This window comes from Silene latifolia, chromosome 8 (assembly GCF_048544455.1).
Source record: "Silene latifolia isolate original U9 population chromosome 8, ASM4854445v1, whole genome shotgun sequence".
Taxonomy (NCBI): domain Eukaryota; kingdom Viridiplantae; phylum Streptophyta; class Magnoliopsida; order Caryophyllales; family Caryophyllaceae; genus Silene; species Silene latifolia.
This window is the reverse complement of record NC_133533.1, coordinates 28,292,355-28,436,533: the sequence shown is the minus strand read 5'-3', so window position 1 is coordinate 28,436,533 and position 144,179 is coordinate 28,292,355. Positions and strand designations below refer to the sequence as shown.

At 40.2% G+C, this 144,179-nt stretch overlaps 10 protein-coding genes across 17 annotated transcripts; 6 read left to right on the top strand and 4 right to left on the bottom strand.

Moving 5' to 3' along the window:
* The first annotated feature begins 37,288 nt into the window (after positions 1-37,288).
* LOC141596659 (tubulin-folding cofactor B) lies at positions 37,289-44,796 on the top strand. Of its 3 annotated transcripts, none has more exons than XM_074416868.1 (9): positions 37,289-37,601; positions 37,778-37,879; positions 38,288-38,439; positions 38,551-38,669; positions 39,513-39,574; positions 39,816-39,857; positions 43,203-43,336; positions 43,559-43,628; positions 44,339-44,796. In XM_074416868.1, the coding sequence occupies exons 2-9, from the start codon at positions 37,778-37,780 to the stop codon at positions 44,384-44,386; spliced, it is 729 nt and encodes a 242-aa protein (XP_074272969.1). In that variant the 5' UTR covers positions 37,289-37,601; the 3' UTR covers positions 44,387-44,796. The 3 variants fall into 3 exon arrangements, with proteins under 3 accessions (XP_074272969.1, XP_074272971.1, XP_074272970.1); XM_074416870.1 differs by having other exon boundaries at positions 37,380-37,474; XM_074416869.1 differs by having other exon boundaries at positions 37,382-37,489.
* A 9,482-nt stretch (positions 44,797-54,278) lies between these two features.
* Positions 54,279-68,825, top strand: LOC141596656 (uncharacterized). 5 transcript variants are annotated; one of them, XR_012522537.1, is made up of 20 exons: positions 54,279-55,336; positions 56,937-57,482; positions 57,568-57,651; positions 57,753-59,735; positions 59,824-59,940; positions 60,054-60,236; positions 60,327-60,389; positions 61,632-61,703; positions 61,813-62,067; positions 62,563-62,682; positions 64,131-64,190; positions 65,548-65,588; positions 65,696-65,773; positions 65,870-65,954; positions 66,921-67,165; positions 67,227-67,411; positions 67,694-67,842; positions 67,930-68,024; positions 68,120-68,212; positions 68,425-68,825. XR_012522537.1 is itself a non-coding variant. In XM_074416867.1 (16 exons), the coding sequence occupies exons 1-15, from the start codon at positions 54,467-54,469 to the stop codon at positions 67,044-67,046; spliced, it is 4,683 nt and encodes a 1,560-aa protein (XP_074272968.1). In that variant the 5' UTR covers positions 54,351-54,466; the 3' UTR covers positions 67,047-67,085; positions 67,930-68,015. The 5 variants fall into 5 exon arrangements, 2 of the variants coding, with proteins under 2 accessions (XP_074272968.1, XP_074272967.1); XR_012522538.1 differs by lacking the exon at positions 67,694-67,842 and having other exon boundaries at positions 54,351-55,336; XR_012522536.1 differs by having other exon boundaries at positions 54,351-55,336; positions 67,694-68,024.
* Positions 68,826-69,307: 482 nt separating this feature from the next.
* LOC141596655 (uncharacterized) lies at positions 69,308-72,935 on the bottom strand. Of its 2 annotated transcripts, XM_074416864.1 has the most exons (6): positions 72,560-72,934; positions 72,089-72,148; positions 71,714-71,826; positions 70,502-70,570; positions 70,191-70,242; positions 69,308-69,592 (listed from the first exon to the last, which is right to left on the bottom strand). In XM_074416864.1, the coding sequence occupies exons 1-6, from the start codon at positions 72,875-72,877 to the stop codon at positions 69,464-69,466; spliced, it is 741 nt and encodes a 246-aa protein (XP_074272965.1). In that variant the 5' UTR covers positions 72,878-72,934; the 3' UTR covers positions 69,308-69,463. The 2 variants fall into 2 exon arrangements, with proteins under 2 accessions (XP_074272965.1, XP_074272966.1); XM_074416865.1 differs by lacking the exon at positions 72,089-72,148 and having other exon boundaries at positions 72,560-72,935.
* A 723-nt stretch (positions 72,936-73,658) lies between these two features.
* Positions 73,659-81,181, bottom strand: LOC141596654 (uncharacterized). Its single transcript, XM_074416863.1, has 2 exons — positions 80,699-81,181; positions 73,659-74,978 (listed from the first exon to the last, which is right to left on the bottom strand). Exons 1-2 carry the CDS (start codon positions 81,071-81,073, stop codon positions 73,923-73,925), a joined length of 1,431 nt encoding a protein of 476 aa, XP_074272964.1. The 5' UTR covers positions 81,074-81,181; the 3' UTR covers positions 73,659-73,922.
* Positions 81,182-82,949: 1,768 nt separating this feature from the next.
* On the top strand, positions 82,950-85,319 carry LOC141594242 (uncharacterized). Its single transcript, XM_074414381.1, has 4 exons — positions 82,950-83,090; positions 83,440-84,397; positions 84,587-84,748; positions 84,836-85,319. Exons 2-4 carry the CDS (start codon positions 84,152-84,154, stop codon positions 84,944-84,946), a joined length of 519 nt encoding a protein of 172 aa, XP_074270482.1. The 5' UTR covers positions 82,950-83,090; positions 83,440-84,151; the 3' UTR covers positions 84,947-85,319.
* LOC141594918 (F-box/FBD/LRR-repeat protein At5g56420-like) lies at positions 83,464-84,053 on the top strand. The gene is made up of 2 exons (XM_074414899.1): positions 83,464-83,804; positions 83,912-84,053. Exons 1-2 carry the CDS (start codon positions 83,464-83,466, stop codon positions 84,051-84,053), a joined length of 483 nt encoding a protein of 160 aa, XP_074271000.1.
* A 2,082-nt stretch (positions 85,320-87,401) lies between the features above and the next one.
* Positions 87,402-87,914, top strand: LOC141594917 (uncharacterized). Its single transcript, XM_074414898.1, has one exon. It carries the CDS (start codon positions 87,402-87,404, stop codon positions 87,912-87,914), a length of 513 nt encoding a protein of 170 aa, XP_074270999.1.
* A 407-nt stretch (positions 87,915-88,321) lies between these two features.
* LOC141596653 (uncharacterized) lies at positions 88,322-90,815 on the bottom strand. The gene has a single exon (XM_074416862.1). It carries the CDS (start codon positions 90,701-90,703, stop codon positions 89,117-89,119), a length of 1,587 nt encoding a protein of 528 aa, XP_074272963.1. The 5' UTR covers positions 90,704-90,815; the 3' UTR covers positions 88,322-89,116.
* Positions 90,816-93,725: 2,910 nt separating this feature from the next.
* Positions 93,726-95,515, top strand: LOC141594241 (anthocyanidin 3-O-glucosyltransferase 2-like). The gene has a single exon (XM_074414379.1). The coding sequence runs from the start codon at positions 93,817-93,819 to the stop codon at positions 95,308-95,310; it is 1,494 nt and encodes a 497-aa protein (XP_074270480.1). The 5' UTR covers positions 93,726-93,816; the 3' UTR covers positions 95,311-95,515.
* Positions 95,516-99,875: 4,360 nt separating this feature from the next.
* On the bottom strand, positions 99,876-101,483 carry LOC141596652 (zinc finger protein ZAT9-like). Its single transcript, XM_074416861.1, has one exon. It carries the CDS (start codon positions 101,190-101,192, stop codon positions 100,248-100,250), a length of 945 nt encoding a protein of 314 aa, XP_074272962.1. The 5' UTR covers positions 101,193-101,483; the 3' UTR covers positions 99,876-100,247.
* Between the last annotated feature and the right edge of the window lie 42,696 nt (positions 101,484-144,179).

The window sequence follows — 144,179 nt, the reverse complement described above, 5'->3', positions numbered from 1 at the left end:
ATTGAGACTCGTTATCGCCATTGACGATATCTTACAAGTTACAATTATAGACGGGTATATTCATCTAAAGTGAAAAGACGGGTCAAATATGTTTAACTGGTGGTATTTTTAGGCCCCATTATATAATTTGTTATCTTATACTTAGAGTGGGTGGATATTTAAACCGTCTATAATTATAGACGGATATCTTATAACAGTTTGTCTTGCTATAGACGGATATATCCGTCTATAGCTAAAGACGAGTCAAATAGCTTGAAAGTGGCAACATTTTTTGCCCCCACCACCCCACTTGTTGCTTGTCCTATTAAAAATGTGGTATTATATTTGACCCGTCTTTAGTTAAAAACGGATATGTACCGTCTATAATAAGATTTCGTATCTTATACTCCCTCCATTCAACTCCACTTTACAAGTATTCTATTTCCGTCCATTCAACTCCACTTTACAGGTTTCCTTATTTGGACATGTAAAAGACCTTTCTATCCTTATTGAAAATCTATATTTATAAAAAATGTCATTCATACCCCACACAAATTCACCATAAAACTCACCTTTATATTTTTTTAATATCTTTAACCCCACCATTCCCTTTCCCTAGGTACTTTTAATAGTTTTTTTAATCCGTTTCTTAATACCCGCGCAAAAAGCAATGTTGCAAAGTGGAGTTGAATGGAGGGAGTAGTTACTTGTGTTTCTAGCAAATATAAGTGGACCTACATGTAATGCAGCCCACATTATGGACCCACATAAGTAAGGCGATGGGAGACCGAAAGATAGTCCCAAGTCCCAACCTCCAAGTAAAAGGACAAGGGAGGTTTCGAAACCCTAGAGCGCAAAGAGTGGCCTAGGATGCCACGTGGCAAACACCCATGTGAGACAATCAAGTGCCACGTTGAGGAGCCCACTTTGGGCCGCAAAACCCATGTTGTGCTGCCTCTTTTTTCTTGGCCCACCATAAACCACAAGGTCAAGGAATTGTATCTTTGTTTTTACTTGTTTTTTGTTTGTCATTTTCTGTTCGAAAAATGCACGCGGTGCCCTTGAACTTTGATGTTTTGCCTGAGATATTCAATTTTTTTATCCGAAAAATTTTGAGAGGCTATAACTCGTGTTTACGAGCTCAGAAAGTGATGATTTTTTTTTTTCAAATTGATTATCTTTTCGAGAATTACGACTTGAAAAAAAAATTGTCGCGTTTGAAATTCGTGACAAAGAGAAATGGTCACTCAAAATTTGTTCGGTAAATAAAACTTTGACGTACAAAAACTTCTAGCTACGGGATCCAAATACGACAATTTTTTTTTCAAATCGTAGTTCTCGGAAAGACAATTGATTTGAAAAAAAAAATTATCACTTTCTGAACTCGTAGACACGGGTTATAGCCTCTTTAAATTTTCCGGAACAAAAACTTGGGTATTTCGGGCAAAAATCGAAAGTTCAAGGGCACCGCGTGCATTTTCCCTTTTCTGTTTGTAGGTAGACCTTGTAAACGGGTCAATCTGATTGAATTTGAGTCGAATTCTGGATTACTACCTCTTTTAGATTTTTATTTGCCTTAATTCTAATTCATTTGCTTATTTATGTGTCTTTTTCATTCATATATAGTTATAAGCCGGTGTAGGACATTGTTGAAGAACGATGGGAGGGTCAAATGCACAATTTTACATGTTATTGCCTATTATTTGAACCCACAATTTCAATATAGCTCCGACTTTAAATCCGGTCCAGATGTAAAAACCGGTTTGTATACTTGAATTGATTTCGCGACGGATTTGGAAATGAAGGTTGATAATGGTGTTGAGGCTTCAAGTGTGTGGAGACGGATTCCTTTGATTAAATCGTCCAAGGTTCGTTGAAAAGGATGTCCATTGTTAATGAATTTGACATTTTAGGGTTTAATTGTCTGGGTTTTGTTGATAATTGGGGATTTTTCGATGGAGATTGGTAAAACGATTGATGCTCAACTACTCAGTGCCAGTAATAATGGTTTAATTAAAAGGTCTGAGGAAGGTTAGTCACCTGGGATTGTTACTTGGTTGGGACTTAGGGTGGTTTAGTGGTATGTATCGTTCAATGGTGAAAAGGCTGGACCTTTGGTGAAAAGGCTGGACCTTTGGTACAAAGGTTCTGAACTTATGGTATAAAGATTTTGGACTTGAGGTACAAAGGTTCTGAATTAGAGGTGGCAAATAATGACACGACACGAAAACACGACACGAACCCGGCACGAAATTAACGGGTTTGGGTTGAGACTTAATGACCCATTTATGTAAGTGGGTCGACACGAACACGACACGACATTTAATTGGGTTGGGTTAGGGTTGACCTCTCTAAACACGAACCCGACACGAATGACCTGTTTACTAAATTAATCCTAATTTTTCTTGATCCTCCATCACATAAATATACTTAAACTTTCAAAATATGGACGTGACACGAAAACACGACACGAACCCGACACGAAATTAACGGGTTAGGGTTGAGGCCTTATGACCCATTTATGTAAGTGGGTCGACACGAACACGACACGAGATTTAATTGGGTCGGGTTTGGGTTGGAGGGATTGTGACCCGTTTACATGTGACACGAACACGAACCCGACACGACCCGATCTGTTTGCCAGGTCTATTCTGAATATAAGGTTCTCATAGTTCTCATACAAAAGGGGTTCTCATAGGATCTCAACCCTATATATATATATATATATATATATATATATATATATATATATATATATATATATATATATATATACGGGATCTCGTGAGTTTGGTTCTTATGGTGAGTTTGTGCTCACTAGATAACCACAAATAAACGCGTGAGATTAGATCAAATAAATAATAACCACGTGACCTATGCTTTCCTAAACATAAATTTGTGGGTAAATTATACCATGCACCCAGGAGTATGGTGCATAGTACTCCCTTTTCTTAAATTTTTTCTTATAATAAATAAATTATAAATTTAATAAATTAGAAAATAATAAAAAATATATTATTATTCATAATTTTTATTCCTCTACAAATTGAGATCATATTTGATATATTTTGTTATTTATTTTATTTTCCCTCACATATTCACATAACCTAATTGACATATTCATATCATATCACATAATTTTTTTTCCTTAAATTATTTTGTATTATGCGATTTTGGTATGAAATTAAACGTTCATGATTATTGTTCAATATATTTGAACAAATAAAGTCATATTCACTAAACTATAAATGTCATATTCACTTAAGTGAAAGTGAATATAATAGAACCATCAGATGAATATCACACCCTATAATACATATTCATCAAACTACACTGTCATATTCACTAAACTGAAAGTGAATATGAAAGTGTCCTATTGTGAATATCGCACTTTAAAGCACATATTCATTAAACAATATTGTCATATTCACTAAACTTAAAATGAATATAATAATGTCATATCGTGAATGTAACACTACGTAACACTTAAACTGAATATGACAGTCTTAAAAATGGAAGTTAATTTTTGTTTTAAAATTTTAAAAGAAAAAAAAAAGTAAATGAAGAAAAAAAGAAAAAAAAAAGGAGGAAGTTGAGGATGAGTGGGGAGTGGGGGGGTTGGAGGGAGTATATAGTATCCTACACATGGGTGTAGGATATAAGAATTGTAAATTTGTGTCCCTAATTTCACAGTTCCTAAACCTATCTCACTTGGCGTCATCTCCTCCACCACTATCACCCTCACTCGTCTCACCTGCCTAGACGGTCGCCGGAGATTGTGATGTCCTTCACTGGCCACGCAGACGATGTCATTTTTCGGCAGGGTTGAAGACCAGTTAACGGCTCTAAATTTCCTGATTAATTCATCTCACCATTAGCGCGACGAGGACTCCTCACTAGATCGTTCGCCATTGACGATGAGAGTGAAGTAGAGATAGGGTGAGGAAGGGGGATTGGTGTTTCAGGTGGTATTACGATCAGCGAAAGCTAAAGTTGATTCTAAAATCGGCATCGATTCCATCTTCCCTTCCAACCTTGATTTTATCCTTAGCTCTTATCATTTCCTCATAGATAAAGCCCATTGTCGGGTTTTCATCAGAATCTACCATATGAAGAACCTTGAATAACGGTAACGCAGTTCTGAGACATGTAATAATCCCTGGCCAAAAGCCTCTAGTATCCAAAACTATTCTTTGTACATTTTCCCCTTGAACTTACTTGCCAAATTTGCTATTTTTCCACTTTTCAGAAGCAAATAATGCTAAGAGAGGACATTGTTGCTCATTTAAGCATCTTAATGTCAGGTACGAAGTAACAAATCAGGTCACAACAGGTCGTATAAGCTCCCTATCTTTTGTAAATTCTTTCATCCAAAAAATGAGGAACGTTCTAGAGTAGATATATGTGGATACCTTTCTAGCTTTTGTTATTGTCACACCCCATGAATGTTAATTTTTTTTTATCAAGATATTCTAGCATCAGATCAATACAGTGAGCTCCACATGGTGTCTAGAACATTTTTCGCCTTTTCTCCATCAACCTTAGCCCAGCCGCTTTATAGTTTGCTGCATTATCAGTGACAATTTGCACTACATTTTCCTCTCCAACTGGCTCTACAATAGAGCCCAGCTCACTTTCGCCAACGTAAAAGCTCATCCCAGACCTGCGGGATGCTCTTAGAAATGATCTTGCATCTAACATCTCAAGTACATTATCAGTTGTTTTAGAGATATGAGACGTGTCGATTGATGACAGGAAAACAATCCATTTAGGACTATTGACTAAGAAATTATAAATGGAACGCCTTTGCCTGTCACTCCATCCATCATACATAATAGTACAACCTGTTTTTTTCCATTCTTCTTTGTACTCATCAAGCATCTTCATCACATTTCGGACTTCCTTGTTCAGAAATTTGACTCTAGTCTCATGATAAGATGGGGGTTTAAGTCCAATACCAAACTTTCCAACCATGTCAATCATTATTGGAAATTCGGGATTATGGACTACATTAAATGGAATACCACTAGTGTAGAAAAAACGAGCAATTTGTTGACAAACTTCCTCCCTTTCTCCTTTTTTATATTTTTGATTGAGAGTGGTTTGTGTCGACCCTCCTTTCCTACTTACAAAGAAATCCATAGCTTCTCTTGCCCTTTGATTACGAGGTATTTCAAAATAGTCGTCTCATCACCAATGTAAGTCTCCTTTTCTTTTTATTTCCTTCCTGAACATGAGCAATTAATAAAGCTATAATATCTTCTTTAACTTCATCAGGAACTTGTAAGCAAGGTTTAACATTGTTATGGGTGCCAACAAGGTGATGTTTCAACCTATAAACACCACCGACACGAGTAACACTACAATACTTACATTTAACTCTTTTTGAATCACCATCTACCTCTGTGCCATGTTCCTAATCTGGGTCACTTCTATTAGCAGGAGCATTTTTTCTTTTTCTTTTACTTGACGTAGAACTTGACATTAAAAAAAATCATTAAAACATTACAAATAAGAAAGTAAGAGTGTAAGACTACTCAAGTACTCATCACTCATGAGATGAAAATTAAAAGAGATGACCTTTTATAGATTTAGATATAAAATACAATCCTACAATGAATCAATGATACAAGTATACAATTAATATGTATAGAACTCATCAATTACATGAATAGAACTCGGCAATTTCATAAAATACAACTCGAGAATTGAAAACAAGAGATAAAAGATAAGAAATTAAAGTAAGATTAATCATACCAAAAATTTGGTGGATTCGTGGATGATGATTGATGAGCTGATGAGTGAATGATTTGTATATTGTTAAAGTGGGAACTAGGGTTGAAGGGTTTCAATTTCAACGAAAGAATGTAATTGATGAGTAGTGTTTACTTGTTTGCTTTTTTTTTTTTTCTTTTTTTTTTTTTTTCTTTTTTCTTTTTTTTTTTTTTTTTTTTTTTTTTACGTTTTACTTGATTTTTTTTAAACCTTGTTAGTCAAATGGGTTTAGTTAGGCCTTATAAAGTTCTAGGAAGAAGTGGCCCAATGGCCCATACTTGAAAAGCCCTTCATTAAACTCAAAATAAAGGATCATACGATTTTATGTAGAATCGCGATTCGACCCGATTTTGACCGATTCTACGTCGATTATATGGCGTACCGATTCTATTTGGATCGAAGGATCGTACGATCCTACGATCCGGATCACGATTTGAACAACATTGGTATTGATTGATGAGACGAAAGAGGGGGTGTAGAGAAAGTTGGAATTGTGGAGACATACTTTAGAGACTCGTGGGCAATGTTGTCAGGATCGGGATTCTACTTTGGATCGATGGGGAGGGTAGGATCGAATCGGTAGAATCGGATCGTAGAATCGCAAGATTCTACAAACTCACTAAATATAATTTTTTATTTGGTAAAAACATATAATTGAAAATCAAAACACTTATTTATTAATATTTATTCATAAAATATTGGTAATTAATGATTTTAGTATCATCGTATGAACAACTTACACGAAATATGGGTTTCACGGTGTCATTATATAAAAATATATATTATTTTTTTTTATTATGGAATCGGATCGTAGGATCGTAAAATCGTAGGATCGCATTATGATCCCATCTCTAGAAGTTTTCAAATTAATAGGATCGTAAGATTCTACAACTATGATAGAATCGTAGGATCCAGGATCGGTCAAGTATTTTTGGATCGTAAAATCGTAGAATCGTTGGATCTAATCACGATTCTGACAACTATGCTCGTGGGTTTAGGGTGAGCAGGAGTAAGACGAAGTATTTGAGGTGTCAGTTCACTAACTTGGCAGGGTCGAGATCGACAGAGGCGGGGAGTATTATTTTCGATGAGAATGTTGTTGAGGGGTCAGATTTCTTCAGATATCTAGAATCTATTATTCAAAAAAAAAATGGGGAGTTAGACGGAGATGTGGCTCACAGAATTAACGCGAGATGGTTAAAGTGGAAGAATGGTTCAGGGTTTTTATGCGATAAAGATATGCCCCAAAGATTAAAGAGAATTTTATCGCACGACAATTAGGCATGCCTTACTTTACGGTTCCGAGTGTTGGGCCGTGAAACATTGTCACATTCAAAAGATGAGTATGACGGAGATGCGTATGTTGAGGTGGATGTGCGGCCATACAAGGAAAGATCGATTAAGGAATGAGGCGATTAGGGAAAAGGTAAAAGTGGCGCCAATAGAGGATAGGATGATGGGAAATCGACTAAGATGGTTTGGACATGTGAGATGGAGACCTATTGTCGCACCAGTTAGGAGGCTGAAGATTTGGAGAATAGAAAAAGTCCCTAGGGGTAGAGGGAGATCGAAGTAGACATTGTTGAGAGTGATAGAGCACGATATGAGATTTCTGGGGCTTGAGGAGAGTATGGTGACGAAGAGAGCACAATTGAGGGAAATGATACATGTGAGTTTTTAGTATTTTATGTTATTTGACATATTTAGTGTTTTTATTTTTATTTTAAAAAATTATTTGTTTTTCTCTCCTTTATTCACTACTACTACAAAAAGGAATAAGTAACGCATAATAGAGAACGGTCAAGTTAGATAACCACCATTCTCTAGACTTAAAGAAAACGCTTTTCTTAGATAGGTGTTATGTAAAAAGAAGAATAGAGAACGCCTTTTATATTAACCGTTCTTTACATATATTTAAAAAAAAAAAAAAAAAGCAGAATCCAAAAATAATAAAACCCATGTGACATAAACGTTCTCTCCTCCAATATCGATAAAATAACAATTGGTCTCCGTCTGAAATAAGACGGGCCAAATGTTAACATTTTTTAATAGAATGTACCAATTTTATGATAAATTTTATAACACTAAAGTTGTCACGTTTTATCCTAAAAATGATGGTAACATTTTATTACAGTAGAAAATAGTTATATTTTATCGTAAAATGGTAACCTTTATCCGTCTTATTTCAGACGGAAAATAGCCCGCCTAAAATAAGAATTTGCGATAAAATAATGGTATTTTAAGTTTGTGTTTTTTGTCAAACACAACCTTTAAAAAACTTTTTTTTTTCCAAACACTACCTTTAAAAAATTTTTTTGTCAAACACAACCTTTAATAATTATTTTTTTGTCAAACACGACATTTTGGCCAAAGTTTGAGCACTTGTAATGGGGTGACTTTCAGTCGATGTTTGAGATAGCAAACGAGGTCGGTTTGAGGTGTTCTTGAACTCGTTGGAAAGGTGAGAATACAGGCTTTCCAGCGATTATCAACACGGTGGTCAAAGGTGGCCTTATGGGGGGTAGATTGGCGTGTAAAGTAAGGCTGATCACATGGAGTTTATGTAAGTCAAAGTAAGATTTTTTTGTGGGTCAATTCACTCCTCTTGAACAACCACTTGCAACCAACGACCACCATAAAGAACACAACTACACTACTACAAATACAGACAACCACAACGGCCCTTTAACAACGCTTATTCACGAAAATCATCAAAACACGTTGTAAAATTGATTCCGCAAATTTTACCAAACTTAATTACAACGGTTCTGTGTTGTTAACCGTTGTTATTGGTTTTAACAACGGGTCATACTTGAAAAACCATTGTTAATGAAAAAACTAATAACAACGGTTAAATTTTAACCGTTGTTAATGGTTTGGCGCCAAATTAGTGAAAAGTAATCACAACGGTTATATTAGAACCCGTTTTTAATACTTTTTAACAACGGTTGTAGACTCAATAACCGTTGTTATTAATGTTATGAAAATCTTAAAAACAACAGATTGCTTTATTCTGCTATACGCTACAAAACACAAACACAAGCTAATACTGCTACTATATCATCCTCCATTCCTCCCTGATCGTCTCTCTGTCTTCATCTCCGTCACTGTTGTCACTGTCTTCTCTCCCTCATCGTGTTTATCAATCATGTATATATATGTTTCTTAGCAACGCTTATAGATATAGGATTTTTTGGGTTATTATCTAATTTGTTGATAATTTAGCTTAATTGCTTTCCTGAATTTCGTTTATTTGTTTGCCTATTATTGTATTTTTTGAATTAGTTGCCTATTATTACGAATGTAGAATAATGACTCGAACTTGGATGATTGATGCAAATATGAGTGGCCGCACCTACAAGGATGATTTAGCTGAATTTTATGAATTCGTTTCGAACAATTTGAAAGGTTCTTCTAGTATTGCATGTCCTTGTGAAAGATGTGGTAATATTAGCTATATGGATTTTCCGGACGTTAAAATACACCTAGAAAAGTGGAGATTTAGTCGATCCTATACACGTTGGATTTTTCATGGGGAATCATTAGAGGAAGAGAATAACTCTGAAGAAGATGATTTTGAGGTACATGAAAGGCTAACTGATGATCCTGAGTTTGCCGAGTTTTTTGAGTTGGAAGAGTTGGAAGTAGAGAAGTTGAATGTTGGGTCTATAGATAATGAAGAGAATGATGATGAGTCCATTGCTTTTGAAGATGTAGGTTATGACACTATTAATTGGGATGACCTTAACAACATGTATGAGAAGTTGTGTGAGTCTGAAGCACCTCTGTATCCTGGTTGTAAGTTCACAAAAATGTCGGCTGTGGTGAAGTTGTATAATATCAAGGGGGCAAATGGGGTGAGTGACACGTGTTTCACTAGTTTTTTAGCCTTGATAAAGGAGTTGCTTCCTAATGGTAATGTTCTAACTGTTAAGACATATGAGGCGAAAAAACTAATAAGAGGAGTGGGTATGAAATATGAGAAAATATATGAATGTCCAAATGATTGCATATTGTATCGGAAATTATATCAAAACTTAACCAATTGCCCTAAATGTTTGGAGTGGCGTTATAAGGATAAGGAAGGGATCCCGGCTAAGGTGTTGTGGTATTTTCCATTTATACCAAGAGTCATAAGGATTTATGCGAATCCCGATGATGCAAAAATGTTAACTTGGCATGAAACAAGAAGAATAAATGATGGAAAGCTATGACACCCGGCAGATGGTAAGCAATGGAAATCGTTCGACGTTAAGTATCCCGAGTTCGGCAATGAACCTAGAAACTTACGTCTAGCGCTGTCCACTGATGGAATGAACCCACACGGAAACATGAGTAACTAACATAGTACTTGGCCAGTAGTGTTGGCTATTTATAACTTACCTCCATATGTGTGCATGAAAAGAAAGTATTTGATGTTGTCGTTAATTTCCGACCTAAACAACCTGGAAATGATATAGATGTATATTTGGAACCTCTTCTAGATGATTTGCGATTGTTGTGGGATAGTGGGATAGAAGTATTTGATGCATATAAGAACGAAACTTTCAATTTGAGAGCGATGTTATTGTGTACAATATCTGACTATCCGGCTCATGGTGACCTTTCTGGGCACACAGTTCATGGGAAAGAGGCTTGTCCATTGTGTGGGGAGGATATCGAGTCTGAATACTTGAAGTCTTCTCGTAAGTATGTGTATATGGGAAATAGGAGGTTCTTGTATCATGACCATTGTTATCGCAAGATGCAGAAAGCATTCAATGGAAGACAAGAACTTCGTCAACCTCCTAGAATTTTGAGTGGGCATGAAGTTTATCAGAAAGTAAAGCATATTGAGATAGATTATGGGAAGAAGAGCGGCTCTAAATTGTCTACTTGTGGGTATAAGAAAAGATCCATATTTTTTGATAAACTTCCATATTGGCCTGACCGGAGGTCGAGCATTGCCTCGATTTCATGCACATTGAGAAAATGTCTGTGATAATATTATCAATACCCTTTTGAATGTTCCTGGTAAAACAAAGGATAACGCCGCAGCTAAGGAAGATATGAAAATGATGGGTATTAGGCTAGAGTTGGCACCACGAAGAGAGGTAATCGTACATTTTTACCGCCGGCCAAAGACTTATACCCTTTCACGGAATGAGAAAAAGAGTTATGTGCATGCTTGAATGGAATTAAAGTGCCACATGGTTATTCGTCGAACATCAAAAACCTTGTGTCGATGCAAGACCTAAAACTCACCGGGTTAAAGTCACATGATTGTCACACTTTGATGCAAGAATTACTACATGTGGCTATTCGTTCCATTTTACCTGAAAAGGTAAGATATGCTATAACTAGATTCTGTCTCTTCTTCCAGTCCATATGCGAGAAAGTCATCGATCCCGATGGCGCGGATTCATTGCAGGACCTCGTTGTAACCTCTCTTTGTCAGTTGAAAATGTATTTTCCACCCTCTTTCTTCACTATCATGATTCATCTGACCATTCACTTGGTTAGGGAGATTTTGTACCTTGGGCCCGTGTACTTGAGATACCAGTATCCTTTCGAAAGATTGATGAAAGTCTACAAGGACTATACATCTAATCGGTATCGTCCGGAAGGTTGTATTGCTGAACGCGCTATTTTAGATGAAGCTCTTTCATATTGTTACGCTCATCTCTCCCCTGAGGAGTTGATTGGCGTTTCTAAGAATCGTCATAGTGACTGGATGACCGGAAAAGGTATTAGGGGCCGGGTTGAAAAAATTGTGACACGTGAAATGTTGCATTTATCACACACGTATGTGCTAAACAACGAAGATGGGGTGCAACCTTATATTCAACAACACAAATATGAGCTCAAATACGATCGCCCAAACAAGACCGAGAAGTGGATTGCGAACGAGCATACGAAGACGTTTGCAGAGTGGTTTAGGAATATTGTCTTAGAGTGTACTAATCAAACTTGTGATGACATCTCTCCTAGGTTACTACGTCTTGGTTTAGGTCCAAATGTCAGGGTCACCTTTTACAACAGTTTTGCCATTAATGGATATACTTTTTACACCCGCGAGCAAGATGAGTTGAGCACAATGCAAAATAGTGGTGTGAGTTCTGAATTTGAGGCAATGCACTTTGCTACTTCAAAAGATAAAAAGCCTATTTGGGGAAAATGCCTTTATTATGGTGTTATTCAAGAAATATTGGTACTAGATTACATTGATTTCACAATGCCTTTGTTTCGATGTAACTGGGTTGATAACAACATCCATTGTGTCCGAAAGGATAAGATGGGATTTACGTTGGTCAATCTGGGTAAGGTTGGCAATAATAAGGATGATCCTTTCATAATGGCATCCCAAGCTAAACAAGTGTTCTATGTCACCGATCCTATGGATAAGAAGTGGTATGTTGTACTGTCTATAAGGAGTAGAAGGAGTAGTCCATCCGATAATGGTGATGATGATCAGGATGTCGTTTTTTAGGGAATGGATCGTCTACCCCACCGTATCTTATTTCGACGATGTTGACACTGATCATGAGGACACTGAAAGCATCTATATGCGTGATGACCATGGTGAAGGTATTTGGGTTAACGAAGAAACTATGACATCCAAGAAACGTCCCCGATCCTGAGATAGTTCATCAGGACACAGTGATATGGACGACCAACATTTTGAGTCATTTCAAACCAATAATTTGATGGTTTAATTTATTGGTAAATCAATAATGGTCATTGTTAAATAGAAATTCCCAAATTTGCATGGCATGGTAAATCCTGTAGCTTAGATATGCAGTATGCATGCATGCTGGTGTTGTGTTATTTTCTTGATCTTATTATTAGATGTGGATCTTTGGTGTTGATATTCTTTGAATAATGTTGCAAAGATATGGTGCTTCAACATTTACAATATGTATTATTACGAGTTTGGACGTAATGGAATTACAAGAATTTAAAAAAAGGTTCAACAATAACAACGGTTATATTTAAATTACCCGTTGTTAATACTTTCAACAACGGGTGTAGTACCTCTACCCGTTGTCAATGATTTTTTTGACATATTTCATTTTGGCGCAAATTTGGTGAAAATATATTACAACGGGTATATTTTAACCGTTGTAATAAAGTTTTGACAACGGTTGACTTTTATTGACCCGTTGTTATTAACATATAACAACGGTTTTTCTTTGAGTACCCGTTGTCAATAGTTTGTCTTAATAAAAAACTAATTTACAAACCCATACAAAATACCATACACAAACACACACAACATTAGTTCAACCGTTGGTATCCTGAGTTAATTCTTCTCTCTTCCTCGCTTTCTACATTCTCGTTGCCGGCCGTCGCCCAATTTCCGACACCCAGATTCCGTTGCCTTCCCTTATCATCCTGCTCGTTCTCTTTATCATCATCATCATCAGGTATGTTCACTTTAATTTTGTATTTCGTCATTAGGGTTTTAAGACGATCATCTTTTTTCTTTTTCATGCATCTGTTTGTTTTTCATCTTCTTTGTTATCTTTATCATCCCGCATCATCTACTTCACTCCTCTTATTAGGGTTTAGGATTTTAGAAGCTCAATCTGTTGTTTTAAATTTTCATTCCTATTAGGGTTTAAGGTTTTAGATAATACTCTGCATGTACGTTGTTAAGTTGTTCATTTCTTATATCATTCATATTTGGGTTTTAGGATTATCATGGGTGAAAAACGTAAAAGAAGTCAAAAGAATAATAAGCCTGGGGATAATAAGCCTGGTGAGAGGGGTGCTACGAAGTGCCGAGAAAGTCCTTGCACTATAGCCGCTAAACAAGCAATAGTTGGAAATAACATGGAGTGAGATGGGTTTCCCTCTTTGGTCCAAATGCGGGTTATTTCTCCAGTTGGATTGGTACTTGCACAAGACAGTTTGTGCCTATCCATTTAGATGATGTTAGAACTTTGAATCCAAAATTGGCGGAGTTATACTTGGCTCGTGTAAAGGAAGGCTTTATTATACCCGATGAAAGCCATGATAAGTATTTAATGCATAAGGCAGCGGATGTCCACAAGCAGTGGAGGTGTGACGTTGCTAGGGATTGGTTGTATGTGGACAAGGCAACGGGGAGATGCGTAAGAGCCCACCGAAAACAAGTGTCCCACCATCATCGAAACAATGGGATCTTTTCAAAGAGATGAGAACTACTGAGAAGTTTCAGGTTAAATATCCTCGCCTTTTAACGATTTACCTATCATTTTTTTAATTAATGAGTCCTTTATATAATCTTTTTATTATCTCATCTACTTGCGCTTTTATATAATTTGAAGGCCGTTAGCTGAAGAAATCGTGCTAACATTTCATGCAAGAAGGGGAAATGGTATGGTTCTCGAGGCGGTTCTGAGAAAGATAGAAGAGAACCTCGTAAGTAGCATGCATTATTCCCCTGTGAGACTTTATTTTTTAATCACACTTGGACTTGCATTGATACACATTTACGTGTATAAATGTTACCATGTTAATGTGTAGGTGGCAAAGGGAGTGAAAGAGGTGGATCGGCATGTAACTTATAAAGAAGGGCACACGCCTAAAGGATCCCGGTCGCGTGACAAATATGATGAGGAAGTGTTGGCCAACATAGTAAGCATTATTTTATTAAGACGAGTTCATTACTAACTTTATTATTTTAGTCACAAATATAATTTGAAGTTTATTTAATATATTATAGGACAACGTATTGAAAGAGGTAGAAGAAGGGAAATTCACTCTCAGTGGTCGTAATGACGTTCTTGCTAGAGCGATCGGGCGACCCGAACATCCAGGTCGTTTGAGGGGCGTCCCGTTACAGGTTGGAGTAACGAAATATTATGGGACAACTGCCCCGATAAAGAAGAAAAGGAAGACTAAGTTTGAGAAGGCTGACATGGTAACATTTATTCTATTATTTTCATTTAAGTTCAATTCACATGTTATTGTTGGGATAAAAATTGCTGACACATTACATTCTTGGCACGCAGCTTCAGTTAATGGCATCCGTACTACTAAAGCTGAATGCTGGAGGCAAGCTTTCCGAAGAAGAAGTGAAGATGATGGAGGATGTCATTTCTAAAGGGGGTAATAATAAGGTACAACAGATTGGTCAAGAGGCCGCTACTACCTTGGCAATACATGAGAAGGAAGTATTGGTCAACGAGATTCAGAAAGATCAGGTACCTAATAATGCTTCTGAAGTTGTAACAACTAAAGCCGATCAGGTACCTAATACTTCCTTTTTTTTTTTTTTTTTGGGTAAGATCAGGGGGTGTGTTCCCTGCCAGCTCTAATGCTATAACTTCTGACATGGTGCCATTGGTTAATTTTATTAGGTAAATAATGGGTCTGAAAAGGAGATGCAACTTGAGAATACGGTGATGGAAAACGAAGATATATCCCCTTCAAGTCGGTTCCTATTTTCAAGGGTATGCATGAAGTGTTTAATTAGTTAAATTTATATGAATTCTATTAAATTTTGGGATATAATAATGTATGTGTATATTCTTCAGGCCGTAAATAAGAGGCCGTTATTCTTGCCGACCCTAAAACCGAAAAGCCACATGTGCGTGTTGGCGGGTCTCGTAGAAATGCACACCAAATCACGGCGGAAATCGTAGTTCATGGCGAAAAACTTTTGCCGAATCATACCAAAGTAGAGATAACTACGATCTTTCCAGGCCATGAAAACTTTCAACCGCTGTCCCGATTCGTGGACGACATTACCATTCTGGGAGATGCGGTTGGAAGTTTCATCCAATGGCCTCGAAACTCACATCTACTTGGCTCGGTCGTCTCCGCCTCGAATGGAAAGCGTTGGGGTTAGAAGAAATACCTTTATATATATGTTAAAATTTTAATTATTGAATGTTTTTATATGTTAAATTTATATGTTATTTCTTTTTTTGTAGGGAACAAAAAAGCCGGCTTTGGCGGATAAGCCTAAGTCCACAGACATGCCAACGACCTCGTCGAGACAACAACTTGATGAGGTATTTAATTAACTTCTCCATTTTTTTTAAAAATCTCGCTCCCTTTATTTATATTTTGTCTGTATTTATAAAAAGCATGGTAATTTTGTGTAGGGGACAAAAAAGACTGATAAGCCTAAGTCCCCAGTCTTACCTGCTACTACTACCTCATCATTGAAAGAGCAGGTTGACGAGGTATTTAATTAAGTACGCTTTTATTTTTATTACTCCAACTAGGATATGTTACCTTTGGATTTTTTATTATTTTAATTATCTACAACATGTGTAGGCTGGTGGTAGTAGCACAAAATCAAAGACTCATTCTTTCCCGGACCTGAAAGAAGTTAGGAGTTTAAACTCCACACAATATACTGGGAAGGATTACATGCAAAAAGTAAGAACGGTGACGATGAGGAAACTGCATGAAGAGGCTGGCCATCGCATAGCCACCGAGCAATTGATAATTATTCCGCTCGAGGAGGATATTCTAGGGGTTGAGCGCCAAGCACTTCTGTCATGGGATATGCTAGCCATTTGGGCTGGCCTAGACCAGATTGATGTGGCACGCCTATTTGTTTGGATGATGTAAGTTTCTTAATAAATAATTTCATATTCTAATATTCTGACTACTAGATAGTGTTTTAAATACCGGAATTAATACCGTAATAATGTAGGATATTGAAATTGAGAGTGATCCCCGAGAATAGGATTCCAGGTGATCAATACGGATTCCTGTGCCCCTATGTTTTATCTTTATTTATTCCGGATTTCTCGTTCGAAGAATGGGTAGATTATATTGCTCAGCAATTGGCGACAACCAAGAAGCTGGTTTTTGCCGCTTATAATGAAAAAGGGTAATAAACAAATTAATATTACGTTTCCCCCTACAAATGCATTTTCATAACGAATATATATATATATATGTACTTGTTAATAATGATGATGTCTCTTGATGTAGGACTCATTGGGTGCTAGCAGCCATCATGCCGACAAGGAATAAAGTTTTCTGGTTGGACTCTTTACATAATCAACCAAGCGAGACTTTTAAGCACTTGATTAATAAGTAAGTTTATAATACTGATTTATTTATAATAACATTAAGTTTCAATTTTTATTTATAGCAAAAAGCTCATTTTTGCCCCTAAAAAAATGAGTGTCTGCCTCCTTTTTTTTTTTTTTTTTTAAATAAGGGCCTTTGAGAAGAGAAGAGCTAACGAGCAAAATCAACCCACGAAAGATTCTGATGATGGCCCTAATTTTATTACGATAACAGGGGTACGTGCTCAAATACAATCCATTAAGTGCAAAAATCTTTGTTTAATACTAATACAATACCTAAAGTTCAAGATTCTGATGTGAGCCTTCTCTCGTCTGTTTGTTTTTATGTAATAATAGGCCCCTCGCCAGCCAGATAGCATACAATGTGGATACTACGTTTGTCGGTTCATGTTGGAGATTATTAGGCGAAGATATATCCTTATTCCAGAAAAAGGTTAGTAATTTAATAATGTGTTTATTACTTTTTTTTTAAATTAGAGCTAATGTTGTCGTGCTTGCTTCGCTATATATACCATGATGTTGCTATGCGAATTGATGTTGTTACAATAATGTCTTCTCTTTGTTTTTCCGCGTATGTAATCAACCCGTCTAACAGTTGAGCGAAGACTCAAGTATAGATATAGACGAGGTAAGGGACATGTTGGGCAAATACGTCTTAGAAAATAGAAATGCATGATACTCCGAGTTTAGATCAACTTATTAGTAAATTTTTTGTTGAAGTTAGGGAATGATTAGTTCATGTAAATTCAACTCCTTGTAAGTATATATATATATATATATATATATATATATATATATATATATATATATATATATATATATATATATATATATATATATATATATATATATATATATATATATATATATATGATCTTCTTTGTTGTGGTTGAATTGAATCTATTGAGTTCGATGAACCCAAATTTGTGATTTATCTTTGGTGTTGGTATATGGTGTGTCTTGATATATGCAGGTTTTTGAATGACATGAAATAAATTTAATTTTTCAAAACATTAGGAGTTCGTAATAAAAACGGTTACTAAAAAAAACCGTTGTGAAGACCTTTTACAACGGTTAATAAAAAGAACACCGTTGTGAATGACTTTTACAAATACCGCGCATAATATTCAACAACAGGTTTTAAACGAAGAACCTTTGTTAAAAGTCTTCACAATTTTGGAGGTAAAGTTACTGATAGGGCATATTCTGCACCCACTGACCGAGTCAACATATTGAGCAAGGTCAAAGCCAAAATACAGCAAGTCAACATATTAGACAGCCTAACCGACGCAGCCTGTCGGCCTGTCACTTGGGTCTCGGCTAAGCAACTAGCCAGCCGGGAGACATATCCGCGTACTCACATCCAAGTCCCCTCGGCATGGGGTCAACCAGGCCAAGCCCGCTGCCATGGGTCCGTCGGCCGAGGGTAGAAACGATCTTTCCACCGCTTTCTCGCAATTGGCCACTACGTGACAAAAGGTGAAAGTCTATAAATACTCCTCAATCCTCATTGAGAAAACAATCCGATAATCCACAATTCACCCTAATACTCACTATAAATCTGGTATAAACTCTCTTATCTCTCTACAATATATTTTGCCAAGTAACACACAACTTAATCCCTTTAAGTTTACTGAGTTGAGCGTCGGAGTGAGTACGCTCGGTACGAAGCCGAGCCCTCAGTTTGTTCATTGTTTCAGGAGAGGCCGAAAGGAAGAGTCAAGCAAAGTCATCATTCACCAAGCTTACGTGGTAACAAATCCTGCTCCGGAATTACAGTCGGAACAATTGGCGCCGTTTGTGGGGAAAATACTAAAAGCTGGTCACCTACCTTACAAAAAAACAACCAAAAACCATTCAAAGAGCTAAGAAGATGTCAAAACAACAAGAAATAATAGTGAGCGACGAAACTACATTCTACCAGGATGACACGTTTCCTAATTCTGAGATCGGGCAGTCCCCCACCGGCCGAGTCATTGAGCCGGTGAAGTACGGAATGCCAAGAGAGCCAGAAACACCGCTGCCCACCGGCCAAGTCACTGTCATGGGACATGTGGTCGATGCAGCCAAACTGAAGCTATTCCTGGACCTAATGGGTAGTATGCCGATCACCCCCGCCGCAACGACGGTGACGGCAGCACACCCACAGGTGACCAGAGCCCATAAAGTGACCCCGAACAACTTGTCCGGGGCGATACAAGGACCCATGCATACTAGGACGCCGACGGAGCCTATGGTGCCAGTAGCAGACCTAAGTCCTTCCCCCACTCGCGGAAGGACAGCGTCGCCGCGGCAACAACGAGGCCCGCCCCGAAGAAATGAAGAAAGAAGTCCGACTCACCAAAGTCGGACAATGACAAGAGGCCCTTCCCGCCACGGGGAGAGAAGCCGGACTAATGTCGCGAGGAGCCGATCGCCGCGTGTCATTCGACACGTGGTCAGACAGGCCCTCAGTGCCTATGTCCTCGAAGTCTCGGTGCCGACTAAACTGAAGCTGCCGTCCCTATCATACAAAGGGGACAGTGACCCAACCGACCACCCCGAGGCTTTCGAGTCTTACATGTCGGTATGGGACCAGCCTGATGAGGTATGGTGCCGAGTCTTCCCAACAACCCTGCTTGGGATGGCCCAGAGTTGGTACAAGGGGCTGCCTAATGGTTCGGTATACTGCTACGCCGACCTAAGGGATAACTTCATAGCCCAGTACGCCTGCAATAAGAGAAGGGCCGTGGAGACATCGGATCTCCTCACTATCCGACAGGGGGAGGACGAGTCTCTACGAAGCTGTGTGAAGAGGTTCGACGCAAAAGCTCAACAGATCCGTGAGCTGAACACCGAACTGGCGGCCTTCGCACTGATGAAAGGCCTCCCGAAAGGCGAGCTCAAAAATTAGCTGATCAAGTGTGATGACCTCAACCTCGACTCCGCCAGAAAGATGGCTGACCGAGCCGTAAAGGTGGAGGATTACCACAAGACCTGGGTAGGCCACAGTGAAGCTGGGCACCCAGAAAGGAAGAGCCGCCGGGAGAATGCTGATGAAGGTCGCCGTGACATGAATCGATCACGGCCTGAGAGATTTAATAGGAAGCAGAACTCGGCGGGTGCCGGGGGGAGTTCGGGACCATACACCCATAAGCGGTACAACGGTCTCACCCCCTGGTCAAATCTTCGGCCGAGGTCTTTGCCCTGAGCAAGAATGAATGGCAGAAGTGGGCGAGACCCCCCAAGACGAGAGGGGAAGGCGACGCAAGCCAATTTTGCGATTACCACGGCCAGACCGGCCATAAGACCGACAAATCGTCGGCATCAAGAACGCCATCGAGGAGCGATCCGAAAGGGGGCCCTCGGTAAGTACGTAGGCGGGGCCCCGAAACGAGCTCCAACGGGCGAATAGGAAATCAGTATTCCATAGGATGGGAGTGATCCAGGTTGTTATCGGAGGAAACGAGAACGGAGGGTCAGCTAATGGGCACAAACGGCACCTAAATGAGCTTTACCAAGCCATTAACTTTGTGCCCACCACAGCGATCCCCGCTTCCACCGTCCCCGATATAACCATTGGAAGGAAATACTACGAAGGAGTCGTAGCCCCGCACAGCGACCCGCTGGTAGTCCACCTGGACATAGCCAACCACTTGGTTAAGAGGTACCTAATTGATACAGGCGCCTACACGAACATCATGTTCAGGGAATGCTTCCTCAATCTCGGTCAAGATTGAGGACCCGAGCCCCCGCACCAACCCACTATCTGACTTCTCTCGGGGCCGGCCTGGTACCCCTGGGGTCAATCAGTTGCGGTGATGTTCGGCCAGGCGGATGCGGCCAAGAATGTTTTATCTGAGTTCGTGGTCATTGATGGTTCATCCGCCTACAATGTTCTGATAGGCCGGGTTACTTTGAGCGAGGCCGATGCTGTAATGTCCATCCGGGCCCTGACATTGATGTATGTCTCGGACCGGGGGGAGGCACAAAAGCTCGTCTCAAAGGACGAGAGAGACGAAATTGTCAAAGTCCAAATATCTGCCAGAGGGTGTAACATGCAATCCCTCAAAATGGCGAAGAAATCAGAAAAAGGGAAGAGCCCATCCTTACAACAGGAGGGTGATCCGATGAACACCGTCGGCATGGTCGAAGGAGCCAAGACCGAGCAAGTGGAAATTGACCCAGGACGCACCGTAACTGTCGGTGTCGGCCTGGAGCCAAAACTCAGAGCCGATCTTCTAGACCTGCTGAGGAAGAACAAAGACGTCTTCGCGTACTCAGCCGCAGAGATGTCAGGCGTGAGCCGAGAGGTGATCGTTCACAAGCTGAACGTGCTCTCCACCGCTCGCCCTGTCAAGCAGAAGATGAGGAACTCCTCGGCCGAGAAAGACGAGGCCATCAAGGCCGAGGTAGACAAATTGTTAGAGGCAGGCTTTATCATGACTTGTACTTACCCTGAGTGGCTAGCAAATGTTGTAATGGTGAAGAAGTCATCAGGGGGTGGAGGATGTGTGTTGATTTTAAAAATCTTAATAAAGCATGCCCTAAAGATTGCTATCCCTTGCCTCGAATAGATAGCTTAATTGACGCAACGGCAGGCTACACTATGCTAAGCCTACTAGACGCCTTTTCACGGTACCATCAGGTATTCATGGCCGAAGAAGACATGCTTAAGTGCGCATTCATCACCATACACGGCACATACATGTATAAAATGATGCCGTTCGGTTTGAAAAAGCAATGCGCAACTTACACTAGGCTGGTGGACAAAGTGTTTCAAGATCAAAAAGGGCGAAACATCGAGGCTTACGTCGACGATGCTATTGTAAAAAGCAAGTCTGACAGCGAGCACTTGGCCGACTTGAGCGAAACATTTAGTTCACTAAGGAAATACAAGATGAAACTTAACCCAATGAAATGCAAATTCGGTGTCCGGGTAGGTAAGTTCCTCGGCGTGCTTGTCAGCGCCAGGGGAATTGATACCAATCCAAAGAAAGTCCAAGCAATACTGGACCTACCGGAGCCGAGGAATCGAAAAGAGGTTATGATGTTGACCGGGAGAATGGCGGCTCTCGCCCGTTTCATCTCTCGGTCAGCCGACAAGAGCACCCCATTCTTCAAAGTGTTGAAGGGGAATAAAGACTTCACCGGGGGGAGGAATGTGAGCACGACTTTCAGCAATCGAAAGCTCATCTTCTAACTCTCCCGACCCCGTCCAGCCGATCTTTGGGAGACGCTATATCTATACATAGCGATTACCTCGGCCACGGTAAGTGCCGTAATCGTCGAGAAGAAGACAAGCAACACCCAATCTACTTTATCACCATACACCGCTGGCCGCCGAAAAAATTACCCACCGATCGAAAAAGCGACCTTTCTTTGCGTCGTTACCGCAAGGAAATCGAAACCTTACTTCGACGCACATCCCGTGACGGTACTAACCGACCAGCCATTGGAGAAAGCATTGGAAAAATTCAAAAATCCGGCAGGCTCATCAAATGGGCGGTAGAGTTATCCTGGGCCGGCATTCAATACAAGCCGAGGCCCTCGATAAAGGCGAGGCACTTGCATTTCCCGGCTTTGTGCACATATCAAGAAGAATCACATCCTAGCGTATGGGAAGTGTATACCGACGGTCCTCCACGGCGAACAACTCGAGAGCCGCATCCTTATCATCAGCCCAAACGGGGACGAGTTTGAGTACGCCTTGAAATTTACCTTCTCGGCCTCAAACAATGAATCCGAATACGAGGCGGTGATAATCGGAGTCGAGCTAGCTAGAGTCGCCGGGCGGAGCATGTTGTGGTGAAAACAGATTCACTCTTAGTCACTAATCAAATCGGAGGAGAGTATGAGGCTCGAGACGACGGGATGGTAAGATACCTGGAAAGGGTAAAAGCTGACACCGCAAAATTGAAATCTTTCCAAATCCAATGCATCCCCAGGTCTGAGAACAACCGAGCCGATGCCCTCTCAAAACTTGCCGCTTCAACCATCAAGAATGTCACCAACTGAACCGTCTTGGTGGATATCGTGAATGCTAAAAGCATCACTGAGACCGTCGGCATGGTGGGCGACATCAAAGCCGAGACGACGTGGATGACTCCGATAATGAAATACAAACTAACAAAAGAGTTACCGGAGAGGACCGCATCTCTCCCAGGAAGATAAGAAGGATCGCCGCAAGGTACTTGGTGTTCGAAGGAGAACTATACTGAAAGGTCCGTGATAAGACCACTTTTGAAATGTGTCGGCCCGGTCGACGCGGAGCTCATCTTGTGAGAGATTCACGAAGGCATCTATGGACATCACATGGGGGCAAGAACGCTAGCCCACAAAACTCTCCAAGCCGGCTACTTCTGGCCTACCATGCTTGAGGATTCCAGAGCTACGACCAAGAAGTGCAAGAATTGTCAGATGCATGCTCCGGTGATACACGCACCTTCCCGAGACCTGCAACCGGTACTTAGTCCCCTGCCATTATCACAATGGGAGATGGATTTACTAGGACCCTTTCCGACGGCCTCCGGAGGAAGGAAGTACCTGATCGTCGCCGTTGACTACTTCACCAAATGGGTCGAAGGCGTCGCGGTACTGCCAAGACCACGGCGGCCGTAAGAAAGGTAATCTGGGAGAACATCATAACTCGTTTTGGGTTACCCCAAGTCATGGTATTTGACCACGGCCGAGAGTTTTGGAGTGACATGGTGATGAACTGGCTAGAAGAGCTCGGTATCAAGTTCGCATACTCCTCCGTCTCGCCACCCCTCGGAGCAACGGCGGAAGCGGCTAATAAAACAATATTGAACGGGTTGAAAAAGAAGGTTGAAGATCTAAAGGGAAAATGGGGTGATGAACTACCCGTCTCGTGGTCACTTCGAACCACGGAAAAAGAAGCAACGGGGTACATTCCATTCCACCTAGTTTATGGGTCTGAGGCCGTCCTGCCAATTGAAGCAGCGGTGCCGACATTCAGAACGCAAACCTTTAACCCAGTCGAAAATGAGGAAGGCCTGAGAGCCTCCCTAGACCTGGTCGAAGAAAGTCAAGGCACGACACGGCTCAACTTGGCAGTATATCAAAACCGGATAAGAAGAGCATACAACCGTAGGGTCCACAAAAGGGACTTAAGAGTAGGAGATCTAGTCCTAAGAAAGTCGGCCGCCACAAACAAAGGAAATGTCTATGGAAAAATGACGGCCAACTGGGAAGGACCCTACAAGGTGGTTGAAGAAATGAGGCCAGGTACATACCGGCTAACGGACATGGAGGGTGTTCCTTTGATGAGCCACTGGAACACGGATAACTTAAGGAAATATTTTGTATAATGGCGGAGGTGTCCGAGACCGTTGTGGACACCCCAACGCATGATTACACCTTATGAAGAATAATCCAAGTTTTTCATCCAAATACTAGTCCCCTCCATAGTCATGCCAGAATAGATGCCGCGGCCAAAGCCGGGCAGTCACTACCGAAGTATAAAAGCGTATAAGCACTGTTGAAACGCAAATCTGACGCCTCGGCTAGACCGAGAGTGAAAGAGGAAGCGATCAACATGTCTACAGATACGAACGCTGTCGAGCCGTAACCCCGATTGCCTCGGCCAAAGCCGGGAGTGACGGGGACACAACGACCGATACGCTAACATGTTCACAACGGCGGTTGGGAAGCGCAAATCTGACGCCTCGGCGAGACCAAGAGTGAAGGAGGAAGCGACCGACATGCCAACATGTTTAAAAACGTTAAAATACGATTGAGATACGCATTCTAACTGCCTCGGCCAAGCCGAAGGTAAAAACGAAAAAAAAAGCGCTCAATTAATAACGAAAGAAGACAACTGAATGAAGGATTGTGATCAAAGCCCCGGCCAAGCCGAGGGCAAATAAACAAACTTTATTAAACATGTTTACAGGTGATACAAAATGAAGTCGACGGCCGTCCCAATAAGGATAGCCTAAACTCAACCTACCAAAGTTTTACAAAAAAAAGAAGAAGGAACAACAAAAAGTATCACATTGAGACAATGAAGCGCCAAAAGGATGGCAGGGAGAGAAGGCTCAAAAGTTGGCCCCCGAACAGCTAAAGTTATCCGAAGGGCCAGGTGAGTCTGGTGACGACCGTCCGTCTCCTTATGCTTGTTGCTGCTCGCCACCGGCAGCAGCAGCATCATCTTTGGTGGCCGGTCCAGAAGAAGGCTTGGCAGTTTCACGTGCCCTTGCTCTTTCAGCCTCCTCTCTGGCCTCCTTCACCTTGGCATCCCGGGCCGCCCTCTTCACAGCCTCCTCGGCGGCCTTTGCCGCCTCTGCCTTCTCCGCAGCCTTTTCCTCTGCAGCAGCCGCCTTCTCATCAAGAAGACGGTCAAAATCCTGTCACGGGAAGGGGTCTTTAGGAAAGAGCTCTTTGATTACTTCCCTAGTGGCATCTTCGGCCTGGTCCCGGTACTGGGCACACATGCTAGGGATGATGACAGTTTGGAGCGTCTCAATGTCCTTCTCCCTCTGGGTGAGGATATCCTTTGTGTTCTTGTGATCCTTCGCCTCAGCCGAATGCAGAGTCTTCCACCTCTCCTTTTGCCCAACCACGGCATTGTAGCCGCCCTCCAATTTATCCCGCTCCTCCCGCAGCTTAGCGGCATCAGCCAGTACTGCCTCAACCTTGGCCCTCTCGGCTAGGACCGCCTTCTCAGCGTCCTCCCTGAGATTTCGCTCAGCGAGGAAATCATTTTCGGCGGCCTGGAAGTCCTTCTTCGCCTTCTCGGCCTCTTGCTTAGAGGCATCAAGCTCGAGCCGAAGCCGTTCAAGCACAGGGGCAGCTTCAGCCATGACCTTTTCTTACCCCATAATATGAGCGCCGGCTAGTTCAGTCCACTTCGCCAGCATCTTGGACAACCTTATGCCTTCCGCCCTAATCTGGGCGGGGGAAGGCTTCAGGGATGAGGAGTCGACATCGGAATTTTTTTCGCCCGTCTGCAAAGGCCGCTTCTCCAATTGCCATTCAGTGAGAGTGACAGCCTGTAATACCCGCCCTTTTGGAGATCCTTTGACCAGTGTTGACCGACCTTGGGAGCAAGAATAGTCCTAGAAAGACGTATCAAAGTTATCTTGGGTTACGAGTTGGGAGTGGTACTCGATAGAGTAGAGGCTACTCGATCGAGTAGCTTAGTTACTCGATCGAGTAGGGGGTTACTCGATCGAGTAGGTTGGGTACTCGATCGAGTATCGAGTTTACAGCGAGGGTTTTATATCGCGTTTTGTTAAATCCGCAAATCATTTCCGCCTCATTTCTTCCATCCATCAGTCGCCCCTTTCCCTTCCCCTCACCATAAAACCTCCATGGAAGCCCTTTGAAGGTCCTTGTGCCTTAGGAGAGCGTAGCTTGAGTCAGGTAGCGGTCTTTTGCCGGGTTTCTCCTTATAGGTATGTCATAATCATCATCACTTTTTCCCATGGTTGTGATTAGGGTTTGCTTGATAGTAATAGATAGTTGTTTTGCCCTTATAGGCTTTTCTTGGTTGCTGGTTATGACATGTGTCGGCGTGGATTGGTTGCGGTTGCGTAAAGGTAGGTTCGCCTACTTAGTTTCTGTAGATAGTCTAGTGTGTCGATCGTTGTATCGTTGTTGTTGTGCTGTATTAGTATATTTGGTTGGTTCAGACGATGTTGTGATTGGGATTGTGATTGTTTGTCTGTGGTTCTCGAGATGCGTTCTCGGCTGAGTGGAGTCACTTGCGGGAGTGGCTTCACGCCCTAGTTTCGCCCTTCGTGGAACCCGCCACGGAAGAGGATGTGCACATTAATGGGACAGGGTTATCGCTCGGTATGATGAGCGGGGCTTAGGTGGGAACGGCTGCGGTCCTCCACTGGCAGGGCTGGTCCAGTGGACAGTCGGTGACAGAGATGGAGTGGAGTACCTGTTTGTGATTGATTGTGTTATGTTGGTTTGTTAGTTGTGGTTAACTTGGTTGTGTCTTATCTCAGTACCGACCTTGTGTGGTTGTCTTGTTTGTTTCTGTGTCTGCCGTGATCCCTTATGGTGAGCAGTCTGTCTTAGCAGGTGTTGATGTGGTTGCTAGCTGGAGTCCGGGCAGGGATGAGTCGTCACGAAATTTAATAATTATAGCAAGTAGTCTTTGAGTTGTATCTTTTATATCATTAGTTGGATAGATGGCTTGTAAAGTAATTTAATAGTTCTTTTATTGGCACTTGATTATTACTATCCTCGGGCAACCGAGATGGTAACGCCTTTATATGCTAAGGAAGGCCTAATTAAGGCTCCTTTGTATATGGGGGTGTTACAAAGTGGTATCAGAGCGACGATTTTGGAACCTGTAACAAATGAAAATAATGAACGTAATGAGTCTAATAAAATGAACCTGGTGTATGTGTAATGGAAGCCCCGCTGATGCTAGATTTTGGGTGAGTAGGCGCCCTCATTTCAAAATCTTGGCCCCGTGACACTTAAGCCAGTCACATGGTATGGGAATGTGGAATCCGTGTGTGTATGTGTGATATGTATGTTAACTGAGTCGGAGTTGCCTCTGGTTAAGTCGTTGCTAGAGTCAATAAGTGTGATAGTGGCATTTGGACCGTGTCAAGTAATCTGTGGTGGCATTCGTAAAGTTCTTGGCGTGATTAGTAAGCTTACACAATAGTTATAAGATACATGATAAAAGTTACGTAGTAGAGATGCATGAGAATGTGAAAGTGAATGTCGGGACATGAAAAGTGAAAGTGTTGGTATATGTTATAAGTTTACGGTAGTCATATACGAGCTTATGAGTTGTATCGTAATTGCTAGGATGATAGTAATAGAATAGTTGAGTTGTAATTTGAAGCATGGCATATAGTAATGCGTTAATACCTTGTTTATTGGTTGAAATTTTTCCGCTGCGTAATAATTGATTTGTGTAGGATGATTTACTTATGATTGAATGTGGGAAGTGATAGATTAATTTGCTATGAAGTATAGGCAATTATATGTCATGTGAAAGAATGAATTAATGTTATTTACATGTTTCAAGTTGAATGAACGCAAATGGGTAGTAATGTATAAAGTAAGTTCAGGTAGAACATGATGGCATAATTATATTTATGAATGACTCGGCCGCGGGTAAACCGAGTTGGGTAATTGTGTAGCGTAGTGTGGCATACACCTTACTAGTAAGGCGATATGTTATGCGTGGGTAATGATAGTAAAACGTGATTGAATGTGATAATTAGTGCCGAATTCCGAACTTAGTTTGGAATCGACACGCAGTGTTGTTTTGCAGGTATCTTCAAAGTTACTTAGTTCTTCTGACCAAGTACTTAACCACACTTGACCGAGTGCCGGTGCTTACTAGACCGAGTAGACCTCACTTGATCAAGTTAGGAAGCTATGACGTCGAGATGTGGAAATTTCTGCAGACACTCGATGAAATGGCTCCCACTCGATCGAGTAGGGTGGTACTCGATCGAGTACCCCAGACACTCGATCGAGTAGGTTACTGTGCAGGGAGACATACGGGTTTCTTAAAGCCCCAATTCTTTCCCTTTCTCCTCATTCTTCATCTATACTTCGACAAACCTAAACCTTCATTCCTCTCAAAATCTCTCATACTCTTGGGTTAGTAGTGATTCTTGGGGTTAATTTCCTTGTTTAATTTCGTTCCTTTACTTTATCACTTAATCAAGGTATGATTTCTTCTCTATTTCTATGTTTTTATGCCTTAAACTTGTTGAGGATGGTTATGTAATCTGAAATTTTCGATTTGTATGGATAGATTGTTGCTTTTAATGGTTGAAATATGATTCACATGCCTACTTTTCGTGTTTGTTGGTGATTAAATGCTGTAAATTAGACTAGAAATTTGCAATTAGAAGTAAAAATTCTAGGGTTTACAAAATTAAAATCGATTTTTGATTGAGTTACATTGATTAGATGATGGAATTAAGTAGTATACATTGTTTGTATCATGTTGGAGAATGAATTTTGATGATTTTCACCTTAAAAAGTTGCCTTAAAATTCCGTCTTAAAAGTGCCTTAAGTGGAAATTCGTGATTTACATGTGGAATTTGACATTGTATATGAATGCTTAATTAAAGGTTGAACTCCAATATGATAATAATGAGGATAAATGATGAAGAACATGTCGAAATAGTCACAGCTGTAGAGACCGTCTGACAAGCTTACCTGGGTTAATTTCTTTTTCTAATATTGAAGATGATGGTCATATGTCCTAAATTACTTCTCCGCGAACTTGTATACTTGCCTCACATGCGTTTAGTAGTGTGTTCGAACAACCTTAGAGTCATACTAGGATGTTCGAATTTCTTTGAAAATAAATGTGTTCACACGTCAAATTTTCATAATTACGGTTTATAAGTGACTACAAACCAAACTATATGTCAAAATTTTGAAATCATTTGGTGAACGTGTGTACTTAGCTTAATATTCAAAGTTAACGGCATAAATTATGTGCTTCACATGCTTTGAAAGTTGTTGGTAAATTGGTGTGCCTAATCGAGTATGTTGAATTCAAATTACATGAAGTAAATGTTTGCATGTTTATACAAGTTGTTTGAACATATGCCTAAAGCGGATCTTGAGACCGAACCTTGGAACCCGCCAAAGTAAACGGGGGAGGGTAATCCACGAGATGGGGAAGGGACTGGACTGTGGTACCCACAGTTCCGAATACCCTTCGATTGTTTTTGTTGATTTCAAGAAGAGGGAGCATTTTGTAGCCTTACAAAAACGCAAAATGAGACCCACGAGGTGTATAGACACTACTGTGTTGGAGGATTTGGAGATAGAGACGGATGTCCGTCACATATTCGAGACCTTGGGTTTTACGGGTTTGTATAGGCTGAGGAAACATACTTATCCTTTCCTCACTTTGGAGTTTATGAGCTCCTTTAGCTATGACCCAGCGGGCCAGACCGTTGAGTTTAGGTTGATGAATACCAGTTTTCTGTTGACTATGGATTTGTTTGCCTCTCACCTTGGGTTGGCCAAGCCTCCCAAGGACTCCATCACCGATATTCCAGCCGAGTGCGGTGTCTGCCGCCTGATGCCTTGTCTGACTGGGAAGCAAGCTCCCACCTCGAGCAACATGCTGATTAATGACGTTCAGCATGTTACCTTGAGGGTCTTTCTCCGTTCTCTTTCGAACCTCCTTTATGACAGAAAGGATATCAGTAAACTGAATAATCATGAGGTCTTGCTTCTGATGTCTTACCTCAACCCGGAGCGGGCCAGGAAAGTGGTCTTTAATGCTCCTTCTATGGTTTGTGCTGCCCTTGCCTTGATGGCTTCTTCCTCTTCCCGGTACCTGAGTTGTGGCGCTATCGCCACTCGGTTAGCTGAAAAGCTAACCTCTTTTGAGGCTTCTTCGGAGTACGTGCCTCTAGCTACCCCAGTGCCTACCATGGACTGTGACTACTATCTCGACCTGAAATGGTTGAGGACCTTGGCTGATGGTAGCCTAGCGTGGAGGGTGTGGGGCATGAGTTGGATGAAAATTCCAGCTCCTCAGCACCTCCCACCGACGGAGCCCTTAGAGCCGGCGGTAGTGGCTGGGGATGGGGATGATGAGGAGGAGGAGGAGGATGAGGATAGACCCCGCCAGCTGCAGACCTATCTCATCGACGACACCATTCTCGAGGTGATGCCGGAGCCGACGAAGGGCGATAATGCGGGAGTTGCGGTGGTAGAGAGACCTAGGTTGGGGAGAGGACCCCGTCGAGTGAGGGAGAGGGCCTCGGAGACTAGGCCACAGCAGGTAGCGCCACAGCAGCAGCAGCATCCTTTCCCGTGCTACCCTTACCTCGACACCCCGGAGACGCGATCCAGCTACTTAGCAGAGCGAGTGTCATCTATCTTGACACTCAGGAACATGCACGAGATGGCGTACACTCAGGGGATAGGGACCGAGGGACCTCACCCAGTTTGGTGGAGTGGAGTTGGAGACTACTCAGGGGTTTTCCATTCCTACGGGGTGGAACAGTCGACGTGGGGGACACCTCAGTCCTTTGCCTACGGTGGATTGACCCCATGGTATGTGAACCCGGGAGCAGGAGCAGGAGTTGATGCGGGTGTTGGTTCATTGGGTGCAGGTATGCCTGGAGGTGATGGGGGTGATGATGAGGTGATGGTTGATCAGCAGCAGCAGGAGGAGGAGGAGTGATGCTCCTTATTCTTATCTCTGTTTATGGTAGTTGATGTTGGTAGTATTTTTAGAGGTTAGTAGTTGTTTTTATTTTATTGAGACACGGTTTATGAACTTGTATTGTTGGCCATAAGGCCGGATTTGCTATTTCGACCTTACTGCAGGATGATTGGGAGTCGGGGTATCATCCCGACTCAATTTATGTGACGATCATGCGTATATATGTTGGTTTATGACAGGTTGTGTAAGAAACTTGGCCTGTAGGTACTCGACAGAGTACCCCGTACTCTATCGAGTAGCTGCAGGAAAGGAAGAGAGAAAGCATTCTGAACTCAAGCTACTCGATGGAGTAGCCAAGACACTCGATCTAGTAGCACGACACTCGATCAAGTACCCTCACATACTCGATCGAGTAGCACTGTTACAGGAGGTTTTCAACAATTAAAAGTGTGCACTTGTTTTATAATTACAAGTTTGATATTTAACGTGGTTGTTAGTGCTTAATAACATCTGGGAACCGTTAATTTTATATGTTGGAAGTCGTGTTTGAGTTTCCTATGTACTTATTTGTAACAAGTAGTGAAGTGGTGATGATTTCTTGTTGTTTTTAATATTCCATATGCCATATTTCCATCTATCCTTTGAAGTTACATCCTTTCTTACTTTTGGGCATACAATGTTAACATGCTTTATCAACGGCGGCTAGTTATTCCGGGGATTTGTGTATGATTTCTAGATTATCAAGCGCATAGTTAGTAAGTAACGTCCATAACAAATAATATAGCTTTTAACTAATGTAATGCTACAAGTAATAAGTAATGTGCCTTGTGATTTTGACGGTGAACTTTGGGGACGAAGTTCCTTTTTAGAGGGGAAGAGTAACGTCGCGAAAGGAAAAGGCTGCTTTGTATTGTATTTTGCTTGTTTATAATGTTTTATTGGTATTATGTTTTGCTTTAATTACAAAATTTCCGAAGTATATGTGATTACTTTAGTTCTATAAGTGAATGTGTTGTATATTTCGATGGGCGGTCATGAAAAAATAGTTATGGTGCAATGAATCATAATTGAACCACGTTGTTGAGTAACATGGTGGCATTAGTTGTACAGCATGAAAGTTGATATGAGATGTGTTCCGGATTGATAGTCTGATAGTTGTTACCATATGTTGGGTGATCGTGGACTGGGCTTTGCATCGCGAAAGTGATGTTTTATATATAGAGTAACGGTTGACGATGATAATGTGCGTATGATAGTAGTAAGAGTCATTACGAGTAGAGCGTAGACAGTGATGATGATGACATGGGGGGGATGGTATTTCTGGGGAGTCATGACTAGAGTGGGAAGAATAGCAGTGTCATGTTTTTCCGTGTCTTATATGTTGGGATAGGTGAGTCGAACTTCGGGGACGAAGTTCTTTTAAGGAGGGAAGACTGTAATACCCGCCCTTTTGGAGATCCTTTGACCAGTTTTGACCGACCTTGGGAGCGAGAATAGTCCTAGAAAGACGTACCAAAGTTATCTTGGGTTACGAGTTGGGAGTGGTACTCGATAGAGTAGAGGCTACTCGATCGAGTAGCTTAGTTACTCGATCGAGTAGGGGGTTACTCGATCGAGTAGGTTGGGTACTCGATCGAGTATCGAGTTTACAGCGAGGGTTTTATATCGCGTTTTGTTAAATCCGCAAATCATTTTTGCCTCATTTCTTCCATCCATCAGTCGCCCCTTTCCCTTCCCCTCACCACAAAACCTCCATGGAAGCCCTTTGAAGGTCCTTGTGCCTTAGGAGAGCGTAGCTTGAGTCGGGTAGCGGTCTTTTGCCGGATTTCTCCTTATAGGTATGTCATAATCATCATCACTTTTCCCATGGTTGTGATTAGGGTTTGCTTGATAGTAATAGATAGTTGTTTTGCCCTTATAGGCTTTGCTTGGTTGCTGGTTATGACATGTGTCGGCGTGGATTGGTTGCGGTTGCGTAAAGGTAGGTTCGCCTACTCAGTTTCGGTAGATAGTCTAGTGTGTCGATCGTTGTATCGTTGTTGTTGTGCTGTATTAGTATATTTGGTTGGTTCAGACGATGTTGTGATTGGGATTGTGTTTGTTTGTCTGTGGTTCTCGAGATGCGTTCTCGGCTGAGTGGAGTCACTTGTGAGAGTGGCTTCACGCCCTAGTTTCGCCCTTCGTGGAACCCGCCACGGAAGAGGATGTGCACATTAATGGGACAGGGTTATCGCTCGGTATGATGAGCGGGGCTTAGGTGGGAACGGCTGCGGTCCCCCACTGGCAGGGCTGGTCCAGTGGACAGTCGGTGACGAAGATGGAGTGGAGTACCTGTTTGTGATTGATTGTGTTATGTTGGTTTGTTAGTTGTGGTTAACTTGGTTGTGTCTTATCTCAGTACTGACCTTGTGTGGTTGTCTTGTTTGTTTACGTGTCTGTGTGATCCCTTATGGTGAGCGATCTGTCTTAGCGGTGTTGATGTGGTTGCTAGCTGGAGTCCGGGCAGGGATGAGTCGTCACGAGATTTAATAATTATAGCAAGTAGTCTTTGAGTTGTATCTTTTATATCATTAGTTGGATAGATGGCTTGTAAAGTAATTTAATAGTTCTTTTATCGGCACTTGATTATTACTATCCTCGGGCAACCGAGATGGTAACGCCTTTATATGCTAAGGAAGGCCTAGTTAAGGCTCCTCTGTATATGGGGGTGTTACACAGCCGGCAGCGGTTGATCTACAAACAATTCGGACAAAGCATCCATGTCAACATTCATTGACATGTCAGAAAGCCTGTCATCAGGAATGCCTAATGAACCAGCTAAATCTGAGCCATAGGTTAGATCCGTACCAGCCTTGGCCTTCTTGGTTGGAGGCCCCTTTTATTTACCGGCCTCGGTAACAGCGGCAGCAGCAGACGCTGTCTCTTTTCTCTTATTTGAAAGAGGAGGACCCTCAGCAACGGTGACCTCCTCTTCAACATCGACGACCACCCGCTCCTTTTGGACTACGGGGATTGAAGATTGAGCTGGGGTTGACGCCGTTGCCGCCGTAGACGTTGTCTTTGATCTCCGGCGCGGCACGTTACCGGCAATCCGCGCCTGAGCCGCCGTCACATCCAATGCCTTCAACTGCTGCTCCATAAGTTCATGGGGAGCCGGTCTGCGATCACGTGGCAGGGCCTTAGGATGCAGCTCAACAACTCTTCCGTTCTCGTCAAGTCCCAACCTCTGGAGAACGGAGGCAGGCAGTTCCGGGCCAAATCGGTCTGCAGAAGAAACGAAGCAGGAGTTACGTAAAAGAAATAAACCAAAGTTCAAAAACAGAAACATAAAAAGCAAAGATGGGCCTCACACCGACCCCACTCACCCTGTTCGAGGGCCGATATGAGGCCGACGTGGCAGAGCAGCTCATCCTGAAGAACGATCTGCGTCGGGGGAATCCATCCCTTTGGCGTCCCATCCTTCTCAGCCTCAAACAGCTTCATTGCCCGTTTTTCGTCCTCATTAAGATAAACCCTGCTGGCGTCCATCTTAAGCTTATTCCGGGAGACGTATCTGTCATGCTCCCCTTGATTCTCGCACCGCAAATTGACGCGTCTGGAAGGACCGGCAAGGCGTGAGATAGTCCTCCGGAACCTCAACGTATACCCACCGAGCCTTCCAGTCCTTGCAAGAAGTAAGCTTAGAGACGGTGATATAACCCGACTCAGTCTGTATGCTATACCACCCCGTGCCACCTAGGACATTCTGTCGAAGGTGGTGAAGCCGGCGAAAGAGGTTCACCGTTGGGGCCTCCCCTTTGAAAAGACACAACCATACAAAACCAACAATCGTCCTGATGGCCAACGGATGCAGTTGGGCCACGACGACATTCATGACTTTAATAATGGCCGCAACGTATTCATTCAGAGGAAACCGGAGCCCATACTCTAGGTGTCTGATGTATACGCCGATACAACCCGCAGGAGGGCAACAGACGGCCTGACCCTCCTCAGGGATAACAATTCTATACCCCCGCCGTAGGAGTAATGGTGTTAAAAAAGTTCAGAACCGGAACAACTGGCGAACTTGTTCGTCCAGGCTCGATCAGGACTGATCGAGCAGGCATCACCGTGCCACGAAACAAGCGGCCTCTCTACGGCGGAAGGGGTCGCCTCATCATCGTCATCATCAATACCCTCCAAATATCTCTCATCAATTTCAGGAGAAGGAGACCTGGGGCCCCCGAACCTTAGCGGGGTGACGGCAAGTGGCTCCTGCTCATCGAAATCGACGTTCGCCCCCGGCCTTGGCAATCTTGGGTCCAAAGACATCGGCGAAAGACATGACAACAAATACTTAACAAATAAAAGTTGAAAAATTTGTTTGTTTACCTTGGAAAAGTGTTACGCCGAGTAACGCTTTGAAGACTAGAGAGAAGTTTCTTCGAAGAAAGCTAGAGAGAAGAAATTTTTTGAGAAAATGAAATTTGTGCGGAAAATTAAGGGGCACACTGCTCTATTTATAGAGCAAAACTCATGAAATGGACCAATCAGGGCAAAGCCCATGAAACGTCGACCAATCAATGCCAAGCCACGCGTCAAGCATGCAGCCATGGAATGTCAATCGACATACAGTTATAAATCTTCTTCAACACGCTCCTTGACGGAATGCCAATCGACGTATCTTCTTCAACACGCTCCTTGGTATCTACTTGCTAGCGGCCAGCTAATCAACAAATCAAAGACAGCACCGGCCGAGGGCAATCAAAAGCACAAACGGCACTCTCAACCTGGTCTCGGCCAGCGCCACTTTCTTTTCCACATAGGATGTCCGTTACACATCCATGTGGAGGGGGGATATGGTACGGCCTGAACAGAACCAAGCCGAGAAAGAAGAAGCCGGGGAAGAAATTCAACTTGCGCAGAATACGCTCAACACTCATCGAAGGTCCATACCACGGCATAGACTACGCTGGGGGCAAATTGATGGGGCATATTCTGCACCCGCTGACCGAGTCAACATATTGAGCAAGGTCAAAGCCAAAAGATAGCAAGTCAACATATTAGACAGCCTAACCGACGCAGCCTGTCGGCCTGTCACTTGGGTCTCGGCTAAGCAACTAGCCAGCCGGGAGACATATCTGCGTACTCACATCCAAGTCCTCTCGGCATGGGGTCAACCAGGCCAGCCGGCCTGCCATGGGTCCCTCGGCAAAGGGTAGAACAGTCTTTCCACCTGCTCTGCCACTTGGCCACTACGTGACAAAAGGTGAAAGTCTATAAATACTCCTCAATCCTCATTGAGAAAACAATCCGATAATCCACAATTCACCCTAATACTCACTATAAATCTGGTATAAACTTCTTATCTCTCTACAATATACTTTGCCAAGAAACACACAACTTAATCCCTTTAAGTTTACTGACTTGAGCGTCGGAGTGAGTACGCTCGGTACGAAGCCGAGCCCTCAGTTTGTTCATTGTTTCAGGAGAGGCCGAAAGGAAGAGTCAAGCAAAGTCATCATTCACCAAGCTTACGTGGTAACAAATCCTGCTCCGGAATTACACTCGGAACAGTTACAACAACGGGTTTTAAACTAAGAACCGTTGTTACTAACAATTTCAACAACGGGTATGTAGCATAAACCCGTTGTCAAAAGACTTCACAATTTTGGAGGGAAAGTTACAACAACGGTTATACATATGACAACCGTTGTTATATTATTCCCTCCAAATTTTTGAAACACTTTCCACAACGGAGAACAACCAACAACAACGGCTTTTAACCGTGGTGAATACTTTCGACAACGGTTTCATTAAATAACCAAACCGTTGTAAATACCTTCTACAACGGCCGCTTTAATAACGTCCGCTTTTTGTTTTTACAACGGTTTTTACCCATTGTTATAGCCTGTATCTGTAGTAGTGCTAGGACATATGCTGCACTCCCCTCAACCTACCTACCAAATTTAAGACCAAGCAAAACATAATAACACCATTAAAAGACCCTCGAAAACCCTCTAACAACACACTATAAACCCAAACTTCTAACTCTTTCTCTGACCAGCCTTACTTTACGCACCAATCGACCTCACATAGGCCACCTTTGGCTACCATGTTTATAACTCTTAGAAAGCTTGTACTTCCACCTTTCCAACGGGTCCAAGAACACCGTAAACCGACCTTGTTTGCTATCTTAAATATAGACTGAAAGTCATCCTATTGCAAGCGGTCAAGAAGTTGTCAGAATCCGACCAAAAAATCGTGTTTGACAAAAAAAAAAGTTATTAAAAATTGTATTTAACGAACATTTTCTTAAAGGTAGTGTTCGAAAAAAAAAAAGTTTTTAAAAAATTGTATTTGACCAAAAAAAAAACTTAAAAAAGTTTTAACAATCCTATTACTCGGTATTTGCTCGTCGTTCTCTCCCCCCGTTTTATCCTTCCTCTCAGTTCCTTCACTCTCACTAACCGCCCTCACAGCCTGAGCCTCACCTGTGTTTCGTTGACTGTGGATTACTGCCGCCAACCGGCTTTATGTCGTCGATCGCTTCGCCACTGTGCACATCACCTTCTGCCTCTTGATCTGGTTCGAAATTCTAGGGTTTGCTCACCTTACTCTTAAATTAAACAAGGAGAACAACCGAGTCTTCCATTGATTCCTCTTCTTTTATTCTTCATTTCGCACTTATCAGCTGCTGTTCATCCTTTTTTAGGTCTGTCTCTCCTTTTTTTTCTTAGTTGATTTCATTATTTATTTGAAATTCCGAACTCTCTCGCTTTCATTCACCAATAAGTTTCTATTAAGGCGGATATATATTTTAATACTCGATGTAGGCAACAATTGATCCTTAAAAAATCAATTTCATTTAACAAGAATAATTGATTATAGATGGCGTCTCGGCTGCAAATGGAGGGAGACGACTCTGTGCTATTGCACGTCACTCATTCTAACTTTAAAACCTTCAACGCCGATGTCCGCTTTTCACTTCAGGTCCGTCTCGCCTCGTCTCGTCTCGTCTTTAAATCACTTTCTTATTCTTAGGGCATCAACAATAGAGGTTTGTCAACAAAGGTTCGTGTACTTTTTAGAGGTTTGTTGACAAACCTCTCTATTGTTGGGAATGAGGGTTAAGGTTCATAGATGAGAATGGTTACAATTTTGTATACAGGTTTGTGTTTTTGGTTGTGAGTGATAGTGGACCCCATGTAATATACTTGTATGAGGTTTGTCTATATTTAAGAGGTTTGTCTATTGTTGTATTGAGGTTTGTTGTTAGGGAGGTTTGTGTATCGAGTGATGTGGCATTAGACAAACCTCATTTGGAGTTTGTCTATTGCTAATGCCCTAAATGTGTATGCATCACTTCACTAAACCTTTGGCTGCCGCCTTTTCAATTAGATGTCGGTTGAAGCTGTAAAAGATAAGCTCTGGAAAAAATGTGGAACTGCTGTTGACTCTATGTCTCTTGAGCTTTACGATGATGCCGGTTCCAGACTTGCGTTGCTCTCTGATAATTCTGCACCTTTTGGCTTCTACTCTCCTTTAAACGGGTCTGACTCTTTGTTACTCTTTCTTGCCTTCAATGCTTCGACTTTCTATTGCCTTTTTTACTTGATTTCCCATTTACTCATCCTGCTTTTATATTGCTTTGCTTTCAAAAGATATCGGCTTCATATTGTAGATCTTGATCCTTCATCAATTACTTCCGGTGGCTGGCTGGATGACACCTCTTTGGTTCAAAAATATGAAATTTCTGAAGAAGACTATGAAAAGCGTCAAGGCGAGTTCTTAAAACTACCGTCTTTACCAATTATGCACATTTATAATGCATCATCAACTTCAAATATTGGAGTTCAATGTCGAATACTCCCTCCGTCCCGGTCAATTGTTGTCCTTTTGTTTTGGCACAAAGACCAAGGAAAGAAAAATGGGCCAATTACTAAATGACAAGTGGAACAAAATGAGTGTGAATGATCAAATTGTTTATCAAGTTCATTCTTAAAATAGAAAGGACAACAACTCTCACCGAGACACCCAAATATGGAAAAGGACAACAAATGACTAGGACAGAGGGAGTACTTTTTTATTCTAAGCTCACTGTAGAGCGTTTCTTGCTCTATTCTAGGCTTCTAGCTGATGTTCTTAGTATTGAAGAAGATTAGTCACTCTCAATGTTGAACATGTGTAGGGACATTTCAAAATATCCGCTACTTAGCATGAAGAATGTCACGAGTCTGATAGACTCAAATTCTCATGCCACATAAAGTACGACACATTCATTTAGGTCGTTTGGCATGAGCTTTCTTTTATTGGGTACAAGCTCCATCAGTGCTTTTCTCTCTTATTTTTCATTGGTTCATTTTACATAAAATTGACAGGTCGGTGCTTTATACAAAGTACAAGTAGTTCCTTATGGTTGTAATGATGATTTCATTTTACATCTTTTTCTACAATAGCGGAGTAAAAACAGCTTGTCTACCGGGACATATTAGAGGGTTATGTGATTTTTCAGGCAAAGTAGTGACACTGCAATATAAGCCTTGGAATAGTATCTTTTATATGGAGTGAAATATTGGCCGAAGCTCAAGAAAGTTTCTTATTTGAATATCCTGATTTATTTCAGGCACATTCAGAAAATTCAAGGAAAAACTACCCCATCAAAATCCTACAAGTACTAGTGCTAAGGTAAGGTTTCAGTATATTGTTAGTATTGACGTCGACACAGTTTAATAGCTACTAAGGATCAGCTATAAGTTTGGTCTTCGTTTCTAGAACCGATTTATTTTATTTTCTTTTGGTATGGATTCAAAATGTTTCAGCTTAATATACTCGAATCTGTATTATTCATCATGTTTTTACTGCTATGAATGTACTACTATGTTTCATTATGTCTGCTTTTCATGCTTTCTAGCTCTCTTGTATGTAGGTACCTCACAATTACATGGAAAATTTGTGTACTAACATTAAGGTCAGTTAGACTACCCTCTATCCTCTTTCAAAAACTACTTAGGTGCACTATTTCTGTTACTGCACTTGCAGGAATTTTGATTATGGCACTCCCAGGAATTTTGAGTAGCACACTTTTTCTGTAATTGAACGTGCAGGAATTTTGATTAGTCAACTTTTATTTGTTACAGTGCTCTAATTAGGCTACATTTCCACATAAGCTAATTACGTAGTACTATTTGTTGCGGAGGTGTTTATCTACTATGTCTCTAAAGTGCTCCTTTCGCAGTCAGAATTATGAGTATCATGTCGGCACATTTCACTCTCAGATTTCTCTGTATCATAGATTTGTAATTAAGCTTCCATTCTCGATGGATCCTGAAGTTCACTATTCTCAAGCTTTGAAATACGATACGAATATACCAAAATGTATGCGCTTATTTATTGTGTGTTACTGGTCAATGTAATTCATGACACATTTTATGAGTTAGTCGTAACAGCATCTAGTCCCTCAGTGTTAAAACACTCGTAAGGTGCGTACATCCGAGTCCAATTACCTCAGCATGGGTGGCTGCCTTTGAGGCATCCTTGTTATTGTACTCCTATAAAGTTATAGTTTACATTTACAGACTCATCAAAGCAAGTCAGTGTATGTATTACCTTACGTCCTACTATGAGACTATTTGCCACTTCCCTCAGTGCCATATATACCCTCTCCACACCGAAGTGTTTCCATTATTCCGCTTCTTCCCTTGGTGAAACTATAGTGGTTAAGATGGCAGTGATGCTTGGATGGCTTTGTGCATGTTGGTTTCATTGATGTTTTAAAAAAGTTCCAATGCTTTCAGTTTTAATACAACAACAACAACAACAACATCAGAGCCTTAATCCCAAAATGATTTGGGGTCGGCTGACATGGATCATCTTTTCGAACCGTCCATGGGTGCACGCACGCCTCAAAATGCGAATAAAAAAGGGAAGATGAAAAACAAAAAGGAAGAACGAAAATGTAATTGAAAGTCAAGGTGAACTTAGGGGTTTTAAAATCGAATTCCGTCTTTCTTTTATAAAAACTTAAAATTTAAATCGAGAGAAAAGATTAAAACGATGTTTAAAAACCGAAATAGAGTGAAGGATCCGGAATGAACCAGATGAAATCTATAAGGAAGTGGTTGGTGAAAAAGTGTAATAAAGGAGAGAAAAATAAATAAATTAATTTCTTTAAATTAAATACAAAAAACACTAAATATGTCAAAAAACATCAAATACTAAAAATCCACATGTATCCTTTCCCTCCATTTTGCCCTCTCCGTCACCATACTCTCCTCAAGCCCCAGAACTCTCATATCGTGCTCTATCACTCTCAACCATGTCTGTCTCGGTCTTCCTCTGCCTCTAGTAGTGAGAGAAGACTTGTACTGTGAGAGAATAGTGAGAGAAGACTTGTACTGTGAATGGTGAGTGGTCATGCTGGTTGGTCTCGAAGGCAGTGTTAAGCTAGCTGGAATATGCTGGGGAAGTATGTTTCTGACGATCGGCTTTACTCCAGTTGAGGGAGAGATTGTCAGTTTGGTGAGAGCAAGTGTCGAGTGAATACGAGTAAATGAGATGGATGGGGTAATTCTAGGTGGAATCTGATGGTATCAGAGGATGAAGTTTTAAATTGACAAGCTCCCCTACTGGCCTACACCTCTTGTTTCCCGCATAATAGTGGGCATTTATTGAGGATAGTCTTACAGATTTACTATTCAATTGGAAACTTGCTTCTTATTCAGTTCTTGGTACTTTCTTAGTTCCTTTTTTGATAGCCAAACAACTCATATTTTTAGCTTCTCACTTTAAGTGATACTAAATGTATCGGAACGAATAAAGCTAGTGTGATTTGCAGTTGCACATTTAATTGGTTTAAAGGGAATTATATCATTCTCAGTCCACTCATTTCAATCACAAGGGAGACTAACTTATCAGGAGGGAAAGGACTGTATGGGAACTATTCTTAGTGATATTAAGATGAATTAAGCTGATGTTTGTTAGATCTGGTGGTAATTTTAGGTCTGATTTTTTCTTCACTCTGTCTTTTTCAACTAAAAGACATACTCCCTCCCATCCACACCAAAGGTAGCATTCACTTTTTGGTCGTCAAACTTCAAAAACTTTGACCAAGAATATCGGTAAAATGTATGGAACTTTGAAAGACGAAACTTATATTTGGTGGAGTATAATTGACCCTTTTTTTTTTACTATTTTTAAAACTTGCGTACATTTTTTATCCTTTCTATTTGTCTTTGAATAACTTAAGGTCTTTGTTGCCTCCTTTCCTTGGTGGAACACTGGAACCCTTTAAATTTGTTTAAATGAACTTAACATAAAACTGCTGAAGTACTGGAAATCATAAGTAGGATAATAGTTGTTAAATTTGTTTTTGATAATTTTTCTCCTGATTGGATATGCAGAATCGTTTATATTTTACTTGGTTTACTTTTAAAAACTTTGACCACTTTCTTATATATTTTACTTGGTTTACTTTTAAGGCATTCTGGATCCTTAATTCTATTTCGGTTTTCAAAATCGTTTTAATCTTTTCTCTCGATTTAAATTTTAAGTTTTTATAAAAGAAATCCGGAATTCGATTTTAAAACCTGTAAGTTTACCTTGACTTCCCATTACATTTTCGCTCTCCCTTTTGTTTTTCATTTTCCCCTTTTCTATTCACTTTTTGAGGTGTGCGTTTACCCATGGACGGTTCTAAAGGATGATTCATGTCAGCCGACCCCAAATCATTTTAGGATTAAGGCTCTGATGTTGTTGTTGTTGTTGTTGTTGTTGTTATTGGATATGCAGAATGTTGTGAACTTGAAATGATAATACGCTGAACTGCATAAAGACTGAGTATGTGTATGAATGCTGCTCAATTAGTAGATTATACAACCAGTTGTATATGGTTGTATGGTGTAGAATTCGAGCTGTGTACTAAAGTTTTCGAGTTTTGTTAAAAAGAATCTGAGTTGTGCTTTAAAGTTTTTGAACTCACACACTTCAACATAAAAAAATAAACTCTTACAAAACTCGATAAAATTGCACATAAGCTCGGATTAATGTATAGGGTTGTACAATACTTATTATACAACTGGTTGTATAGTAATATTTGTGGAATGCTGCTAGAATAAGGGTCATTGCTTACAAAATGTGTGCTTCAGTGTGTAGCTATTTGCTTAGTTGCTATGAACAGTGTTGTTTTGTGTGCGCTAAAAGTTAACCTACTCCGTTAATGAATTTTGTGAAATAACAACACGTACTTGTTTATTGGATCAATCTCTCAGCAAAAAGTTTTATCATGTTAACTAGTGTCTTTTTTTTTTAAGTGAAGGTGGGAGATAGATGTCAAGTTCAACCGGGAGACAAAAGGGGTGTTGTCAAATATGTAGGGCAAGCAGAAAATCTTGGCCCGGGTTTCTGGGTTGGAATTCAGTATGATGAGCCACTAGGGAAACACGATGGAATGTATGTAGCAAATTTTCCCTGTTAATTTATATATGGAAAGGTTTATGAATTATAATGGTTTAGAAATTATACCACCTTGATTATTTGGCTCTTTCGCATAGTTTTTTGCTTCTTTGTTTCAAGTATCATCGTAACCTTTACGTTAATTTGATATCACATGCTTTTACATGATGCTTATGCTTCAAGTAGTTGGCTTATTCATCCTTGTCTCGAATTACACAGGGTTCGAGGTACTCGTTATTTCGATTGTCCCCAACTTCATGGTGGGATCGTTAGACCTGACAAAGTACAGGTTTGTTCTACATTACACACGTATAATCTTAGTTCTTGCTGTTCAAGCTTACTATGTGCATGATATAATCCACCGAACCTCTTTTAATTAACGCTTTGAAAGCGAAAACCCAATTATGGTTATGACTTATGAGATTCTAAAGCATCTTGATGAAAATAGGTAGGTGAATCATGGTAGTTCGGTTGCTGCTATGGATTTTTGATTCATGAAAGCCTTTGTGGCTTATGAAATACTCATCTATCATCATTTCAACCGTCAAACTGACGGCAAGGGTTCCATTTCTGTTATTGGTGATTTGATCTTGCATGTCATTTCAGAATGCAACATCAGATTGGACAGTTGATCATGAGTCAACTATTCTATTGAGCATAATACATCAGTCAGTTGATAATATGATATTATTTGCTGAATCATGTGTGGTCTTTGAGATTATTACAACAGAACATGAGTTGGAAATTCTTTTTATGAATACATCTTCTGTTTCTTTCTGTTCTGTTTGCTGCACACTGCACAGTGCAGCAGATACGAAGTAGTTATTTTACTCCAGCATTTTCTTTTTCCTCTTTCGAGCCATGTGGCGACTTATTATTAACTACTCCAAAGTAGTGTATTTGACTTGGGATTAGTACTTTACTAGTAGTTCTGCACAACCAAGCATAATTCTTTGGCTATCGGCTGCCATATAAAGGTTGTCTTGTTGTGTTTTCCAGGTGGGAGATTTTCCTGAACGAGATTTGTTCGAAGAGGACGAAATTTAGTACTGTCTCATTCCTATTTCTTAGCCGTGCTCTTGGAACTGTCCTCCCATGTTGAATTCATCACCAACCTGTTATTCAGACTGATGGGGGCAGGTCTGAGAACATTTTACCCCGAGTTTCACAGAGGTGGTTTTAAAGATCCTGGACATCAGATTCAGATTCATTAATTCTCTTTCAATGCTAACCTCCTTGCTTGTTTACAGTAATGCTTTTATCAGCTTAGATGTTCCATATGAACTAAACCTATTACAATGTTTGGTTAACGTGTCTTAATGGCTGAAGTATTGAGGTGAATGTCGGCGTTTGCTTAATAGTTTGGCGTGTTTTGTTAAGATGTCTGAAAGTATCTCTATTAATTTGAGTGGCATTTTTCAGAAATGGAAGATACCAATAGTCACAGTGCGTTGTTGTCATGCTTTTGAAACTACTATGCATTCCTTCTTCTCATGTACTCCGTAATGATTTTGGTATTTGTTTTGAGAAGCATCGGAGGATTGTAGCGAATGAGCACAAAGCCTACAGCACTCTCAGAGTCTCAGATGTGAACATGATATATTCTATATTCTATATGCTCGTACGGTCGTACCTTTGTAGTATTGAGATTGAAAATACTGTAAGAGTCTACATCTTGCTAGTTCGAATCTCACTTTCCTATTATTGTTAAATTTATTATTATTAATTAATCCTCCAAACCTCAAAGCTGAAATTTTACAAAGTTCGGGGTAAATATAAGTTTTAGATTGATTTGAAAGAAATTATTAAAGCGAATCTAGATAGATTTATTTATCTCATTTACAAAACAAAGTGTTGTTTGCTAAAAGACTTGGCTTTAAGCCATACCCCATTGCAAAATAATTTTATTGAGCCTAAAAATTTCGAGACTTGAATTCGGGACGTAAAACATTCTAGTTACCTTCAATGTAGCTTAGTTTTCAGCCTTTAAAAAATTGAAAGAATGTTCAAAATTTCATAGAGAACACTATTTGACTTAAGGTATTGTATGGAAAAGTGGAAATGATTTCATTTTCATGATTTCAATTGTATAAATCAAAATGTTTGAATTCAATTCCAAAATTCGTTTGGGAATCCATGGAATTTGAATTGGAATTGGGCGGGACGAATATGGGTCGAGGTCAATTAATTTTTTTTATTTGAAAAAAAAAATGTTTGTCACGGATAATATTTGCGGTAGAAAAAAAATATCATAAATAAAATTTTTGCGTACATTTGCATAAAAAAAAATTGTAAAGTTGAAATGACTACTATGTGGTAGTAATTTGAGAGCCCCAAATTTTAATTAGGTTTGAATTGATAAGGGATGACAAAATCAACCCGACCCGAGAATAACCCGAGCTTTCATGACTCGTAACAGACTTGACCCGACTGACCCGAAAATAACCTAATCCTAAACCACCCAACCCGAAAATGACCCGACAAAACATAACTCTAATTGACCCGAAAAGACTTGAAATATCTTTTTTCTCTTAATCATTGACCCGAAAATGACTTGACCCGACATAACTCGCTTAACCCGTAACAGACCCGACCAACAAACCTGAAATGACCCAATCCAATCCGAAATAACCCGAAAATTTGATAACCCGAAATGTCCCGACAGAGCCCGTCCCGATTGACCTGTTTGCCCGGCCCGGAACCTGAATGGATCGGAACCGGAACCCCAAAAAATCACGGACTGAAATTTTTAATTCCGAACCGGGATCGGACCGGAAAAATTTCGGTCGAAGACCGGACCAGAGTTTTTCTTAACATACACACTTTCAAATTCCGGTCCAAAAATCCGGTCCATCGGATGAAATCAAATACTTACAATGTTTTTTTTAAATAATATTTTAGGAAAAAAATATCAAGTAACAATAATTCCGGTCTTTCGTCCGGGTTGTAAAAAAACGTCCTTGGACCTGACTAAACCGGAAACCGAAATATTAAAAATATTGGACCGAAAATCGGATCGAAATTTCTGATTCCAATTGTGATCCAAGACCGGTCCATTTTCCCGTCCGGATCGAATATTGCACACCCCTAATTATGACCCAAACTTTCTCATTCTCATTTAACCATTTACGCAACTTCCTTTCACTTTTCAGGTTTTTCTCAATTTATGGTCTACTTTCTGAATTTAATAAGAATAATAATAGTCTCCGATAATTTGTTATGTGGATGATCAAAAATCAAGGAGAAGGGAAGAGACCATTTATATGGGTTGATATTGAGTGATCAGTGTACAATGAGTTATGTAGATGATCAAATTATCCTTTAAAAATATTTTAAATATAAAAAGGCACAAATGAATAACCCACGTAAATTGAATAAGTAAAAAAATGATCAAGGTAGATGGAGTAAACATATAAAATATTTCCCCTTGATTAGACTTTACAAAACTGACCAACCCGAATACGAATCGAGGACCCGAATATGACCCGAACTTATTCAATTCGACCCGAATTTTATTATCGGAAAGTGACTGTTATCCCCTAATAATTTGAAAACAAGCATCCCGAAAATGATCCGTATAACAACCCAACCCACCACCGTAGTAACACAACCCCAATAAGATGTGATGTGCACCTTTAGGTATTTTTTTTCCTCACTTAAGCCCAAAAGTAGAAGATATATAGTTACTAACTGGTGGATGTAATCCTCTATAAACATATCAGAACTCTCTTATTTTCTCGATGTAGGACAACTTAATCTCCTAATCACCGTGTGGCGTGACAAACTCCCCCCACTTAATTAAGTCTCAATTCCCAAAAATCCCCAATTTCTAGGTCAAGTTTCATAAATCTCAATCACATAATCGAAACCCCCAAATCCTAAGTCACTTCCCAGCAGTAATGGTTAGAATAGGGTTCTATGACTAAATGTAAGATATAGAGAAGATGTTTGGATGAAGACTTATCAAAGATGGATTATGGATGAACAATCTCTTAATGGGTCTTAAATCTTCTTGCTTAATCCTTAATTAAAGGTTAATAATATAATATTAGGATTTTGGGTGAGTTTTAAGGTGACTCTAAAGTGATTGAGACTGTTCATGGGAATATATAGGGGTTCTAAAACTCTTGTTTCGACATAAGACAAACGAGTGAAGTCTCTCAACGAACTCGGCTCAACAGAGTGACGGACCCACTCGGTCGAGTGACCTCGCTCGGCCGAGTGGTCACCCTACTCGGTCGAGTAGGTGCCCACCAGGACTCCCACACAGTACTCTCAGTCGAATACCCCCTCTACTCGGTTGAGTGGCCTTAGAATAACACGGAGTATTACAATCTTCCCTTTTAAAAAGGAACTTCGTCCTCAAAGTTCGCACTCACATATGCTTTCCGGTTACTATGCCTAGTAGTTTGATGTTTTACTCCTTTTATCTACTTGCGATGTGCTATAATTGTAATTAAAACTAGGTAATTGTGCTTATTATTACGTTTCCTAACCCCTAGAAATAAGGTTACGTCCACGGTTCGAAATCATACCTCATTAAAAAGGTGAGAGAATCTTTTCTTCATGGCCTCATCGGCCTCCCAAGCCGCTTCGTCCATATTGTGATTGGTCCAAAGTACTTTGACCAATACTGTCTCTTCGTTTCCCTACTTTTTGGTCTAGTATATCCCTAACCACTTCTTCGTAGGTTAGTGAGTCGTCTAGTTGTATTGACTCGGCTTGTATAATATGGGATAGGTCGCTCACGTACCTTCTTAGTTGCGACACGTGGAAAACATTGTGAACCTTGTCAAGTGCGGCCGGAAGTGCCAATCGGTAGACTAATTCCCCGACTCTATCCAAGATTTCATAAGGTCCAATGAAATTTTGGCTTAGTTTCCCCCTTTTCCTAAATCTCATGACTCATCTCATTGGTGACACCTCCAATAGGACCTTGTCCCCCACGTTGAACTCAACCTCTCGACGTCGCAAGTCGGCATATCTCTTTTGCCTATCTTGTGATGCCCTCATCTTTTGACGTATTACTTGAACATGTTATATCATGTCTTGAATCATTAATTTGCGGCCTCCATTTCTTCGGCCCCATCGTCCCAATATACCGGGTTTCTACACTTCCTCCCATATAAGGATTCAAATGATGCCCCATGCCAATGCTTGCTTGATAACTATTATTGTAGGAGAACGCAATCAAGTCTAGCCTACGTTCCCAATAACCCCTAAACTCCATTACACAAGCTCTCAATATGTCTTCCAAGGTTTGTATGGTTCTCTCGGTTTGTCCATCGGTTGCCGGGTGAAATGCGATGATCATCTTCAATTGAGCCCCAAGCGAGCCTTGGAGTTGTTGCTTTAGATATGAATCTTGCATCCCGGCCCGACACAATGTCCTTAGGAATAACAACTATAAGACCGTTATGTAGCAAATACTAGCTTAATTGGAGAATAACCCAAAGTAAATATTTAATTATATTTATATTTTACTTTTAGCTTGATAACTCGACATCTTATGTTGTATAGCGACATATTTAAATTTATAAGTTATTAATATAAAATATTAAGTTATCAAAATAAAATAGAATATTTTTGTACAAGTTTATTAACTAATTTAGTTGTATTTTTGTTGGTTTATTAAGTTTTACTTCGTTTTTTAAAAACCTTTTTAATCTTTATTCTCGATTTCAATTCTAAGTTTTTATAAAAGAAATTTGGGCTTCAATTTTAAAACCTATAAGTTTAACTTGACTTTTGTACTATACTTCACTCCCCATTTGTTTTTTTTCCAATTTTCCTTTTCTATATTTTCGCTTTTTGGGTGTGCGATCACCCATGGACGTTTCTAAAGGATGATTCATGCCAGTCGACCCCAACCATTTTGGGATTAAGGTTCTGATGTTGTTGTTGTTGTAAGCTAGTTCTATGTATGAGCAATTTGTGTATAAATAGAGACTAGAATAATGACGCTTGAGAATGTCAGTCATTTATTTTAATTTATTTTTAGCGACTTATGTATAAGACCCAGAGTTGATCAATTGGCCTAAACCTCACCTAACCCGACCCGCCCGTACTTTACTTGGCATAGGCATGCATTTGAGTCAAAAAGTGAGAAATTAAACTTGGTCCAAAATGGTCTGATTCTTTAATTGGGCCAGGTATAGGCCCAATGTTTGGCATGGTCCCGAAATATGATTATTATAATGAAAAATAAGAGTAATTAATCTCATTAAGCGTCCATACATATTCTTGATCTTTATCTTTAGTAAGTTTAGTAATTGTAGCCGTAAACCTTTGCACATAGTATGCAATACAGATTATGGTGATTTGATTACTTTAGTTACTGATTCGTAGATGACTTGATTTTTTTGGGTATTCAAGAAGGGCGAACCCCAACAAAACATAAGGAACTAACTAGTTATTACTTGGGGAATAACAATCCCAAGAACATCTTCTCTAAGAATACTACGGAGAATCCAAGGTAGATAGTCCAAGATTGTAAGAGTTGTAGATGAGTAAACACTTGAATAGGCATAACGAGCCAATCACCGGCACGATTGGCCTTATTGTAAGCATGTTCGATCTTAAACACCCAGCCTGCAACACTAATAAGATCCTTACAGCATTTGACGAGTGATCAAAAATTACTACTAACAAGTTGTTCTTTCTGAACCAAACTAATGCACGCCACATCATCCATACATACGAGCAACCTGTTAATGTGACAATGCCAAGCTCCTCAATATGACTTATATGCCTATAATGAGTATTTGTTTTAATATTTTTTGTTGGGAGGGAAAAAAAAATTAAAACAAATACCCACCATAGGAATATAGTCATATTGAGCAAGGAATAATAGGGACAAATGATGCATTAAAATCCTATTTAAGCTGGTACGAGGAATGAGTTTGAGTCAACAAAATAGGCCCATTTGTCTGACTTAACCCGACCCAACCACATATTAGGCCTTATTTTGTTGCTCGGTGTCACGGTCCGCTACTTTTGCCGGACCGTGGCGCGCACCCTTGCCCGTCTCAAGGCAAGATGCAAGCGACAAGGATCTTCGTACTAGTGAGGGATCGCCCACTAGCACGATACTCGGGTCTCGGGTCGGTGTGTGTCGGGAATCCTAGTCACGATTATCAAGTCCGGCACACGAAAGCAATAAAAGTAAGCAATACGATTATTGAAAGCAAGCAACAAGCAACAACAAGCTTTTGGATGAGAAGCGGTTTTTCATTGACTAGCACCTCTCAAAGAGGCAAATTTGATAGTTTGGTCCTGGTAGCAGGAAACATTGAATTTACAAGTTTAGTGTAGAATAGCGATATACCTATTTATGGAAACCTATTCTAAAACTACTAAGAAAATACTTACTACAAATGTACAATGGAAATGAAATTACATAAGCATAAATAAATCTAAGGGTTCAAGTGTGCGGATCGTCACACTCTCCCCCACCTAATCTGTTGCCGCCCTCGGCAACACAAAAATCTCGAGCGGCGCTTCAGTGAGACATCCTCGGTGAGCTGTGGCCGTCCATGCTGCATTGTGGTTTGGCTTTCTCTTGAGTCCGGCTTGTAGATACTTCTCGGTCCACACCATGATCGGATTCATCGTCCCTTCAAGAATAGAGTGCATTTCCTTGACGGCGAGACTCCCGAACATCATGTCCTCCAAGTTTATCACTCGCCTCTGATCATTCTGGAAAGTCCAAGTCCTCGTTGCTCGAGCGGAAATTTTGCGAGATCGTTCAAGGTGCTTGCCCCATCGCACCTTCACCTTGTCCATCACCACTTCAGTACCTGCATTCAAGGGTAAGTGAGTTCTCCAGGACGCCGAATCAGCATTTCGGCGCGGCCCCCTAATGGTACGAGGCCTTCTCTCTTGGGTCGATTGACCCGCAAACCAGGACGTCGAGTCAGCACATCGACGCGGGCCCCTAATGGTACGAGGCCTTATCTCCTGGATCGACTGACACGCAAACCAGGACGTCGATTCAGCACATCGACGCGGCCCCCTGATGGTACGAGTTCTATTTCTTTGGGCATCTCGGCCCTCATTGTCTACTCCTCGGTGAGGGGGTAGACTCTTCTTTCGTCCCCCAGGCCACTTAGCATCGTAGTTAGCCTGGGTCTTGTTCGCCCTCGGCTCTACCGAACCTTTAGGCATTCTCCAAGGTCGCATCCCTTGTTTCGGCGTCGGTATCACCCTCATAGCCGAAATTCGATGCTGCCCCTTGTCTTCGTCCCTGTCTACCGTCTTCACTACGATAGACCCCATTAGTAGCATCGATCCGTCACTCGGTTTCAATACCACCAATGCTTTCTGAAAGAACTGCATCCCGAGTACTAACTTGAAGTCATCCAATGAACGGTGGTGAAGTCGAGCTCCCCCGCCCACTCACCCACTTGGACCGCGACCTTCTTAGCCACTCCTTGGACGCGTCTCATTTTCCCATTGACCGCTTCAGGCACTGTTAGTATCCCGCGTAACTAGCCCCAACCGATCCGCTTCCTCTTTCGTAACAAAGTTATGGGAGGCGCCCGAGTCGATCAAGGCTCGTGCTTGCTTCCCATTCACCATCAAGTCCACGTACATGAGACCGTTGGATTTCTTGGCGGAGGAATCTTCGTATTTCCCCATCGCGCTGATCCGTTGGAGTGAGCCCATCCGTGGTTGGTCTTCACCATCACTCGAGTCTTCGTTACACTCTTGGCGATAGTCGGCCAACGCCCCATCAAGACGTTCTTGAGCCCCTTTCGGCATCTCTTTGAACATGGCATTGAACTCCGCTTTGCTCGGACAATCGGCCATCTTGTGAGGACCCTTGCACACAAAACACGCGAACGGTCTCTTCGTCGTGGAAGCAGTAGAGTTTCCCGCCTTCGAAGACGAGCTTGAGGGCGAGTTTGTAGTGCTCGCCGATTGGGCTTGACTTCCTTGTGAGCGGAACCGACCGTTCCCAAATCGAAGTGGCGCTGTTTTTTGGCCTTTGTCCATTGTACCCACTTTGTGACACACCGCATTCCCCGTTGGTGCCACAACTCTTGGTGCCTCTCGCTCCCCATGAAAGTCGAGCAGCGCTCCGCAGCCGATATGGCCGAAGACGAGTTTTGGGATTACGCCTCATGACCTCTGTTGAGCCCACCTCTTCAACTCATCAATGAATTCGAATGTCCTGTCGTCTGTCTCGGACATTTCGGTAATCTCGAGCATGCATCTTTGAGAATTCCCTCACATATTCCCGGATTGATTTGGTGTGCTTGATTTCCTTCAACTTCTTCCGAGCAACAAACTCCGTATTCTCGGGGTAGAAGTGATCCTTCAAGATCCTCTTGAAGTCGGCCCACGATGTCACCGTAATCGTGCCCGCATCGATTTCCTTGTACCTAGCCCTCCACCACATCTTGGCATCGTCGACTAGATACATACTTGCCGTGACAACTTCCGCGTCTTCGTCGAGCCCACTTACTCGGAAGTATTGCTCCATATCGAAGATAAAGTTATCGACCGCTTTCGAATCCCTCGCCCCATCGTAGGCACGAGGTGGAGGGGCCTTCACCTTATGGCTCCCCACAAATTTCCCGTCATTGGCCACCGCTTTCACGAGCGTGGCGCAAGTGTTCTCTAACATTTCGACCTTTCGATGCAGATGATTGATCTCTTCCTCCCGATCGTCGGGGATCGCACCACTGATCGCTTGGATGCGGGTGTCCATCCCGTCCACCTTCGTCTCAAGGTCACAAACCGTCTTTTGCAACTCCTCGAGGCTCGCAGCCATTCGCATAACGATGTCCTCGAGTTTGGGAAGCTTGACGTCGATTGTGTCCTCTAAGGCATCCACTCGGTCCTCGATTGTTTCGCCCATTTTCTCGATATCGATGAACAAATGCGGCGTGCGTAAAACCCGTCCGAAGACCGGGGCTCGATACCAAATGTCACGATCCGCTACTTTTGCCGGACCGTGGCGCGCACCCTTGCCCGTCTCAAGGCAAGATGCAAGCGACAAGGATCTTCGTACTAGTGAGGGATCGCCCACTAGCACGATACTCGGGTCTCGGGTCGGTGTGTGTCGGGAATCCTAGTCACGATTATCAAGTCCGGCACACGAAAGCAATAAAAGTAAGCAATACGATTATTGAAAGCAAGCAACAAGCAACAACAAGCTTTTGGATGAGAAGCGGTTTTCATTCATTAAAGACCTCTCAAAGAGGCAAATTTGATAGTTTGGTCCTGGTAGCAGGAAACATTGAATTTACAAGTTTAGTATAGAATAACGATATACCTATTTATGGAAACCTATTCTAAAACTACTAAGAAAATACTTACTACAAATGTACAATGGAAATGAAATTACATAAGCATAAATAAATCTAAGGGTTCAAGTGTGCGGATCGTCACACTCGGCCTAGCCTGTTATCCTTTTTCATTACATAATTTGCAGCCTCCCTAAAAATGGTTATATCTGTCTTAAGTTTAAAACGGGTTAACATACTTTTTGTCATTTCCAAAACATTTGACTTTTTGTCCTATTTAACTATTTGACCCATTTCACGTGTAAGACGGATATATTTGTCTTAACTCTTAAACAAGAATTGATGCATAATTTGTAACAACAAATTATAGCTATTGCTCTTTCATATATATAATTGACTCAAATTAAATTGAAGATCTTAAATTCACAAACAAAGTTAAAAACGTCAATTGTCACTATAATGTCCTGTTCTTTTGGATTGAATGGAGCTGAGTTAAACTAAATTTAGCAAAATGCTAAACTGAACTGAGCTAATAAAGAACTAAATTAAAATGTTTTGAGATAAATTGAGTTGAAATAAGTTGAGTTGAATTAAAGTGAGTTAAAATTAAGCTTTAATGAAATATATTTATTTTTTTCATACAAAGTATAAACTATAAAGCATCTTCCTTTTCAAATCATCAAAACGAACGTTTAAAAACACACGCCATCCCGTCATCCCGTTATTCCGTTGCGTAGAACAAACCAATTTTTTTTTTTGAGGGAAAACAAACCCAAGTTTTCACTTCTAACACCAACCATTTTTCCAATACTATTATTCTGTACATATACAATAACCCAAAATAAAAAATAAATAGTAAAAATAAAATAAAAAAATGCACAACCGTCAACTGACAACCACAACCACCGTACCAACCACCAAATGGGACACCAAACAAATCCTCGACGTCCTCCCTTCTTACATCTCATTTTACCAAAACTCGAATCCGAAACCGAACCGAAACCCGAACACCAACGCGGAACGAACCACGATCTTAAAATGGTTTGCCACGCTGTCACCTCCACAACGCGTGGCACACCTCACCATCATGGACCCCACCTTTACTCAACTCCTCCTCCTCATGCTCCGCCACGTCACCAAGCACAACAACCACGTCACCTTCTTCGTCCTCGCTGACTCGCCTGGAGCGCCTGACCTCCTCACGCGCCGATCACGTGGATTACTCGCCCGAGTTGCCGACGAGTCGACTCGCCGGCTCTCCTCGTCAATCCTCCTCTTCTCTTCTTGTGAGGGCGTTGCGGCTTCAAACGACGTCGGTGCGACCGATACGGTGTCGTTTCGGGAGGAGGTGGTTGCTGACGTGGATGAGTTTGTTGGATTGATGGATGAGGTATCAGGGGGCGGGTTTTTAAGCGGAGCGTCAGAGGAATGGGCGGAGCTAGGGTTAGAGTGGGCGGAGATGCGGTGGTTGAAGGGGAAGGGGTATTATAGCTTGGATGAGTTCGTGGCGAATCGAGTTGAGGTTGCATTGCGAATGGCGTGGTTGAATAGTGGCGGTGGCGGTGGTGGAGGTGGAGGGAGGAAGAGAGGGGTTAAATTGAAGGAGAAGGTGAAGAATGTGGTAGGGTTAGGGATTAATGTGTATTGGAGGAAGAGAGGTTGTGTTGATTGGTGGCAGAGGTTGGATCATGGTGTTAAACGGAAGATTTTTCGGACGGTTTTAGGGACGGCTGCCAAATCTATGGTATGATCCTTGATGATCTTGTGTTCAATTTTCGTTGATGCATTCATTATAAATGGAATGATTTGGTTATCATACGACTTTGTTGATGTTGCATTGATTGAATTAGATTATGTCGTGTGATTGCTCGTTACTCTTGTGTAGAATTTAAAGTGGCCATATCTTAAATAGGATGATGTAAACATAGGACTAAATTGTTTACCTTTTTAGGGGAGAATAGTGATGAGAATAGTTTGATTGGTGAGCTTGGCCGTATCTTAGGGTTAACATTATCTTCTAATTGTGATCTTCGCCGTATTTTGGGTAAAGATATTAGGGAGAGAGGGAGGACAGTTTGGAGGGGAGGGTTGAGAGTAAGGGGAGAGTCAGCGATATGGAAAATGAGAGAGTGTGTGTGTGATGCAGGGTTGCCGAATTCGCTCCACCCCCTAGCGAATCGCGAATCGATACGATCGTATCAATTCGGGATTCGTTAGCGATTCAGTTCGCCCTAATTCGTTAGGAATTCGCCCAAAAAGAGCGAACTGAAATACTTTGCCAAAACAAGGAAAATTGAAGAAGAAAGTAAAGTAAATGAGAGATACTTACACTTATGTATTCATTTTGATATGAAGTTAGTAAATTTAAAGGAAAATTGAGATGGAGGACGAGGATGGAGGATCAAGGAAGTAGATGAAGGCTGTGTGGTCACCATTGATGAAAGTTCTGACTTGATTTTTAATGCTAAATTGAAGAAGATGAAGATGAGTTGAATGGGTTTGAGGTAATGAAGATGAGTTGAATACAGTAGTTTTTTTTTTCTTTTTGATAAAAATGAAGGGTCTTTTTGGCAAATCATAAAGGCTATAATGATAGACAAACTCAAAAAGTAGTCAAGTAGACATCTAGATCTTTCTTCAGAATAAAACATTTTCCAACTTGTAACTTGTGCCTTCTCTAGGTAATGAATATGGCCCTTGAGTTTTCCTATTGATTCCAAATTTTGTTGGTTAATTAATAAGTTTCACTCTTTTTAATTTCTTTTATCATTAATTTAAGTATTTTGCTAAAATTATTTTTTATTTTATTTGTTTTGTACATTAAGCGAATTGATACGTATTAGCGAATTATATTATTTATTATATTATTTTTAATACGCTCAACGTATCGGATACGCTCAATAGAGCGAATCGCGAATTCGTATTACGAATCCGTATCGAGCGTATTACGTATTCGGCAACCCTGGTGTGATGTATATACTTGCACTGTTTTTGATCGGTTGAGCTCTGCTCGAGTAGAGGTATAGGGATAAGTGGGGGAGGGAAGGAGGAAAGGATGGAGGGTGAGTGGGAGAGAGATTGTTCATTTGCTCTATAGGCGCATTGTCTTGTAATAGTAATTCTCCTTTAAGACGGACTTGCAATAAGTTAATGCAAAACTATGTCACAAGTGAAACCTAAAAGGGTCACTAGTAGCCTTAAAATGATCCCCAATGGTATACAACGATTCACTAGGACCAGTGCATCAGTTTTTGTGTTGCAAAAGTTAGCTTCTAGAGTTATAGGTGTGGGGATCAACCTGTGCTGAAATTATATTCTTACTTCTGATTACTATACTTTTGTAGACTGAGGATATTATAAAAGATGACACCAAAGTTTCGGATAATGATTTGGATCTTGGTTTGGGAGTGCATCAATATTTGGAATGTAGTTATCGTAGTTCATCCAGCATGTCCACTGGAGATTTTTTACAAAGACGTGCTGAGTTTGGTTTGACCTCAAATCTGGGTGAATTCTCCTCCAAGCTTCCTACTTCGTTAGTGTGTGCCATAAATAGGCTGATTGTACTTCAAGCTATAATAGCTCTGGCCATAAGCCCTCCTCTTGAGGATTTTGATAAAGAGAAGATCTTTTTCAGCTCTTTGGGTTCTGTCAATTCGGTTTCAGATGTTATTTTAAGGAAAATTAGAGGATTGCTTATGGTGGTTTCACTTGATTCTACTAAGTTTGAGCTATTGGAGGAGGAAAATCGAAAGACTACGATTACCAAATCCAAAGAGAAGTCAACAGCAACCCATCGTAAGAAGAAGGGGAAGAACCGTAATTCAAAAAAGTCAAGTACTGCCCTGAAAAATTCTGATAGTGCCTTGGTAGCAGACAAAACTCTCAAGGTACTTTTCCTCTCTGTAGCTCTTGGTTTGCAATTTTTAAATAGTAATGATGCAGCTTAGTCAGTAACTACCATTTAATTTCCAGGTTAGTGAATCTCGTTCAACGTGTGCGAGCACATCTGGTGCTACTCTTGATGTACCTGATAGGTCAAGCTCTGCGGAAAAGGGGGTAACTACAATGTTCATCGCTGTATCTGGTTTCATTGTTCTATTCAAGCTGTCTTACATTCTTTTGTAGTAAAAGAGTATTGAACAGTTAACTTCAAACAGGAAAATGTTGAGAAATTGCAAAATTCTGTTGCAAAAAAAGGAAAACAGAGTAAAAAGAAGCTCCGTGGGAGGCTTGACCCTTCAAAAAATTTGTCAGCCGGAATGCAGACCTCTTTGTCTTCCTGCAGTACTTCAAAATGTGGGAGAGAGGAGAGTGGTTCGATTGCTGTATCGAAAAAAGCTTCAGTAGATCATTGTAATTGTTTAACAAGGGTTGAGAAGCAGGATTTTTCGCCTCGTGACACCAAGTTTGTAAATAGACACAATGATTCACCTAACAGTGAAGTAGGAGGCTTGGGTGCTTCTCTGAAAGATGCGCCTGATCCTTGTGCTCAGTCTGGGCCAGCTTTAAATAGTGTGGAGAATGATGAAATTGTTTCCAAAGTAGTGAATGTGAATCATTCTGCAAATCCGGATATATGTTCTGCTGCAGTGACACCAGGAGAATCTCACGGAGCTGATCGTGACAGGGATTCTATTATAGTGAAGAGAGAGGAGTCTCATGGTCTTAACAAACATCAAGACTGTTATAAGGATCGTGTTGTCAGCAAAACAGTTCCAAAATCATTCTTATATCGGAAAACTGTGGATGTGAAAAATGAATCTGTCATGAGGCATGAACTAGATAATCTTACTAGGTATAAGGGACCAGTATTTCCATTATGTTATCCATCGTATGAGTGGCCCGCTGCTCCTCTTCGTTTGGCTAGCTTCAACTCGCAACATATTCCTCCTGCTACTGATAGATTGCACTTAGAGGTTGGTCACAACCGGCAAAATCACTATCAACATCCCTTTATAAAGCAAATACATCAAGTGAAGTCTTCCATCGATGGAACTGGTGGCAGGATTATGTCGCGACCACTACCTGCAAGTGTAGATTGGCCTCCCATATTACAGACTTGCAGCTATGATTCCACATTTCTTGCCAGGCAACAAGCTACAGCACAACAAGGTTTTGTTGCTCAATGTCCTAAAAAAAGTGCAGTGAGTAGTGAGGAAGATGGAAATTTTTCTGCAGAGTGCTATGACACATCTGAACAGTTGATCACACAAGAAGTAGTTGATGACTATGATAGCCATTGGGTATCCGAAGAAGAATATGAAGTACATGCTGTCTCTGGCATAGACTATAATCAGTTTTTTGGCGGCGGCGTTATGTATTGGGATCCTTCTGATTATCGAGGTAGTGGCTTCTCTCGCCCTCCGTCACTTAGCTCTGATGACAGTTCTTGGGCTTGGCGTGAAGCTGATATGACCAGAACTGTTGATGACATGGTTGCATTTTCGTCATCTTATAATACTAATGGATTAAACTCTCCATCTGCTGCTCCATTTTGTTCCCCTTTTGAATCAATGGCTCCCGTACACCAAGCGATAGGTTATGTTAGGCCAGGTCCGCCAGGAAATGAAGGAAAAATGGTACATAATTCTTCAACTTTGACAGATTTTGAAGCAGAAGAAAGTGTTGCTGGATCGTTAGCAAGTTTACCTAGTGATAGTGATGCCAAATCTGGAGATTCACTTCCTTACCCAATTCTGAGGCCTATTATAATTCCTAATATGCCCAGGGATAGATCAAGATCTGAGTTCAAGGGCAATCATGATATGAGAAGTCCTCGTGTTCCTCCTAACAGGCGTGAGCATCCTAGAATTAAACGGCCGCCCTCACCTGTAGTGCTCTGTGTCCCACGTGCTCCTCGTCCTCCTCCACCGTCACCTGTAGGAGACTCAAAAAAGCATAGGGGTTTCCCAACAGTTAGATCTGGTAGCTCTAGCCCGAGACAGTGGGGTGTAAGAGGGTGGTTTCATGATGGACCTAATTTTGAGGAATCACATGTACGTGTTGACGGTGCCGAGGTGGTATGGCCATCGTGGGGAAATACTAACTTTTCTTCTCGGCAACTAGCTCAACCTTTACCTGGAGCAATACTGCAGGATCGCCTGATTGCAATCTCCCAATTACCTCATGATCAGGAACATGTATGTGATGTGTCTAGTTTGTACGATTAGTCGCTTTGGAATTTATTTTTCCAATGGTTTTCAGTTGTTTACTATATGTGCATTGCAGCCAGATGTCGCACTTCCCCTGCAACCTCCTGAGTTGTTAAATTGTCCTACACGAAAGGCATCTCTCCCTCTGATGCAAAACCTTCTTCATGACGAGATTGACGCCTTTTGTAAGCAGGTAATGTAGTTTCACGAGCGTCTCTTATGTTGGCTGGTGAGTGTCTACTTGTTCCTTGTGTTTTATCAAGCATTTATTCACTAATAGTTCTCACATTGTTTGGTTATCTCAAGGTTGCTACTGAGAACTTAACTAGGAGGCCTTACATAAATTGGGCTGTTAAGCGAGTGACACGCTCCCTCCAAGTTCTTTGGCCTCGTTCTAGGACAAATATATTTGGTTCTAATGCATCTGGCTTATCCCTTCCAACAAGCGATGTGGATCTTGTTGTTTGTCTTCCTCCAGTGAGAAACTTGGTGAGCGTTACATACTTACATTGTATTCCCTTTATTTTTTTGGCAGAGACAAATTTTTATGATGCATAAAATTACAATCTGCATTTGTAGGAACCCATAAAAGAAGCTGGAATCTTGGAAGGTCGTAATAGTATAAAAGAGACGTGTTTACAGGTATACTTAATCCAACTGTGGATGTGTGCTGTACCTGTAATTTTTTTTTGACTTCAATGTCTCTACTGATTTTCACCAACACTTTGTTTAGTTACAAGTTGAAATTTTTTTGATTTTATGTATAAGAAGTCAAGTGGATCCCTCGACTCCCTCTACTCTATTTCCCTCCTATCCCACTGTGAAAATTGAAAAGTTCCCCTCCTTCCATTCCCTTAATCCAGACAAGGCCTAAGTTTTGCCTAAATTCTGAGCTGTAATAGACTTGTTATATAACTTGAACTTAGTTGCTTCCGAAATAGAATTAAACTATTTTGTCTCTATCCACTGTTTCTTTATTACTTTTCCTGTCTTTCTCAATGCTGTCTTCTATCTAAATAGCCAGTGAGCTGTAGCAGACTGATCACGCTGAATGACTCAACTAAATGGCCTGACCATGTGTGGGATATTGACAAGTTAGGGACTAGGGTCAACCTCCCTCTTGACCATTCCATAAGCAGACTGGTCTGATTCGCATACGATGTTTAAAACAGACAGGGGAGGGAAATGAAAACAAAATCAATGAATGGAAAATTGGTCAATTAGTTGCTGTTGTGATGTTACTCAATCTTATTCCTTGCAAGCTCCCACCAAAGAGAAGAATTCTTGTAATAGAACAAGAAATGGTCGTCTTGCTACTGTTCATATATTTGATTTAGATGAGCTTGTTGAAGAATTGATACATCTAAATATGTAATCACCATCATATCATTGGATGTTTTGTTCCTGATTTACATGTCTCTCTCTCCAACTTCGTCGCTTTTCTTAAATATCTTTCTCTTTTCGGGACTCTTTTGTCATGCTGCCCTCCATTATATTGATTTATAAAATACTATGGTTAATCATATGATGAAAGAGTGGTAGCTTAAATTGCTTGTAACATAAAGTTGATGCCTTGTTGGTAACTTCTTGTATCTGATTAGATTCAAATATTGTTGTTTTAGGCTTCCTTGAATGTGAGGGATGCCAAAATATTACTATCTGCTGTTGGATTAATTGATGATTGAGTTAATCATTTAGTGGTTTAAGTTCATGCACTATGCGGTATAGTTCGTGTTGTTTTTGCCTGTCATTCGTCTGCTGCAAAAAATTTCTTATGTTTGTCCTCTGTGTTTCATGACCCTATCATAGTTTTATTACTGCCGCTTTGCCTAGTTAAATTGGATTGGTCTCTAATGAGTTTTTCTGGACACCACCAATTTCCAGCATGCTGCTAGGTATCTGGGAAACCAGGAGTGGGTAAAATCTGATTCTTTAAAAACTGTGGAGAATACAGCGGTAAAACCAATTTTCTAGTATTTTATTTGCCGCTCATGTACTTACATTTTCTCCCTTTTTTTACTATTCATTTGGTACATCTCTTTTTTTTTCCCCTTCTTCCTTGTAGATTCCCATTATCATGCTTGTGGTTGACGTTCCTCATGACTTAGTGACTGCACCTGTTATGACTCATCGTCACACTTATTCAAGTGAGCAAAATCAATTAGGTAGTGGTCAAAGTTTTAGTCAAACTGATACTGTTGCTTCAGACAATTCTCCCTCAATGACGGGCCCAGAGCTGTTCAAGCAAGATTCTGTATCAGTGCGCCTTGACATTAGCTTCAAGTCACCATCACATACAGGGCTACAAACAACAGAATTGGTATATGATTCTGCATATGATTTATTAGCTGTTGTGCTTTTTCTGGGAACATTTTGAAATTTACTGTTTTATTTCTGAAAGCTGGTTACGGACTTACCCTTTGTTAGAATGGAATACTGATGAACTTTAGTTTTCTACCAACGTTATTTAAATTAATAATGCCAAACAAGATGCAAAAATTGCATGGCATCGGTTATAGACGTAAGTTTATGGGCCATTTTTCTATTTGAATAAAGAATGTGATATCTTCTAAAAGGATGATTCATGTCAGCCGACCCCAAATCATTTTGGGATTAAGGCTCTGATGTTGTTGTTGTTGTAAAGAATGTGATATCTTCTATAGTGTAGGTAGCATATGTCGTATTTGAAGAAATCAAAGCCCTTTTAATCAATCGGCTTTTTGCCACTGTCAGTTATGTTGATATATAGATGGAAAAGCAGTTACATCTCTCCCAGGTATTTCTTGATAGTTTACCCGCTGCGTGTGTTATGCAGGTGAAACAGCTCACTGATCAGTTTCCTGCAGCTGTTCCGCTCGCTTTGGTTTTAAAGCAGTTCTTAGCAGATCGCAGCCTTGATCAGTCATATTCTGGGGGTTTGAGTTCGTACTGTTTGGTAAAGTCTCGGCTATGCATAATTTGTGTCATAAGAACTTGCTGTTATTGCTCTTTTGTTGTTACAAGCTTTTTCTAGTGTACCCTTATTCTGTCTTTCTTCCGCCCACAGTCCCACACTTCCTTTATCCTATTGTAGTCGATTTTTTGCTGCAGTTCTCATTAGCAGTCTACAGATTCATGTTTTTGTCAGTGTTTAAGGCCTCTTTCACCCTTGTTTTTCATCTCATTACTGCTGCAATAGATCTGGCCAATAGTTTTCACCCTCACCTTCTGAATATTGACCGGCTTCCACTGTACATTGTGAGGTCACCAAAGCTGCATTTGCTGTCTGCCAGTTTTGGTGGCAAACCAGACTCTTAAGATCAATTTACATAAAGTTCTGGAGAGAAGCTACCTGTCGGTGCTTATAGTTTCACATGAAAAGCAAGATAGAGTCAGCTGTCCATTGGCTTTACATGAAAAGCAAGATAGAGTCAGCTGTCCATTGGTTTTACATGAAAAGCAAGATAGTGTGAGCTGTCCATTGGTTTTAAATTACTCTTAGTTCCTTTAGTCTCCTGTACTAGGTGTTAGAAGCATATCATTGTTCTTTTTTCACGATTCATAGTAAGTGGAGCAAGAACAGCATAGAATATCTATATGGCAGCAAGTGTCACTGGAATACAATATCTGTTTGTAATTGTGCATCTACAGTAACTAAATTGGAAGTATGGAAGTAACAATGTTAAAAAAATTCATCTTATGCACAGTTTGTTGCATTTGCATGATGTGATTCTACTTTAACCATATTGCGCTTCTACTTTATAACTAAATTGGCACACAGTCAAAATTTATCAGCTTATGTACATATTTGTACATTCTCTTGATGTGATGATAGATAAAAAAAATAAGGGATATTCTCTCGTGTACCCCTTAACTTTTTCATTTTCTACGATATACTCCTCTTTTCATGCAAAAAAACTTTGACCGTCAATAACTCTTGGCTACAAGTTCAGAATACGATAAATTTTGTTTCCACATTGACCGTCTTTAAGATGTCTTCAGTTTGAGAAAAAATTCACCGACGTCTCAACTCGTAGTCGGGAATTATGGTCGGTCAAAGTTTATTCGTTAAAAAATGTTTGACCAACCATAACTATCGGCTACGAGTTCAAAATGAGGTGAATTTTTTTTCAAATTCAAGGCCTTGACGAGATAATTTGTTTGAAAAAAAAATTACCATTTTCTGAACTCGTAACTGAGAATTATCGTCGGTCAAAGTTTTTTTGTGAAAAACGAGGGGTACACCTTAGAAAACGAAAAAGTTCAGGGGTACACAAGAGAATATCCCAAAAAATAAAAATATGTGAATATGCAGTGGCATTTGTAGTTAAAGGATGCCATATTAAACACACTCTTGGGTTATGATACTCACCCTCCTATCTTTTCCTCTGTATTTTGTCATAGGTGCTGCTAATAACACGGTTCCTCCAACACGAACATCATCTTGGCCGGCCTATTAACCAAGTATTACTCGAATGAATCTACTTTTGCTTCAGTTTGTGTATTTTTTTGGCTGTTTGTGGTTGGTTTTGGTGAGGTGGGTGGGAGAAACAAGCTTTACTGTAGAATTTCCTTCTGAACTTTCTATGATGGATTTGGAAAATGAATTCTCAGCAAGTTGGTTTTAGCTTAAGTCTGACTGTCTGAGAAAGAAATGCTTGTTTAGATTTAACATCTGTACACCTGTTGACTGTTGTTTAGGACACTTTGGTCATCATCCCTCTATCCTTTGGTTGCCTGTGGTGGTGGTATGATTGACGTGGAAAATGTGATGTATCTTGCTGAGGTTCCTGAAAATGTGGAAGTCTGTTATCAAATGAGACAAGATGGATAAACTTGCTAGGTTTCTATTTTAAAGTTAAATAGTTTTGATGAAAGGTGACTGGGTATATCTTGGAAGGTATTCATGGGAAATCAAGAGGTGTTTCTGGTTTGGCCATGTGCTTTCTGTGTGTCTTCACCGTTTCCGAAGTCCCTTGAAAATTGCGTGTGATGATATTCAGATCAGTTGGTGGAATCCAACTGTAAGATGAAGTTGTGGTATGTGGTATGTGGTATGTGGTATGGTGTATGCTATGTTACTTGTGCTTGGATACAAGTTTATATCCGAGTGTCAGACCCGTCACCAGTCAATTTTTGTGATCCTGGTACCTTATCAAGAATTGAAGACATGGGGTACTGGAACATGTTTTGTAACAAAAATGTAATCGGAAGTTATATATTTAAAATTTTTAAATGAAATAGTTAGATGTTTGTGATATTAAAGCTAATATTGTTAAAATCGTGCTAAATGCGTCATGAACCATTTGTTCCTACACTTTTGTCACATACGACTATCCGAGTCACTTTTTTGTTTTTGGTAGAAGTGTAATATTGATAAGAACCACATACATATCCCATACCAATATCCCGAGTGTAGTGTCCATTACTGTCGAACAAGGGGTATGGCAACAGAACTGAAAAATCGAAGTACCTTAGGCGGTATAAACCTTTGGTAAAGTCCATAGCATTGATGAGGGTTTCAGAGTATATGACTGTCGCTCTGTTGTGAATAAGTAAACGGCATTTGAAATGGTTTTGGTACTTGCAAGTAGGAACAAGTAGATGCAACATAGGTAACTTTTGGTGAAACCAATAGCATTGATGAGGATATGAGAATGGATGAGTAGGTCTCTGTTGTGGCATTTGAAACAGTTTTGGTACTTGCAAGTAGAGATAATGACTTCATTGAAAGGTGTATCAACTGAAAAGCTGTGTTTGTGTTGAGAATTTTAGTTTATTTTTGTACTGATTTATTGACATGGGAATAACACTCTTGCAGAATCTTGGAAACCTTTTCATGGATTTTCTTTACTTTTTTGGGTGAGTTGAAGGAATTTATCCATTGTGTTTATTTTACATTCTGGTGAACTTGACGTGTATACATTTTGATGCTTATGTATTATACATGCCTAAATAAATGAATCCAGGAATGTCTTCGATCCTCGACAAATGCGGATCTCAATACAAGGGAGTGGGTTATATATAAATAGAGAAAGAGGATATAGGTAACTCTTGTTCAGTCAGTAGATCTGTGTTTTGATAATATCTACCGACTGCTTGATTGCTATCTTGTCTGATGTTACTTGTCGATCTAACTGCAGCATTGATCCAATTTATATCGATGATCCTCTCTTTCCAACAAATAACGTGGGGAGAAATTGCTTTCGGATACATCAGTGTATAAAGGTGAGGCTCCTTTGATTGCACAATGTAAGCTGAATCAATCTGGAATCACTTTTAATTCCCTCAATTTATGGATTTAAATCATAAAAGCATTCTGGTGTCTTGCCAAACCCTCGAGAACCTGTTCTTGGATCTATCTATCTTTATTTGTGAAACAGGAAGCAAATAATGTTTCTTATTCAGGCATAGATGCTTTTTTCTGATATTTGTTTTCCAGAATGGCATTGCTTTGTTCTTTTATGGGAGATAGCAGGGGAATGGGTAGAATGAGGGAAAGGGAGAGAGCGCGATGGAGAGGAAGAAATGACGACGCTTGATTTTCTTGGAAATTTGTCAAAAGCTAAACCATACTTTTGAGTTCCCTAATTCCCGTAGAATATTCTCATTTGATATATTTTTGTTTTTATTGAGGGACGGCTATGGTTGTGGAACTTATTAAAGGGCAGTTGTGCTGTGTCATATATACTCCTATCCTGGTTAAACTTTAACAAGCATGTAAAATTCTGTAAAAAAAAAAACAAGGATTAAAATTTTGGAATTGGACATAAGATAATAATATTCATATCATGCAATCAAGAGGTTGGAGGGACCTCATTATGCTCAATCCTGATTCTCAGAAATCATATACGTGTTATTCAAATGAACTACTGATAATGAGGCTGCTACTGGTGAAAATGGGAGTGTCACTCGTCTCTATGCTCCACCCTTTTTCAATAATGAAATGATATTTAGTGCGTAGATTTTTGATATATTGTGAAATTACAAAGTAGCCTCTGATAATGAGGCTGCATGAAGCAGTTTTTGGTGAAGGACATGGATGCGTCAGAGTTAAATACTAGATTTGAAGGCATAATGACAGAATTTTTTGGTCCAAGCGATTTGCATGGCTGCCTAAATAATGACTATGATTATGATATTGTTAGCTTTGTGCAATCATGTAATACAGCTTAATTATTCTGGTATATCCAGGCATTTGCAGATGCTTATTCCATATTGGAAAGTGAACTTTCTTGCCTTGGTGTTGCGGTCGATGAGAACACAACACCACAGCACCGACTTCTTCAAAAGATCATACCTAGTCTAAGTCTTCCATAATGAGTCATGGCCTCTTAGACATTGCCACATTTCTTGCTGGTATGCTGAACTCTTATTTATTACTTTCACATGCTATAACAAGTATCTGTATAATAATCTAATTCAAGCATCTTAATTCTGTACTTTTGTTTGTTTAATTCTTTTTTTCACCTCTGACTTTGATTGTGATGAATTCCACAGGTTGATTGCTTAATCGACTTGAACACATCTCTTATTATGTTATTTGATGTTGATTGGATGCTCATTGGCGACTGGCTAGTATCTCGTATCATCTGGGTCCTTCAGTAAATGAGAGGATATTACACAGTTCTGTATCTGCATCCTGCAATATGCTCCTGAAGTCCTGATGGGTATCTTCACCCATGGTATGCAATTTTTTTACTGATCTATCTATCTGATACTGAGTGGGAAGCCGCTAGATGTCTAGAACACATGTTGGCTCCATTGAAAAATTTGCACTGTACATATGAATATATGATACCTTTACCGCTTCTCTCACCGTTATCTCTCCTTTGACTCCCTCAGTCCCTCTCCCTGATTTCTCAACTACGGTCTAAATTTAAACATTGCTTCTGGGTTTGGGTCTTTTCTAACCTTGTTTTTCTTTTATATGTCAACTGACATTGATGATGGAATGATATTGTTAGGTAATGCCAGGTAACTATGTGGTCTTCGTTGCTGATAAACTGGCTTACAAATATTGTGGATTAATGATGGAATTTGGATATGGCTCTCACAATTTTGTGTTTTGTGGCCATATATAGTCTTCTGTGATAGGGCTTCATCCTTTTAAAAGGTGAAAGCGAGCTTTAGGCATTGAAGTGTTTTTAGTTTATGGTTTGAATCATTTATGAGTTTGAGCTGGTGTGATGTCTTCCTATAGTGATGCATATGGTCCTTAATACTACGGGCGTGCGTCACATCAAGCAACAAGGGTGCGTTGTGACTCTTCAGTGCCTATGCTCTGATGCTCGATAGGTAATCTTGGCATTCTATGTTATATAATTAGTCTGGCTGTACTTTGTTTGAAATCTAGAACTTTAAGAGAGGAATTTTGACCACTGCATTTGCAGGCTGGAAAACAAAATTTGTATGAGTAATTATTCATCATGAGGAAATCAGTAATTATTCATCATACAGAAATCAATATGTTTTGCCTACCTGAGGTCAGCCTTCTCATATGATCTGATTATCTGTTTAGTTCTTAATCCCTCTTGTATGCTTAATTGGATGCAAATCCTACATAAAATGAGGTTTCTTTGTTGTTGGGTATTATCTAATTCATCCAAATTACCTCTTTTAAGTTTTGCGAACTGGTTATTATGATATGTTCTTAATTAGATTGAGGGTGGATGATATCTTTCCTTTGCACTGATAGGGAGTTTCTACATCAAATCATGGGATTGCTGCAGTCGGATAAAGATTAGCTAGGGACTGTAAAGGGCCGTGGATTTCACTTCACATGAGTCACCATTGGGGAATTATAAGAGGATGCACGAAGGTAGTACAAAGGGGAGGCGGGTTCGAATGTTCAGCATATAGTTCAGAAAACATCCGTCTCAAGTCTCTCAACCACCCGGCTGATACTTCGTTAATATGAGCTTTTACCTTTAGATAGGTGTATGTCAGCTTATATAGGTGTATGAGATTGGCCTTATGCCTCCTCCCTCCCGGCCTCATTCCTGTGTTGACTTATATCGGTCTGTACTTAATTTTTTCTCGAAAAATGGTGTAACTTATCTATTGAAGTCCAGCTGATTCTATATTCCATTCTATTTCAACCTTTCACTTGTAGTTTTATCTCCATCGAACTGAAACTTGCTGTCCTTGTTCACAACAGTCTAACCTATATCAATGGTGGCCTCGAGTTTTGAGAGTGTGCCCCCAAAGGCCGAAACATGCTGTTGTTAAAAGATTGTGAATAACATGAGAAACATAGTTCTGCACAAAGCACAATGGTTTACTAATTCGAATGTCAATCAAATATATATACTTCCTCCGTTCCATTTAATTCTTTACGTTTGCTTTTATACACATGTCAATGTACGTTTTCTTTTGTTCATATTTTCAGCTACATGTTACTACAAATGATAGAAGTTTGATTATCATAATCCATTCGGTGAGACGATTTAAACAAGATCTTACATGACTATCTTTTATGTTATATATTAGAAGTTGTACTGGTTATTCTCCTTACTAATGAATAGTATAAAAAAGCAAACGTAAAGAAACAAATAGAAGGGAGGAAATATTGTTGCCACTTGCCAGAATGATAGAAGGCCAAAATTGAAATATTAGTCTGCTCTAAGATCTGGGGCATCACATACGACATGATTCTAAACTGTACACTGCTGCCATAGAATAGAAAACAAAAAATAGATCAACTATATTTTCAAACATGGCGTACTAGTATGCTATTAGTCAAAGAAACTATCGTCATCTTCTTGAGAAGGTCCATTCCGAATCTTTTCCTGTAACTCCGACTGTTTTGGCCATACCAGTTCAGTCCCTTCGCCAGATTCCGAGAAATATCTCTCCAGCACCATCTGTATCAAGGGAATATCGCCAGACTTATCAGCCCTATATTTATATTTGTGAGAAATACAATTAAGATGTCTCTACTGTCATCTATTACTCTATCTGCTGATTCATCTGTTTACTTTTGACTATACAATTATCCGTTGCATGTTTACGTCAACTACACCTACATAGCATAGCAACCCACGCAAATTGCTGGTTCCACATGTTTTACTTTATTCCTACCAACATACCATGGCATCACAATGGATGGCTGGTGTATCACCCAGCCGCAGACTTAAAGAGGGGTCAACGATGAGTAATGGGTTGAGGGTGGCCGTGGTGGACATGTGTTATCGAAGTGGACAAGTTGGTTACTCACAAGTGGTCGGTGATGAATTCTGGGCGGGTAAGAGTGGCAGTGGGTTGCTTGTGAGTGATTTCGCTCTAATGGTTTGGCAGGGTTGTCGTAGATTGTTTGCTACTCTACTGTGCATGAAGCCGAGGTGATATGTTGGTGGGTTATGAAGGAGAAAGTGAGGTAAATGTATAAGACAAACAAACTAATGGTTGAAATACAGACTTGAAATACAAACATACAACATAATAGAAAGAGCACACACGTACCACGGCTGCATAGGCATCGATTTGTCCATGACGTGCCGACTTGTTAACACCCCTGACGGAAAACAAGAACAAGAGTTTCAAGGAACTGATAAGATAATCTACTTGTGATGGGAATCATCATTAGGGGATTAATCGTTCTTCCCATCTCTTTCCACCCTCGAGGCCTCGACTAACCAGTAATCTCCTCTTTCTTCACATTTTAAGCATTATTATTCCCCTAATAATTATTCCCATCCCAAACCACCAATGAAGTTTATAGATTGAAGTAACATGAATATATTAACGAAATGCATAAATAGCAAATGACTCACATATTGATCATTCGATGCATAGCGTCAACTGATGTACCATGTTCATCCTGCAAGTATACTCTCCACCCCCTTCACATCAAATAAAGAAGAAAATCAACAGTCACTCTCATGGAGTAGAAATATTAATTCAGCAATTCAATGAAATGATCTTATTTGTAAGCATTATTCTTAAACATATTGATTGAAGAAAACAAGAAATAAATAAACTTCTCAAAAACAGTTCTTAATAAGTGTGGGGAACTCAATTAACTCTATAGACGGAGTTATTTCTAGTCCGTTTTATGGGACTACTTTATACAATAATTTATGATCAACCCATATCAGAACTATGTAGGCAGCAGGTAACAAATCTCTGCAATATGATTCCTGTAAGAGCCTCTGCAATATCCTACAGTTTTGCGGGCAAAAGAAGTGAATACTGAGAATAAATTGTCCCTACTTGTCCTTAGAATGAAATGAACTAGCATAGTTTCCACAAAACTGTCCATTCTTCCGTCTATAAGCGCAAAAAAGGCGCTCAGAAAAGATTTACAACAGTTCACAAGGGCCTAGCACTCTAGCAGGCTAGCAGAAGCAAACGGTAAACTGGCTACTTGAGATCTCAATAACCAGAACCAAAGCATTATGCATTCAAGTGACCTTCTGAACAGTCACATGATGTTGTCAATAGAAAATACACGAAACTCACAACCAATGAACCAAGGGTGCCACAAGGAGCAAGAGGAACTTGATATTCATTTTAGTTTCAAGAGCATAAAATGAATCACAATCACGATTTTAGTTGAATAAGTCGCCATTGTGGCTATCATCAACATCAACAATGATCTAAACTCACTATTAACAGAGGATGGAAACACCCATCTCACCTTCTTATCAACTAAAAACTGCTAGACCAACCATTTCTGGTTACATGCAGACCCATTTCAACTATCTAACCCAACAGAAAGAATTTTAGAACATTAAGTGGCTAAATGTATTTTTTCCATTCCATTGGAGCCAAAGAATAAAACTAGTTGCGCTCCTTCAATTATGAAGTACAGTAACCTTCATTCGATGTATTGATAACAACCTATATTACACGCCAACACTGGGTAAGGCCGCATACCTCTTATCCCCCTAACACGCATTTTGGCTAAGTTGACACTAGGTAATGTGTTTGGCTAATTTGGACAGAACTGAGCTAACTAAGATGTCTAAAATAGCGTACAATACCTCTCAGCAGCTCTAACGGCTAGCCTACCAGCAACACTTCGAACTTTGTTAGATTGAGGTGTCTCGTTTCCATCACTCGATTTTGGCAATCCTACTATAAATTCATCTACTTCCTGCAGTTAAATCCATGATTATACATTGACAAATAACCGTATAACCCTTCTTCAACATTTGTACTAAGCAAGGGAAATAAGATCATACTCTCTCGATTCATTTGAGGGGAATTTTGAAAAATGTATACACAAATGAAATCAAGGAAGAGATTTTAAACTTAAACCTCAAAAAATCAGCCTAAAATCTTCAAAATTCACCCAATCAAACCATTTCACCAGAATTCTTACATTGATTTAACCCATATAAACCCGAAAAAGTTACCTCCTTTTCTGCAATGTCTATAATTTGAAGCTCAAGCTTCTGCCCCCTTAAATTCAAAACCTAAACAACATTAAAAAAATCATACGAAATCCATCAATTAAAATAAAAACCCATGAATAATAATTGAAACTTTCAAAAGATGACCCCAAAAAAAGGATAATTCAAAACCTAAACAACACCCAAAAAAACAGATAAACCCATCAATTAAAATACGGTAAGGACTCATAAATAAACGAGTTAGTCTTGCTTGAGACCGTCTTAAGTTTACAACATAATCACTATTGCTATTAAAATGAGAACCCATAAATAAAAGAGTTGGTCTTGCTTAAGACCATTTATTCATAATCATCCTACTTGGTAGCAAGCATTAAATGAACCATATAGCATGAAAAAACGGTCTCAAATGAGAATTAGCGTAAATGAAAATCGAAACATTGAAAAGATAGAAGACTAAAAAAATGAAGGGCATACAGTTAAAGGGCGAACAGAGAATCCTTTACTAAGAGCAAGACCGGTACGAGACAATCCCAAATCTACCCCTAAACTGAACCCACCTCTCCAAAGTGGGTCTTGTTTACGACGAAGGGCATTTGGGGGAATTTCACCTTGCAATGGCACTAAAGTTTTCATCATCTTCGTTCCATGATGATTATGATTGTGAGAGATTAGGATGTTTTTGGGTATTTTTTGATTAAATTTTGGGGGAAAAGTGAAGGAATTTGGGTAGTTAAAGACAGTTGATGAAGGTGTGTGAAAATGGAGGGAAGACGAATAGAGTGATACACCCATCTTAAGTTGTTTGGGGAGAGTGTGGGAAATGGTTAGGACTTGAGTTTTCAAGCAAAGTCATTGTGTCAATTTTAGATCGGGTTAAAAACGGTTTTAAATCGTGTATCTTGGATTAATATAGATTTACTATTTTTCTGGTTGAGTTAATGTCAAATTGAGTTCACTTTAGATCTCCATTTCTTTACCATTTCATATCTTGTCGAATATTATATTATATTTTTTCTTTTCACTCATTAATCTTTTCCTTTCTATAGTGAAATTACAACTACCAATTTAGCTTATAATTAAATCTAGATCATTAAAAAGACAATTGACCTCCATCTCTTTTTAAGAATGAAAATGATCATTACGCGTAAGGGTAAATCTATTACAATATTACCTCGTATCCAAACCTAGCTAACAGATCAATCAGTTTGGGTACAAATAGAGTTAGTTCAGGACGAGTCATTTCAATTTTGCAAGAATTCAACTCGGGTCGGGTCATTTCCGGTTTGGGTTGATATTTGGATCTATTATTATCAAGTTATTTAGAGACATTGGTTAATAATTAGTGAGCAACAATAAACATTTAAATCGAATAGTCATATTAAATCGGGTCAATTCATGTTACCAGTAAAATCGGATCCTTAGTTTAGGTGTTGAGTTGGAACGGATCAGATTATTTAGGTTGAGTCACTCGGACTAAGTCAATTTTGTAAGGTCTACTTGTAAGTTGTAATGGTATCAAACAAATGATATACTGCAGAATACTGTGATAGTAGAAGAAAGACCAGACAACAAATTTTAGAAGTTCAAAGCTCCATAGCAAAAAGAAAGTCAGCTGTGAGCCTAAACAGTGCCTCATCAAACTATCACCTATTAGATCCTACAGTATAACATAGGTTTAGAAACATCCAATTTCTCTCAACAAGAATAAAAAACAGACCAAGCTGAAATATGCCCTACAACTACATCCCTTAAAAGAGCTGCTTCATTTTCAAGGTATCAAGACAAGCTACTTCGAGCCATCATCGCGCTTGTCACTTGGTCCTACAGCAGCGTCTGATCAAACATTTCCTGATAAGTTTTGCTGCTCGGCTGTAACTTCACCATTCTGACCGAAACTCTGACCAGCCACCTCGCTCAGTACATGTGGTCCTTGACTTTGCAGAGAAGTGGCATTTGTCTGTAACCCAGCTTCAGGTAATGGTTCTTGTGGCTGAGTGAGCAAATAAGGAATCAACTGAATTAAAAGAGTCTGAGTATCATGAACCCCATGCTCGGTCAACAGTTGGGCCAAAGCGGCCTGAGCCGCTTCAGGGTCTGGAAGGTTCTGGTTACTCAGCATCATTGAAGCCAGGGTTTGAGCACCTTGCGGACCCTGAACCTGTTGATTGGCTTGAGATATAATGGTTGGTGGAAGATTAGGGATTGTAGGGTATAAAGACTCAACAGCTTCTCCAAGTACTACTTTATGACCTTCATATCGCTTTACGCTCGACAGATGCTTTTTGCCAGCCAAATGACTTTCATAAATAACTTGAGACTCACATTTCACACTGCACAACTCACAGAAAAAGGGAAACATCGGTTTAGGCTTTGGAGGATCGACAAGTCTTCTTATACCATCAGGTGTTCGAAACGACTTTGCACCACCATGGCCCCCTCTCATCTTTCTCTTGAGACCGCCTCTACCACCTGAAAAATCCTGAATAACAGCTTCTTCAAATGGTTGTACTGTTTTATCAGCCATGTCTGACGTTTGTGCTTCAGCTATCCCTTCGGCTTGATTTTGAACTGTGAGATGTTGTTGGCTCAGATTTTGCATCTCTTCAAAGACCTTCAAGTTTCGAAGATGTCTCTTTCCATTCTTGTGTTTTTTGAGTACTTCCGGAGTGGTGCAATCAACCCTACAAAGTTCGCACCAGGCCATTTGGGGAGCGGGCTTGCTGGCAGCAGCTTGTTCTTGCATATATGATGCATCAGCAGTATTAGTGGTCTGTGTGCTGTTCTTACCGCGACCCCCACCTCTTCCTTTTCCACGACCAAAACTGCCACGCCCGTCACGTCTGCTTGACCGACCACCTTGACTGCTTACCGCACCATACACAGGTTGACCAGGCTGCACAAGAGCGTGTAACAGGAGAATCATGGGTAAGGAGCTGTTAAAGAAGGAAGCTTTGGACAGCAGGGTGTAAGAAAACAACAAAACATGTATCAATATATGAGAAATCCCAGATTCATAAGCAGATGTAGCACCAATATATCGATGGTTTTTATCATGTATGGAAAGACATTCATAAGGGGATTAGGGTAATATTACACCATAAATTCATAATACAAATTCTCCGCCTCAAGGATGTTTTTAAAGAATTTAGAATAGAGTGACCTTAATACAAGGGCTCTTAGGGAAAAAAAATTGATAGTGCACCATAGTAGATCCGACACAAAATCTAACAATTCTACTTTAATAAACCATGGCATAGAGGCAGACAAAGTCAGAAAGCTGAGAAAAATAACTTTATGACCTCCAACGACATTTAAGAAACTAAAAACACATCCAATATTAAACTATAGTTTCTCTATTCAATTGGATTCGATATATGTTCTATTTTGGAATTCAAATCAATTCACTACATCTTCACTTTTGAGTAATAAATAGCCCACAAACACACTCCCACGTGAGTGTGGGCCTCAACGTCCATGAAATATTTTCTTCTCCTAAACTTTGATCCTAAAGCAAATGTAGTGAATTCATGTGAATGAATGGAGTATTGACTACAAAAGTCTGCTTCTTGAACTTTCAGAAACACAACAGTAGCCTTACCTCTACACTTTGAAGCAAGTAATACGGGATAACTGCCACAGTAGCATATAATGTCGTGAATAGAGAAAAAAGAAAACACTGGTGAATATCTCAGAATTACACAAGTTCAACAAAGTTCCAGAAGAGTTTCTTACCTCAAAATAAGCAATAATGTATTTTCCGAGCTAGGTCAAAATTCAACTTAATGTATGAATTATGTAATACAATTGCAGCAGAGGAAAGCAATCAACTTCAGGTTTGAGCAACTCACCTCTGCCAGGAAACACTCTTATCCAAAGCCAATCTGCCCATGACTAAATTATCTGGTTTGGGGAAGTTTAAGACACTTTGGTCAGCTTCAGCTCATAGAAACTCAATATATACGACAGAAACCGGTTCTGTACAAGGGCAAGATCCAGGTCCAGGTTTACAAAATCGAGAAGCTGTACCCAGAGCCTAACCTATGGAATGTGTGTACAGACCCGTCTGGATAAAAGGCAGACTTTTCTGGAACCTGTATTCCTTAGTTAAACAATGCCAGTCATCCAGGCTGGTCATGAAACAATACCACTTGTGGATAAAAGGCAGACTTTCGGAAATCTGTGTTTCCAGTTTAAATGATGCCAGTCATCCAGGTTGGTCCGGAAACAAGACCACTTCTACACTAACCAGTGACAGTTAGGTGCAGAAGCACTCATACAAAAGAAACTATGGTATGTGAAACACCCACTAGGTTGGATTCGAGAAGCTGACTAGCTAGAGTTTGTTTCCAGAGTTGTTGACGGAAATAAATAAAAACTCCAGATAGTTGTCTTCCCAAACGAAAGATTTAGCACTTCCTTAGTATACAACCACACTCTACCATATACTTCCTCTGTCATTGCAGATAGTTTACGTATTCCCTTTTGGTTCGTCTCAACCAATACATTACGTATCCTTTTTAGGCACTTTTTCTGTAAAGAATGTCGAAATCTCCACTTGCATGTTCTTATAAGAAAAAATTCAATCCAAAAACAACCGTTAACTATCTGCGGAGACAGAGGGAGTAGATGTTTTCACATATCATGTGGCATCTAACAACAATTCAAATCTTACTTTCAAGATCAATACCTCTGAAAATGAAAAATAGACTAGAGACGCAAGTGTCGAAAATAAGTATCCAAAAGCAGGGCAGATCTTCTCATGCTATACATCTGTATGAGACCTTATCCACCTGTACACTATGATAAACAACTTCAGTAAAACCATCTGTTTTCTCTTCAAATCTTTGACTTAGTCAGCCCTGACGTGCTCAAGCTCAGCCTATGTTACTCAGACTCTTCATATATACTGAGTACCCATGTCTGAGGTTCGACACTCGGACATGGCAATTGGCCACTTTATTTTTAGAAAAAATATGGCATTTTCACAAAATAGCCGAGTCCGAGACTTGGATACATACCCAAGTCGGATACTTTTAAACGCGGGAAAGTGGTGATTAGCCCCCTTAAGTTTGTCCAATTGTGAGATCAAACCCCTTAAGTTTCATTTGTAGTGATTAACCCCCTTAACTTTGATAAAAAGTGAGATTAAACTCCTTATCCATCTTTTCAACCAAAATATTAAAATAAATAATTTTCTATTTATGTATCAATTTTATTAATATAAAAATAATATACTTCTTACAAATTAATTTATTTTATGCAATATAAAAAAAAAAATTACGTTACTATTTGGGTTAAAATATACAAATGGAATTCAATTTCACTTTTTGTCAAAGTAAAGGGGGTAAATTACTACATTTGAAACTTGGGGTTTGATTTCACAATTGGGCAAACTTAAGGGGTTAATTAATTAATTACCACTTCCGCGCTTTTAAACGAGTCCGAGTAACAGAGAGCTTAGATATGTTTACATGGAAGTAAACAAACTCCAAGACCCACTAAACAATCTTTTTAAGAGGCGTGAAGTTAGATCAGAAGTCCAGAACAAACTAGAACAAAGCTCGTTGCACTCCACCGAAAGGACAACTTGGATACTTATTTGTATGGTACAACAGCGAATTATCAGAAGAAGATGCTTTAGAAAGAAAAATTCGAGGTGCTTGCTTCAAAGACGTCGTAAAGAAAGGTAGCAGAGACGAAGATACTCATGACCATAACTAATCTATGACTATCTGGCACCAGCCGTCACATGGCATCTACACTAAATTGAAGTGAACGAACTCCCCCTAATTCTACTATAAAATATCAATAACGTGTAGTTTTATCATTGTAAATGGTAATGGAGTAATGGCCCTTAGAATTTTGAGGGTCAGTTACCTGATTTACATTACACATACATCTTTGAATGAAGAAAGTGATAGATATGCACGATAAAATCATGGCCTACTTATTTAAGACTATCCGTGGGTAATGTGAGGTCAGGGAGGCCCAATTGGATAGACAAGGCAAGATTCCCATTTTCATACTAAAAGAAAGAGAGCTTCGAGCCTCAATAGTCAGGAGCCATGAAATCAAAAAATTAGGTTATGTCGCTAATCACACACATTCACCCTACCTACTTTTACCAAGTACTAAGCTACAGATCAACCATCAGATTTACAAAAATCATTTACCTCGGACACAAAAAGCATTTGATGAAGAGCATGTTGAAGCAGGAGAAAATTATGATTCAGATTTCAGAGTTAATGATTATGAGCTAGTCATGTCAAGACTAGGGAATGGGCTATACAATCCTCCCTAAAATAATTGTAACATACCAAGCAACTCAAACATCAGAAGGTACTTTTTGCTTCCGATATACTTGTAGGCCAACCAATGGCAAGCTGCCTTGATAAAATCATAAAATATAAAACTAGGAGGACTCGCATATTCACAAACAAGCGTACCTAATAGACATATCATGAATCTCATCTCAAGATGAGATGACCACATATATATTTAAAGTTTTAGAGAACCAATTTCCTAGAAGCAACACTCTTGCAATATCCATGCATATATGACCGCTACAACTTTCCAAGTTGAAACTCAAACTCATAGCCATAATGTACTGACTAGAGTAATAAATTTCCAGAAACCTAAATCAAGAGAATGAGATTGATATTAAACCAGCAAATTTACCCACCTTTATCCCAAAGAAGTACATAATAGTGATCCCCTTAGTTAACTTTCAACATTACCATAGCTGAAATAGCAACTGATATACTCTAAAGTCCACCCAAATTTACCAATACGTTCTTCCATTACTAATCTCTCAGTACAGCACCAAACCACAGTGGCAGAATGAATGATGAATCCAACCAGTAAGAACACCGAAACTCTACCACTGGTTTAAATTTTCTTAGCTTGGGGCATAACTATGCAATAACAAGACACAAAAGAACCTTCACCGAAGCTATATCGGTACCTATCACTTCTTTCAGATACTTGATCCAACAGACCATCAAAACTTAATGCAGAATGCAGTTTGTTCCAGGCACTAATAATAACTAGACACTATACTTATCAGTTACCATAATGTACAGAAGGTCTGACAGAGGTAAAAACACCAAAAATTGTGTGGCTAACCTCATTTAGCTAGAAAATTATAGTCTACTGTACAAGATGCTATTAATTGTGCCCATGAAAAGAAGAAGTTCTTCCATTTTCTGCCCTCTAATTATTGAGTTCTCGACATAATGTTCGAAGATACCCGCAAAATCTGGAATTACATCAAAGATTTGGAGCAACTACCATCTCCCCGAAAACACTAATTAAACACCTAATGCCACCTACCATCTAATATTTCGCTGAAAAAGCCTGAAATACATCCAAAGCTTTCTCCATTATGACCTACATTCAACTTTTGCCATAAACAGATTCCAGAATTTCATACTCCAAATAGTACAACAAGTTCCACAACATAATCACTAAACCACTCCAAAAATCAATGACAACTTAAATTATCACTATCATTTAATATTGGAGGCGAAAAGCCTGAAATACACCAAAAAGGCTTCCTCCTTTATGACCTGCAGTCATCTTTCTCAAAAACAAATTTCAGCATTTCATACTCCTAACATTATAACAACCTCCACAACACAATCACTAAAACACCAAAGAAAAAAATCGATAACAAAATCCCACAAAACAATCATAGATTGAACCCCAAATAAAAAAACAATGAAATCCGTCATCAAAATCAAAACTTTGAATCAAAACCCAATAACACAATCAAATAAGACACTTAATGCCACCTGAATGATCACTAACCAACTAATCTTTGAACCGAAAAAGCCCAAAAAACATCAAAAGCATCCTCCTTTGTGACCCACATTCTCCATATATTATCTGAATCTCCACAACACAATCACTAAAACATCAAATCAAAATCAACGACAACAAAATCCCACAAAACAATAAAAAATCCAACCCCAAATAACAAAACAACATGAAACCAATCATCAAAATCAAAACTTTTGAATCAAACCCTTAACAACACAATCCAATATAACAACATTGGCACAACAAAACAACACAAGTTCTTAACATGGGTAAGGCGGCTGTACACAAGAATATTGTCAAACGAATCCTTCTAACAACTACGGAGTACTATTTTATCTATATGTCATTTACATGATGGAATCCGTTCTACATAATAATCGTGTAAAACCGCCTTACAAGAGACCAAAAGAAAAACAAATACCTGCAAATACCCATCAGTTTGAAGGGATTGGTAACACAAATTCATCCAAATTACCAAAAAAAAAACATGAAATTAATCATCAAAATCAAAACTTTTAATCAAACCCAATAACAAAACATTGGTATTAAACAAACTCCTGCAAATATACAGGAGTTTGTTCATCCCACATTACCAAAAAAACATGAAATTATTCATCAAAATCAAAACTTGGAACAAACCCAACAACACAACTAACAAAACAACATTGTTTCAAAACAAATACCTGCAAATCCCCATGAATTTAAGGAGATCGATACTACAAAATCATCCCAAATTACCAAAAACAACATGAAATTAATCAACAAAATCAAAACTTTTAATAAAAAATATACCTGAAAATAGGGCTGCGTTTGAGGAGGTTGATAGCAATAATCAGAAATAGGGGGTGGAATTTGTTGGGTATCAGCAGAAACAGGAACACCAGGAGGGTGAATAGAATTAGGATCATAATAATCTGGGTAAAAATAAGATGAAGCAGTATAAGTAGTAGCAGAAGAATCTGGGTTAGTTTGATAAGTTTGTTGTTGATATTGTTGTTGGGTTGTAGTATCATAATGTTGTGGGTAAGTTGCATAATAAGATGAAGGATCATATGCTTGAATTTGAGATGGATCATAGGGTTGCGTTGTTTGATTTGGGTCTGTTTGTGCTTGATTTTGGTATTGTTGATATTCATATTGTTGTTGTTGCTGTTGTTGTGTTTCCATGGTTGCTGCAATTTTAGTTGTGGGGTTTGGGAGGAATGTAATGCAGTCTGCAGAGATATATGAGAGGCTGGTGAGGGTATTGGTGTCTGACCCTGGTGTGTAGGCTAATTTTGTCCTACTTTTTTTAATTTCTAGGGTGGAAATGGGTCGGGTCGTGGTGTTTGTGGGTTGGGATGATAAATTGATAATGGATAGGATTATATCGAATCCAGATCCTTATGCCCTATAGTGATCCAGATCCGTTTTATATCCAAAGGATTTGAGATTCTAAGATTAATATCCAGATTCGCAGGATATCAACTGGATTTGGATATATCCCATATTCATTTAATGGTAAAAAAAATTAATTTTCAAATATTAAAATATTACTCCCTCCTATTCTTAGATAAGTGTCCCATTGTGAGAATGACACGGGAATTAAGAAATTGAGGTATTGTGGTGGGGTGAGGTAATTGGAGAGAGGGAAGGTATTGTGGGGTATTATTGTGAGTGAAGTGATTAAAATAAGTATTGTTTTGGGTTGAGGTGGGGTATTGTTGTGGGGTTGAAGTGATTAAAATAAGTATAAAAGTTTACCAAAAATAGACAATGAGACATTATTGTGAATAGACGGAAATGGATAATGGTACACTTATGTAGAATAGGAGGGAGTATTTTTTAGGTTATACTACAACTTACCATGCTTTTTTTTTATATTAGATTACAAATGTTAAAAATAAAGTTGTGAAAATTTGAAATACAATTTCATAAAATACAAGAATTTTTTACAATTTAAAAATGTTAATGCGAAAAAAATCATAATTTAGAATATGAAAAAACTTTAAGAAAAGAATATAGTGTTACTATTTCTTTAACTCATTTCTTAAATTTCATTTTAAAATAGAATAAAAATGGATCTAGGGCAAGATCTGAATCTCGACCATATGAATCCATATCTGGATCTGTTTTTATGCATATAGATTTGAACCATATTAATATCCATTGAATTCAAAATATTGTGATTCAGGTCCGACCCGTTGGATCTAGATCCTAGGATAGTAGGATCTGGATAAAATTCGGGATCCATTACCATCCTTATTTACACAAATTCTCACTTTAGACGGATATTATCTGTCTAAAGCTGTAAAAGGATAGTGTCTCTCTCACAAAATGAAAGTAAATAGTGCAAGTGGGTGAGAAATGGATATCCCTACTTGCCCTCCCACTTGCATTTTATGAGAGAGCCAATATTCATTTATAACTTTAGACGGATAGTGTCCGTCTACAATGAGACGGACTGCCCTATTTATGCGTCTCCGACTCAAATGACTCGATTTTGTTGTTGATACGGATAAAATAATCCACCCAAAGAGATTTTGAAACACGAACTCAACCCAAATAATTCACCTATGTGGGCTGGGCCGATAATGGATAACTCACCTAAGTTGTTTAAAAAACGGAAAATGCACTCAGTGCCGCCGAAGCTTGACATTTTGCCCGAAATACTTTAATTTTTTTACTCGGAAAATATTAAGAGGCCTAACTCGGGCTAATGAGTTTATAAAGTGATAATTTTTTTTTCCAAATCGATTATCTTTCCGAGAACTGCGATTTGAAAAAAAATTGTCGTATTTGGATCCCGTGGCTAAGATTTTTGTATGTCAAAGTCTTTTACCAACAAACTTTGAGTGAGCATCTCTTGATAAACACAGACTATGACCTCTTAAAATTTTCCGGATCAAAAAAATTGTTTATTTCACGGCAAATGTGAAACCTTAAGGATATGCGTGCATTTTCGGTTAAAAATAAGACATACGGAGTATAACTTATCATTTTTAGGTTAATGGTTTTTCTCGTTATGGTTTATACAAAGTTAAGTTGAGGAGTTTAAATTTTAAAACTGTCTTGTGAAAAGTGGATCACAAAACCCACCACAGTTGTTGTCTTGTTGAGTTCTAGTGTTTTGCATTCAGACTTCAGAGGATCAAAATTCAGAAACTTAGCAACTTTGTTCATCATAATCCTTCTTCTCAATCGGGTATTTGTTGCATTTCTCCTCAATTTATGTCATTTTCTTCACCATATTCTCTTGTTTTATTTTGTTCATAACCAAGTATTATACGTAGTTCAACATCATTGACTCCGTCTCCACCGGTTAATTATTTACATACTCCGTATTTCATTTATGTGTGTTTACTTTTTACTCCATCCCTCCCTTCGTCCAAATCATTTGTTTACCTTTGAATTAAACAACCCATGCGCATTTTTTTTTTTTTTTTTTTTTGCAAAAAGCAAACGTAAAGAATTCACCGGGAGAAGGGGGACTGGGGGAGTAACAATTTGAGATGAGTTTTCTCCGAAATTTGAGTTAATTTTTTATTTTGCAGCTGTTAGGATAAATCTTGAGAATCATGGAATCAATGTCCAAGAAGAGTAGATTTTGTAAAAGTAATGATGGTATCGAGGACCGGTTGAGTGGGTTGCCTGATGAAGTGATTGTGCATATACTTTCATTAATGCCTACTCTAGATGCTGTCACAACAATGTTACTTCGGCGATTCAGAAACCTCTGGACTTTGGTTCCTGCTCTTCATTTTGATTTCCATAGAAGAATGTTATGGCCTGATGATGAACAATCTAGCATTCCTGAGGCATTTTTGAGATTCGCGTGCTTTGTCAAAAATGTACTAATACTTCATACAAGGTCCACCATTGACGCTTTTCGCCTTAGTATCGGTAACTACCAAGAAAAGTTAGAAGATGCAAAGATTATTGGTGACGTTCAAACGTGGCTAAGATTTGCTTCTGAAAGACAAGTTAAAGATCTCTATTTCCATTATGATGCGTTGGCTTATTTAGGTCCACCTCGTTGTATCTTCACAAGTCAATATCTTACTACGCTTACACTCTCTGGCTGTATGCTCCACCATTACGAGCATGGACCTCATCCCCACATGGGAACTTTAAGAAAAATATCGCTTATACACGTTTGTGGAAGTAACAAGGCTTTCAATCAGTTGATATCTGGATGCCCTTCTTTACAAGAATTGGTTATAGACAGCGGTGTCTTTGGTCAAGTGATCAAAAGTTTGAATATTAATGCTCCAAGTGTTAAACTACCCTTGTACCCTTAATTGCCCGAGCGTGAAAATTATGGATATTGGTGTATCTGAAACATCACAAGATTTTCAGCTGACTGCAATTGATCTTTTTTCTCTTCAAGAAGTGAATCTCATGCGTTTACCAACATCCTGCTCTTCTAGTCTGCTTATGGTAGTAGTTAAGGCATTGTTTAGGCTGGTTGAAAATGCTGAGTTCTTTACATTGTCATTCAAAGCTTTTGAGGTACAAACTTACAATTTACTCGGTTTGTTTGAAATTTGCAGAAGTTTTATATACTTGGTTTAATCAGTTTCATTGCATAATCTATTGAAGTATCTTCTTTTTCACCCATGGACGGTTCCAAAGGATGATTCATGTCAGCCGACCCCAAATCATTTTGGGATTAAGGCTCTGATGTTGTTATTGTTTCAGCGAATATCTTCCATAGAGAGATTGGAATTCCAACAAAATAGATGGAAGAGTATAGTTTTGTACCCGTGGTGTAATTGTGAGAGTTGCCTGGAAGTTATCATTAAGTTGATCAGAAGTTCGGTGAAGATGGAAGAGCTCAAAATATACGCAGGACAATCACTGGTAAGTAAATCTCATATAGTAATTGGCATTCCGACTCCAATTAATAGAACTGTAACACATTGAGGCTTGTTATCTAATTAATGGCAGGGTGAGTGTGAGTTACTTTGCTCAGAGTTATCTACTTGTGTGATGCCACTACTTAAGACGGTCACCATTCACGAGAATCATGGCTATGAAAAATGGTGTAAAAATTGGTAATTACTCTTGCGAAGAGTAAGCTAACAACTGTCAAGGAGCTTGATTTGGTTAAGCAAGTATCAACATTCAGGAGAGCCTCCGCAAATGCAACTGTGATCTTTGCTTGAAGGATAGGGAAAGGCTGCGGGATGAAGGCCTCGATGAAAAAATGAACTCTTCAAAGGGTATATGAAATTGTATAAAGCAGTAGCCAGCAGGTATTGCTTGCTTTAATGGTTGTGTACTTGTGTAGTTACGCAATTTTGATGTAAGAAGTTCCAGGTTCAAACCTCGCTCCTCGTATATGTTGCTGAAAGTCTGCCACTTCCCGAAGGTACTGCTTTGGTTATCCCGTGATTTGCCTTTGGCATTGTTGTTAAACTCCCGATCTGGATCGTAGGATCTTAAGATTCTACGATTCAAAAAGTGGTGACCGATCCCGATCCTAGGTAGGATCTTAATTTTGTAGGATCTTACGATTCAACTTGTCGCAAATTTTTTTAAAGTATAATCTTAACTCGATCCTACGATTCTACGATTATACGACCTGATCCTACATTATTAACATTTCAATTTTTCCGGTCACTAAAATTTTATAAACGAATTTTAAGATAAAAAATTACCATAAATGAGAAAAACGTATAGGCACATGCTAAGATAATAGAGTTTTAAGATTTAAACACGAGATTTTAACATATTTTGATAACAGAATTATGTATTTTAGTTAATTTGTAGGATCATACGATTCTACGATCCGATCCTACCGATTCGATCCTAGTAAGCTCATCGATCCAAAGTAGGATCCCGATCCTAACAACACTGGCCTTTGGTAATATTGGCAATTTGGCATTGCAGTTAATGAGAAATGATATTAGACGGAATCTGGTATTAAGGAAAACCTGTAATACACAATTGTTATCTGGAATGAAAATAATTTACCTCTTTCACAATCTCGACTCTATTTGTTTTCCTAGTGTATCAACTCGTGAGCAATACACATGCAAATTTATCGACTAATCCATATATTAATCTAGTTGATAATATTATGAACAGTCAAACGAACGCGATTGTATCTGAACTTAGAGAACAGTCCAGTCGAGCGAATCTTGGCACAGTCTTAAGAGCGTTTTATAATCTGGATTCGGTTCATATTATCGACTCATTTCTGATTTTAGTCGATTCTATTTTGAGCGGCCGCTATCAAATCAATTTGGTATAAAATGGAAGGTGGTCATATAGAAGTATATTATAAAAAGGGTAAATAATCAAAATATCCCTTTTAAAATAAATTTTTTAAAAAAAAGTTTAAAAATTACACCCAGAATAATGCAAAAATTTAAAAATTGCTCCCTAACCCCTATTTTTCCATTTTTATGACAGAAATACCCCTAAGTTTTTATTCTCGTATAACGAATATGATGGTGGATTTTGGGTTGAGGATTGTGGTGGTTTAACGTGGAGTGCTTGGGTGGTAGAAAGGTGGGTAGAGTTGTAATGGAGGTCAATAAACATATGAGAAATAAAAAAATGAGGGACATTTTTGTCATAAAAATGCAAAAATATAGGTTAGGGAGCAATTTTTAAATTTTTGCAATATTTTGGATGTAATTTTTAAACTTTTTTTTTTTAAAGGGAGTAAGTTTTAAAAAGTGTATTTTAAAAGGGAGTTTTTGATAATTTACTCTTATAAAAACGAGTTTTTTATTACTACTTTTATAGTTTTACCTAGTAGCGTAGCCACATTCAAGTTAGTGGGGGTCTTAAACCCCACTCCTTTTAGATAATTGACGTTTCTTATCATCAAAATTTGTCTAATTTAAAATTTTTTTGTCTTTACAACCTCATAACAAAGATACGAACAACAATTACATTAAAATTGGTCCCATTCATAAACGTCTATGCCTACGCCACTGGTTTTTTACCCTTATATAGGCATAATTTTTTTAGTGATTTGGATCAAGTTTAATACAATTTTTGTAATTTAATTAAGAAAACGGAATAATTGCTTATTTGATATGTAAATTAAGACCAAATTGTAGAATTCGGGAACATTTTAATTATGTTTCGTGAGGAAGACAAAAGAGAGCGCTATTTTTGTAGGGGAAGATAGTAGATCAAAAGCTTAGGAAAAAGGATAATAGAAATACGATTTAATAACGAATTTTACTCTTTCTCATACACTTTTTTTTTTTTTTTTTTTTGAAAGAAACCCTTACGGGTTATCATGTATTACTTAAATCCAGGACCGCAATGTTAGCAAAAAACAGAGGTAAATCACCTGACCAAAAACGCCTACCTATGGACCACGGAATAGCGTGAGCCACTTCGTGTGCCAACCTATTAGATAATCTAATATGGGTGGCCTGCGGTTCAGGACCGTCACCTGTCTTGGTCGCAGTTGCGGTCACTCGCAGCTGAGTCACAGGGGCCGTGGCTTTGCATGGGTGATTTTAATGAAGTTCTTTTTGCTAATGAAATGAAAGGGGGTACGAGGGCACAGTGGCAAATGAACAATTTTAGGGATGCGGTGGATGTATGTGAGCTGAGTGATTTAGATGTGGAGGGGTATGCGTTTACCTTTGACAATGGGCAGGTTGGGGAGAATAATAGGCAATGTCGGATCGATCGAGCAATGAAAAACGAAGGATGGAGGGAACTTTTTCCTTATGCAAAGGTAGTTCATTTAGGGCACGAGTGGTCTGATCATTCTCCTATTAAAGTAGTGCTGGATGGCAGGGAGGGCATGGATGGGCGTTCTAAGCGGAATTTCCGTTTTGAACAGATATGGGTTGGCGAAGAAGGGTGTGAAGATACAATAAAGCGAGCTTGGGAGGAGAGTGACTGGGATGTTGTCGATACGATTTCTAGGTGTGCTAGGGAGCTGCAGAAGTGGAAAGCAGTGAGTATTGGTAAGATTATGAGGGATATTAATAGAAAAAGGAAGAGGCTTGAGTGGCTAAATATTTCCATATTATACCCTTTTCGCTAAACCTCGACCACTTAAAACTCAACCTCTATCCCATGTTTTTATTTACCTATGAAATGCAATTTTTTGCAACAAATTTTTACGAGCAATTGTGAACAAAGTATCGAACAAATTATGATATAGGTGGTTGATGGGTAAATGGGGCAGGTACTGGTCTAGATTTCCACCGGTGGGGCGGGTACGGGTATAAAAACTTGTACCCCTGTGGGTGGTGGGGGTGGATAAGGGTAGGTGCGGGTAAGGGGGAGCCTATATCCACCCCGCCCCGCCCTAATGACATCCCTATTTGTACCTATGTAATTGGGCTGGATTCAAGTTGGGAAGATAATGGATCAACCTGATGTTTATGAGGTGTATTACACTATTACATACCGGGATGTGATGTGTTTCACGTCATTGCTAAAGGACTACTTAACATAATGTGTGATCAATTTGAATAAGGATATTTGAATTGTTTACTCCACAAGAACAAACATACACCGGCCACTGTAGGCAAGGCGGGAGCTACATAGTAGCAAGAGATACTAAACTAAAAATGAGGTCATAGCAAAGATACTAAACTACCCGAAGAAATTTTTCTACTCCAAATATCGTTTCTGGCTACGCCCTTGACTGTAGGTGCTACTGAAGGTACACACTACACGGGTATAATGGGTGATAATTCAATGAAAAAGGGAAGTCAAGTGAGCATCTTGATCACCATTCTCTGGTGACTGAATCTGGGCAGCAGCACTTGAAGGTAATGTGTAATCGCCATGGATGTTATATATGGCATATAGAATCTCCCTGACTCTAAATTCTAGTCTTTCGTCTGAGGTCTACGATAACCAGAATTTCTAGTTATTTCTGCTGCTGTGAGTTTGTGGGAATACCCGAATCAACCCAACAATTAGAGTTCCGGATGTTCAGCAACTCAACTGATATACTAAGTAGCATTTCCTGATTGGCAGCCTACTCATATCAGTGCCTGAGTGATCAACCTGACCACAATAATATTTCCGACTTTACAATTTGGACTGTCCAAACTCCAACTGGCTGCAAGGGAAATCGACACCAAGATTGCCTCAAATCTTTTGCAGAAACACAGTTTAATGCCTATCCCAGTGGTTCCATCTGGAAGGCTTCGTGTCATTCTCACTTGAACCAAGTAAACACCTTTCAAGCAAATACTTCCTCCACAACTCTTGATCAACATATCAAAGGAGTTATTTTGTTATAGACGTAGTATCTAGCAATATGCTATCAAGAATGTCTCCATTATCCACATGGGCTAGAGCTTTGTTAAGAATGACTTTCCATGACCTAGCATCGACTTTTCCGCCTTGTTCAGCTAACTTAGAGAGCAACTTCATGAGTTCGCTGTCTAATCCACAACCAGAAAGTCCCTCAATTAGAATCATGTAAGTTGATTCATTAGGCAAACACCCTTTCTCAAGCATCTCATCGAAAACTCTGATTCCCTCTTTAGGATTGCCACACTTAAACAACCCCTCAATTAACACATTGTAAGTAAAAGCACTAGGATTACACCCGCTTTCCACCATATACTCCCACAACCACTTGACCTCACTCAACTCCCCAACCTCACACAACTTCTCAATCAACATATTATACGTCAACAAACTTGGAACCAACGCCCCCTTCTCAAACTCATCAAACAACTTCCTCGCCTCCCTCACCTTCCCCTTCTTACAAAGCCAATGTACAAGCGTACTCAACACCCCATCATCGTTCACCATATTCGCCTTCAAACACTTTCTCCACACCTCACACGCCTCCTCCACCCTTCCATCCTCGCACAAAACATCAACCACCTTACCACACAACACCGACTTCACCACAACCCGCTTCTCCAACATATCCTCCAACAACCTCAGAGCCTCCCCACCCTTCTTCTCCCTACAAAACGCCTCAATCACAACCCCATACGTAATCTTATTCGCCTTCACTCCCTCCGCCTCCATCTCATCCATAACCCTAAGCGCCTCCGCCAACCTCCCAACCCTACACCACCCATCAATCATAACCGTATAAGTTGTCGAATCCGGCACATACCCTCTTTCCAAAATCATCCCAAAAACCCTCTTAGCACCCACCATATCCCCAATTCTCACATACCCACCTAAAATCGTCGTATAAGTAACTAAATTCGGCTTCACTCCCATTCCATGCATTTCATCGAGCACCTTCAGTGCACTCCCCAGATCACCCTTCTTACATAAACCCTTCACAAGTATATTACAACTAATCAAATTCGGCGAAAACCCGAATCTCTCCTTACAATTCCTAAACAACAAATGCACCAAATCAAGCTTCTTATTAACAACAAGCACATTCAACAAACAATTAAAACTACGAACAGACCAATTAACCCCAAAATCAGGCATCCTAATAAAAACCCTAACGGCGTCGTTTGGTCGTTGGGCAAGACCATAATGATTAATAACAGTAAGAAAAAGGGTTTCAGGTGGTTTAAGGATGTCGGAACGTTGTCGGAGTTGGTGCAATAGGGATTCCACGTCGCGGAAGAGACGGGCACGTGAGAGGCGCGTGATGAGAGAGAAGTAGGCGGCGGAAGTGTGGGCGAGGTCAGGGTGATGGGCGGCAGCGTAGTTGAAGATTTGGGAGGAGAGAGAAGGATCTTTTTGGCGGGAAATTAGGGTAGCGAGACGGTATGGTGTGAGATTTTCCGGCCATGGTTTGATTGGTGCGGTGGTGGCGACCGTGGAGATACGGCGGAGGTGGTGGGGGGTGATCAATTTCCCGGCGAGTGGTTTGCCGGAGATGATCATGGTGGATGAGGTGTTTTGGTCAAGTCTTCAAGTGAAGCTATTGCAAAAATTCGCAACTTTTGGGTTAGATCAACCATGATTAGGCCTGATTTTTTTGGACTTAATTTCAGTTCAGTTGAAATTAGATTCGATATTCAATTAATTCAAGTTAAGTGCTTTTTTTGTCCTAAAAAACATGGGGCTTTAGGATGCTATGACTATACACAAATTTTCATTTGTGACAGGCATATCCGTCACAAGCTTGCGACGGATCAAGTATTACCTATGTGGAGTAGATAAGATAAAAGCATAATGCCTAGGGAGTAGCAATCGGTTTTGTCTTATCTAGTCACATGGGCATTACTTGACCCGTCGCAAGCTTGTGACAGATATGTCCGTCGCAAGAAAGACTTGTTGATGACTATATGAGCATGTTTTATATTTTCGGACCTAGATATATGAATAAGTGATCATTTCTTTTACAAATGTTCTTTGATTGAGTCTGTTATCCAATACATAAACATTGTTATTTTTAATAATTTTTTGTCAAAATTTGAAAATATTCCAAGTTAAAGTTTTGTAATGAAACTCAATTATCTCAAAGACTTAATTTCACAAGAAGATTTAATTAAGATTATCGTTATTTCGTAAAATGCATGGTTTTATAGAAATGACATTTCTTTAACAATGTTTATATCAATATCAGCAAACTTATTACTTTATGTAATAATAGCATTAAGATCTGGAATGAGACTAGGCATAGCCGCATAGGGATCTCAACAATCCGAAAAAGACGAGTCAACTAGAATCATTTCCACTAAGGAAGAAAATCTGGTGGGAGAAACCTCAATACGATTTTCTAAAGCTAAATTTTGACGTTTCGAGAATAGAGGCAATAAAGTTGCTTTAAGTATCATATCATAATGGTAATGTCGTTTTATTAGGAGAAAAAAAGTGTGGATCCAATAGTATTCTTGTTGCGGAAACTCACACTTTAATAGAATGCATTTTAGTAGCTAAATACTTAGGAATATCAAAGCTTATTGTGGAGGGTAATAATTTATGTGCTATTAACTCAATTCGTAGTACTTGGCAAATTCATTGAGAGATCTCTAGTATTATCAAGGATGTGAAATTAGACCTTCATTGTTTCGATGAAGTCATAATTAAACATTGCTTCAGTGAAGCCAACAAGGTTGCTGACTTTATGACTTCTATTGGACATTCATGTCCAACTCTTTCGAGGTAGTTTGAAAGTCGGTGACTTCAACTTGCCTCACTCATTTAAAAGAATGAGATATGTTTGTCTTACCCAGAGTATCGATCTAGTTTTTTACCTTATCAAAAAAAAAAAAGAAGCGATAACATTGAATTTTTGATAAATATATTTTGGGTCGGGAATGTGTCCTTAAGTTTTGGATATATGATTAGATATGGATATTTGCTAAATTGTTGGATCCTAAGTTTCGATACGCTAAGTAACACTATAGCTAATTAGAATAAATTCCGCGTAAAAGCGCGATTTCTTTAAACATAATTGCTTTTTTAAGTACGTGTTTTACTCAACTATATACATTTTTCCTTAATTTTTCATTTACTACCTTTTATCTAAACTAAACAAAATTCTATCTTCCTCTCTCCCTCTCCCTCTCCCTCTCCCTCTCCCTCTCAATCAAATTTCCCCAAATTAATCAAATAACAAATAATTACTCCATTTTATTAATCAATAACATAAGTTTGTTTATTGAATTAGCTAACTTTTTTAAATTAGGGTTTATTTTTAATCCGAATTTTCCCAAATTAGAGCAATATAGAGGTTGTGGACTTGTGGTAGTAGGGTGATTGGGGTTACGTTGGGCGAAATGAATACTTCATTAGGGGAAATTATCATATTGAAAGCAAATTCGCAACAACCAATAGAAATTTGTGCAACAATTCCATTACATTTCAATTTACAAGTACAACACGTGATTATACGAACAATTCAACAACGTAATTGTTTATTTATGTACACATTTTACTCAACAGTTGGTCTTACTTGTGATGAATACTATCCGTCACAAGCTAAAGACAAATAGTGCCCCTCTTACAATAAGGCAAGTGGGAGGGCAAGTGGGGAAAAATGGAGCACCCTATAGATAATGCAACTTGCATATTGTGAGAGGGGCACTATCCACTTTCAACTTGTGACGAATAGTGTCCGTCTTCAATAAAATTTTGTGTTTACTCAATTATGAACTTTTTTCATAATGTTTCTATATGCTACCCTTCTCCTAGAACGAAGCAGTCTCTTAGAACCAAATGTCACAAGTTGACATGATCCTATTTCATATTCGTTCAGTCTCGGTCAATAGTTATTTGTTTTCTTTTTAGAGTATCGGTCAATAATTATCTATTCTATTTTTGGCATATACTTGTGGGTCTCTCCATGTGCAAGTGGGAGATGAGTGATTTGTGCGGCCTAAAAGCTTTCTTACATATTTGTTTAAATTTGGTGTCAAAAGTAATAAATAACTATTGATTGTGACAGATGGAGTACAAAAGAAATCGAGCAACAAAACTACTCCCTCCATTCATATTTTATCATCCCACCTCAATATAATACCTCTCGCATATATTGGAGAAGTGTGGTGATATGGTTAAACTCATGGTTCTCAATTTCTCATCGGCATGCAATTACATGTGAAGGTTTCTTTTCAAATGCTCATTTTAGTCCGAAGTTTTCAAACGGGCTATCTGTAACTCATTTACAGCCAAACGTAATAACTTTTTGACAAATAGTTACCTGAACAACAAATGTAATTATAACATTTTCTCGTTAAATGATCATATTTTAACATAAAAATAGTCACACGTAAAATTGTTTAAAATGGGAATCGGTGCAATCAGAGAGGGTAAACATGAGTGGATTTACTACGCAAGTGGCTATTGTCCTTTACTCCTTTTTCGGCAAATAAATATTGTTTGGCTCTGTCACCAAGACCCCTTTTCGTAAGCCGTGACTTCAACAAACCACTACGAGTCTACGAGTACTTCCAAATCACAGTAACAAATACGGATTATATATTTCACAACTCATCAGATGACAAAAACAAGTGATCATTCATTCAATCGTCTTTCCAAAAACAATTCAGATGACAAAAACCGAGCTAGTATTTGTGCCTACATCAGCCATGGGGCATTTACTCTCAACAATCGAGTTCGCCAAGCTCATTGTTCAAACTAACCCGAATATTTCAATTTTATTCCTAATCTACCACTTTGGAGTCAATGAACCCACAAAAATTAACACCTACATTGAGTCCCAGTCACGTGAAGTCGACCCCAACAAAATCACCTTCATTACTTTACCACCTCTCTCAAACCTACCTGACCCATCTGATCCTTACTATTTTGCGACCGTAATCAAGCTCCAGAATCCTCTCGTCAAAAAAGCGGTTCAGGACCGCCAATCTAAACCCGCCGCTTTTATCCTTGACCTTATGAATGTATTCATGATTGATATTGCTAACGAGTTACACATCCCTTCTTATATTTATTTCACTGCAGGGGCTAATTTCTTACACACCATGTTACATTTCCAAGAGGTTGCGGATCAACAAGGAATTGTTGACGTCACCGTGTTGACGGATGACCCGGAAACCGCGCTGGATTTACCCGGGTTTATTAATCCCTTACCTAATAAGGTCTTGCCTTGGGTGTTTACTGATAAGGACACAATTTGGCCTAAGAGAATCCTTGACCTTGCTAGAAAATTTAGAGAGGCTAAGGGTATTCTCGTCAATTCATTTACGGAATTGGAAGCTAATACTATTAAAGTTTTACAAATTCAAGAAAATGTTCCTACAATTTATCCTGTTGGGCCAATTTTATCGTTAGAGAATCGTGGCGATTCTAAATCGTCTAATAATTATAATAATGATAATTCGTCATTAAATATAAATGATGAAAAGAGTATCATTGATTGGTTAGACGGCCAACCAAAGGCCTCAGTAGTGTTCCTATGCTTCGGAAGCATGGGAACATTTAATGCGGAACAAGTGAAGGAAATAGCCGACGGGCTAGACCGTTCGGGTCAACGGTTTTTATGGTCGCTTCGAAAACCAATCCAAGTTGGCACATTCGGTGCCTTGCCAAGTGAGGATATGATATTCGATGAGGCTTTACCCGAAGGCTTTATGGACCGGACGGCCCATAGAGGGAAAATAATCCCATGGGCTCCACAAGTAGTAGTCCTAGCCCACCAAGCAATAGGCGGGTTTGTGTCACATTGTGGATGGAACTCTATACTCGAGAGTATATGGTTTGGGGTGCCATTGGCTACATGGCCGATGTATTCGGAGCAACAATTGAACGCGTTTACGCTAGTAAAGGAGCTAGGATTAGGGGTGGAAATTAAAATAGATTATAAATGGGATATGAAGAAACGAAAGGGAAATTATTTGGTGAAGGCAGAAGAAGTAGAGGATGGTGTTCGGAAACTCATGAGTATGAATGAAGACATGAAGAGGAAAGTGAGAGAAATGAGTGAGTTGAGTAGGAAAGTTTTGCAAACGGATAATGGATCTTCTCGAGAATTATTGACCCGGTTCATTGCTGAAATCAATCAAGACATATCTTTAACTTGAGTTAATTATTTAATGTACTCTACCGCTTTCACGTTTTTTAACTCAATGCGGTTAAAACATAGGTATTATGAATGATAAGTCTCAAATTCGAATCTCCTATCCTTTATCAGAATGCAAGTAAGTCGTCGCTTTAATTGAAAAACAAAAAAAAAATTATCAGAATATTTATCCACTTGATCATTGATTATTCAAGTCATTTTATAAACTAGTTTTTTTTAATGTCATCGTCTTTTTACCATTTACTTTTCCTTCTCTACCTTCATAAACATCCGCGTGAGCCCTCCACTACTAATTACTGATATGTCTCACACATATTTAACATGGGACGTTCTTTCAGAAGAGCTACTCTTAAAGTTTATGTATCATTGTTTAATTTTTTTGAGAGAACACCTTATTGAGAGACTTAAATGATATATCGGGCAATAATCACCTTATTGAAAGACTAAAATGATATATTTGGCCCAAATTGTTGTGTAAGACCACTTTATCCATAAGACTAGCCCACTAACTAAAAGTCCAAATAAATTAATTAATAAATTTGTAAAACATTATTTTATTTTGATAACCTAAAATTATATATTGATAAATTGTATATTTAGATATGTTAGTTTTTAGGGAAAATGCACGCGGTGCCCTTGAACTTTCGATTTTTGCCCGAAATACCCAATTTTTTGTTCCGGAAAACTTAAAGAGGCTATAACCCGTGTTTACGAGCTCAGAAAGTGACGATTTTTTTTTTCAAATTGATTATATTTTCGAGAACTACGACTTGAAAAAAAAATTGTCGCGTTTGGAATTCGTGACAAAGAGAGATGGTCACTCAAAGTTTGTTCGGTAAATAAAACTTTGACGTACAAAAACTCCTAGCTACGGGATCCAAATACGACAATTTTTTTTTTCAAATCGTAGTTCTCGGAAAGATAATCGATTTGAAAAAAAAATTATCACTTTCTGAACTCGTAGACACGGGTTATAGCCTCTTTAAGTTTTCCGGAACAAAAAATTGGGTATTTCGGGCAAAAATCGAAAGTTCAAGGGCACCGCGTGCATTTTCCCTAGTTTTTATCATAAAATGTCGGGTGGTTAAAATAAAATTAAAATATAAATAAATATAATTGTTTTCTTTGGGCTTCTCTCCTTTTGAGTCAGTCCTATACTCCTATACTATAGGACAATCCTATAGAAGAGTTACTATATATTTGGAGATAAATCTTTTGCACGACAAATATGTGTGTATATTGTGAGGTTTTGATTAGTATAAGTATTCCAGTGTATAAAATTGGGCTTAGGTGTTGCTCAACTTACATATCGAGAAAACTATTAAGATTATTAGGCCCATTTCAAGGTTTTACTATTTAAGCGGCAAATTTAACATTTCTTTTAATCTTTTAGTAGATTGAGATAGCCAAGTTGTTTTTCTTTCTTTATATTATTTGTTAGCTAGACATTCAATCTATGTGGCCATGTAAAATTTTTGATGTACTTGACCATTGCTTGATTCATTATTTTTCAAATTTGTAATCTATAAGATTTGAATAAGATTGTTAGGGTGATTAACAGAATAACAACATAGGCAATGGTGAGCCAAGAAGGTCCCTTCTCAGCGGTGACAGTTGTTGGTTACAATGATTATTATGCCTATAGAATGGTTATCTAATAAGAGGTCAGAATTGTTCAGATAGGAGTGTAGCTTGGAAAGGTGATTAGTTGTCGTTTGGCTGGTGGGTGGCGGTGATATATGTCTTGGGTATCAATGGTTGAGGTGGGTTGCTAGTGGATCAGAGTTTTAGGTCGGACTAGCTATTGTTTTATACATGCGGGGTAGTCAGGGATAAGAGGACTAGTCATTTAACAATACAAGCTTATTTTGCAAGATAAATATGATAAAAGAAAAAATCCTAATGAGACAAAAGTTGATTAGAAAAAACCAAGATTACATGCGATTGGAATAACTAGGCTACGATGAGATTACACACATGATGTAGGGAAAAGGAGCGAGATCATATTGATAAGAAACAGTCTGCGAGGTGGTTACTATTATTTGATGTTGGTAGCGACGAAGTCATAAAAATACGCAATATATTCAATGACAATGGTACAAAATCAAAATAACAGAAACATCAATCCGTCTTATTATAGATGGACACTATCCGTCTATAACTATAAACGGATATTGTCTCTCTCACAAATTAAAGTGGGTAGTGCAAGTGGATCCATTTTCTACCCACTCGCATTATCCCTTTTAATTTATGAGAGGACACTATCCATCTATAATTTATAGACGAATAGTGTCCGTCTATAATGAGATTTTGGGCAGAAATATATATTTGTACCATTATTTTTAAGATGTTGTCTTGAGATTAGTACTCAAACAAGTCAAACCCCACTCAGATTTAACTAAAATTCAGTGGTGAATTACTTTGGTAATGACAAAATTGACAATGAATAAAGACAATGAAAACAAGTCAAGAAGTCAAGGGTTACTGAAGTACAAGCAATGGAATGAGTAAGCACAAATTGAGCCACTAAGTTTTAAGACTTTTAGGATGATGAAACAAAGTGGGGTGAACATCATAAACAAATTGACTTGTTATATTTGACTAAATCAGTGCAATAACTGCCGGCAAAAGCTTTTATAAAGGTTTATGCCCAAGTGTGTTGGGGTTCATGTCCTTAAATTGAACTTGTCAAAGCTGCAAGCACTCACTTGGTCACTCCCATGTCTCTTAAGACAGTTGGGCATAATATAGTCCCCTCCCATGCCTTAACTTTTTCATATTCCTTTCTTCGGTATGTTTCTTCCCACTCACCTTGCTTTTTGGATGAGTCAAGTATAGACACATAGACAATACATAGTTTAATAGTTGATCCAACCTAAACTCGATTTATGCAGAGTCGACTTATATTTGCATTGAGCCTATTCAAAATTATATGGTTAGAAATTAAATGATTGGGTCTAAAATAACCCATAATAGCTACTATAAATGTTAAAAATCTTAATTAATAGTTAGGCTCACGACCTGACTCAAACTACTCTAAACCTGTTTTGAAGATACTAATTTGCCAAAAACTACTTGTGACCAAAGCACTTAGTAATGACACACTCAAACCCAACTTTGTTAAATTTTTGTTAGCTTATAGGAGTATAACTTTGCTGTATTTCGTAGTTTCTAATAATGGGTTAATACACTACAAAGCAAGGGGATTAATAGAAGCCATCAGGACCATTGCTCCCCGAACAATTAAAATTCACAACTTTTAATCAATTATCTCGATTTTCAATAAAAAGACAAAATACTATATTGCAATGTTACTTTGTTAATTAGTTCACCTACCAAATTCCTAAAATTTCCGATATGTATTTTTCTCTTCTACTATAAATCTTAATTCTGCTACCGAATAAGTCAAGGAGGGTTTTCTTCAATTCATTATGTGCAATGATTGGGAATTTGGGATACCTCTCATTGTAATGGCCAGCCACCAACATTCATTCAAGATCGTTCAACTTTGCTTTACTTTCTATGAGCATTATTCAGAAGAATAAGAAGAATGGTCCTCCATATAGTTAAGGTCAACCACAAAGTGAAATATTAATTGCTTCCTAGACTAACATCAAGCACTACTAGTCTACTACATGATCTACATCTCTAACTATTTGTTAATGATAATAACTAAAAAGTCATAGTTGAATTAGACTATTGTATAAGAGTTGACTTCCAATTTTTAATTTCATGCAACTACTGAGTATATGACCTATGTTTCTACTTTAACAGGGTAAATCCTTAGCCAATTAGTGTCGGAGTCCAGATTTCGATTTAGCAGTAAAAAAATTTCAAGGACTAACGAGTAATAATATAACGTGAACCTAAAAGAAGTGAATATTTTAACGTTTAGTTAAAATATTCAATCATTCAGCAGGCCGGAGCGAACATCCCGGCTAGCCATCCCCTAGCTCTACCGTTGACCCAAATTCATGGTTGTAATTTACATGCGCACTCATCTATCTACTATCTTTAAGTTGTCGAAAATCGAATACAAAACACGAGATAATATAAAGTGTCAGAGTGAAATAGGTGTTGTCATGATGACACGGTTTCTCGATTGTGAACAAAAGATATTTCAAGTATTAACTACTTATAAGTTACTATAAATGAGTGTGAATGAGGTTTCTTTTCATGCTTCTACTAATCACTTCTTACCATACTTAGCTCACTCACCAAACCTAAACAACGGAGAATAGCAAAGCATCTTTTTTTTTTGGCTTCCCACATTTTACCCTTTATCACATGCCTGATATACTTGAACACTCCCACTCTAAATAACTGCATTGATTACCTACTGCAAGGTTACTTTGGTAATTAATCACTAGCATTAATACCTTGGACCAACTTAAATCAGGAGTAACCAAGTAATAGAAAGAGTGAGTAGAAAGAAACAGAAACTTTAGTGCACTATGTCAGCATAAACAAATAAAAACAAACATAGCTAAAACCAAGCTTTGAAACTTTGCGATTTTATCCAGCTCGAATCTCGACTAAACCAGATGATGCGCATACAAGAGGCAATTACTTAAAACAGCTGGAAACTAGGAACATTCATTCACCTTCTCAAATATCTCAAACATCTAATTTGAAAGCTAAATAATAAATGAGACTTAACAATAGTTCAAACTTGTATTGTATCTCATTAATACAAATATTTAATCTAAATGTAATACTAGTAATAGTAGTAATATTATATGACTAAGTCATATTGTATTTATGAATATCAAGTGGTGCAAATAACAAAATTAACCAAGTTAATTAATCCCCCAAATTTTTTGTTCTACTCTTTCCCTCTCCATTATGACGGGTATTTTAATCAAAGGTAAGCAAATTGATCGGCATGCACTGATCAATATATAATTATGTAAATTACCTCTTAAAATTTTGTGATCATCACAAATTGACATCAGAAACAGCTGAAGTAGTAATTGGACTAATAAAATCTTCATCATAATCATCATCAATTGGTGCAGGAAGATTTAGATCTATCAAATTTTCAGCAATTATCTCCTTTTTCTTAGGACTTTGTTGAACAATTACTTCTAATTTTGTAGGATTATTATGATGAATGCCATCATTATTTCCCATAACATGAGATCTCTTATGTCCACCTAATGCTTGCCCTGAAGCAAACACCCTTAAACAAATAGGACACTCATGAATCTTCTTCTCTTCCTCTTTCGCCGCCGCCACATTGCGGGTTTTCTCACGGTGGTCGTCGTCAGTAACCGTGACACGGGATTTTTTGTGACTAGCACGGTGACCTCCTAGAGCTTGGTACGACCGGAACACCTTATTACAAGTGTCACACTTGTATTTTTTCTTGTATGATATAGGTTCAATTTCATCATTATTTCTAAACTCCTTTTCGTACCCGTGTCTGTGACCGTGTTCGTTCCCATGCCACTTGTCACGAGACATCATCATAAGACAAAACGCAACATCTTCTTCAGAAGTAACCTCGGAAATCGAACTACTACCCGTTTGTTGTTCAACATCATTATAATAGTTATCAAAACTATCCCAACTCAACTTATAATCGTGACTATTCCGTAATAATATCGACGACACGGGTTTTCGAGCTCGTTTCGATCGTCTCATCCTAGTCACGTTCTTAGTTGACTCTGTGTCACTACCTCTGTCTTGTAGTGTAACAGATGATGAGTTACCCTTAACAATTTCCCCTTCCTCCGGCTCGGACTCCGATGTCCAAGACGAGACCGGTAACTCGGGTTTCCGAGTCACGGGCATATTCATCATGTGAGACCTCATATGCCCACCTAAGGCTCTTCCATTAGAAAACCTTCTATAACAAAGTTTACATCTTTGTTTCTCCATATTATTGTTTTTAGTATAAAATTGCTGCGACCTTTGTTTTAACCGCTAGACTTTTATTTCCGATAAAGTTTGTAGTAAGGTGAACTTTGCGTGAGAAGTGAAGAGAAGAGAGAGGGATGTGTGGCAATTTGAAGCTTAATATGAGTAGGTAACAAGCATTCCTTCAACAAGGGAGATATATACTTTTAATTTTTTTTAATTATTTTTTACTTTATTTGGTGTTTTTATTTGTTTGCATTTAATTTTGAAGTGGGAAAAGAAACGGCAAATTAAAAGAGGTGATTAATAACGCGTTTGTTTGCATAAACGGAGAAATTGGAACATGTAACATGCTTTGACATAGCTTTTATATGTGCCCGTTTTGGTCCTTTACTAGACTTTTAGTAGACTATGTATTTCATCAACACAAATTCTTATTTAAGACGGGTATTATCCGTCCTAAGTTTAAGACGGTCAAATTTATACCAAAATTACATACTAAATTACCTAAAAAATGACAAAAAAATGTCTTTATTGTGCTGATATGGTGTTCTTTAAGCCGTATTAAGATTTATAACAGATAATTCGTTTTAAGCAAATTACTGTTTCATCAATTCATTAATGCCACCTTGCACAAGTTGTACTAGCATAGAATAGGAACACTCTATAACTTAATTGCTTGTCAAATACATATACTTACTTACATTGGTCAAATACTTATGTCGACGAATTAATATCCTATACAGAGAACAAACACGAACGTTAATATATTGGTTTATTACTGTGTAACTAGCTAGTAGGATTATACTTTATTATTGTTCCTAAATGTTAATGTTATCAGTTTATCCTTAATACGATTTTTTTTTTGATTAAAAAAGGGATTAACCCGTGACCTACAGCGAGTAGGGCCACAAAACGAAGTTCACAACAAAAGAGAACAAAAAAAAAAAAAACCAAGAGAGAAGCATTAGTATACTATCTAAACATCATCCGCTTCCCTTTCCAAGCACGAATTGCATTCCACTTGCTCACCCATTCTTCCAAGCAATACGGTAAGTTTTCTTTCCACGCTTTAGACCACACACCCACTAATAAGAGCACTCTATCTCGCGTACCAGACCAGTTGGGCACCTTACCCTCAAACACCATACCATTTCTCAACTCCCATAAAATAGCCACCACCGCCATGAAACACGCATACCAAAGCCTCCTTTCAAAGCCCACGAAATGGGCACCCGTCCAAGCCAAGAAAGCTTCGTCTACTTCTTTCGGGTAGACCCAGGCCACCCCCCACAAATCACACAGTTCGCACCAAATGCGCCATGAAAAACTACAATGCAGGACTAGATGGTTCACCGTCTCCAGCTCGGTACCACAAAAAACACAGTTCATCTCGTCTCCAACCATTGGTTTCCATCTCATTACCCTATCCTTAGTGTTCACCCGTTTCCAAAGAATTGCCCACAAGATAAGTTCATACCTCGGAGGCGCTAAGCCTTGCCAAACCAACTTGAACCACGGTTTTTGCTCAACATCACCATATTTCAGATTGTAATACGCCTCCATGAAAGACCTTAAGTTAAAAACACCCTCCTTACCAAAAGACCAAATGTGTCGATCCTCCCCCTCCTTTAGCGGTCTGAAACCCTCAATAAGCACAAGAAGGCTATCAAGTAGAGGTAACTCCCATTGGAACATTCTTCTCCGCCATTGCAAATGCCAAATCCAGTTCTCACCATCCCACATACCCATATCAGCAATATAGCAATTCCGTTGGGTTGAAATCAAAAAAAGTCGCGGAAAAGCTTGTTTCAGCGTGACATTGTTAATCCACACATCCAGCCAAAACTTAATTTTCTCACCTTTACCTATCTTGATTGATGCTCCTTGTCTGGAAATGGCTTCAATAACTATATTCCCGCAGCTATACTCGCTAATGGACTTCCATAACCCATATGAAGGTATTTTTTGGCCACTTCTAAACATGCCCTCGGGATCCAATTCGTGTATAGAGCATAGGATTTTCTTCCAAAGGGCTTGGTGTTCACTGGAGAATCGCCACCACCACTTGAACAGCAAACCTGCATTCTTAATTTGTAGGTCACCCACTCCTAATCCACCCATCTCCTTAGGCATCTGAATGGTATCCCACCGAATCAAAGGAACACCGCCGCGACTACTATCTCCACCCCAGTAAAAACGCCTTTGCAAACTAACAATCTTCTTTAGAACACCCACTGGAATTCGGAATAGTGACATATAATAAAGTGGCATCGAGTTCAAAACTGTTTTTATGAGAACCAGTACCCGCCTTTGAAATTAACCTAATTTTCCAAGTAGCCAATCTTCTTTTCACCTTATCTATCACAGTGCCCATGATGAAATAATATTCGGATTTGCTCCCAACGGGATACCAAGGTACTTGACGGGTAGAGATAGGACCTGGCAGCCCAGCTTAGCAGCGTTCCGAACTCCCCATACCCGACTTTTCCCCAACACAATGATAGCAGACTTACTGATATTTAATGTCAGGCCCGAACACCTGCTGAAATTATCTAAGAGTCTCCACATATTAGTCAAAATCTGAGATTTGGCTGGACAGAAGATTAAAGTATCATCAGCAAACTGTAGATGGCTTAACACCACCCTATCTTTCCCCACTTCCAATCCCTCAATAACTCCCAATCTGATACCCCTCAACATTACCTGATTGAACGCCTCTGTCACAAGCAAGAAGAGGAAAGGAGAAATGGGATCACCCTGACGTAAACCTTTCTCCATCTTGAAAGGCCTGGTAGGACTCCCATTAATAAGAATGGAGACCGACGCCGTTGATAGACATTCAAAAATCCACTTCCTCCAGCGCACACCGAATCCCATAGCTTTTAGTATGGCCAAGATGGTCTCCCATCTTATCGAGTCATAGGCCTTATGAAAGTCCAATTTAAGGAGAACTCCTGATCCCTTACTCTTCTTAATCCAGTGCACTACTTCATTAGCAATAAGAGCCCCATCCAAGATTTGTCTCTGCTGCACAAAAGCCGATTGAGTTTCACCAATTAACCCCGCAATGACTCCTCGCCTTTTCTCGCTAGAATTTTCGAGATAACTTTATACACACACCCCACCATACTAATTGGCCGGAAATCAGATAACTCAACCGCACACTCAACTTTCGGGATTAGAGTGATCCACGTAATATTGAGCTCGTCTGGGCAGCGTCCCTCCTCAAAAAACCTCCGAACAGCTAGCATGAACTCATCCCCAATTGTACTCCAGTGATGCTTGATAAAGTGGAAATTGAACCCATCAAAGCCAGGAGCTTTCGCACTATTACAACTCCAAACAGCAGCTTTAATCTCTTCATCCATTGGTAATGACTCAACCCAAACACGTTGCTCCTCGGATAAAGAAGCAAAGGGTAGTGCCTCTATCGATTCCACCCCCACACTGTCATTCCTATATAGCCTTTTAAAATACTTCACCACTTCCTTTCTGATCCGTTTCGGTTCAGTAAACGTCCTATTCCCCACCTTTAGAGCGCCTATAAAATTTCGCCGTTGTCTTACGGATGCCATGACATGAAAATAGCGCGTGTTCCTGTCTTTAAGTTTCAGATTTTGGACGCGCGAAACTTGTCGCCAATACCTCTCTTTCCTAGTGAGCCAAAGTTGAAGAGAAGAAAATAAGGCATTCCTACGGGCTATGAGCACCTCATCGCCATGGAAATTCTCCAACTCTCTATCTACCAAATCCAATTGAGCAACCAGCTGATTAACACGGGTATTAATATCACCAAACTTTTCCTTATTCCACTTTTGAATCGGCCCCACTAGTGCCCCCAGCTTTCTATGGATAGGTAAGTGCCCACTAATACTCCACTCCTTCTGTATTAACTCCTTAAAACCTCTACAATTACTCCAAGCATCCAGGCATCTGAACGGCCTCTTCCCCATCAAGGCTTTGTCACACTCAACAAGTAGCGGATAATGGTCAGACACCTGTTTAGGTAGAGGCCACAACTTCGAATTGGGGAAGAATTGCAACCAAGAGCCATTGACAAAAGCCTTGTCAATTTGACTTGCAGCCCGACAATTTGACCAAGTGAATTTGCGTTCAAGCAGTGGTAACACCAGCAGCTCCATGTTTTCCACCCAATCTTCAAAATCATCCATACCCACACTTCTATTATCATGATTTAGCCTCTCCCCAGGTTGCAACACTTCGTTGAAATCTCCAACCACCAATACCGGGTTAATGAATAACCTTCTCATATTAAACAATTCTTCCAATACCTTCCTCCGACCATCAACATTGCAAGGACCATAGACAAGAATAATCGAGCATGGTATTTGCTTGTCCCCAAACTTACCACACACCAAAATCCATCTCTCACCACAAACACCACTAGCATTTTTAAGACTATCAGCATCCCACATAAGAATGAGACCGCCCCCTCTATCGACAGATTTTACCTCCAAGAAGTCAACATTTCTATTGCTCCACCAAGACCTCACACTCCTCTCCACAGACGACTTATGTTTAGTTTCCACCAGTCCGCAAACGTGCAGATGTTTGTCCGCGATTAATTTCTTTATAGCCGTAAACTTGCCCCTGCTTCCAATACCCCTGATATTCCACGCTACACACCTCATCACCCTCCTACACTACAATAATAGTTCTTCACACGATAACAATTCACCACCACCCAGACCCAACAGCCTACCTAAATTTCTGGATTTAACTTCTTCAGCAATATTATCAGATTCAAAGTCGTCTTCAGACCACTCCTCAATGGGGTCAACCTGGCTGAGCTCACGTAATTCTTCACTTATACGAAACCCACCACCCTTCTTAGACAACCTCAGGTTAGAGCCCCCCTTGCATATATTAGGGCAATCAGAAGGTTTGAAATTTCTTTTGGATTTTCTTGCTTTAAAGATTTTTTGGAAACCAGGTGGAAAGTCATCATCAGAACAAGTAAGACTATTTAAATCTTCAAGGTTTGTCTTGGAACTCCTCTTTCTAGAAATCAACTCCTTCTCCTCATTAATGTCAAATTGAATATTTCCCACAGCAGTAATTGTTCTCACCGTTCCACATGACTCCTCATCTTCCAATTGGGTTTCCTTCACAACCTCCAAATTACCACCACCACTCACGTCACCCTCCATCCTACATGAACCAGCTGACTTAGCACCACCATTCAACTCACACTCTAACCTACATGAATCAGCCAAATTCGGGCTTTTGACCGAAGCAGTATCATCCCATTGGTTCCACGAATGGCTCTTAAGTGGTACACTCTTCTTGGCACTACAAACAACCCCATTAGCCCCCTCCCTAACATAGACAGACTTCCCTATGCCATGCTCATCAATAGATAAGTATAAGACTTCAGCTATATAAGACATGATGTTGGTATCAATTAGTAAACGACAAGTGACAAAACTATCAGGATTTTCGAAATTTGTGTCGCAGCATACTAAGACCCCAAACTTATTTGCAATATTTGAGCATGTATCTCTTGACCACACCTGAGGGGGAATGCCCATCACTTCCACCCAGACCCTCCTAGTGTCACCTTGTTGGTATATATCCCATGGGTATATGTTTCTAAATATCTGTAGCAGAGGGCAATTTTCCATCTGTATGACAAATTCCATATCTTCTCGTCCCACAAATGTAACAATGAATTTGTAAGGACCTAAATCACGCACCTTAGTAATTGTCGCCCATTGGTTTGTCAGTGTTTGAGAAAGGACCTCCACTTCTCTTGGTTCCTCGCATTCCCCAATTAAGCTCCTCTCCAATTCTTCCATGATACTAGGATTGAGTTGAGCCTTCACAAACTTGTCTTCCTCAACCGGTTCAATGCTTCGTTCTGGTATGGTAGAACTTCTATTATCTCTTTTCTCCATTTTCTGTTTTGGCGCTCTTCTACGGTTGAAGGACTGTGCTTTCTCCTTTTGGTTTCCAGTATTACTGATCCTCTGTTTGAATCTTGCTTCTTGCACATATAATTTCGAATCGTCAACCCATCTCCCTTTCAAGTTGTTGATTGCCCGGAATGCGTCCCTCGGACCTCTCATCTTCACAAATCCGAACAAGTTATCTCTATTCATCCTTCTTTTCTTCGAAATGAACACATCGGAAACTTCACCGTAATTCGCAAAAAGCGACCGGAGCCGGTCAGCCGACGTTGCCTTGTTGATGTTGTCCACAAAAATAGAAATGATTTCATCCTTTCTCCTCCAGATCGCCCTCCTTCGATTTCTTTCCCTTCTTCGCCCTTGACTATATCTTCCGCTTCTTGATCCCCATCTGTTCCAAGGATCCCTGAAAATAGGGTTGGAGTCATTCCAGATCGTAGATCGGTCCCTGTGTCGTCCCCATTTAGAGCCCAAAGCAGCTCCCGGATACCAAGCCACCATGGTGGATGGCGTTCCTCCGATGACTGCCTCGGGAAAAATGGTAGGCGGTGGACCGAAGATCTCAGATCTGGTTCAAAGATATATTTTTGATTTTTTGATTTTTTGGTTTTCTCTCCAAACAATGGCAGTGTATAGCACCAACTTGTAACTCAAGCGAGGGCATTAAATTGGTGGGACTTGGAAAATGAGATGTAAGCGCGGGATTCGTTTATCCTTAATACGATTATGTTTTACTAGTCTATCTGTCTCATTTATTCGTTTACCTTTTATGTTTATTGTAAAAGGTATTGTAAGCAAAGCTAATTAAATGTACAGAATGAGTATTAGTTTCTGGATAACTAAATACGATTCAGTGTGTTGAGACATGAGTATCAAACTAGCTATCAATTACACTTGTTGTGAATATACATATACAAAGAATCCAAGCATAATGCGTACCAAAAAAAAAAGAATTCAAGCATAATTACCTACCTAGGAAGGGAGATATTACTATTTACTCCCTCTATTTTTTTATATATGACTTTCTCACATTTCGAGACACTCCTTTCTCTCTTTAATATCTCTAAAAATATAAGACTAAATATTATGATATGTATACTCATATGAAAGAGTTTTTCATAAGGAATTTAATGGTACCATTTTTATATTTTTGAACAAATATATTTTTGTAAATATTAAAGTCAAAGGCTTACCTCGTAAATGCAAAACGTCATATATAAGAAAATGGATTGAGTATTTTCTAATATGTTTAATTAAGCAAGATATTTACTATTATGGTAGGAAGATTATGGACAAATTCAACCAAAATAAATTTACATAGAAATAAATAATCATGGAAGGTTAGTAAAGAGATTGCTTGGAAAATATTATTCCTAGTCTTTGGTCACCCATTAAAGGAATAACATTTACTTTGAGTTGACCAAACGTAATTATATTAGTGTTTTTGTTTCATGATCAATAGCTAAGGTGAGTTCTTTGCTAAGTGCAATTCACCTGAAACTTATTAATAAAGTCATGCATGTTCTTGGTTCTTAATTCAAAAATGTCAACAAAATTAATCTTCCCGAATGGCAATTTATGTCATATTTAATACGGAATACTTCGCATGACTTTCACCTTGGTATACAATTTGTGTTTATAATTACTAGGTTTGGTGCCCGGCTTCGCCCGGGCTACCTCTATTTACCGTTAAATTTTATTTTCAATGAAATAAATTATGTTGGAGTTGTCTAACTCACACGTTTACTATTTGTAATATATTTTTCTACGGCATATCTTGTAATTATGACGAAATGCAAAATTTATTTTCAAATTATGAGACACGTTCACTACCCTGCTATTAATATTATTACTTTCACGACATTCTTTCTTAATATCAATACGTTCACTACTCCCGTGGTTACTACTGTTTCTTTTACTAATTCCTCTATTTTTTTCTGTTAAATTTATTATTCCCGTTAATTTTATCCGGCCTATATTTAAATAAATAAAATATTTTCTTGAGTCGATTGGTTATTTAATTGTTCATACTTTTTCTCATTGTTACCAATGTTACTTTCACTATATTCGTAGTTACTTTCACTACTCCAACTATCATTATTATAACTGTCACTACTCCCACATTAATACCGTTAATTTTATTAATCTCGTTGTTGCTACTATTACTTTTACTACATTTAATTTAATGTATAATTCTACGATGATACCAATTAATTCTATAAGTGAGGCATGTTAATTTTAAGGAAAATCATATATTCTTGTATTTTCTAAATTTAAGTACTTTAATTTAATGTAATTTCCATAAATATTCTTCATCAAGGATCTTTATATTTTACTTTTAATCAAAACTATATAATATTTACATTGAGGTCCCTTAATCGGGTCCATCACACGGTGCTAGTAATTTAAAACTATATAGTATAATTAATTTGTATAACTTTCTTTAATTACATTGAAGTCCTTTGGTTCCTAGATTTAATATATAGTATTGATTGATGTTTCTCATTGTTTCGGCGAGGTAAATTTTCAGTCAAACTATTAGATTGATATTTTACCTCCTACAAGTAAAAGTTATTACCAAACTGGTTTAAGAAAAACTCTAGTGATCAATTCATACTTTTAGTCGGGTCTAGTTTAATCTATAGTTGATAGGCCAGGTAAATTTTTTTGTCAATTAACAATATGGGTTAGTTTATATTGTTTTAGGATCTGTTTGGATAGGAGGATTTGGAGGGAAAGAGAGGGGAGGGAAAGGAAGGGATGATAAATCCTTTGTTTGGTTAGCAAAATGGAGGTGGAGGGATTTTGAGGGGAGGGAAAATGAATCCCTCCACTTCCCCCCTCCAAGCCAAATTATTTCCTCTCCAACAAAGGCAAGATTTGGAGGGAAAATGAGCTCCTCCATTCTCCCTCCCCTTCCCTTCCATCCCTTTCTCTTCCCTCCTTCTCCCTTCCCTCCCTTTCCCTCCACTTTTGCTATCCAAACACACCCTTAGTATTTCATATGAAAATATGAGTTACTAATTCCAATTGATTAAGATTTAGGATTATAAGTAAAAAATGTCTTATTGCACCATTTGTACCTAAACGTCGCCAAGACTGATATTATGTACCAATTTATCACTTAATATTAACTTGTTACTTACTGCGGTATCTACTTTTGACACCATTTTATGGCTGGGAATAATTTTATATATGTTATAATACGAGCCCATATGCAAAGCCCCATACAAAGTCCCAAACGGCTCCCTTCCAACGGCTCTTCACCATAGAAGGCAATGATTTTCTTGCCATCATTAGACGATCTCTAGCTGTTGTAAATATTATGTTTCCCCTTTTACATTGTATAGTTTAGTATATATTCCCTTCTTACATATGTACACAACACATTGAAGAAATTCAATAAACGTATACATTCATTCCATTCTCGATTCACAATATGGTATCAGCTAGGTCTTTTCCTTTGTGATCTTACCGTCTGTTTCTTCTCTTCTCCTTATTCGAAAAAAAAACAAACAAACACAGTATGACAAACTCAGAGATCGTGTCTTCACAAAAACCCACTTCCGTTTCCGTTCTCCAAGTCGAAAATCTGGGGAGCAATATTATACAAATTGCTTTCACCGGGAATAATTATGATGAATGGTCTCGCGCCTTCCGTCTTGCTCTTCTCGCTAAAGATAAACTAGGGTATATTGATGTCTCTATTACCAAACCCTCGGAATCCGCAGCAGATTTCCAGACGTGTCGTTCCACTAATGCTCTCGTTACTGCCTGGATCTTCAACTCTATTGAATCTGACCTCCGTCGATCGATTGCATATCGCCATGAAGCACGCTTGGTCTAGACAAACATCCAGCAACGATTTTTCCAAGGGAATGATGCCCGGGTTTATCGTCTTCAGGCAGAAACCATCGCCTGTCGACAGTCTCCAATGGAGTCTCTTATGGCTTACTATGGCCGTATCACAAGTTTATGGGATGACCTGATGGAACACGACCCTATTCCATCTTGTTCGTGCAAAACGTGCCCCTGTGATTGGGTAAGCATCTTTGAATCTTGTCGCGATAAAAAATGAGTACTTGACTTTTTAATTGGTTTAGATGACCGTTTTGATAATGCGCGCTCTCAAATTCTCGGGACTGACCCGATTCCTAACCTTAACCTTGTTTACAATCGACTCTTACAAGAGGAAGGAGTCCACTCTTTCTCGAATAACAAACCCGACTCTCGACCAGACCCAATGGCCTTCGCTACTCGTGTAAAGCACGTCTCCAAATCTGTTGGGGGTGGGGGTAATCGTGACTCTAAGTCTGATCGCCATAATAATCCCAATCGACCTTTTTGTATTGCTTGTCAAAAACACGGTCACTATCTTCGCACATGTTATTTGGTCACGAGGAACTTCCCCGAATGGTGGGGTGATCGTCCCCGAGATCGCATACAAATTGATCCCAATGCTACGGATATGAGTCAAGCCGTGTACATTCCGTATCCTCTTGGTGGCCGAGCTCAACAAAACCGCCACAAAGGCTCTGCTCACGGCTTTGTTCCTCGCGTTCACATGGCCTCGAGTGCTGTCCCGTCCAGTGGTCACGGTAATGTGCTACTTTGTCCAACTCTTCTCTAAATGATCTAGACAAAATTGATTTTAATTCTTTAAATCCCCAAGAGCTTGAGGAAATTACGCAGATGTGGAAAACCTAAAAATCCGTGCCTACTGACCGTCTTAATGGTAATTACTCTTCTCTATCTAGGATTATTGATACCGGCGCATCTCATCATATGTCAGATTGTCTCTCCCATTTTACTAATATTCATGCTTTTACTCCTTTATCTGTCGGTTTACCTAATGGTGACTTAACCATCGCTACTCAAAGCGGTGATATTCGTCTTTCATCCCGTCTTATTTTACGCAATGTTCTGTATGCGAAAAATTTACAATGTAATTTGATTTCTGTTTCCAACTTATTACTTGACACTTCTCTAATGATTCGATTCAATTTTCTCAACAAATGTGTTTAATCCAGGACCGTTCCTCGAAGATGGTGATTGGTGCGGTTGAACAATGCGAGGGGCTCTATTTCTTGAAAGGTGTTCGAACTGACGAGGTACACGCCTTTACCACCGGCAATCTTGACACGGTTGAGCTATGGCATCGTAGGTTGGGGCACCTTTCCACCAATATTTCTCGTTTTCTTTCTGTTTTGAATAAAAAAAACAATAGTCGTTCTGATTTTCATAGCAAAAATTGCCTATATTTGTATTCGCACTAAACAATCTCGCCCCCCTTTCCCGTTAGTTCACACTTGGCGGACGATATTTTTGATCTTTTACATTGTGATTTATGGGGTCCTTACTCCGAAAATGTATCGTGTGGGTCTATATATTTTTCTAACTCTCGTTGATGATTTTTCACGTTCCACATGGGTCTATTTGTTACGTCATAAAAGTGATACTCGTCAAACTTTGTTAAATTTTTTCACTATGGTGGAACGACAATTTCAAAGAAAATCAAAATCGTTCGTAGTGATAACGGTACCGAATTTACTTGTCTTGAAAATTTCTTTCGTGAAAATGGGATCATTTTTCAAACCTCCATCGTCGACACTCCTCAACAAAACGGTCAGGTAGAATGTAAACACCGTCACATTTTAAATGTTGCCCGTGCTCTTCTTTTTCAAGCTAGTCTACCCATTCGTTTTTTGGGGGAATTGTATTTTAGGTGTGGTCTATCTTATCAACCGTACTCCATCCACTATTCATCATGGCAAAACTTCATACGAAATGCTCTTTAAGAAACCGCCACCACTAAGTCATATCCGCACATTTGGGTGCCTTCGCTAGTTTGCTATGCCAAAAACATTAATCGGTCCCGTGACAAATTTGCTCCTCGGGGTCGAAAATGTGTGTTCCTAGGCTATCCTTTTGGCAAAAAGGGGTGACATGTCTTCGATTTGGACACCGGTACTTATTTCTTATCTCGTGATGTTGTCTTTATAGAACACGAATTCCCGTATCAATCCTTAAACATGCATGACACTCAACCCACCATCTCCTCTTTTCTCGATGATAGCTTTACTCCGATCGAACATATACTTGTCTCACACACGCAAGACAAGACTAACACACCCTCATCCTCTCTCGACCACGACCAGCCACCCAACAATACTCCCTCCACCCAGTCTGACACTCCCACGGGACCCACTATCACCGTGGACACTCCCTCTACCACCTCTGATCAGCCCGACACCAACAACACCGCCACTCCTCATATGGGGAAAGGGCATCGACTCAAGATTCCAAGCTCACGTCTCAAAGGTTTTATTCGTCCACCGATCGGCCCCTTGACGCATCTCATCTCATCTCGACATCATCATCGTCTTCAGGTACCCGCTATCCCATTTCCCATTTTATTAATTATTCAAAGTTTTCTCCTACTCACAAAATGTTTCTAGCGGCCGTGACCAACAATCACGAGCCAAATACGTTCAAAGAGGCTATGCAGGTACTGCAATAGCGCGAAGCGATGAAAAGCGAAATTGACGCACTAGAACGAAACAACACTTGGACACTTGAAGCTCTACCGCCTAACAAAAAGGCGATTGGATCAAAGTGGGTTTACAAAATCAAATATCATGCCAATGGGTCTATCGAACGGTACAAAGCCTGTCTTGTAGTCATGGGCAATCGTCAGGTTGAAGGGATCAATTTTACAGAGACTTTCGCTCCAACAGTTAAAATGGTTATGGTCCGTACTCTTCTAGCTATTGCCGCGACAAAGAAATGGGATATCCACCAAATGGACGTCCACAACGTTTTTCTTCACGACGATCTTCAAGAAGAGGTATCCATGAAACCCCCACCGGGGTTCGATCAGTCCAACAATGGCAAGGTGTGCCGTCTTCGCAAATCTCTCTAGGGCCTTCGCCAAGCTCCTTGATGTTGGTACGCCAAACTTGCTTCCACTCTTACTACTTATGGTTTTACACAATGTCCCTACGATCATCTCTTTTCTCCATCACCAAACCCAATATCGACATCCACGTTCTTGTGTACATTGATGACCTGGTTATTTGCGGCAATGATGCCACCATGATCTCTCGGTTTAAGGAATATCTCAGCACTTGCTTTTATATGAAAGACTTGGGTCCTCTCAAATACTTCCTCGGGTTGGAAATTGCTCGAAATTCAAGTGGGATTTTTATCTCGCAACGCAAATATACGATGTATATATTAACAGAAACTGGTCTTCTTGGGTCCAAGCCCGCGTCTGCACCAATGGAACCAAACCATCAGCTTGCTCTCTCCGAATCTCCTTTAATTCACGACCCATAACCATATCGTCGCCTAGTGGGCCGTCTCGTCTATCTCACCATCACACGCCCGAACTAATCTATTCGGTGCATATTCTTGCTCAATTTATGCATACACCTCGATCAGAACATTGGCAAACCGCGCTTCAAGTTGTTCGATACCTCAAAAACAACCCGGGTCAAGGATTACTTCTCCGCTCTACAAGTGACCTCACACTACACGCCTATTGTGACTCGGATTTGGGACCTTGCCCAACGAGCAGACGCTCGATCTCCGCCTACATAGTCTTCCTCGGTAGTTCACCCATATCGTGAAAAACTAAGAAACAAACTACGTACGATCTCCAAATCCTCCGCAGAGGTCGAATATAGGGCAATGGCATATACGGTATGTGAACTCAAATGGCTCAAAGGTCTCCTTAAATCTCTCGGCATACCACACAACAAGCCCATTGAACTATTGTGCGATTTCCAGTCAGCTCTCCACATAGCACGCAATCCCGTTTTTCATGAAAGAACTAAACACATTGAGTTGGATTGTCATTTTGTTCGGGACGAAATTATGAAAGGCGTCATCAAACCAAGCTACGTCCACGCAAAATCACAATTGGCTGACATATTTACAAAGGCCCTTGGCCGCACGCCCTTCGACAGTTTAATATCCTAGTTGAGCGTTTCAAACCTACACGCGCCAACTTGAGGGGGAGGGGGGTAATACGAGCCCATATGCAAAGCTCCCAAACGACTCCCTTCCAACGACTCTTCACCATAGAAGGCAATGGCTTCCTTGCCACCATTAGACGATCTCTAGCTGTTGTAAATATTATGTTTCCTCTTTCACATTGTATAGTTTAGTATATGATTGTAACACCCCCTCATACCAAGGTACCTTACCAAGGACTATCCTAGCATGAAAGGCTGTTACCATCTCGGTTTCCCGAGGTTAGTATATCAAAGTTACCAATTCCAAACAACCTTTATTAAATTATAAAGAGTTAGTGATTATATGTTTCCAACACTAAACCAAAGTATAACTGTGAAAGGTCTAACAACTACAAAGAATGCAAGCTAAGTCTCTTGACGGCGGAAGCTAGACTCGAGTGACGACTCCCCATGACTGTCTAATAGCTAAACATCTGCGTTACCTGTCACAATCTGCTCACCATCCCCGAATGGATCACCGCAGGTTTTATAAAACAACAACGGGGTTAGTACCGTTCAATCAAGATAAGACAAACAAATAATGTAACCAGCTGATCATCCTCCATCCCCGGTCTCCCGATCTCACACAGTAACCGACTACACACCGAAGTGTGTAGCCCTACCAGATTACCCATCGTAATAGGTAATCCTCGCCGCCAGTGGGTGACCGCAGCCCATCCCCACCTAGTCCAGCTCATCAACGAGCGACTAACTATCCCTGTCGCTTCATCTCCTCCCGTGACGGGTTCCACGGAGGGCGAACTAGGGTGTGAAGCCACTCCCGCAAGTGACTCCACCACAATCACACGCACTACAACATCACAGCTGTCACAAACCACAACCGTCACATCACAACCACACCAACACCGTCACCACAACATCCATCCTCCGATGATCAGCAGATAACAACAATTATGAAACATATGCAGTCTTAATCAATTAACAGTACTGAGTAGGAGAAACCCTACCTTTTCGCAATCCGCTTACGCTGCAATCAACCATACAAATGCATAACAATTACCACATCGTCACCTACAACAACAATCATATAATTCCAATCACTAACTGCAAAACCCCATATCCCCCAATTCATGAATAAAGACAAACCCTAGAATTAATCATCAACAACATAGGGATAAAGACTTACCGGCGAAAGAAACAAAGGATGAATGCACTTGTTATGATCACACACACACACACAAGGGGAGATTTGGAGAGGATTAGAGCGTCGTTTGAGTGATTAGGTTTTATGAAATGTAATTGGAAACTGTTTTGTGTTTATAAATAACTCTAATCCTTTCTAAATCAACCGCGGAAAATATTACCCGTCAGACCGGATACTCGGTCGAGTATAGAGTATACTCAGCCGATTATCCTCTACTCGGTCGAGTATTCATCATACTCGGCCGAGTATGCCTCGGCAGAACCCAAACAGAAAGCACATTTAGCACTACTCGGCCGAGTAGGCCCTACTCGGTCGAGTACTTAGCTTAATAAATCCCTAGTATTACAGTATTCTCTTCTTACATATGTACACAACACATTAAAGAAACTCAATAAACGTATACATTCATTCCATTCTCGATTCATAATATGTTATAACTTGTTCTCGATTTTTATTATTGTTTGACATTTTGGTAGTTTGTTCAAATAATCATAACTAGTTTACTTGTTTTTCTTCTTTTAAATTGATTACATTCGTGATTTATGGATGAACGAGTTTCTAAATAGTAAAGTGCAATATATTATATTTCAGGTAGACAGATTGATTGTATAAAAGTTTAAACAAGTAATACTGTCGTAGTTCTATAAACATTGATGTATATATGGATAAAAACACCAGGTGTCGATTTCTTATTTGTTCTTCATATTAATTAAATCTCAGTTTTCTAGCCGATTCTATCATTTTTAATTAATTAAACTCTTAATCAACAGAGTTATACTCGATGACTCGAGATATGCTACTACTAAATAACCACTTGTAAAAACCAAGTGATTGTACTTGAAGAAGTACTCTAGATGTATAACATAATATAATAATAACACAAAATCCTCTAATTTAGGTTTTTGTTAGGTTGAATAAGTATGATGTGAAAAAGAAGGGTAGGAAATGAGCAAGAAGGTGAACTAGTTCCACCCATTGTAAGCGGAGTATTGTATTGTATGATGGAAGCAAATGCCGTTTTGTAGGGGTTATATATACAGTTGCATTTGGCCCTTTAGACGGTGGACAAGTGGATGTACGTTTTTATATGAGTATGTATTTAATCTACTTCTTGGAGACTTAATCATACTCCTAATACTATATTTAATTATGCTTAATTAGATTATATATTATTGGAAATGAACTTGATGAAATGTCAAGCATAAGTCGTGCGTAACTCACAGTCTACAAATGAAGTCGTGACAAATGTAAAAGTGGCATTGGCCTACTTGGTCGTAGAATGTGTTGGAGCTATTACATGGCAACATGTTTAGTCTCCCTAGTGGGTTAGGATCCAGTACCTTAGCTTGCAAAGTCATCCATTCTCGATTATGTTAAAAAGTGTGCTTATACTCCATCCATCCCGATTAAATTATCTTTTAGTTTTGACACAAATATTAAGAAAAAAGGAGGGACAAATTATAAAATGATAAATAGACCAAATTAAGTGTTAAAGATCAAATTGCTCATCAAATACAATCCTAAAATAAAAAGAACAACAATTAACTGAAACACCAAAAAATAAAATAGGAAAACAAATGACCGGGACATAGGGAGTAGTTGATTTAACTTCAATTTTACAAATTATTTAGTTAAATTAAATTAAATTAAATTTATTTTAATTTAATTACACTAAATTAAGTTTAAACTTTAATTAAATTTAAAGTTAAATTATACTACTAAATTTATTAAGAGATATTCTACATGGTACCCCTCAATTTTTTGACTTTCTACATGGTACCCCTACACTTTTTAAAACATACATGGTACCCTTAATTGTTGTCATTATCACTAAGTGTACCCCTAAATTTTATTTCCCATCAATTAAACTCAGTTTTAGGCATTAAGTGATGACTTGGACGCGTAACCAAGCTTGTCATTTATTATCCCATGACATATGGACACATAACCAAGTTTTAAACTCAGTTTTAGGCATTAAACTCAGTTTTAGGCATTAATACCGACATATTTAAATATGCAAGTTATCACAATAAAATATTTTTTTAGTCTTTTGCGAAAAATGCTACTCCCTCCACATTTTAATGCTTTTCCCATTTCTCCATTATATGTGAGTAGCATTATAATGAAATGAGAAGAACAAGAAATGTGGAGGGAGTACTATAGAGCAATTTTAGTATATTATGGCGTCATCCAACAGTTAAGAAATGAGTCTTTGAGTGAAGATTTTTTTTTTGCTAAGGTAAGATGATGGGGCATATTCTGCACCGCTGACCAAGTCAACACACTGAGCAAGGTCAAAGATATCCACAGCAAGTCAACGACTTAGACAGCCTAGCCGATGCAGCCCATCTATCTGTTAGCTGGTCTCGGCATGGCAACTCACCAAATGGGCACACATCCGCGTACTCATATCCAAGACCCCTCGGCGGTGAGTCAACATAGCCCGCCGGCCTGCCATAGGTCCCTCGGCCGAGGGGTAGATCCGTCTTTCCACCTGCTAGCCACTTGGCCACTTGGCCACTACGTGACAAAAGGTGAAAGCCTATAAATACTCCTCAACCTTCATTGAGGAGAGGATCCAACTAATCCACAACTGGACCTAATATCACACATAAACTGGTATTATCTTCCTCATCTCTCTACAATATATCGCTCTGAATAACATACAACTTAATCCTTTAAGTTTACTGACTTGAGCGTCGGAGTGAGTACGCTTGGCGCAAAGCCAAGCCCTCAGTTTGTCCATTGTTGCAGGAGAGGCCGAGAGGAACGATAAGGACAAGAACAAGCAAACCAAAGACATTATTCTACAAGCCAAGGGTGGTAACGAATATCCGCTCCGAATTACGCCCGAACAATTGGCGCTCGTCTCGTGGGGAAAGACACTAGAAGCTAGTCACATTCATTCCCAAACAAAAAAAAAAGTAACCAACAAAAACCCACCCAAAGAGCTAAGAAAATGTCGAAACAACAAGACGCAGTCAGAATCGACGAAACCGCATTTTACCAAGACGATACTTTCAACAACTCCGAGTCATACAGCCCTCCACCGGCGGTGTAATCCAACCGGAGTTCGGATGCCATCAATACCCGACACGCCGCCGCTAAACCAGTCACCATCATGGGACATGTGGTTGATGTAGCAAAACTGAAAATGCTCCTAGACCTAATTAGTGGTACGCCCGCTCACACTGTCACGCCGACAAGAGCGGCGGAAACTATCCAGGAGACCAGGGCCCAAAATGTGACCCCAAGAAATTTGAACGGAGCGCTAGGAGAAGCCGACCCAGTCAAAACGCCGGGGGAGCCCAAAGTGGGCGCGGTAGACCTAAGTCCTTCCCGCACTCGTGGGAGGACAGCATCCCCGCCACACGAACGAGGCTCACCCCGAAGGAGCCAGAGGAGTCCGACTCAGCAGAGTTGGAGAAGAAGTCCGAGTCGAAGAAGGAGCCCCTCCCGCTACGGGGGAAGGAGCCAGGCTAGGGACGCAAGGAGCCGATCGCCGCGTGTCGTTCGACACGTGGTTAGGCAGCCCCTCAACGCCTACGTCCTAGAAGTCCCGGTGCCAAATAAGCTCAAGTTGCCACCTCTGTCATACAAGGGAGATAGTGATCCAGCCGACCACGCTGAGGCTTTCGAGTCTTACATGTCGGTATGGGAGCAGTCCGATGAGGTCTGGTGCCGAATTTTCCCAACAACCTTGCATGGGATGGCTCAGAGCTGGTATAAAGGGCTTCCCGACGGCTCGGTGTACTATTACGCCGACCTAAAGGGCGCTTTCCTAGCCCAGTACTCCTGCAATAAGAGAAGGGCCGTAGAGACATCTGACCTCCTGACTATCAGACAGGAGGGGGGCGAGTCTCTCCGGAGCTATGTGAAGAGGTTTGATGGAAAGGTCCAGCAGATTCGAGAAATTAATCCCGAACTGGCAGCCTTCGCACTGATGAAGGGCCTCCCAAGGGGAGATTTAAAAAATGAGCTCATCAAGTGCGGAGGCCTGAGCATGGACGCCGCCGGCGCTTGGCGACCAAGCCATCAAGGTAGAAGACTATCACAAGACTGGGTAGGCCCGGCCAAGCCGAGCACTCGGGGAAAAAGCCGCCGGAAAACAGCCGGGGAAAGACGCCGTGGCGACAACGGGTCACGGTCCGACGAAAGACGCAGTAAAAATGATAGGTCGCGGTCAGACAAGCCTGCCTGGAAACAAAGCCCGGCGGATACCGGGGGGAGCTCGGGAACGTACTACAAAAAACGGTACGAAGATCGCACCCCCCTAGTCGTATCGGCCTCCGAGGTTTTCGCTTTGAGCAAGAACGAGGGCCAGAAATGGGAAAGACCCCCTAGGCCGAGGAGTGATGGTGACACGAGCGATCGTGAGTACCACACCCACACCGGACACTTAACCAACGATTGCCGACACCTAAAGGATGCCATTGAAGAACTGATCCGAAAGGGGAGCCTCGGCAAATATGTTGCCAGAGGCCAAAAACCAGATGCCGGCAGATCGAATAGCAAGCCCGCCTCTGAGCGGGTAGGAGTAGTCAATGTCGTCATCAGGGACAACGAGAGCAGTGGGTCCGCTCATGAGCACAAACGGCCCCAGGATGTACCTTATCCGGCCATCAACTTTGTGCCCAACACAGCAACCCCCGCTCCCAGCATCCCAGACATGACCATCGGACATGAGGACTACGGTGGAGTCGCCGCTCTCCACAGCGACCCACTTACAGTCCGCCTGGACATAGCCAACCACTTGGTGAAGAGGTGCCTAATCGACACAGGCGCCTACACAAATGTTATGTACAGAGAATGCTTTCTCGGCCTCGGACTGAGGATCGAAGATCTGAGCCCCTGCACCGACCCGTTGTACAGCTTTTCTGGAGACGGCCTGGTACCCCTAGGGTCGGTTAGATTGCCGGTGAGATTCGGCGAGGGGAATGCAGCCAAGAGTGTTATGTCTGAATTCATAGTCATCGACGGCATATCTGCCCACAACGTTCTCGTAGGCCGGGTCACTTTGAGCGAAATCGACGCTGTGATGTCCATCAGGGCCCTGACACTGGTATATGTCTCGGACCGGGGGGAGGCGCAGAAGCTCATCTCGAAGAACGAGGAAGACCCCGATTTATGGGAGGTTTACGCTAATGGCCCCTCCACGACGAATAGCTCGAAGGCCGACATCGTTATTATCAACCCAAACGGGGACGTGTTTGAGCACGCCTTAAAGCTTACCTCATTGGCCTCAAACAATGAATCCAAATATGAGGCGGTAATAACCGGAGTTGAGCTAGCTAAAACCGCCGGAGCGGAGCGTATCTTGGTGACGACAGACTCACTCTTAGTGACCAGCCAGATCAAAGGAGAGTGCGAAGCCCAGGACTACGGGACGATAACGTATCTAGTGAGGGTGAGAGCCGCGCTTAACTAAAATCCTTCCGGATACAAAGACACCCCCGCATCCGGAACGATCGGACCATCGGCATGGTCGAAGGAGCAGAGACCGAGGAGGTGGAGATTGACCCAGGCCGCACCGTAACCGTCGGTATCAACCTGGAACCAAAATTCGAGCCGACCTCCTGGACTCGCCGAGGAAGAACAAAGACGTTTTCGCATACTCGCCGGGCCGAGATGCCGGCGTGAGCCGGAGGTGATTGTTCACAAGTCAACGTACTCCCCACCGCTCGCCCAGTCAAGCAGAGAATGAGGAACTCCTCCGCCGAGAAGGACGACGCCATCAAAGCCGAAGTAGACAAATTACTAGCGGCAGGTTTTATCATGCCTTGTACCTATCCTGAATGGTTAGCCAATGTTGTAATGGTGAAGAAGTCATCGGGGGCATGGAGAATGTGTGTAGACTTCACCAACCTTAATAAAGCATGCCCCAAAGATTGCTACCCCTTGCCTCGAATAGATAGTTTGATCGACGCCACGGCGGGCTACACCATGCTGAGCCTACTGGACGCTTTCTCGGGGTATCACCAAGTGTTTATGGCCGAAGAAGACATGCCTAAATGCGCATTTATCACCGCCAACGGCACATACATGTACAAGATGATGCCGTTTGGTTTGAAGAACGCCGGAGCAACGTACACGAGGCTGGTGGACAAAGTGTTCCAAAACCAAAAAGGGCGAAACATTGAGGCTTACGTCGACGATGCTATTGTAAAAAGCAAGTCCGACAAATGAGCATCCGCCGATTTACACGAAACATTTTGTTCACTAAAGAAATACAAGATGAAGCTCAACCCAATGAAATGCAACTTCGTGTCCGGCAGTAAATTCCTGGGTGTACTTGTCGCTGCCGAGGCATAGATGCCAATCCGCACAAAGTCCGAGCGATCCTGAGACCGCCGGAACCAAGGAATCGAAAAGAGGTTATGATGCTGACCGGGAGAATGGCGGCTCTCGCCCGTTTCATCTCTCGGTCGGCCGACAAGAGCACCCCATTCTTCAAGGTGTTGAAAGGAAATAAGGACTTCGGCTGGGGGGAGGAACAGAGCACGGCTTTCAAACAACTAAAAGCTCACCTTCAGACTCTCCCAACTCGTCCAGTGCCGATCTGGGGAGACGCTATACCTTTACATAGCAGTTACCTCGGCCACGGTCAGCGCCGTTATCATCAGGGAAGAAGACAAACAGCAACACCCAATCTACTTCGTCAGCCATACACTGCTGCCCGCCGAGAGAAACTACCCACTAATTGAAAAAGCAGCCTTCGCCGTTGTCGTTGCCACACGGAAGTTAAAACCCTACTTCGATGCACACCCCGTGACGGTCCTAACTGATCAGCCGTTGGAGAAAGCTTTGGAAAAATTCGAGCAATCCGGCAGGCTCATCAAATGGGCGAGAACTCTCTGGTTTCGGCATTCGACATGACCAAGGCCTTCGATAAAGGGGCAAGCGCTTGCATTTCCCGGCCGAATGCACGTATCAAGAAGAGCCAAACCCAGGCATATGGGAGGTCTACACCGACGGCTCCTCCACGACGAATAGCTCAGGAGCCGGCATCCTTATCATCAGCCCAAACGGGGACGAGTTTGAGTACGCCCTGAAATTCACCTTCTCGGCCTCGAACAATGAGTCCGAATACGAGGCGGTGATAACCGGAGTCGAGTTAGCTAGGGCTGCCGGAGCAGAACACATTGTGTTGAAAACTGACTCGCTGTTGGTTACCAACCAAATCAGAGGGGAGTATGAGGCTCGGGACGACGGAATGGTAAGGTACCTGGAGAGGGTAAAAGCCGACTTAGCAAAATTGAAATCCTTCCAAATCCAAAGTCGTCCCCGCATCCGAGAACAACCGGCCGACGCTCTCTCTAAACCGCCACTCAACCATCAAGAATATCAGCCGAACCGTGCTGGTAGATATCAGGAATGCGAAAAGCATCACTGAGACCGTCGGCATGGTAGGTAACATAGAGACCGAGACAACGTGGATGACCCCGATAAAGAGATACAAGCTTACAGGTGAATTGCCGGAGGGCCGCAATCCCTCGGCCAAAATAAAAAGGATCGCCGCCAGGTACCTGGTATTCGAAGGGGAACCGTATGTAAGATCCGTAATAAGACCACTCTTGAAGTGTGTCGGTCCGCCGACGCAGAATCGAGCATCGACGTAAATTCACGAAGGCATCTGTGGACATCACATGGGGGCAAGAACACTAGCCCACAAAGCTCTCCGAGCGGGCTACTTCTGGCCCACCATGCTTCAAGATTCCAGAACGAAGACCAAGAAGTGCACGAACTGCCAGATGCACGCCCCGGTGATACACGCTCCCTCCAGAGACCTACAACCGGTGCTTAGTCCCCTTCCCTTCGCGCAATGGGGGATGGACATGCTAGGGCCGTTCCCAACAGCCTCCGGAGGAAGGAAGTTCTTAATCGTCGCCGTTGACTACTTCACCAAATGGGTTGAGGCCGTAGCAGTGCCAGCGAAGACCACAGCAGCCGTCAGAAAGGTAATCTGGGAAAACGTTATAACCCGCTTGACCGCCCCCAAGTTATGGTATTTGACCACGGCCGAGAGTTTTGGAGCGACTGATAATGAACGGTTAGAGGAGCTTGGCATCAAGTTCGCGTATTCCTCCGTCTCGCCACCCGCAGTAACGGCAAGCGGAGGCGACCAACAAAAGCATCCTCAACGGCTTGAAGAAGACAAATGAAGACCTTAAGGAAGGTGGGCCGATGAACTACCCGGCCCCGTGGTCCCTTCGAACCACGGAGAAAGAAGCAACGGATACACCCCTTCCACCTAGTCTACGGCTCCGGCGATCCCCGCGATCGAAGCGACAGTGCGTGCCGACATTCGAACGACCACTTTTGACCCGCTTGAAAACGAGGAAGGCCTAAGGGCTTCCCTAGACCTGGTCGAAGAAAGCCGAGACACGGCACGCCTGAATTTGGCCGTATATCAGAACCGGATGAAGAGAGCCTACAACCGAAGAGTCCACAAAAGGGACTTAAAAATAGGAGACCTAGTCCTAAGGAAGTCGGCCGCCACCAACAAAGGAAATATTCATGGCAAACCGACGGCCAATCGGGAAGGTCTCTACAAAGTGGTCGAGGAGATGAGGCCGGGTACATACCGGCTGGCAGACATGGGAGGTGTGCCTTTGATGAGCCATTGGAACACCGACAACTTGAGAAAATACTTTGTATAGCGGCGGAGGTATCCAAACCCAGTGTGGACACCCTAACGCACGATCATAACATGTAAATGAAACGCCTGTGTTCTCCATCAAAGTGTCTGTCCCCTCCAAAATTTACCACCAGATTTAAAACTCAAAGGGAAGAAACGCTATCGAAGCCGCAACCCCGATTACCTCGGCCAAAGCCGAGAGCGACGGGGAACACGACGGCCGATACGCTAAAAAAGAAACGTATACTCGCGCAATTGAGACGCCAATCTAGCGGTCAATATGCCTACACAGCTTCTGAACGCTATCGAAGCCGCAACCCCGATTACCTCGGCCAAAGCCGAGAGCGACGGGAACACGACGGCGATACGCTAAAAGAGAAACGTATACTCAGCCGCAATTGAGACGCCAATCTAGCGGTCAATATGCCTACATTCATTCTGCTTTTACGCTATCGAAGCCGCAACCCCGATTACCTCGGCCAAAGCCGAGAGCGACGGGGAACACGACGGCCGATACGCTAAAAGAGAAACGTATACTCAGCGCAATTGAGACGCCAATCTGGCGGTCAATATGCCTACACGCTATTTAACGCTATCGAAGCCGCAACCCCGATTACCTCGGCCAAAGCCGAGAGCGACGGGAACACGACGGGCCGATACGCTAAAAGAGAAACGTATACTCGCCGCAATTGAGACGCCAATCTAGCGGTCAATATGCCTACACGATTCTATTTAACGCTATCGAAGCCGCAACCCCGATTACCTCGGTCAAAGCCGAGAGCGACGGGGAACACGACGGCCGATACGCTAAAAAAGAAACGTATACTCAGCGCAATTGAGACGCCAATCTAGCGGTCAATATGCCTACACAGTTGCGAACGCTAGAGACGTTGAACACAGTTGAGACATGCATTCAAACTGCCTCGGTCATGCCGAGTGTAAAAACAAACGCACTCAATTAGTAACGCGAAAGAACAAACGAGAAAACTGTGATCAAAGCCCCGGCCAAGCCAAAGGCCGACAAAATAACTTTATTAAGGATGATCGCAAGGAGAGTACAAACGACGGCCGTCCCCGTGGGGGGTAGCCTAAACTCTACCTACCAAAGCATTACAAAAAGCGAAGAAACAAAAAGAAAAGCAAAAGATTACAGACCCGGGATTTGAAGCGCCAAAAGGATGGCAGGGAGAGAAGGCTTAATAATTGGCCCCCGAACAACAGTGGCTATCCGAGACGCCGGTGAGTCCGTGACGACCGCCCGTCTCCCTATGCCTCGTTGTTGCCCTCCATCGCAGAAGAACATCTTCGGTGGCCGGCTTTGAGGAAGGCTGACCATCTCCAAGCAACTCCTTGGCCTCACCTGCCTCGAGCCGCCACGCCTTCTCCCGCCTTCGCCTGCGGCGCCATGTTTCGCAAAGATCGGCCATCTCATCAAGGTGCTGGTCGAATTGTTCCCACGGGAAGGAGCCATCGGGGACATCCCTTCTGATTGCCTCCCTGGCCGCCTCCTCGGCCTGGTCCCGGAACTGGACGCACATTTTAGGGAGGAGGTCATCTTGGAGCATCTCAATATCCTTCTCTTTTTGAGCAAGGATAGCCTGCATGTCACTAAGCACCTCCGCCTGCTTGTGGAACCGATCCTCCCACTCGTCCCTCTTGGCAACCACAGCGTCGTAGGCGCCTTTATACCTATCCCGCTCCTCCATCATCTTGGCCGTGGCGCCATCAGCATCCTCAACTTTGGCCCTCTCGGCCCTCAGCAGCTTCTCAGCCTCCTCCGCACGCCTCACAGCAGCATGAAGATCCAGCTTAGCCTTCCCGGCTTCCCCCTTCGCAGCGGAGAGATCAAGCTTGAGCCTTGCAATCAGCGGCCCAGATTGGGCCGTGGCTTTTTCTTGCTCCATGATGAAGGAGGCGGCTAGACGACTCCATCTCCCCAACCTCTTATATATTTTCTCGCCCTCCGCCACGAGCTCGGTGGGAGTAACCTTCTGGGGTGAGGAGTCCACGACGACGTTCTGGCCACCAGCCTTCTCAGGCTGCTTCCCTACTTGTCGTTCAGTGAAAGCGGCAGCTGCCGACGGCGGATCTACAAAAAATTTACACAGAGCATCCATGTCACCTTGCGTTGACACGTCAGAAAGCCTGTCGTCAGGAATGCCCAACGAGCCGGCTAAATCCGAACCACAAGTTAGATCCGTACCAGTTCGAACCCTCTTAGTTGGAGTGCTGGTGGAAGCAGGCTCCTCCCCGGCAACGGTGGAAGCAGACGGTGGGTCTTTCCTCTTCTTCGGAGAAGGGGCCTTAGCAACAGTCACCTCCCCCTCAGAAATGTTGATCACCTCCACATGAACCTTTTCGGCCACTGGGGTCGAAGAGGGAGTTGCCATTGATACAGCCTCCGATTTGGACGCTGCCCTCTTTGATCTCTTCGGCACGCCGCCAAGGACCCGTGCCTGAGCCGTCTCCTGATCCAACGCCCTCGTCTGTTTGTCTATGAGTTCGTTAGGGGATAGTCGGCGATCCTTCGCTTCAGCCGTAGGATGACGGATAAGAACCTTCCCGTCCTTATCAAGCCCCAACCTCTTCAGGTCCTTCTCAGACAGATCCCGACCAAACCGATCTGCAAGAAACCGAACAAGAGTTACATAAAAGAAGTAAAAACAAAGCTCAGAAAAAGGAACATAAAGAGCAAAGGTGGGCCTCACACCGACCCCACTCACCCCAGTTGAGGGCCGGTATGAGGCCGACGCGGCATAGCAGCTCGTCCTGAAGAATAATCTGAGTCGGGGGCGCCCATCCCTCCTCAAAGATCAAATAGCCGCATTGCCCGCTTCTCATCCGCAGTAAGAGGGACAAAAGAAGCGTCCATCTTAACCTTGCTACCCCGGGAGACGTATTTGTCATACTCTTCCCGGGTCTCACACCGTAAGTGAACGGGGCCCTGAAAAGACCGAGGCAACGGGTAGTCCTCCGGCACTTGGACATACACCCATCGCTCTTGCCAGTCTTTGCAGGAAGTAAGCTTGTTTACGGAGACATATCCCGGCTCCGTCTGCACGCTGTACCACCCCACCCTTCGGGCGAATGACGGCCGAAGACTATGAAGTCGGCGGAATAAGTCGACCGTAGGGACCTCCCCTTTAAAGAGACAGAGCCACACAAAGCCGACTATCGTCCTCATGGCCAACGGATGCAGTTGGGCCACGACAAGATTCATAGCTCGATGATGGCCACGACGTGTTCGTTCAAAAAAACCGAGCCCGTACTCCAAATGCCCGATGTACACGCCGATATGACCCGGAGGAGGACAAAGAGATCCGCCCGACCCTCCCGAGGGAGAACAATTTTATACCCCTCACCAAGGAAGAAGTGATCTCCGAAAAGAGTTTCTCCGGAGCTGCTTGCGAATTTATTTGTCCAGGCACGGTCGAGGCCGTCGTGCGGCCTCACCATGGTCCGGAATAGCCATCCTCCCACCACCAACGGAGCCCCTCACCACGATCCGGAGTAGTAATCCTTCCACCATCACCGGGAGCCCCCTCGTCATCATCCTCATCTTCCAACTCCTCCAGGAGGGGCAGATCAGCTACGGGGGAAGGAGACCTAGGGCCCCCAAACCTTAGCGGGATGGCCTCCAGCACCTCCTCCTCATCAAGACGCGACGGGGAACCCCGGCGCAGTAAGTACCAATCCCGCATCGAGGACATGATTCACAACAAATTACTAGCAAGAAAAAATAAAAGTTTGCTTGTTTACCTTAAAGAAAAACACTCACGGATCAAATACTCCAAAGATTAAGAAGAAGAAAACCCTTGAAAGTTTGGAGAGATGAAGATTTTAGAGAAAATTTTCGAAAATAAAATGGAGGCCAAAATCACGGAATAACCGCCCTATTTATAGGGAAAAGCCCATGAAGAAGGACCAATCAGGGCACAACCCATGAAGCGTCAACCAATCAGCGAACACACACGTGTCAAGCATGCAACCGCGGGATGTCAATCGTTGCAACAGTTGAATGTCAATCAATGCAACAGTGACCAAGCGTCTTCAACACGCCTATTCACATCTCTTCGACTGTTCATCTCCCACAAATTCCTAGGTATCTAGTCTCCGCCCTACTCGAACAACCAAGCCAGGAAGCACGGCCGGGCAATCAAAGTCAACCGACACTCTCGGCCTGGTCTCGGCCAATCATATTCTTTTTTCCACATCGGATACCCTTTACGCATCCATGTGGAGGGGGGATATGGTATATGGTATGGCCTAACAAGAGCCCCGCCGATACACAAGAAGACACCGATACAGAAAAGTTTGCGAAATTTACTTAGTGCAGAATATATGCTCAGCATACATCGGAGCCCATACCACGGCATAGACTACGCTGGGGGCAAATTGATGGGGCATATTCTGCACCGCTGACCAAGTCAACACACCGAGCAAGGTCAAAGATATCCACAAAGAAGTCAACGACTTAGACAACCCTAGCCGATGCAGCCCATCGGCTGTTAGCTGGTCTCGGATGGCAACCCGGCAAAATGGGCACACATCCGCGTACTCATATCCAAGACCCCTCGGCGGTGAGTCAACATAGCCCGCCGGCCTGCCATAGGTCCCTCGGCCGAGGGGTAGATCCGTCTTTCCACCTGCTAGCCACTTGGCCACTTGGCCACTACGTGACAAAAGGTGAAAGCCTATAAATACTCCTCAACCTTCATTGAGGAGAGGATCCAACTAATCCACAACTGGACCTAATATCACACATAAACTGGTATTATCTTCCTCATCTCTCTACAATATATCGCTCTGAATAACATACAACTTAATCCTTTAAGTTTACTGACTTGAGCGTCGGAGTGAGTACGCTTGGCGCAAAGCCAAGCCCTCAGTTTGTCCATTGTTGCAGGAGAGGCCGAGAGGAACGATAAGGACAAGAACAAGCAAACCAAAGACATTATTCCACATTTTAATGCTTTTCCCATTTCTCCATTATATGTGAGTAGCATTATAATGAAATGAGAAGAACAAGAAATGTGGAGGGAGTACTATAGAGCAATTTTAGTATATTATGGCGTCATCCAACAGTTAAGAAATGAGTCTTTGAGTGAAGATTTTTTTTTTTGCTAAGGTAAGAAAACTAGAGTGATCCTCTAGGGTAGGACCAACCTATCTCATCCTTTCGAATGAGAGAGGTAAGTTGAAACAACCGACTTTCAAACCACCTCGAAAGAGCTAACCTATCTCATCCTTTCGAATGAGAGAGGTAAGTTGAAGCCACCGGCTTTCAAACCGCATCAAAAGAGTTGGACATGAATGTCCAATAGAAGCCATGAAGTCTGCAACCTTGTTAGATTCATGAAAACAACGTTTAATTATCACATTATCGAAGAAATGAAGGTCTAATTTCACATCTTTGATATATGCTCCGTTTGGCAAGACATTTTAGGTACCTGATTTGTTCAAAGTAATTTATTTGACCAAAATTTCAGGTACCTTTATTTTTTGTAAGCGTTTGACAAGTAGCTTATTTAACCACATAAGCTACCTGAAATGAAATGCTACCTAGAGTAGCATTTGGGATTTCAGGCACCTGATTTGGTTTGATTTTCCGTTTTTACCATTTAATTCAATACTATTAAATAATTATTATGTCCTTTTACGTCATTTCATCAAAATCAGTTACCTTTTCAGTTAGTTTGCCAAATAGTTTTTTATATAATCAGCTACCTTATCAGTTCCTAATTTTCAGCTACCTTATGAGTTACCTTTTCAGGTTTCAGTTAGCTTTTCAGTTTTCAGCTACTTTTTCAGATTTCAACTACCTTTTCAGGTAGTTTTAACAAACAGAACCATAATTATAGTCCTGCATTGAAGCTCGTTATAAACCACAATTATTGATTTTGGTTAGAACTTCATCAATTAAACATTGTAAAAATATAAAGCTCGTTTTAACCTTGTTAGATTGGGGTTTAGTTGATTTCCACTAGCCCAAATTAGACTTGTTTATATTGCCGTGACCATGGCTAAGTTAGGGCCGGGTTAGGCCAGCGTGTAGGCGGTCTGGGCTCCCTTGCCTGAGCCCTGAACTAGGCCGTCTAGGGAGACGAGCTGCACGAGCCGACTGTAATACTACGGTTTTCTATGCTTTTGAGTACTCTATCGAGTGGGGCTTACTCTGCCGAGTAAGTGAGTTTGGATTTCGAAACAGTGTTCTAATGATGGGTACTCGATCGAGTAAGTGTGGCACTCGATCGAGTAGGGGTCACTCGATTGAGTAAGTGACTTACTCGATCGAGTAAGTCGGTTCCGCGGGTTGTTTTAGCCGGGTTTTGTTAGCAACATGTGATTGATATTTAAACTCTTCCGTCAGTTCCTTTGTCACTTTTCATCTTTTCTAAAGCCTCTCAAGACCAAAACAAGTTACGTTACTTTCATCTTCGCGTTGCTATCAAATATCAAAGGCTAGAGTCGTCGGATCGTCGTGTTCTTTACGCCGTTGAGTTCGTCGTGTCGAGGGGTAAGATCCTTGTATAATTTTTATACTTTTTCGTTGATCTTGTTTAAAACCCTAATTGGTTATTCTGGGGGATTTTTGGAGTATGATGTGTATTAGATAGTGATTGTATGGTTATGTGTTTATCGGAGGTGGTTTCGTAGAGGAGCAATATTGAGTTGCTGATTTGTGACGATCTCGTGATTTGCTTATTCTAGGTAGGGTTTCCCTACTCGGTTATTGATTACATAGTTGTTGGCGATGGTTGTGTTTATTGTTGATCTATAACGTATTGGTTTTGTATTAGTGTTGTTGTTGTATAATTGGTTGTGTAATTGTCTGTGGTTCACGAGGCGTGTCCTCGGCTGAGTGGAGTCACTTGCGAGAGTGACTTCACGCCATTGATTCGCCCTCTATGGAACCCACCACAGAAGGGGATGCGCACATTAAGGAACATGGGTTATCGCTCAGAATAGATGAGCGGAGATTTGGTGGGTACGGCTGCGGTCCCCCACCGGCGGAGTGAAATATCTGTTGCGATGAGTATTTTGGCAGGACTACACACTTTAGTGTTGTAGTTAGGTGTGTGGAGTTATGACGGAGTTGGGTTGATTTGTGGGTGGTATCTTATGTCTTGTGTTTTGTGTAATCAGTAACTGACCCCGTTCAAATGTTTAAAAACTGTGGTGATCGATTCGGGGATGGTGGCAGTTATTGAGCAGGTATGAGATGGCTTGCGCGAGAGATAACTGGGATGGAGTCGTCACTTGTCATTAGAGTCTTCCGCTGTGTCATGAACTTAGATTTCTTTTCAGTTGGTTTGGTTTTGGAACGTTTATATCTACTTTACAGTTTTGGTTTTGGATTTTTAATCACTTAAGCTCATATACTTAATTAAGCATTTTCTTTATGGTCTATTTGATATACATTGCCTCGGATAACCGAGATGGAAGCATTTTCATGCATTAGGTGGTCTTGGTAAGGCACCTTGGTATATGGGGGTGTTACACCGACAACTAAGGCTTGCACCTAACCTCATAACCTATGCTATCTATTATTTTTGCTTTTGTTTTTTTACGGGCTAGGCGGTCCGCGTTCTTAAATTGAAGCTCTCACACTACGCCAAATCTGCCAATCAATAAGAAGCGTATCACAACGGTTTAATGCATTTAATAACGACACTTATATTACCGTTTTTCAAATATTGGCCGAAACCTAGGCCGCGATAAAGGGAATAACGGTTTCCCACTGTATACACCTCGTTTCTGCACCTTCCGCCAAACACCCAGTGATGATTGGGCCGCATGCTTAGCATATGTCACGATTTTATGACATTTCGTAGTTCGGTTAATAAAAGGTAACTCATAAACTTCTGTCTACCTCTTGGTTGTCATCTAGGTGTCATTACGGTCGTTTTGACAGTAATAAGGGTTCATTTGGAGTCCGGGTCAAAAGCCGTCTTCATTTCCTAAAATCGTCAAATACCGAGTCAAAAGCAATGTGCTTGTCTACCTAAGGTTAGGATGTCATAAATGTTATGGGTATATCTCATTTTTAGTCCCATATCACTTCTTTGGGCTAAACTTAAAGTTTACATTACAAAATGTTCATTTCATTTAGCTAAAATGACAACCCGACATTTAGGCCCGTTTTATGAGGTGATAACGACTATTTTAGGTTAGGCCTATTTCACATAGAGTTCTAGATCTTTCTTTTAGCTTTCCAATGCCACCGAAATTACCTTATTCCGAGTCTTGTAGAGAAAGTTATGCCTAAAGTACGACATGCTGTCAAAACGGGTTTTCTCGCGTAGAGGAGCCTACCCGAGAAAGGACGCAGTAAGTACTGCGCCTCTTCTAAGGGACGCAGCACCTGCTGCGCCTTTTCTACAGGCTTTCTTTTTTTCCAAGTTTCCGTGTTTCGACTAAGTCGGTTATTTCCGTATCCTTTCTTTCCTATTCCTTTCAAATTCTACTATTACCCTTATTCCGTGATTAGTATAAATAGAGACCTTCGGTCTCCATATTTTTCACGCGAGTGTCCGCCCTTCTCTTCTCCCTTTGCATTCTAAGTCCTTGCTCTAAGATTTCGATGCCTACGTGCTTGATCAATCGACCACGTAAGCTTAGATAATTCTGAGTACCAGTCACGTTTGCATGCCCGACCAATTTGACCACTACACCATAATCAATAATTCAATTTATTTTAATTTTTCTTTCAAGGGCGCTTTCATATTTGCATTAAAGTTCCAGTCGAGTTACCACTAAAAAATCGATTTAGTTAAATCTCGCGACGCTAACATGTAAGTTTAAAGGTGTAAAATCCCATCTTAATTCTGTATTTATTTTCTGTATTATAATTAATGTCAAAATTTATGTTATAAGCATGCTCAAAACCGTCTTTTAAAATCACCTTTTAAAACCTTTTAACGGAAATAACACAGATCTGACGTGGGGATGAATCGCTTCAACTGATGCGCCTTCTGGAAAGGGCGCAATCCGCTGCGCCTCTTCCAGGGGCTGCTTTCAGTTGCTGCACTTCTTCTTCTTCCTCGGGTTTTTGTTCCTTTCGTCTTTTATTTTTTTCTTTCTTCGTTCTTTCCTTTATTTCACCTAATAATTCTCAAATTAGTTTTTATGAATCCTTTTCAATAATTTTCGACTTAAATCCCTTAATATTTGCGGGTTTTCGTCATAAATTCAAACCCGGATTTTAGAGACTCGATTTATCCGTGTCAAGTCCCTTGAATTCGTCTTTGTACATATTTCTCTTTATTTTTCATATTTTGTTTTATTTTGTTTTCAATCGTCTTTAATTCAAGTTTTGTATATAAATCAATTCCGGCATCGTAAATAATATCTAACTTATAATAATTCGTTTCAATCCGTTTTCATCATCTTATGACGATATCAGTATGTATGTAATCTGTTAATCACTTCTACTTGAGTCCTAATATCAATAATCGATCTTAAATTCACCAACAAACATTAACAATCCGCGGTTCTGACTTCACAGACAGAGTCGAACTCAAGAACAGATGCAGGAGGTGCTGCGTCTCTTCCAGAGGACGCAGCAGATGCTGCGCTTGTTCTAAGTTGGCTTCTGTCCCTGAATTCTTTCTCGTTTTGACGTAGGGTTTCTAATTAGGATTTTATTTAACTATTATTCTTATTATCACCATAATTCGACATATTTTCCATATAATTCATATTTTCCATATTTTTTATTTTTTATTTTATTTTTTATTTTCCTAATTTATTTTATTTCCTACTTTCTTTCAATTTCCTTATTTTCCAAATTTCCTTATTTAAATCAATTTCCAATTTCCTTATTTTTTCCAATTTTCTAAATTTTCTTATTTCATTTATTCTTTTTCTTTTATTTCTAAAACTCTTTTTGGCATGTTTATGATGCAAATACAAAAATCCATTGTAATTTATTTCTTATTCCTTTGTAATATTTCTTATTATCTTGTATGATTTTTTTGTTTGGAATTCACATGTAATGAATCTAACTTCCAACTTCGACCACATTGTTTGCTAAAATACGTGTTCACCGACATAGTTTAATCTCACATACTAGGATCAATCTGTGGATGTTGCATTGCATGCATATAATTGACAACATATCAAATACGAATGATTTCCCTAATCATTAGTAGAGGCCGCTATCGAGGCGGGCGGGATTAAGTGTTCAGTAAAAGGACTTCCTAATACGTACCCTCACCTCTTACTCCAGATCTCTGTGAACATCCGTGTTCATTGGCATCCACGAGAGTCATTCTAGACATAGAATGCTAACGGTAACGAGTTCTTAGTGTTCGTGTCACTACTTTGTGTCTTGACACGACACGAGGTATTCGAACGATTCCAATTTCCCATAAAAATTGCTGGCGACTCCATAAATGCAAACACTTGTTTCCAAGCGCCTCCGTGGCCCATGTCCACGCCCACGAAAACCGTTGTTGTTATAATGTGACAACGGCTCCTTAACAAACCGTTATAAAAAACGTTTTATGGTTTCCAAAAGCTCGTTATAAAATCGCTCTTATCAACGATTGTTAGACAACCGTTACCAGCTTAAAAAAATGACATTTTGAAAACCGTTACTAAATTAGCACCAGCAATGGTTTGTGGTACCCGTTGTTATGTTATAGATACGGGTTTCTTGTAATCGTTATCATTTTTAATTATGAAAGAACGATTTTTCAATTCAAGCGTTGTCACTATTTGATTAGATTTCTCAGTTTGACTACTGTAATCAAAACTTTATCAGAACTTTAATAAATATTCAATTTGACCAATGATATTCAATTTGACCAAAATAATTCTATAAATATGTCTTCATAATGTTTTAGGTCAAAATCTAAATTATCAAACATTTACTCTTTAATTTCTCTCTAAAAAAAATATGGTTGGTGTATCAGAGCTACAATCACATAATCGTTACAATCAGCCTTTTAATTGCATTCTCCATAATCTCCCGGTTCATTATGATGGGAATGGAAAGGGTTTAAACCCTAATTTTGGGTGGTTGACGCAAATGCTTCATGACTCCGGTTTCACTGCGGTTAAAAAAGTGTATCCTGTGTCTACAAACAAGTAAGGTTTTGTAGGCTTCGCTTTTATCGAGTTTGACGAAGCCAACTGCCACGATAGTTTTCGTTAGGCAAGAACATTATGGGCCTGATTTGCGGGGAAAGATGCGGGAAAAGAGGACTTCTATTCGGATGCTAAACAAAAAGGGCCCTTATCTATTTGTTGCGACTCATGTTGATCATCATATGCTGACACATTACAGGAGGTATCACATTCCTGCCACCGTGCCTATGTCATGGGAGAAAGAGGCCATTCCACCTGCGCTGCCTGCTGATGATGAAGAGTCGATCTATGACTTGATCTATGCCGAAATTGGGCATGAAGACTATCCTAATTCTTCATCAGATTCTAATTAAATCTTTAATTATTATCAGACATTATGAGTTGTATTTTGATTATGGTGGTTATTTGAATTAAAGTTTAATTACTTATGTTATTTGTTACTACGTTTTATTTAAGTCCTTACACTCAAATGCAATCCACCAAATAAAATATTATAATGACTAACTTTCTACTTATAATAATAAAAAAGAATGGAAACGACATAATAAGATAATAATTGGAACCGTTATGATAATAATAAGACGAAATGATAACGGTTCTTTGTTAAGCCGTTATAATATTACATATATCAACAACGGTTATTTTAAAGCCGTTGTCATATTACACCAATTAACAACGGTGTTCCTTAAAACCGTTGTAAAAACAGATCCACTATAAAAACTGAAAAGTTTGTGATTTTAGTTTACCAATGCATGTCGTATTTATTGATTGTTTGACCATTATTCACCTCATGGATGCTTGCACAATTACAACGGTACTTATAAGAGCCGTCTTAGATTATGCAACTCTAAAAATAAATGAAATTTCAAAGGTATTAATAATAGAATGACTGATGGTGAACAAGTCATCTTTGTCGTCGTCGCCGTCATTATCTTTATAGCTTAAAAAAGATAATCTCATTTTCATAGCTACTGGCTTATATATGGGTCGTACTTGGATGATTGATGGTGAAATTGGTGATCCCATTTATAATGATGGAATTGCTGAATTTTACAATTTCGTTAGTGAAAATTTTCATCTCCACTCATCAATCCCCTGCCCTTGTAATAGATGTGCTAATATTAGGGTTTTGCCTATCCCAGATGTCAAAATACACTTAGAAAAGAATAGTTTCAGTAGAGATCATTGTTGTTAAACTCCCGATCTGGATCGTAGGATCTTAAGATTCTACGATTCAAAAAGTGATGACCGATCCCGATCCTAGGTAGGATCTTAATTTTGTAGGATCTTACGATTCAACTTGTCGCAAATTTTTTTAAAGTATAATCTTAACTCGATCCTACGATTCTACGATTATATGACCTGATCCTACATTATTAACATTTCAATTTTTCCGGTCACTAAAATTTTATAAACGAATTTTAAGATAAAAAATTACCATAAATGAGAAAAACGTATAGGCACATGCTAAGATAATAGTGTTTTAAGATTTAAACACGAGATTTTAACATATTTTGATAACAAAATTATGTATTTTAGTTAATTTGTAGGATCATACGATTCTACGATCCGATCCTACCGATTCGATCCTAGTAAGCTCATCGATCCAAAGTAGGAGCCCGATCCTAACAACACTGGTAGAGATTATAGGCGTTGGATTTTTCATGGAGAATTAGAGGATGAGGATGGGGAATCTGATGTAGAGATAAATAATCATACACCTGAAGCTGCTGGTTTAGATATAGGGGATGGGGCATATGATGTGTGTGTAAACAATCGTTCACCTACACCTGAAGTTTTTTTAGGTGAGAAGTTTGCTGAAGATGATGGATTCGATGATTTCGAAGCTACCGGTGATGGGGAAATAAATGCTGATGATTTAATTGAGAAGTTGAGTCAATCTGAAATGCCTTTATTTACTGATTGTAAGAAGCATACCAAATTGTCCGCGGTGGTAAAGTTATAAAACTTGAAGGGGGAAAATGGGTGGACTGATAAGAGTTTTACGGATCTTCTAGCTTTGCTATGTGACATGCTTCCTGACGGTAATGTTCTTCCCAGTCGGACATATGAGGCTAAAAAAATGATTAGAGAATTGGGCATGAAATATGAGAAAATACATGCTTGTCCTAATGACTGCATATTGTATCGTAAAGATTATGAGAAATTATCATATTGTCCGCGCTGCTCTGTTTAGCGTTATATGACTAACGAAGGGATCCCAACTAAGGTGTTGTGGTATTTTCCAATAATACCAAGATTCATAAGGATTTATTTGAATGAAGAAGATGCAAGAATGTTGACTTGGCATAATAGTGGAAGGATTGAATATGGAAAGTTAAGACACCCAGCGGATGGTCAACAGTGGATCAAAATTAGGGGGTTCATCCCACTTAATTTCCATATCAAAATTGCTTATCCCTCTAATTTTCTCGAATGGATTTACAACATCCTCTACAAACGGATTGCGAAGTGGGTCAAAAGACTCGGGAGAAACCTCATTAGAATCACAAGGAATCTCGACAAATTCATTTGTAGAAGGTGACTCATCTACTATGGGGTTAATGTCATCAACATGAGTCTCTATATTTTCTATTTGAATGACACTAGGGAGGATTTTAAAAGATAAAATCGGACCATCATCATCATACAATAGCTCAAAATCGTTAATAGCAAAAGACTCACAATGGGGAGGTAAAAAAGCAAAATGAGAGAAGATAGGCTCACGTCGTCTCGGTTTCTCTTGAGAATTTCTTTCCAAACGAGCCTTGTAACACTTTAAGCTCCTCTTCAATGCACCAATAATGGAATTGGCGTGCTAATTCCCGACATTCGGAAGCCATGAAATCTAAGAAATTCCAAAGTTCCGGCCCAATCATGTTGTAGAGACTCGCATTACTCAATTTTAGAGCCAATCCACGGGTCTCGGAATCCATGCCACCAAGCACAAAATGACCCAAGTAATCCCCATCAAGGACATGTCCAAGGGAGATGAGACTATCGCAAAAGTAGTAGAATCGGTCAAGATAGTCAGCAAAAGGCCCATCTTGGAGTTGTAGGATGAATTCGTAACTCATTATGAAAGGCCAAACTTTATTACCTACAAAATAGGCACTAAAAGTACAAAGAAACCGTGAGATGAATCTCAAGGAACAAGTGTTCCTCGAGACAAAATAAAAAGATAAAATTCAACAACTAATAACAAACAAAACCGTCTCCCCGGCAACGGCGCGGAAATTTGATAGGCTATCGCACACCTATGCAAAGATAATATTTATACCCTAGACAACAACTGAATGTAGTACCTAAGGAGACGGGAGTTATTAATTAATTGTTATGGAATGAATTTTACCTTGGTAGATTATCAATTGATTGATTGGGTTGAAGTAATGTAATGATAAAACAATAATAAAGAAAGTGTCTAGGGAGGTCGGGTCACGCATGCTAATTATGTAAATGCTCATGTCAAGTTAGGAAGTTGATTTTACGATAAATGTTTAGGCTTAAAGACACCCACCTTACGATATTAGTGTCAACCATAGAGGTGGTCCTAGAGAAACTTTCATCCATGACTAGGTCGTCCTACTACACATGCTTAGTCTAATTCAATTCCGTGCCTCTCGACTTTTAGAATGAATGAACAAACTTAATCAATGAATAAGGCCTTTAAACATAGATTAAACGTGACGGTACAAACATGTGATAGAAATAATTATACAATATTAACTTATCCTTATTTTGACATTTACATATTACTTAATCATGCATGGCTTCCTTTATTCCCTAGACAAATGTAACTACTTAAACATGATGAAAATGTAAACTACACTAATGACAAATGAAATGATGAACATAATGAAAATATGAAAAGGAATACCTTGCAATGGAAATGGAAATGGAACTTGGAAGAACAATACTTGAAATGTAAATTGTAAATGGACTTGAATGGAAATTATATTATAAATTGAAATGCTTAAGGGAAATGTAAACAAACTAAGGTAAATTAAAGTTAATCTAAGCTAAGCTACTATTAATATATAGAGAGAATTTTAGATGGAAAAATATGTGTGTAGGTTGTACCCAAGTCGTCCCTAGAGGCTTCTATTTATAGGAGATCATAAGGGAAACGTATGCATTTGACGGAGCATTGAACACACCCGTGGAATGTTCAACCCCGATCGGGGATGCCAACCCCGATCGGGGTCGTGTGTTTCTCGCTTGTTTGTCTTCAATTGTGATTATTATCAAATGGTATCCAATGCTTATGATTTAATGCTTGTTTAATCACCCGATTAATCACACTTTGGCATCCCAAGCTCCTCAAAGCATCCAAAGTAGCATCCAATATTTAGCATCTTATGTTTGCATTTTGTGGACTTTGCATTTGGGCTTGACTTCCATTTGACTTTGTTGTGCATTTCTTCATTTAATCCATCACTTTTGCTTATGCAAGTCCATGCATTATCTTCATGCTAGTCCATCTTACTTCTTTGTTAGCCAAGCTTCTAGTTTACTTGCAAATGTGTAGGATTAAGCTCCTAAAAGCTCTTATACCTAAAAAACATGACAAAACATACAAATAGAACTAGAAAGCAAATATTAGCTCAATATCACTAAGGTAGTGCATAATGACATGTATATTGGAGCTAAAATATGGGGATAAAATGTATATAAATTGGACTTATCATGTATTTGGAACCACTTCTAGATGATCTGAAGATTCTGTGGGAAAGAGGGATACCAGTGTTTGATGGTTATAAAAAGGAAAGTTTCAATCTGAGAGCTATGTTATTGTGTACAATAACTGACTTTCCGGCGTACGATGATCTTTCTGGACATACTGTACATGGGAAAGAGGCTTGCCCATTATATGTGTGTGTGTGTGTGTGTGTGTGGGGGGGGGATGTTGAATCAGAATATTTGAAGCATTCTCGCAAGCATGTGTACAGGGGAAATCGTCGATGGTTATGCCCTGATCATCATTATCGTAAGCTTCACAAGGCGTTTAATGGGTGTCCTGAGCAACGTGGGAGTCCTCAGATTTTGAATGGTCATGAAGTGTATGAGAAAGTGAAAGATATTAAGATAACGTATGGGAAGAAGGGACCTAAGTTGTCTACTCGTGGTTATAAAAAAAACCATATTTTTTACCAAACTTCCGTACTGGCGTGACCTCCCGGTTAGACATTCCCTATATTTTATGCACATTGAAAAGAACGTTTGTGATAATTTAATCAATACTCTGCTGAATGTTCCGGGTAGGACAAAAGACAACAAAGCAGCTAGGGATGATATGGTTGAGATGGGTATTAGGCCCGAGCTGGCAGCTAAAACAAAAGGAAATCAGACTTTTTTGCCCCCCTACAGCTCATACTCTTTCAAAAAAGGAGAAAAAAGAGTTTTGCGAATGCTTGCATGGTATTAAGGTGCCAGAGGGCTATTCATCTAATATTAGAAGCTTTGTTTCATTGCAAGACCTAAAACTTACTAGTTTAAAGTCACATAACTGTCATACATTGATGCAACAACTACTAGCTGTGGCCGTTCGTTCCATTCTACCTCCAAAGGTTCGACATGCTTTAATTAGATTTTGCTATTTCTTTAAATCAATCAACAGTAAAGTCATTGATCCCGATGAAACTGAAACTTTGCAGGAGATCCTTGTCACCAGTCTTTATCAGTTTAAAATGTATTTTCCTCCCTCATTTTTCACTATCATGGTTCATTTGTCTGTCCACCTAGTTCGGGAGGTTTTGTATCTCGGGCCAGTGTATTTGAGATATCAGTACCCATTCGAACGATTGATGAAAGTTTAAAAGGATTAAACATCTAATAGGTATTGTCCAGAAGGGTGTATTGCTGAGCGAGCAATTATCGATGAAGCTCTTTCGTATTGTTACGCGTACCTCTCCTTGGATGAGCTAATCGGGGCTCCTACGAATCGTCATAGTGACTGGATGAATGGAAAAGGTGTAAGGGGTCGTTTTTCCAAGGATATGTCATCTGACATGTGACATAGAGCTCATACATACGATCTATTTAACGATGATCATGTCCAGTCTTACAGTATGGAACACCAGAGTTACCTTAAGGGAAAACACCCTCATAAGAACGAAAGGTGGTATGCAAATGAGCATTACAAGCAATTTAGTGACTGGTTTAAGGATACTATTTACGATGATGACAACCAAATTGATGATTGCTCATACTATGCCAAATAAGACCTTCAATAACGGTCAAATAATGCAATTACCGTTTTTAAATAGAAATCCGGGACCGTTATTGCAACTACGGTTGTTAAATATATTCCACGGTTTTACAAATAACACGCGACCGTTATATAACATCAAGAACCATTATAAAATCTTCTAAGAAACCGTTATTAAATCTTAAGAAAGGTTTCAAATCCGTTGTCGTAGTTTACTATTGACAACGTCTTACGTTCCAAAACCGTTGTTAAATATTATATATGATAATGGTTCATTTCGTTATCTTATTTAATTGAATGTTAAAATTTAACAACGGCTTTATTGCGTGCAAAACCGTTATATTCATCTGTTGACAACGGTATGTAACCGTTATCTATTTTTATTGATGAAATTTTCGACAACGGTTCTGCTTAAATAAATCGTTGTAAAAGTTTTGAACTCGACAACGGTTATCGTTCGTTATCTTCTATTTTTGGCGGTTTGAATGGGAGGGAAAATATGTCAACGATTATTTATCTAAATAAAACTGTTGTCAAATAATTGTTTGCAACGGGTTTTTTTAACTGTTATCGTTTTTATTTATTTTTCTTAAAAAAATTATTTTAGCTTGTTATAGCAAGAAATTCTTTGAAATGATATTTTTCAAAGAGACGTTTATGTAGCGACAAAATGCTATTTTTTAAATTCTTCTGCTGAAAAATAGCATTCCAAAGAAATTGTGCGATGCAAAAATTCAATCCTGTATCAAAATATTACACCCCACGATCAATTAAACCCAGTTTAAAAACATCACAAACAGAATGATCAACAGCCAAAACACAACTTCCTCAGAAAAACAAAAGAAGCCAATACACAATGGCTCTATATATACACACTCGTACATAAAGCATGAGAAAACTATTGAGACTCCGCTAATGAAACAACATAAATGGCCCACATATTTCTCATCTGGTTGATGTCCTCAGCCGAATATTCTGGACTTTGTTGAGTATTATTGGAAACTACAATTCAAAATATACATAATCAAAATAGATATAATACATGGAAGTATACAGAATTGAACTCAATTTACGTCTGAAATAGTTTTTAAGTCACACTAACCCGTATCAGAATGGTAGATAGTTTTCTGTTGATAACCTTCCACATGGACTGACAAACGTAAAAGGCGCATTGTTTGTCGGTTGATGCTTTAGGAGACTATTATATAAATTACACACAAATCAGTTGAATTAGATAATCAACCTCTCGCAGAAACATTAATTAAATGATACGAGTAATTATTAAGAATACACTTACTAATGGCGTGATAAAATTGGGAACAACGTTGCTTTCATATTTCCTAAGTGGACATAATTTTTTTTTTTTGCTTCAAAAACACTAATTCATAAATATACACACATGCCATTATTTTTTGCATATATATGGCTCAAGTCATACAATAACAAATAACATTATTGAAGGTTGTAAACTTACTGAGTTAACATCCTTACACAACTGTCAGAGGATTTCCCTTCGCGAGAGTCAATCCAGTACATTGTTTTTGTTTCCACTTGGATTGCCAGTAGCACCCAATGCTTCCTATTCAATTTGGGACATTGAACTGTTAGTTCATTTACACGCATTTAAGCATGTTAATAATAAATTTCTAGAACCATGATTCATTACAATAATCACGTACTATACATACATATTCTCATTGTAGGGGGTAAGCCATAGTTTTTTGGACGACATCAACCGACGAGTGATACTATTGATTTGTTCTTCGTATGAAATTCTGTGCATAGATAACGCCTTAGGACTCAAGAATCCGTAGGCGTGAATTTGGACCTTCCACTCAGCGATCTGATTATTCAGGTACCTATTACACCACATGGAACGAAAAATGTTATTGTAATTGATAATTTAAACAAACAAGATTATTCGTAAATGGAAATGACTAAATAGTTTTATT

Bases quoted from the DNA above. Each gene is read 5' to 3' on its own strand.
- LOC141596654 (XM_074416863.1), bottom strand. From the start codon at position 81,073: ATGGAAACACAACAACAGCAACAACAACAATATGAATATCAACAATAC. The intron at 74,979-80,698 runs GTATATTTTTTA...GCTCTTGTGCAG, and splicing joins AAACGCAGCCCTATTTTCAG to CCTGGTCAACCTGTGTATGG.
- LOC141594242 (XM_074414381.1), top strand. From the start codon at position 84,152: ATGCTCCAAGTGTTAAACTACCCTTGTACCCTTAATTGCCCGAGCGTG. The intron at 84,398-84,586 runs GTACAAACTTAC...TTATTGTTTCAG, and splicing joins TGTCATTCAAAGCTTTTGAG to CGAATATCTTCCATAGAGAG. The intron at 84,749-84,835 runs GTAAGTAAATCT...AATTAATGGCAG, and splicing joins TATACGCAGGACAATCACTG to GGTGAGTGTGAGTTACTTTG.
- LOC141596656 (XM_074416867.1), top strand. From the start codon at position 54,467: ATGCACAACCGTCAACTGACAACCACAACCACCGTACCAACCACCAAA. The intron at 62,068-62,562 runs GTATATGATTCT...TGTGTTATGCAG, and splicing joins GGCTACAAACAACAGAATTG to GTGAAACAGCTCACTGATCA. The intron at 65,589-65,695 runs GTGAGTTGAAGG...AAATGAATCCAG, and splicing joins GATTTTCTTTACTTTTTTGG to GAATGTCTTCGATCCTCGAC.
- LOC141596655 (XM_074416864.1), bottom strand. From the start codon at position 72,877: ATGGGTGTATCACTCTATTCGTCTTCCCTCCATTTTCACACACCTTCA. The intron at 71,827-72,088 runs GTAACTTTTTCG...ATTTAACTGCAG, and splicing joins TAGACATTGCAGAAAAGGAG to GAAGTAGATGAATTTATAGT. The intron at 70,571-71,713 runs GTATTGTACGCT...TTTGATGTGAAG, and splicing joins GCCGTTAGAGCTGCTGAGAG to GGGGTGGAGAGTATACTTGC.
- LOC141594918 (XM_074414899.1), top strand. From the start codon at position 83,464: ATGGAATCAATGTCCAAGAAGAGTAGATTTTGTAAAAGTAATGATGGT. The intron at 83,805-83,911 runs GTTAGAAGATGC...TGGCTTATTTAG, and splicing joins ATCGGTAACTACCAAGAAAA to GTCCACCTCGTTGTATCTTC.
- LOC141594917 (XM_074414898.1), top strand. From the start codon at position 87,402: ATGAAAGGGGGTACGAGGGCACAGTGGCAAATGAACAATTTTAGGGAT.
- LOC141594241 (XM_074414379.1), top strand. From the start codon at position 93,817: ATGACAAAAACCGAGCTAGTATTTGTGCCTACATCAGCCATGGGGCAT.
- LOC141596652 (XM_074416861.1), bottom strand. From the start codon at position 101,192: ATGGAGAAACAAAGATGTAAACTTTGTTATAGAAGGTTTTCTAATGGA.
- LOC141596653 (XM_074416862.1), bottom strand. From the start codon at position 90,703: ATGATCATCTCCGGCAAACCACTCGCCGGGAAATTGATCACCCCCCAC.
- LOC141596659 (XM_074416868.1), top strand. From the start codon at position 37,778: ATGGCGTCTCGGCTGCAAATGGAGGGAGACGACTCTGTGCTATTGCAC. The intron at 39,858-43,202 runs GTCAGTTAGACT...TTTTAAGTGAAG, and splicing joins ATTTGTGTACTAACATTAAG to GTGGGAGATAGATGTCAAGT. The intron at 43,629-44,338 runs GTTTGTTCTACA...TGTGTTTTCCAG, and splicing joins TTAGACCTGACAAAGTACAG to GTGGGAGATTTTCCTGAACG.